We start from the raw sequence: 123,356 nt of genomic DNA on the forward strand, positions 1-123,356 counted from the left end.
GCAGCAGGTAGATGACGGCGTCCTCCACTCCGATGCCAGGCCGGTACGTGAACTGCAGTGGGTCCATCGCTGAGCTCACGGTGGAGCGGAGGTGGCCAAGGACCAATCTCTCCAGTGTCTTCTTCAGATGAGATGTTAGAGCCACTGGCCTGAAGCTGCTGAGCTCCTTGGCCTGTGGTGTCTTGGGCACCGGTACCACGCAGGAGGTCTTCCAGAGTTGTGGTACCACCCTCAGCTTTAGGCTCATGTTGACGATATGCTCCATAACTCCGCACAGTCCATCTGCACAGGACTTAGGGAGCCTGGAGCTGATGCCGTCTGGTCCTGCTGCCTTCCTGGGTCTGATCTTCTTGAGCTCCAGTCTCACCTGGGCTGTAGAAAATGACAGTGGCAGGCTGGGGGGGATGGGTGAGTCCATGTGTATTGGTGGGCTGAAGAGCAGAGGCAGAGGAGTCAAGAGGTGCAGGAGTTCCCCATTGTCCAGCCGGGGAGGGGAGAGCAGGCAGATGGGTGGGGGAAGGGGTGGGTGATTGATCAAAGCTCAGGAAGTGAGAATTGAGGTCGTTCACCCACAGCAGGTCCCCCTCCGTCTGGGCAGAAGATGCTTTGAAGCCGTAGATAGTCTTCAGACTTCTCCACACCCCCTGCATGTTCTTCTCCTGTAACTGTTGCTCCATCCTTCTCGTATGGCTGGCTTGGCTTGTCCTGATTTTCCTCCTCAGCTTCTTCTGTACAGCCTTCAGCTCCTCCTTGGTCCCTGACCTAAAAGCTCTCTTCTTCTCCTTCAGCAGAGCTTTTATGTCAGGGTTAATCCACAGCTTGTTGTTCGGAAAACACGGCACCGTCTGGGAGGGGACGATGTTTTCAAAACAGAAGTTTATGTAATCCGTGATGCAATCAGTTATTGCATTGATGTCCTCTCCATGTGGGTCATAGAGCTCTGTCCACACTGTGGTGTCCAAGCAGTCTCTTAGAGAATCCTCACTCTCAGCAGTCCACTTCTTCACCACACGGGACACCACAGGCTGTCTGTGCACAATGGGCTGGTACACAGGCTCAAGATGGAGAATGTTGTGGTCAGCTCTACCCAGGGGAGGCAGTGGGGATGAAGAATAAGCCTCCTTGGCGTTGGCAAAAAATAAGTCCAATGTTTTATTGTCTCTTGTGGGGCAGGTGACATACTGAGTGTATGTGGGCAGAACAGGTGCAGGAGATGCATGATTGAAGTCTCCAGAGATCAGGAAGAGAGCCCGTGGGTGCTTTGTTTGGAGTGCGCTGGTACAGGAGTGCAGCGTGTCACAGGCCGTCTCAGCATTAGCAGAGGGAGGAACATAAACAGCGATCACAATCACATGTGAGAACTCCCAGGGCAGATAATATGGCCTCATGCTAACAGCCAGCAGCTCAATGTCTTTGTTACACAGCTGCGTCTTCACTGTACAGTGTCCAGGTTTGCACCATTTCTCATTCACAAACAGAGCCAAACCTCCTCCTAAAGGCTAAAGAAGCTCAGCACTCTCCATGAGCACCTGGCAGCACAAATGAGCCAGCTGCTAATGGATGGGACTCACCCTGAATGGCTAAACAAAGGGCATATGATCCTGATCCAGAAGGATCCCTTAAAGGGTACAGTACCATCCATCTATCGGCCAATAACCTGTCTCTTGACAACATGGAAGCTAATGTCAGGCATCATCGCAGCTAAGATAAGTGAGCACATGGATCAATACATGAGCACAGCACAGAAGGGCATCGGCATAGATACCAGGGGAGCCAAACACCAGCTCCTGGTAGACCGGACAGTCACCCGAGATTGCAGAAGCCGTAAGACCAACCTGTGCACTGCCTGGAATGATTACAAGAAAGCCTACGACTCAATGCCACACACACACATTTCAGAGTGCATGACTGACAGGCGGATCAGAGCCAATCAGAGAAACACATGGTCTGTTTGTGTCAAAAACAAATATGGCTACTTAAAAAGAAAAAAACAACATGAAAGACTGAGGAGGAGGATTTTTACTCTCCGTTGTCCGGTTCCAGACTCTTCTGGATTCAGTCAGAATGTAGAAGGGACTGGCTGGTTAGAAAAGTGTAATGCATGTGCAATCTGACTGTTGTGCTTTAAATAAAAAATAATAATAATAATAGTAAAAGTCAAACTCAACAGTGCATGGAGATGGCTAGTAAGGCAGCAGGTCAGTGGAACTGAAGGCAGGGTGCTGCAGGCAGGGGAGGAGACCTGCACAGAGAGGAGGAGACATCCGGACATCTGATTTACTTTCCTCCTCGTTATGTAATTAAATAGTCCCTGGAGATGTTTGTGAAAAATATACTGAATTATAATGCATGGCACCTGCAACGTTTAAAATAGTGATAACATGATGCACTCTAAGTCTAACTATGTGTAGATGTTGTAAATATGCATCAGGCTAAATAACTCATATCAGTCCAATACTTATTCATTTTATTTTTATCAGGAAGTCCCATTGAGATTGCATCTCAAGGGAGTCCTGTGTACACAGCTATAACATAGAACATTTACAATAAAATGCATTGTAAAATGTAAATATTTACATTTAAATATTTAAATTTAAATATTTACTGAACCTGCGGTTCACAGGCTTCAATTAAAATAATTACAACAGTTTGAAAACATGACAGATATAGTCTGTTTATATTCACTTTAGGGAATTACACTGTTTAGTTTGAGTTGGTTTATGAGAGTGTTTCATAAATGAGGGGCATAGAATCTAAAACCAGTTTTTCATTGCTGTATAGATTTGTGGTACTGCTAAGGTCAGTCTCTCCAGAGACCTGGTATGTGAATGTTAAGAACTGAATTGAATCAGTTTTACCACTGTAATTCAGTGAAGAAAGGATTGTAGACCGAATACATTTTTTTCCCTTTTTTATGAAAATTAGGCATAGGAGAAAACTTATGTGAAGTTTAAGTTTTTTGTGAATGGTTGTTCATGTGCGTTTTAAAAGATGACCTGCTATCCAACCAAATACCAAGGTATTTATACTGAGGGACTTTTTGTTCAATGAGGTCACCATTTAAAGTACAGATGGGATTGTAGGAGCCTGTGACATGAGATCTGGTAAAGTGCAAAGTTTTTATTTTGGACAAATTCAATACTAGTTTTAGATTTATTAGTGACCACAGAAAAATATTAATAAAAAACTTTGACTTTAGTTTTATGATTTTTTTTTTTTTTTTTCCATAATAGACATTTCTAAGCAGTCAGTTGAAATGAACAGTGTTTTGTGAAAAGCATAGGGTAGTTTTCCCATCAAACTATTCTTTCTCCCAGGTCAATTAGACTAACGATAATTACCAAAACATACCAAGAAATTTACTTTCTTAATTTTCTTGGTCTGTCACCTGTATTTTTACTTAAGTAACACAATTGAGTACTTCTTCCACCGCTACAGCAATGGCACAAATTTTGCCTCTACCCACCTACCTTAGATGGAGATAAGAGCAGCAGTCTGAAGTTAATTTTCAGTAGGAGCATATATCAGAACATTCACAATATTATGTACTTTTTCCTGTTTGATGTCAAAGAAACGTTAATTATCATTCCAGAGGAGAGTAATAGTTACGCACAGCCGTCACATGACACACCTTGTAATTAGAAGTGTACTGACCCAGGACTATTGTTCTGTGTTTCTATGGTCATGATTACTTTGGGAGCCATTCAAATACTAAACCCAGCATTTTATTGTTATGACTAAGACGATTTTCAACAAGTCATGGGTGGTTCAATTTTAGTTTTATGTCAACTTATTTCTAGTAACATGCCTGTGTATGATAAAAATAAAAACACAATGATATAGTTTGCAAATCTATGTTTGTGAATCTTAATTTTCCCTTCCTTTAGTAACTGCTTTAGTAATTCACCCAATAAACAAAAAAAAACAAACAAACAAAAAAAACAATAAATTATCCATTCATTTAGTAATTGACTAATTGTTGTCTGGACAATATAGACAGACTCCAAACATGTTTTATGATAGACAGAGCAAGTAGTATGTAAATTCTGTGTCTTCATCTATACTCTGTTAAGATGTCCTCAAGCTGCACTGCTTTTCTTTCATCTGGATGTAATTCAATAATTTTGCAATCTTAAAATATATCAATGAATCAAAAAAGAATCACCAAATGATTGATTGTTGAAAGCTCAGCCAACTCAGCCAATCCATATTAGCATTGGGACAGGGTTTGTGCTGTAAGATACAGATCTCAGTAAAGGAAATTTGAGACTACAATTTGAACTACATGAACTATGTTTAATTGTGACATACCAATATTCATGGCAATATTTTAATGATTTGACATTGTATGTTTGGTTAAACTAAAAGAAAAATGTAAATGTTTAAAACAAGACTTCATTGGTACTTATCAATGAAAAGTCACAGTTTTTACAATAAAATGTAATGCTATGTCAGATGGAAGCCATTATCTTATTTGTGATTATTTTCATATTAATTATTGGAATATTAATTTCATTATCAGATATTGTGAAAACATATAATTTCAATACATATGTTGTTTTGAAGATATGCAAAATATAACAATATCAAGTATAGTATTTAGTATTCATTTCTACACTTTTGTGGGCCACACCATAGTCTTATAGTTAAACTATAAACTAAACTAAACTAAAGCCATGTTTTAACACATTCGGTTGGATTTTGCAGTTTATCGCCTCAATATCGTTATTAGGAAATCAATATTTCTTTCCACTGGCACTGATCATTAAAACTACTTGAGCCATACTTAGAATAATGATCGCACAAGCTTTAAAATGTGATGTCAATAGGAGCAGTTGATAACGTCACATCACACTGTGGGTGTGATGTGATGCCATGATAATACATGGACAGGTTGAGCAGGCCCCACCTCATCTCCTCCTTAAGTGTGCTTCATAAAAGTGGATATTGCCATCATTGTCTATTGTACTACATCTCATCTTCACGTTCAGGTAAGACCCTCTATGATCGGTGCTTTTGTTAAGCTGAAGTCTGAGACTATAAACTATTTCTTTTGGCCTTTAGCATTAGCACTTACTTACTAAAATGTATACATATATTTTTTTTCATTTTAATCTATTTTGTGTTTTTGTTCGAGGCTTCAACAAGTGTCAATATGGAATATGTCAAAAATGTATTGAATGATTTGTGAATTGTTATTTTATGACAAAATTTTCATAGTAATATTCAGGTTTTTGGAGTAATGAGAGACAAAGATAACAAAATAGACATATATTAGGCAGCGAATGCGCATTTTTTCACAATCTTTTGTCAATTCATCTATATTTAATTCATCTTGATAAAGAATATCATATCATCAGAAGTTCGGCTTGAACACTGAAGCGTTTAAGTGTAAATCAACAATGGCTTAGTTCTCAGTGGGACACTGCACCACTAGAGTCTAAGTTTAGTTCACATAACGATTATTCTGTTACTAAATTACTGAAACTATGAAACAGGAGCACAGTATTGTTCAGTGTGTTTATAATGGCTTATTCCAGCCATCTGTACATTTTGAATAGATTAAGATAAGAGAGATACGCAATTATATTTAGGTTGTTGTTTAGAATTCATTCGTCAGTGGAGACATTGAGTCAATTGACTATAATGAGCACAGGGTGTGTCCATTCTGTAAGGGCTGGTACATATCAAGCTTACCTCATAAAGCATATGAATCATTTGCATTTCAATGACACACTCTTTTTGTGTTTTTTGAGGATTTGGCCATGAATTTACAGGCGGGTACAGTGCATTCATTAAAATAAATAGGGTAATTATAATGATTGTCAGTTTAAACTAGGGCAGCATCTGACTAAACCAATGAACACCCCAAGCCAACAACAACAAACTAGCACTGATCATTTCATATTGTTTCAAAATTATTCAGATTAAATGTGTCCCAGCTAGTGTTGAAACAATACTCACATTTCAAACTCTTGCAGTCTATTTTGATACTAAGGAAAAGGCTCAATACTCTGTACTGATTTTTATACCGCAATTATAATGCAAGCATATTGTTTAGACAGACACAAAATAATAGAAGTTTCTTTAATATTAACATTTGGTCATTGACTAGTTCTTTCTAAAACTATTAAGGAAAGGAAAAATCTGTCCCAATAATGTGATTCTTTTCAGTTTCAATATTTGTTCAAATGAATATCTAGTTTCCATTCTAGTTTGTGTCCTTTTTTTCTTGACAGCCCGAGTCCCAACTGAATACTGCATATTCCAACCACATTCTCTTGTGTTATTTTAGGAGATATTATCCTGATCAAAGAACAACAAAGTCAAACCCGCTCAACAAAAAGGTCAGATGTTATTCATGGAAAGAAGCTAAATATTAAAATGCCAAATGTTCACCTGTAGTACTACGTGTATATGTGTATGTTTTGCAGAATGAGTGTGGGGCTCATAGTGCTGAGCGTCCTGCTGCTGCCCAGAGCAGTGCTCGGGTTTCGTGTGGACAGAGAGACGACATTCACTCACCAGGAGATCACAAAGAGAGCGCTGCTAAACGTCACAGTAGAAGTGTGCCGCACCATGGCCCAGTCTGAGGGCAGGAGCTTCAATGCCCCAGTAAATATTTTTATTGATTTTCTGTTTTGTTATGTTTGTCTTCATGTGACAACATAACAGTTTGTTGTTTTGTCATTGTAGGCCCAGCCTTTTACAGTGGAGAATGTGCTCCAGTCATGTGATGCTCAGGATGCAATCAAGTCATTCTACCAAAACATGAAGTTAATCCAAAACTCCAATGCACGAGTGGACAAAAGTGTTCTGTACAATTCCCTAAGCCATCACTTTCATAGCGAGGAGTTTAGTGGAGGACGAGATATTATTGTAGCAGGGTTGGGAGCTGCGAAGGCCAGCAACAAGAAAGGCAACTACGAGACAGCCCAGCAACAAATTGGAAAAATCAGCCACACTCTACAAGTATGCTGATCTTTACAATATTTAAAATAAATACTAAATATTACTTCCTACTCATTTTGAGCACAAATGCACTATTGCATATAATGTAACAAAACTTACATGTAGCCCAAACAAACAAAACTGACCTGACCTGAACATTTTTATCACATCTTTGTTACTTCAAAGGATTATTACAGCAACACCAACTGGATAGAACTTGGCAAAGACATGCCAAATGCTAATCTTTTGACTGGAAACGGCAATCTGGGCACTATTGCTGGTAAATGAACATATCCAAGATTCAATTCAAATGCTTGAAGAACTTTTGATCAAATAATGCATTCTTCTTTAGCTAGAACAAGGGCAACCTGCAGTAGCTGTACTGACAACTGTGACAACAACATATTAAGCGACATCATCAGTAATCAAATACTGACCTCTGGATATTTCGCCCTTACTCCATCCACCTCCAAACCCGCAGGTATTTAACTACCCAGACTATAAACATTTGCCTGACTGAAAGACTGAGACACAATCAAAAATAATGATTTATATTTGCAATACATTAAAGGAAAGTGCAGTTACGGTGGACCTCTGGATGGTTCAAGTACCGTTGATCCTACAGGGGGCATAAATAAAGACACACCCACCTCCAGGCACGGTAACCTCCATGAAAAAGCTGCAAACATGGCGATAGCTGCCACATCTCAGCTCCTAGAGGACGTCCGAGCTGCAGGTGGAGACAGTGCTTTCTTACAGTAAGCAACCTGAAAAAATATATGTAGTTTTAGAGTACATTTTTTGAGAATACATTTATTTAATCCTATGGTCTTTGTCAGGATGATTGGAGGAAAGCCTGGGAAGCCTCTGTGCTTTGTAGTTGACACCACCGGGAGCATGGCAGAGGATATTGTGTCAGTGCAAGCGCTTACCTCCACACTTCTAAGCAATGTTCAAGCTGGGCTGGTGCCAGAACCTTCAGTTTACATTCTGGTCACTTTTAAAGACCCAGGTAAGATAAATATTGAAATTAAATTGATATTATTATTATTTATTTATTTATTTTTTCATTAAGAAACAAATGCTTTCTTCTGTCAGATTTTGGCCCACTATTGAGAACTACTGATGCTGATGAGTTCAAAGCAGCCATTAATGCCCTGTCAGCATCAGGTGGAGGCGATGTGCCTGAAAGTTCTCTATCAGGACTACAGGTAATTTGTATAGAGTTTAAAATCAAATAAATCTATCTCAAAAACAATACTTGCATCAGGGCATGTATTCACTAAACTGTTGTGTTCTTCTTAGTTGGCTCTAAACGGTGCTCCACCTGGCTCAGACATATTTCTGTTCACCGATGCCCCCGCAAAGGATACAAATTTGAAAGACATTGTCATCGCTTCGATTGAGCAAAAGAAGTCCACAGTGAGTAACATGTGACAGTGATGTTTTCGTAATAGCTATTGTTAAAAAGTATTAAGTTGTGGCATTCTACAAATTTCAGGTTAACATTATAATGACGGGGAATCCTGATTCATTATCTGATCTCGAACTGTATGAAGATGTGGCTCAAGCTTCAGGTGGACAGTTGATAAGAGTCCCAAAGAATGAACTTCCATTTGCAACTGACATCGTGCTTGACTCAGCCAGCTCCTCTTCGGTATGAAATGTTAAAATTACAGTGTTTGATTTATTTTTTGAAGAAAGTCAAGAGGTTTAAAAATATTCCCAAACATAACACAGTACTAGGATAAATTAAATGTTTGCTAATTTTCTAGGTCACACTTTTGGAAGCAGCCAGGAACCCAGGAAAGTCTGAAAATTTTACTTTTATTGTGGATGATATGACCAATAATGTCATTGCTTACATCACTGGGGGCATTTCAAATGTCACCTTTGTGAATCCTTCAGGTAAATATTAGTTTAATATAATCTCTTTGCTTTATAAAACAGAAATATATCAACTCGTTCAACTCATTGTGTTTTGCTTTAGGAATGACAAGCACACCAACTACTTCTACAACAGTGGGAAACTTTAGAAGAATGAAGCTGATGAAACAGGTTGGAATTTGGGAAATGAGAGTTGAGTCAGACAATCCATACACAGCGAAGATTGTTGGTAAGTCTTTAAAACAGCTTCAAATACATATGATCATAAAATATTAGAATACTAATTTTTATTCTTTTAATTCTTTAGGTGACAGTCCCTTAAACTTCATCTATGACTTTTTGGGACCAGCACAAGGCCCTCTGGGGGGGATGATTGCTTCTGAGAGTCGTCCAAAAGCAGGTAAATACAATAAAGGATGTATGAATGTTTACATTAAAAACAAAATCTAAAAGTAATTGTTTTCCAATCTCTTATTTTAGATGCTAAGGGAAGTCTGGAGCTTACATTAATTGGGAGTGACACTGCCACTCTGACGGGGGCTTCCTTGCAAACCTCAAATGGAACGGTTGACGGCAATGTCACTAGTCTGGGCAACAAGGAATACTTAGTGGAGTTTGACCCTATGCCAACAGAGCCGAGTACTCTGATTGTGAGAGGCGCAAACTCTCGATCTCAATCCACTGCAGCATCCTTTCAAAGAATATCACCTGGCAACATCAAAACCTCTTCTATCTCTGTGACTGCTGTAAGTACCACAATTCCCCTTATAACTGCAGGCATAATCAATAAGTCATGCAAAAATGTTGTTTAAAAAAATTATATTTACTAACAATGAGTAAATATATTCTAATTTTAGGATGAGCTGAATGGCCTTATTGAACCTGGTGCATCAATCGCGATCCCCTTCACTGTTTCGAGTGACACAGCAGGAGTCTATACAGTTATGGCTACAAATGACAAAGGATTCACAGTTGCTCACCCGTCCAGCCTTGCGTTGACTGGAGGCAGTGCTAATGGGAATGTCATTCTTACTGCTCCAAATTCAGCAGAGTCGGGTAGTGAAGTCACCCTCACCATTCAGGCAATGAATTCTGGGAAAACAGACATGAACTATGTCGTCAGGCGCTTCACTGTGCTCAAAAAGGTAATGTTACTTAAACGTCCTATGTTATGGAAACTCTTGTGATCTTTGAGCCATGTTAGAATATTGTTGCCTCATCAAAAACATGCCAGGAGTTGTGTTTTGTTTCATTCACACATGTTTGAGTAACCCTTTATTATTATTAGTCGGTCTACATCTTCAAATCTCAATACATGATGTCATGTAGTGGTAGTTTTCAAGTTAATAGCTACGTTTTGCCTTTCCTTCAGTAGAGATTGGATTTCCAGGGTAGAAATCATCTAAATGATTCTAGTGTAGGTGCATAGATTTTAAAAACATAGTAGAGTACTTCCTGTATTGCCACATGACATCACAAGGTGGTACAGAGTTTTATGTTTTATTTATTAAATAAATCGGCCTAAATATGCAGGGTTTATAACATATATCAGAAAATAATATAGGTCCTTTATGTTTAGTTATCCAACATTATTCAAGTTCAAAATTTAACCCCAAATCAACTGAACTATGCTTATGAACTGTTAAAATAAGTGAAGAATGTTGCATTGTTATAAACCTAATGAAGAATTCGAATAATATTAGGACAGAGAATTACATTGCCCAACAGACACTAATAAGTCAGATGGCCTTCCTCATTTTAATGCTCCATTGTTCTTTTCAACAGGTGACAGACTTCAGCAGCCCAGTCTGTCTGCTTGAGAGTCAGACGAGCTGTCCTCAGAGTTGCACAGCATCCATGTGGCAGCTCTCTGTCAGGGTCAGCGATGGGACGGATGGTCCTGGAGTGGACAGCATCTACCTACGTCGGGGCAATGGGACTCTGACCTCCAGAATAGCTTCAGGAAATTCTAAAATAGCGATCTATGAGGCATCCTGCTGTTCAACTGAAGTAGAAATGGTAGTAGTGGATAGCGTGGGTAATGCAGCCACCTGTAATTTTAAAAGCCGAATAGCTACTACAACCACAACAACAACCACGACAACCACAGCAAACTCCAACAACAGTCAAACAACAGCATCTATGTCGCCCAAACTGGTGCAGTCATCTCTCCTTTGTCTCATTCTCTGCCTGCTTGGGTTTTATTTCACCAACTGAAAAACAAGTCATGCAAAAGTTAAAGAAAGAACAAAATTAAGACTATTTATTAAGTGGCCTCGCGGGCCAAATCAGATCCCCTGGAGGGCCAAACTTGGCCCGCAGGCCCTAATTTGGGCACCCCTGGTCTAGGGTATTTATGTATAATATTACACTATATTTATTATTGAGTTAACTTGTATGATAAATCTGTATTGAAGTTCATTCTCTGCCCAATGCCTGCTTTTGTTCTTATTTATGTTCTGTGTAAAACAACATACAAAAAAAATGAATAAAGCTATTTATATTAACAGGGCTCCAGACTAATCCATCTAAGATTTTCATTTGGGTGCACCAAAACCCGACACTTATTTAAGTAACAATGACTATGTTTTTACCCAGATATATAACTTGTATTCTATTTGTTTTCTTTAGTAAGAATAAGTGTGTAACATAAACTAAATATTTAAAGACTTAATTTATAATAATTTAAAGATTTAAAGGTGTTTATTTGATCAAACAACATTAAGAATTAAGTTAAAACAGAATGAGTTGAAGATTATAAGTTTAATTAATGAAAAGCTATTAAATAAATATTGATTTCAAAAACTAGACCGCTAGAGTGAGAGGTCTGTGTTTTTAAGGATCTTTACATTTCACTATAGTAAGTGTAGAGTGGGTCCTCTTACTTCCAATTTTAATAGCTGATCTGGACTTTTGGTGTCTAGTTTTATTTTCTTTTTCACCTCATGCTCAGCAGTCTCATTTGAGTAACTAAACACTGTAGAGGATCTGCTCTTTAAATATATAATTTCATTCACAAACAGATGAAAATTCTAAATGTATGAGCTTACATATGAGCTCTGCGGTGTGTTTAGCTCTACACACCAGACCGTGACCTGACTAGTGGTGTGAGGATCTCACACTGGCTTCAGCAGTCTGAGCAGAAGTGAGGGCAGACAGCCTCACGAGCCAGCGAGTGACTTAACACGTTTTCTTCAGTCATTGGGCATATGCGTGCCCAATTCACGGATAGCCCCTAAAGCACGGTACGTTTGTCCAGTGTGAGTGCAACCACAGTTGGGTATTGGGACTTAAGCCCAGTTGGAGGAGGTGGGCCAAAGCATGGCACAGTTGCTCATGTACATGCACACGTGTGACTTATGAGGCCTATCAGGTGTTTATGTTACTCATACAAGGAAAACAGTGAATAAACTCCACTCCAAATAAACATACAATTTTTAAGAGAGAAAAAACTAAAAGCTAATAAATATTGTATGATATAATTAATATAAATTCTTTCAAATATTTAGATTGAAGTAAAATTTATGTTACAATAATAATAATAATAATATTGTAGTAGTAGTAGTAGTAGTAGTAGTAGTTCTGTCAGTTCTGTCCACAGTAAAGTGATATTCAGTTACGCCTTTTTCCAACCCTCATTCTTAGTATTGTAAAAGGCTACATTACGAACACACAAGCAACACCTTTAATTATTCTCCACCCAGCCTGTAAACAGGTCCACACCCAACTTAGGCATGAATAATGAAAAAGATGGTCACTCCCTTACCAGGCATGCTTGCACAGACATCAACACATCAAAGAAGCAAAGCGTATAACAGGGTCAAAACATTGGTCAAAGTCTTTTGGGCACCTAATTAGGTGTATGAATATTACACAGACTGAGTTCTTCTCTCAAACAGAAAACAATCTGTTCCACCTTGTGATGCCATATGGCAATACAGGAAGTGCTCCACTCCATACACCTTCACTAGAATCATTTGGATGTTTAATGTCAAGATTACTCAAACATGTGTGAATGAACAAAACAGAACTCCAGGTGTGTTTTTGACGAGGTAACAGCATTAGAGCATGTCTTTATATATATGTCTTTAAACTTAAAATTCATCTCCATGGAGTTGCACTGTCCCAATAACACATTTTGAAGCATGATATATAGAAGTACGATATACTGCTACCGAGAAATATTGGGACTAATGATAATACTGACTCTACTTTATGCAACTTACACAAAGCAGGATGATCCCAGTAAATCAATTTTTTTATATACAGTGTCATTAAAAGGCCTGAGCTGTAACAAATATACAGCAGATGAACCAATAATTAGCAATTGAAGTTATTTATTCTACCCTCTGAAGCTGAAATCTTACATTATTAGATAAAAATGGCACAAATCTCACCACTATTGCAAAAAAAAAAAAAAAAAGAAATGCACATGATCAATAAAGAGTCCCAAAAATACATTGTTCCAGCTTTCATGTACTGAACAAAGTCGATAGTAATTATTGTGACAGGCCTACCATGGAGACAAGCAAAACAGTTCAAGTTACAAGTCACAAGTCCGATCTGTGGGGAGGCTAGCCTGCTCAATGTAAGAATAAGCTAAGTGTTTTTCAAGTTTTGTTTTTAGTAATACAATACCAAAAAGCAAGACAGATTAATTTAATGAGACACTAGTGAACATTACAGGCAAATCTATCTGTCTCTATGAATAGAGTGAACCAAGCAAGTGTGAAGCCCCACCAGAAAAGAGTTGCCTTGGTTAGTTGCCTCAAAGGTGTGTTATGGCGGGATCAAAACTTCTCGTCTCGTCTCTCCCATAATTCTTCTGACATAGGCCTACTGAAATATAAATAAAAGAATAAAACTTTACATTAAACAACGTCGTCAAACCAAGATGAGGTATAGGCATTACAGGCCGGTCTATTTTGGGTTAAGTTAACGTTAGCTAGTTAGGCTAGGCTAGCTGACTCACCGTTACACACTAACATGACAGAGATGGGATGAATAACTAAAATAAATAACTTAACATGAACAGTTGGAACCAGATAAAAAAAAATTAAAGAACCGAATCTTTTTCTTTGTAGTTTTTATGCATTTTTTATACTGATTAACGTTGAATCAACAAAGAAGCAGTGATTTGCGCACGTCATAATAACGGTTAGCTTCTTAATTAGCCTATTATTATAGTGAAACGTTTTAATTAGATTATGAATACCTTCAAAGGATAAAGTCACTCACACTCTCCGTTTGAACCATTTTAAAACAAATATTAGTGTAACCGGTTCATATATATGCACAATTACCCAAAATGGTGCTTTTTTTATTACAGTTTTGCTCATACCTGGCGTTTGATTTAATATACAGCCTTGGTCCTCCAGCCACTTCTTCTGTGTTTTTGTTTCTTCTTCGTGTGACTTTCGCCTTGCCCCTGGTTGCAAATCCATTATTGGGAAAAGGTCAGTCATCTATTGTAATCCGAATGTTAAAAGTGTCCGTTCGTAATTAGGCCCGAGCCCCTACAGGGCGTAGGGCCTATTGCTTCCGCAACGATGAGTGCGAAGCACTCATCGTTGCAGACTGTCTTCACGAAGTTGCGCGCGAAGCGCGCAACTTCGTGGCAGCACCGCGACCTTGCACAGACTCCTGTGTCCTAGCAACCCATGCCGTAGGCATGGGTTTTCATATTTGTTGTTGCTAGCATGTCAGCGTCAACATCGAGTCAATGGGCGAAGCCCATTGACTCGATGTTGACGCTGACATGCGTTAACAGGAGTCAATAGGAGGACTCGTCCCCCATCGCCCCCTGCACAGACTCCTGTGTCCTAGCAACCCATGCCGTAGGCATGGGACATGCATATTTGTTCTTGCTAGCATGTCAGCGTCAACATTGAGTCAATGGGCGAAGCCCATTGACTCAATGTTTACGCTGACGCAGCGCGAAGCGCTCATGTCCCCAAACACACTCCTGACATCGAGCCCTATCCAAGCCCCCATGCCACAGGCATGGGCCATACTTGTTACTGCTAAAATGAATGGAAGTCAATGGGAGGTCAATGGCGGACCCCGACGCCATGGCGAATGACGAGCGCGTTAGCTAGGACACAGGAGTCTGTGCACCGCGACCTTGCACAGACTCCTGTGTCCTAGCAACCCATGCCGTAGGCATGGGTTTTCATATTTGTTGTTGCTAGCATGTCAGCGTCAACATCGAGTCAATGGGCGAAGCCCATTGACTCGATGTTGACGCTGACATGCGTTAACAGGAGTCAATAGGAGGACTCGTCCCCCATCGCCCCCTGCACAGACTCCTGTGTCCTAGCAACCCATGCCGTAGGCATGGGACATGCATATTTGTTCTTGCTAGCATGTCAGCGTCAACATTGAGTCAATGGGCGAAGCCCATTGACTCAATGTTTACGCTGACGCAGCGCGAAGCGCTCATGTCCCCAAACACACTCCTGACATCGAGCCCTATCCAAGCCCCCATGCCACAGGCATGGGCCATACTTGTTACTGCTAAAATGAATGGAAGTCAATGGGAGGTCAATGGCGGACCCCGACGCCATGGCGAATGACGAGCGCGTTAGCGCTCGTCATTCGCCATTGACCCCACGGTGACGTGGGGAAAGTCGAGAGCTTTCAAAAAACGTATAATATGTGTTTCTAATGTTATCGGATATATTGTTTTTGCTAAAAATATTATTATTATTTTTTTTTTTTTTTTTTTTTTCTTCTTTCTTCTGCTCTTTGAGCAGGAATTTGACCCCCTGAACATATTCAAAAACTCACCAAATTTTGCCCATAATTCAGGTCTGGTGAAAAATTTATTTTTTTATGTGGTGCATCATTGGACATAAAAAAATGGCGCGACAGCGCCCCCTGCAAAAGTCAAATTTTTGACGTCAATGGGAGACGTCGACGTCAACTTTTTCATACAGCCACCAAATTCGGGACATGCATTCTTCACGTGATGCCAAACAAAAAAGATTATTATGGCCACGCCCTCTGACACACCGGAAGTCGGCCATCTTGGATTGAAAATTCCAAAATGCCGACTCAGCGTTTTCGCTGACCTCGCATTTTCGTCAACTCCTCTGAAGGCGCTTCACCTGCAGGGCTGAAATTCACTGTACATCATCTAGACAAGTGGGGCATCAAAAGTTATCCAATTTATGATGATCCCTATTACGGTTTCCGTGCGGCAAAGCCGCAAATTTCCATCGGAATTTTTGCAATTTTCAAACGTCAAAATTTGCTCCCGTTTGCGCATGCAAAGTCCGATTTGGCTCAAATTCGAATCAGTTGTAAAACTTTCGGGCCTAAAGCTACTCATTATCACAGAAACTAAATTGGCGCGATAGCGCCCCCTACAGAACATCTAATACATTTGTATGGAGGACCGAAAATTTAGTTTTCCCAAATGTTACCAAATTTGACACAAAATTCCATTGGGTCATCCCAATCAATAAAGTCAATCAGACCTATGTCGTCTTTTGCACCGTGTTGCCATGGCGATGCGCCAAACTGCCAATGTTATCCTAATGGGAATCCTCTCAATTTTTCCCATTCATGGGAAAAATATTAGTTTCATGGAATAATGTGAAATTTGGCACCATGACTCTTCATGTCATCCTGATCAAAAAAGTCAATCAGACCCATGTCATATTTTTCACTGGGTTGCCATGGCGATGCGCGAAAGCGCCCATGTTATCCTAATGGGAAAATTTCCAAATTTTCGTACATTTCAAAGTCTTATAACGACATTTTACCGTCAACGACGAACATAAAATTTGGCACAGTGATTCTTCAGGTCGTCCCCGACCAAAAAGTCCAGGGGGCCAAGTTTGTATTTTGCACGGTGTTGCCATGGCGATGCCTGGAAAACCCATGTTGTTGCATTTTGTGCATCAGCACAAATTGACTTGTTTGGTGACAAGTGCAGCCCAAAGCCGCAATACAAAAGGGACAAGTGGCGCGTCAGCGCCACCCACAGGGAGTGCGGGGCCGGCCTAGTGCGAAGCACGGCCCGCGAGGGCCGTTCGATGCCGCTTGCGGCTTTAATTATTTTTGCTTTTGTTTACATCTGTGGACTGGTTATATTTACTTGTATTTAGGTTAATATTGAGCTCATATGTTGTTCCGTTGTTTTCGTTTGTTCATGTAGGCAAGTGCGGGGAGATGCTAACTTTGTCCATTGTCTTCTCCTGTAGTGTGGGCTGGACCGACAGTTAGCGGCACATGTTGATCCAGTTTTTTGCTTTTGTGAAACAGGTATGTTGTTTTGGGCTCTTTGCAAACCCAGTATTGGGAAGAGTGTGTGATAAAATGAGTGCTCACATTGGCTTCTGTCATATAAATAAACAATAAAAGAGCCAGATCTTTGAAATTAACAGGTCCTAAAAATTGGGATCCAGTGTAAAAAAAAAAAAAAGTCCCATAACTTTTGTGCACACACGACTGGATCCTTTTCCGGAGTGAATGTTCGGCTCTGGCGCCCTCCAGTGGTGTACAGTGGGCCTGCTGAATTTTGAGAGCAATCTCTTTCATGGTGTAAACTGAATTCACATCATTCTGCAGCCGTCTTAACCTGTTCACGTGTGATGTGCTCAGTCTGTCCTGATTCAGTTTCAGTCCCATGATTCATTCCTGAGGACTTTTGACCATTTGAGCTGCTAAGCTGTGACAAGGTAAGGTTACAGTGACCTTACAAAATAAAAGCACCCTTTCAAAAAGAAATGACACATCTCAAAGGGCTGCCTAAAATAAATAAAACAGCCAGCAAGACAATTTTGTACTTCAAACTCATAATAAAAAATAACCCTAAAATTCACACTAAAAAAAAAAATATAAATAAATAAATAAATAAATAATAGGACTTTCCCCTGGACTTTTTTCTCCTAAATCTTATTTTTAAATATTGTCAGCCCAACCAAGAAACAATCTCCTGTCAGCCCATCTGTCCAGACACACTATACCTACTGTCAGTGGTAGAATGTAACTGAGTACAAGTAGTAAAGTACTGTACTTAAGTAAAAATGTTAGGTATCTGTACTTTTTAAAGTGGATGTTGTTTTTTGTTGTTGTTTTTTTTACTTCACCATGAGTGGTATCCATACTTTCTATTTCACTACATTTTTGTGCAGGACTGAAAAGTAAAAGTATTTTTTTATTATTGTCTGGGACCTGCTGAAAAGGCTGAGGGTTTATTTTTAACACATTCAGAATTTGATCAAACAAAAATATACAATAATAAAAACAATTAGAAAAAAACCCAACTGATTCAGTTGTTTATGTTGAACAGAATTCAGCACAAATCTTTATCAAAATCACTACATTTGAAGCTTTATTAGATCTCAAAATATGTGAGAAATACTTTTACTTTTTACATTTTTTTCATATGATACTTTAATTTCAGTATTTTTTGCTTCGTTACCTGTACTTTTATTTAAGTAACAAAATAGCTTGTTACCAGAGTCTTAGCTTTCAGTTCAGTTTGAATTGGGAGCCATTTTAGTGAAACATTTAATGAAAAATAGACCCGCCTGGTAAGGGGTTAAATCAAATGTGGTGATTTTATTTGAGCCCAGCAAAAAAGACGTGATTAATTTGAGCTTTCAGACAAAAACATGTCAAGAATAATGTTTTAAGCACTAATATGCTTTTTCACTATGTTGACAGATTAGATTATTGTACATGTTGGATGTTCCTGGAGACTATGGCACCACCTGAGGCACCAGGGTCATTCTAACCCAGAGGAGGTAAGTCGTTTGTGGGATGCATTCTTGTACATTTTGGGGGTTCCTGAAGGTTATGGGAGGCTTTAAGTACCAGGGGCATTTGGCTCAGTCCAATTAAGAGAGAATAATCTATTTATGGGATAGATTATTGTACATTTTGGATGTTCCTGGAGACTATGGTACCACTTGAGGCACTAGGGTCATTCTAACCTAGAGCAGATCACCTATTTGTTGGATGGATTATTAGCGACTGTTGGTCAGTACTGTTGTTTTGAAGCTTCACTGTGTTTTTAAAGTCCATATCGGCAATCACGACTTTTATACGACTGAAGACTTCCAGTTAAATGAAATAGTGCAATTATCAAATTTAACATGATCATATTGCAAATTGTATAAGCTATTTAACATGTGTTTGTACATTAATGTTTGCAATTAAAACAGGTTTATCTAGGACTGCGTGGCTCACATTAAAATAATAAAATATACAGGCGTTAGTGTTACATGAAGTCATATCATATAATTTCTACTTTAAAGTTGTAATTTCATAAGAACATTATAGTTAAATGAGCTCTATGTAAGATTTTAGTTTTAAATTTCATAAACTTGACCTGTCTGTGGCCCCAGAGATGTTACTCAAAAAAGAATTTCTTTTTTTGAATACAGCACTAATGTTTTGCTTTAGTTTTGCATGCGTACGTGTCACATTGTCACGTTCAGAGCGGCTCATGAGTGAGATTTGAGCAGGTTCAGTGTTTTCGTAACCGGGGAAGAACAGCAGATGATGGTGTAAGTTTGTGTTGTTTGAGAAATTGTACGTGAGGGACTTTCCTAAAAGCAGAAATATTAGGTTTGGGTTGAGATTACACAGGTCAAAAAGTTAATAAAAGCACAGATAAATGTCAAACATGAACAATAACATAGGACAATAATAGAAGGTGACTCACTGTCAAGTTATTAACCATACAGGGCGATAGGACATATTTCACAATCATGAGTCTATTTTTATCACAACATCTCGAATTCCTTTGTTTAAACAGACCAGGACAACAGGTCAGAATACTCAGGTGGAACTGTCAGACTGCAGATTTGTTGAGCTGGTTTATGTTAATATCTTTGTAATTACTGAGCCCATGAACAAAAGCTGACATAAAGCATCTTCATCAATATAAATAAAGGGGAAATCACTCTTTCACAATAGGTTCAGACAGTGGTGCAATTATTTAACCCCAAACACATGATTATTATCACACAAAAGGACTTTAGGTCATGAGATTTAAATGACAAGTTTGTGAAGCCAATCCTAAACAAATAATAAGTTTCAACATCAATGGATCATACGTTTGGATAATTATTTCAAAAACGGCCAATCTCCTGTAATGTTTTATAGACCCCTAAACTCTGTCTGAAATCAGCTTAAACTTAATAAACTTTAATGCAAACATATAGTCCAGTTTCTTCTTCTAAAAACCAAACCACATGTTTTTATTGTCTGTAGATCTCTCCAGTAAAAACACACAAGCTGATCACTGACTGCTGCACTGACACTACACAATAGTTCTACTAAAAGTATTATGTTTATAAATTACTAACTGAAACAACTTTTAAATGTGGTTTTAAGGCTTAGACATTTAAGGCAAAACTGTTTATTTTGTATTTTTGTGTAGTAGTAGTAGTAGTAGTAGTAGTAGTAGTGGTAGTGCAAGCAGTAGTGGTGGTAATAGTAGTAGTAGTTGTTGTAATAGTAATAGTAGTAGTAGCTGTTGTTGGTGTTGGTGTAGTAGTAGTTGTTGTTGTTGTACTAGTAGTTGCAGTAGCAGTAGTAGTTGTTGGTGGTGGTGTAGTAGTAGTAGTTTTTGTAGTAGTAGTTGTACAAGTAGTTGTACTAGTAGTAGTTCTTGTTGTGCTTTCACTACAACCAAAAGTAATGAGTTGCAGCAATAAATTCTCCATAAGTTCCTTTTCTGTTAATATTTGATTGATAATTCAGAAGTGACAGTGATTTCATGAAGGGAAAGTAGAATGAACACAACATTACCGTGTACTGTACAAGTGATCAAATACTGTTTGTGTGCTGTGAGTTTGAAAATCATGAGGAACACAACTAGTTCAGTTTAAACATTTTTTTTACCATGGTCCAGAGTTATTCCTCACTTACCTTCGGCATTTAGAGCATCATGGTAAAGCTAACAACAACTAGCATGCTAACGTGCATTTCCAGTTTCTCAGACAAATACAATGCATTATATAGCAGACATATTTTAACCTCAAGAGCTGTTTATGCAATATATCAGAACACATTTTGCTCAAATACATGGGGAAAATTGGGTACAGGGTCATTAAAGGTCCTATATTACACAAAATTGACTCCTGTGAGCTGTTAGCGATGTTATAACATTTTTACCTCATCAAAAACACACCTGGAGTTGTGTTTTGTTTCATTCACACTTGTTTGAGTAACACTTTATTATTAGTCCGTCTACATCTCCCCTGCTCAAAATTGTCTGTTCCACCTCGTGATGTCATTACCTGGCAGTCTAACCATTATTTTTGACCTGCTTTACTCTACAAAACACTGAAATAACCTTTAAAATACTTTAGTTTTTAGTTTTGTTCAGTTGGGGTGCCCACAGAAAATGTGTAATATGTGGTGCACTGAGGAATGAAACTGTTTCATTGAGGCTTCAGAGGTGAACAATTCATTCAAATGATTCTAGTGAAGGTGCATGGAGCTTAAAAATACAGGGGAAGCAGTCTTATTGTACCACATGACGTCATAAGGTGGAAGTGTTTTCTGTTTCAGGGAAGAACTCAGCCTAAATATGCAGAGTTTGTGTGTTAAACATGTGTGGATGATACAAAACACAACTTCAGGTCTGTTTGTGATGAAGAAACAAAGAAACAGTGCCACAGAGGCCCATTCAGACTTATAGAATAGCAGGGTTGTATTTCATATCTGCTGCCTACTTGTATATTTCCCTTAAAAAGTGCATTTTGTTTCCTGTTTCTTTTTGTTGCTGAAGTAAAAACCACAGAAGAGGAAGGATCCAAGACATGACGACACTGTACTCTCTCAGACACGACTATAAAAGCCCTGTGGTTCACTCTTGAATCTTTACAGAGTCTGAACTGATTTCAATATTTGTCTGATTTGCAGCTGCTAAAATGGAAGAGGTGTACGTGAAACATGTGGAGATGCTCGGATTTGAGAGACGGGTTTCTCCAAGTCGACACTACGTAAGAAACTATTCATTTGGCTCTTTAAACGTGCACTGTGTAACTTTTCTGATGCTTGTCTCCATGGTTATGTGATCAGAAACATAATTGTCTATCCCAACAGAGATAGAAATGTGCAGAGTCGGGTAGTACTCAGTTACATTTACTTTCTATCTACTCCTACTTTAGTAATATTTAGTTTGAAGTAACAGTACACTTATTGTCCCAGGGCAGCTGTGGCTACAATAGTAGCTTACCATCACCAAGTGTGGAAATGAATGAATAATGACTATAATGTAGCGCTTTGAGAGGCTTTGAAAAAGCGCATTACAAGTGTAAGCCAGATATTTGAGTAAAAGTTTTGGTTACTCTTGTGACAGAAGCTTTATGTCGACAATATGAAATGATTTGAATATTTGTGTTTCTTGCCCCGCTCGTTCAGATATGATTTAGTTTGTCTCATTTTGCTGTCTGTCTTTTAAAAATACCAGATTTTGTGCATTAATTAATGTTTTGTCCTTCACATTACATTATATATAACATATTATATCCGAACAGTTACTCTTTAAGTTACTCTTACTTGTGTTTTTACTCTTACAACTCTCTTGTTTCCTCATCAAAAACATACTTAAAGTTGTATTTTGTTTCATTCACACATGTTTAACTCAAACCCTGCATATTTAGGGAGTTCTTCTCTCAAACAGAAAACATTTTGTTCCACCTTGTGATGTCAAGTAGAGTAGAGGAAGAGCTCCACTGTGTTTTTAAACTCCATACGCCTTCATTATAATCATTTGGATAGTTTCAGCCCTGAAATTTCTAATCGTTACTGAACTAAAGGTAAAAGGAGCTATTACCTGGAAAACTACCACTGTATGACATCACTAGGTGGAGCACAGCATGTTGACCGTTGGAAATTCTAGACTTGTCTCCATAGAAATACATTATTCTAATATCATACTGTGCAACTCCACTAAGACGGGCAAGTGGCAGATAGTCCACCAGAAAAGTTCCACAGTGAAGCTTTAATGAGAGCTTTTAAAAGTGTTTGGTCTTTGCAGGTGTTCAGGCTGATGGTGAAGTGGAGCGACGACTCAGAGAAGCTCATTTATCGAACATATCCAGAGATACACACTTTTCATGTGAGTCCTTATTGTTTAACCATTTGTACTGTGTTTTTACTCTGCTTTCTCTAAAACATAATGGTACAACTTTTCATTAGTCTTTTCTTTTTCCTTTTTTTTTTGCAGCTGCTATGAGTTACCTAGCAAACATGTCAATAATTTATTTTGTTGAATCAGTGTTTGCACTTTCTGCATAATTGTATTTTGGAATTGACGACATACATAGAGGGAGTCTGCTTTAGAACTCAGTGCTGCTTCCTGTATTTTCCACGTTTTTTATTTTTTTATGTGTAGCACTCTGAACTGAATTCTACACATTATCAATCTGAAAAGGCTCTTGCTAAAAGTTACAAACAGCAGAACAAACTGCTGTTTGTAACTTGTTGTTGTTACATCTAGTGGAGAGAAAAGCACATCTTCCCTGTCCACAAATTGCTTACTTGTCTGCATGTTTTTCACAAACAAAATAGTCCATGCTAACGTACTTCAGCCTACGCTAAAATAGGCTGAATTATGTCTGGCGGCGTCGCCATGTTTGTTTTGGTTCTCTTGGGCAATTGACCTTTGACTTCGCACAAACCTCATTGCTGCTCTGTGATTGGTCCACCCACTTAACCTCACAGTGGGAGTCTCTCAAGATGGAGTCTCATGAGTTTGTGAACTCACAAATATCACGAGAATCCATCCTCCTGTGCAAGATGAGTTTGTAAAGATGAGATACCTTTACAGACAAAAATGCCAGAGAGCTAAACTGAGTAAATATAAGAGCCACAGCCTTAGATGGGGCAGAGTTGGACGGGGCAGAGTCGGATGTCTGTAAAACATAAACCATCCATTATCCATTGATTATAGCACAGAGTGAGGCTCAAAATGACACATCTCCAGTGGTAATAGGAGTGTGGAGTGTGTGTGTTGTGATTGTTTGTGTTTTGTGAAAGCAGCAGGTTATTTTTCAGTTAATTTCAGTTAATGATGGATGATTTCCCAAAGTTCATAATGCCATAATAAATATAATAGACTTTTTATTTTCATGACAGAAATCCCTGAAGGAGATGTTTCCCATTGAAGCGGGTCAGATCGAGAAGAGGGACAGAATCATCCCTTCATTACCAGGTACAGACCAAATACTAGATATGGAAGTTATTTATACAGTACAGTTTATATAGTACAGACTGAGCTGAATCATCACAGCATGGTATAGTGTGAGCTCACCTCTCCACAGATATGACTTGTAAGTCTCTAAAGAAACAGCATACACAGAAATATATTCTGGGTGTCAGATTGACCCAGTTTGTATGAGTATTCATTGTTCACACATACACTGGCACTGAATTTAGTCTTTAGTTATTGAAATATTCAAATTTTTATGAGCAGTGAGAGCTGCACCTGTGTCCACTTCTCTGTTTCTAAAATCTGAAATCAGTGGTTTGTGACAGGCATTGTGACCCGGGCATTTCCCAAAACAATCAAAATACGGTTTTAAAAAAAAAAGTAAGTCACAAACACCTCCTACTTTGCTATCCCACAACTCCCTGAGGATGACACTTATGTGCCTCATCTCTAAAACAACTTGGATCACTCCCATTACAATAAAATTGGCACTTTCACTTATCACCATGGCAACAGGGTTAAAAATACAACATGGCTTTCACTGACTTTTTTGATTGGGATCAGCAAAAGGAATTTTGTGTAAAAAAAACACATTTTGAAAACCTACATTTTTGACTTGGCATAATTTTTTTATGAAATAATTTAAAATACAGAACCAACTAACTATGGACATATGAGTGAATGCAAATGCCTGATATTAATACTTCCTCTTTGTTTTGTAAAAAACAGTACTGAATGCTGCTGAACTTGTGAAATCTTCTTTCAAAATTAAATTGTGGAGAAACAGACTTCTGCAACACTTTCGTTTTTTTTCGTTTGAATCAGCAACACATGGGTTACTGATGTGTCCTTAAGTAAGACACTCAAACTCTTTAGCCTGTGTCTTTATCCATCTAATCCCACAGTCCACCTCCTAAATATTAAAATATTTTCTCTTGTTTTTTTTCTTTGTCCTGGTTTAGACCTGGTTTGAGTTAAATCCTTGCCTAATTCTGCCTTAGACTCTCTCCCCTCCTGTTCCATCTCCTCCAGCAGAGCCACCAGCCTCCTCAGTCTCTCCATCCTGCTCCTCTTCTCCTTCACCAGTGTCTATGGCCCAGGGGCGAGGTTCTAACATATGTATGATTACTGTGTTTCTTGTTTTCAGCTCCTCGTTGGGTGGAGAATGAGCGTACAAGTGAATCAAAGCAGTCCACCCTGACTGAGTACTCCCAGGCTCTGCTACGGCTCCCTCCTCACATCTCCCGCTGCAGCGCCCTCTGCAGCTTCTTCAGGGTACGAGCAGAGGACGAGAACCCACAGGCCACAACCACGTAAGAACAGAGCAAGGATTATGGTTAATAATGTGCTTTATATGAGTATAGAAGAATACAATCTTTATTTACAATCTTTATTTTGAGGAATGTCATAGGATATTTATTTAATTAAGGCATGATACAAAACAATGCACTACACCTTGGCAAACCTGATGCAATGTGAAATAGTTTCATTAGAGGGATGGAGGAGGATCGAGTTCCGCTCGGACCAAGTTCTGTCGTTGTCCTTAGGCAAGACACTTCACCCACATTGCCTAGTATGAAAGTGGCGTCTGCTCGAATCATAGGTGGTGGTCGGAGAGGCCGATGGCGCAGATTGGCAGCCTCGCCCCAGGGCAGCTGTGGCTACAATAGTAGCTTACCATCACCAAGTGTGGAAATGAATGAATAATGACTATAATGTAGCACTTTGAGAGGCTTTGAAAAAGTGCATTACAAGTGTAAGCCATTATTATTATTAGCATGGAGAGCAAAGGGAGGGGGGACTCAACGTCAAAAATGAAAGTGAAATAATAAAACATGTTAATATATTGTTTTCAACGAATATATCATTATTATATCAACAATAAAAGGTAGCATGGTGATCTCAATATCTTATGTGTTAACAATTAACTCTCTAAAGGTTCTCTTGACGTCACTTAAAAGGTCAAAATATTGATATATTGTGATACTGAATGTGGTGATACATATTTTTTCCAGACTCAAGAGAAACGAGACACTTGAGTCCCGAGAGCAGTTCAGAGCAAATGCATCAGGTGAGAGACTGTGAACCCACTTCATTATGTCCTTTTTGTTCATTCATTTAGCCTCTATTAAGCCCAACATCTGCCCAACATGAACTTGATGTTTTGTCCTCTCACAGAAATTTCAGGTCCTATCATTCTGGACACATATCGAGTGATTGCCGACTTCACTAAAACATCCAAACACGAAATAAACCTTCATAGCGGAGACATGGTGGAGATCGTGGAGAAAAATCAAAATGGTTGGTCAAAGGAGAATTAAAACAAAATATAAACATTGGGGCAGCATTGATCATTGGTCAGATCGATCGATCACTGCATTTTGAACAGTCTGACCAGTGCTTATGTTGTGTCCATGGATGTAGTGTGTGGGTGATTAGCCTCTGGGTTCAAACATGGCTGCCATTCTTATTGGGGCCAAGCTCAGTTCTGTAAGTTTAGCGTTTAGGTATAGCTGGTGACTGTGCTGTCCAGCGACTATGTGCAGTAGTGCTTCCGTCAGTCTGTCCCAGGGCAGCTGCAGCTAGAATAGTAGCTTAGTGAATTAATAATGCAATGTAAAGCAATGTGGGATTTTTTAAAGGTACTGTATAAATCTAAGGCTTCATGATTATTTGCATATTGTCTTTTCGTAATAGGCTGGGTCCAGATTATGTCATAACATTCTCTCTGCTCTGGTTCAGGTTGGTGGTTCTGTCAGATGGAGTCCAAATATGGCTGGGTTCCTGCATCATACCTGGAACCTTTAGATGGACCAGAGGAGGAAGAGGAGCCAGACCCCGACTATGAAGGTACAGTGTGTTAAAAGATGTTAAAAAAAAAAAGGAGAAAACAATTAGCGTTAAAAAGCATGAACACGGACTTTGGTTGATTTTTGTGACACCAATGAGTTTTGGCCCAGTTTGCATATGGTTGCTAGTTAACGGTTGAGGAATTTCCTAGTGTTGTCATCATTTCCAGTCAGGAAGTACAATTTTAAACCTAGAAATCTGTTTTAAACACAGAAATAATAGATGCAGATTTCTAACTTGTACTGAATCTCAGACAGAAGCGGTGAGTTTTGAGTCGGGTCTTGTCTGTGCAGGAGAGCTGTACGTCACCACCCGATCTTACAGAGCTGAGCAGGAGGACGAAATCTCCCTAGAGACTGGAGAAACCATCGAGGTCATTCACAAACTGCTCGACGGGTGGTGGGTCGTCAGGTACGCCCCAACAATTACATTCTTTGATTCATTTTGGTTATACCAGTAATGAATGTCTACTGGTTTACTTACTTACTTAAAGTGCATATGACAGCCTTTTATGTTTTTCTAATTCTGACTTGGTTTAGTGGGATAGTACATGTGGTTAATATTTATCATTGTTTTGCATGAGTTAAGCCACAGTTTGTTGAAAAAAGTTGAGAAGATAAGTATAAAAATACAGGAAGTAGCACTGAGTTTTAAAACACAATCTCTCTACTTATGTCATCAACACAGAAAACTCCACCCAAAATGCAGAGACAAGGAACACATTTTCCCGACAGTTTAAACCTTTACTTAAAAATATATATATATTTTTTCTTTTGTCTAATCATGACTATTGTGACTAGGAAAGGTTTTTAGTAAAATGTTTTGTATAATTACATTAGGTATTTTAGTGAAATGAGTAACTACAATCTATTATCTGTCCATTATCTGTCATAAACTGAGGACACATATCATAGAGAGCACTTTAGGGCTTATTACAAACTGGTTTTAGTCTTAGAAACTGGCAACCCAAACTTTTTGATTGATGAATTAGTGTTAGAATACGATGTGAAATGCTTATCAAATTGTTGCTTATCACTTTTTTCAGCAAAATCATGCTTATCTCATATCTGGGATGGAGTTAGTAGTCAGTACCAAGGAAAATGCTTATAAAGGGAATACTTTACTCCTTTGCGGTATTAATTGCTGACAACTGCTAAAAAACATATTTAGATTACCATGTCACCTTTTATTGATAAAATGTAAAACTAAAACTCAACCAGAATACCAGAATAAGTAGTTTACCCTTTGGTCTTACACTTGCTCTAATTCATTCATAAATTACACAGGAAATTCCATCTTCCCCTGTCTAGTTTCTATGTTAGTTTTAGTATCGGTAACTGGGTATGTATTTTTTGACAGCCCTAATCTAAGAACACAAGGGAAGACCTATTATAATCCTTCCAGTAAATAATAAAACCAAACTGAATGTTGGTCTTGTTTTATTTTTTGTGCAGAAAAGGAGAGGAGACCGGACATTTCCCCTCCATGTTTTTACAGAAAGCTGGGAAAAAGGCTGCATTGGAGCGAACCAATCCATACGGAACCAAACTACCTCCACGAAGGTAAAATGTTCTATTATTTCACAATTACAATTACCTTAAAGGGCCCACATTACAGTGCATGTTATAATGTTGTTTCCTCATCACAAACATACCTGGAGTTGTGCTTTGTTTCATTCACACATGTTTAACACACAAACCCTGCATATTTAGGCTGAATTCTTCTCTTAGAAAACACTCTGTTCCACCTTATGATATCATACAGGAAGTGCTCCATTGTGTTTTTAAACTCCGTACATCTTCATTAGAATCATTTGCATAATTTCAGCTCTAGAATTTCCAGTCTCTGTTTAAGTAAAAGGTAAAAATGTATCTGTTAACTTGAAAAAGCTTTGGAGATGTAGACAGACTAATAATAAAATGTTACTCAAACATGTGTGAATGAAACAAAACACAACTCCGCCTATGATTTTTGAGAAACAACCTTCTTACGTGACTAAAAAGCAAACAGGAGTAAGTTTTTTTGTAATGTAGGGATTTTTTATTTTTTTTTTAAGTTCAACAATATGGCATTAAATGTATCTAAAAATAATGCACTGGATGTATACAGCTCCTTTCAAGACACCCACAGTGTTTTCCAGTGCATTATTCATCATGGTGAGTTACAGGTCAGATCTCTGGAGAGGTGACCGAGCTCACTGTAAGAATGTATATTGGTGAAGATATTTTTGAGAATTACAAACACCTGGAATTGAATAAATGCATCTTTAAAAAGTAGATATTAGAGCTTTCTGCCATATTGTAACATTGTTGTCACATTGAAAACATGTGGTTTAAGGTGTCATCTTTGAGTAATCTAGTGATCTCTTCAGGGCCATATTTGAACCCTCCTTACTCAATCTTAATACGTTGTTTTCGGCCAATACAGCATTTTCAAAACAATAAAAGGTAACATGGTGATCTAAATATGTTATGTGTTAGCAGTTAATACCTCACAGAAGTAAAATACCCCCTCTTTAATGCCATACTGTGGAGCTTCCCAAGTGTTTGCATGTTTATTGGCGTGTAACATCTCCATGGAGACAAGCAGGTGCGGACTTCCTACAAGAAAATGTATGCTTCTGCTCTTCTGTTTGGCTGCAGGTCGACGATTAGAAACGCAAAGAGTATCCACGGTCGCTCGAAGCCAAGCCTGTCCCAGGACGTCTACAGGAGGAACAGTCGAAAGTACCTTCAACAGAAGAGCAACCGAATGCCACCACGGAAACACTCACGCGACAATGTCAAATCACCTCTGCGCGAGATGACGCATGAAGGTAACCATGGAAATACACATGTGACGATAGTGAGACCATAGTGAGACTCAAATATATTTGAGTCGCTCTAATTGAATATAAATCTATTCATTTTAAATCATAGGAGTTACTGAGCACAGTCCCAGTCGTCCTAACGCATGACTTTACTAGAATCTATTTCAGCAGTTGCCATGGAGACACAATCCACATATTGGCAAACACTGTCAAAAAGTTTTAAGAAAAGCTACACAAAATTGATTTAAACAACATATTTTCAGGAGCCTGTGATCAATACGAGTGTTCATGGCCTTGCATAGTTGTTTGATTTTCAAATGTGTGTGTGACTTTTGAAAAAAGTGTTGGCTAATGCTAGCTAGTTTGTGACTGTAATGTTATTTGAGAGAGACTTGTTTAACAACACAAATCAGCTCACCTGTTACACTTCCAGTTGAGTTAGTTCTTTATGGTCAGATTGTGTTAAAACAAAGCTCAAATTAAAGTCTGACAGAGCTTCAGACAGAGCAGTGTCTACAGTTAGCCTCACACCCCCAGGGAATGTTGATGTCATCATTTGCAAAGTATCAATATAAGTGGACTCCAAACCGTTGCCCCTCTCTCTGTAACTACTGCTGGCAGACTTGTCATTTCCTGCCTTAAAATGTATGTATTAACCCGCTCTGCGTGATCCTGGGGGTTTATTTCACTATATGGTCCCTAATTGAAGATATGAACATTAACAGACTAATCAGGTGCTTTCTTTCCCTGAGGTTGCTCCCGCTAGCGTTAGCAACAGGTTTAATTGACAGCGTTGCGGAGCGAAGAATGAACAACTTTGCTCCAAATCATCCACTATAACTCCTAGGCTTGACTGCTCTTTCTGCATCTAATTATAACACATTTTATTGATCTCAAACACACAATAAAGAGTCTATTATGTTATGTTAATGCCATGTTATATTTTGTGATAAATACAAATATGTATTTTTCCATAATTTTTCAAGAAAATTTCTCAGAGGCCAGTTCTGATGCGGAGCAGAAGAAGGTCGCTCCAGTGGTTCCTCCAAGACCCAGTCCTGAGCTGATTCTGGAGCGATGCACTGACAAAACCCGCAAACGTATCAGCCTCCGCAGCGCCCCCACTGCCTCTGTCAGCTGAACTACATCCCAAAGAAAACCAAATAACATACAACAACATTCTGCATCTTTGTGTTCAAAATACAGTGTTATGAAGCTTAAACATCTGTGCATATTAGTTTAAAAGTACACAGGACGATACCAAACAACCACAAATGTATATATGGGAATAAATAGCTGTGTTTCATCACTGCATTCTATAGTCCAATAATATTTAATACAGCTAACATGCTGGTTTTTGTTGTAATACAGTGAGTTCTTGGGTCTAATCACTAATAGTAATGATCAGGTTCAACATTTGTGCATTTACTTTTTGGATATTTCAGGGCAAAGTACAGTGTAATCAATAGGACGAACTCATGCCCCCATCTAGTATGACATCATCATATTCTAGGGTCAGAAAATGTCTCATTGCCAGTCATCAGTGAAAGTGCAACAACCTTTCATGTTTTTCTAATTCTGACTTAGTTTAGTGGGATAGTACCTGTGCTTAATACAGTATTTATCATAGTTTTACATTAATTAAGTGGCAGTTTATGAGAAAAAGTTGAAAATAAAAGGACAGAAATACAGGAAATAGTTCTAAAAGAAAATCCCTCTACTGTCATCAACATCAACTATTCCATCCAAAATGCAGAGACAATTTATGTGCAGGGAAGGCTTTTGATGGTTTAAACCTTTCTTTAACCAAATAAATGTGTTGTAATTGATTTTTTTTTGTCTATTTACAACTATTGGTAATTTAGCCACGTTTTGGCCCTTGTTTACATTATAGTCGCTAGGTAACAGTTATATTACCTCTGTCTTTTACGTTACATCGACCAGGAAGTAAAATTATAAATTTCATAAAAATATGAAAACTAAAAAAAAAAAATAGGCAAGACTTTTAGTAAATGCTTAAATATAATTCTGTCTACTATATTTTAGTGAGATGAGTAGTTTAGTCTGTCAAATGCGCCTAAACAAATTTCACAAACTACTAACTTGTTTCGGCGCCATGGTGCAAAATAAAATAATGAATAATAAAATAAACGATAAGAATTAGCATGTATATTGTTCATATGCCTAAGTATTTTCTGTGCTGATGAAGTGATGGTAGCGAATACTTTACCTTTTAGTGCCATCTAGTGGAGACATGTTTCAGTATCCGTAAAGTACAAAAAACACATTCACGCATGCGTTTATTTCATAGGTATAGGTTAGGTTATAATATCGATTGCTCAAAATACTTCATAAAAATAAGAATGAAGGGTGAAACTGTATTACATTAGGCTATTGTTTGTTTCTGATCGTTGCTTTATATTTTAAACCTGGTTTTGTAGCTAGAGTTTTCAATGTAGTGGGGCGCTAGGACTATGGATTATAGATAATATGTTACCGATTAGATTAACAATAGAGTTAATAAATATGTAAAAAAATATATATTTATATAAACACAAAATGTTGTTTGACCCCGACGTGATTTGAACACGCAACCTTCTGATCTGGAGTCAGACGCGCTACCGTTGCGCCACGAGGTCTTCACAGTCAGTTCTCCTTACTTGGGTATAAAATGTGGCGCATGCACTGTCTTATACATTTTTATTGATTTTAGTGCATTTTCATAGCCTGTGGTGTAAATAAAACGAGTGTATTTCAGACATAAACAAAATCCGTGTTTGGATTAGATTATACTATACAAAAGCAAATTCGTTTTTAATGGCACAAAGGTTTTAATTTACAGAAAGTTTAGCTGCAGTCTGGAGGTACATGAGGAAGTAGGTTAGTTTATTTTTGGTTAGCTGTTAATACCAATTCATTAAGTTAGACCACGGGTTAAGATTTTGTCAAGTTTAGGAACAGGATTATTAGTTTATACTTAGGGAAATGTGTCGGGATAGTTAACATGTTAGCAAAAGTAACTTTAAAAATCAATTTGTTACTATGGCAACCAAGTTCTAGAACTAAATTTTGTTTTTTAATCTAACAAATTAAATAACTGTGACGAGAATGGCCTTAGTGACTTTAAGTATTCACACGCCACAGACGAATAGTATGCATCTGAAGTTGCACAGTGCTGGAAAACGGCTTAAGCTTCCCTGGTGGTCTAGTGGTTAGGATTCGGCGCTCTCACCGCCGCGGCCCGGGTTCGATTCCCGGTCAGGGAACATGCTTTTTGTTTTTATTTCTTTTGATGGGGTAGTTCAGATTTTTAAATTACGGAATCAGAACGTGTTTTACTCGTTTTTTGTTGATTATATAACATACAAATATTAGTGGTTTTAAGATTTTTGTAATGATGTCATATTGCCACATGGGGGCAAGAGACAGTTTTTATCACATCGAACTTTCCGTTGACATATCCAAAAGGTAAATTTACAAATTTTGATTTTAGACGCTAGAACACAATGTATTACAACAGAAATCTGCATTTCAATATTCAATATTTAGTTGCCTTCCATCTGTATTAAATATTACTTGCCTTTAGAATGAAAGTCATGTGAAACCCAGCAATATATTGTTTTTGTCTATAGATTTTTGTCATAATTTCTCCAATTAATGTGTTGCAAGACTTCATCCAACTTCTTTACATTCAATAAAATAATGTAATGTAACTTGTTAACTGTAAAAATATGAATGTGTTCTTTTCATTTCTAGAAACCATGTTGCTGCTCCTGGTTTGAGAGATTAGATTCAATGAGATTATGAGCACTTGAGCAGAAGAGTGTTGAGTGCAGATAGCGTGTGCCTCTCCATCCGGACGTCTCTGCAGAGGTTACGTGTTGGCAAAGATGCTGCAAGAAGAAACATCAAGTTTCCCTTATGCAGCAGACACATGACCGGAAGTACATCAAAATAAAATTTTATCCCCGACACGACTCTATAACCTTTTTTTTTTTTTTTTTTTTTTTTTTCACAGAAAAGAAATAATGACAAAAAGGTCGCATCGGCTACAATGAGCTTGAAAATAAAATTAATAATGAATAAAAAAATCATGTTTAAAGTCACATTTTTTTGAAGGTATAGTAAAAATTAATAAGGCAATTCAAGTGTATTAGGTTTAGCCTCATAAGTGATTTCTTTTTATTAGTGTAGGTTATGTGCTATTGTGATAAGATGCACTATTTGCTTGTGACTTATTGCTTGGTTACAGATGACATCACTTATTCTCTAAGTCATTAATATTTAATACAGATGGGGGAAGCTAAAATGAATAATGTTAAAATGCAGATTTCTGTTGTAACATCAATAGATTGATAATAGAAAAAAAACTGATAATAGAAATGTTCAGGTTCAACATTTGTGAATTTTCCTGTAGCTATTTCATGATAACGTAATCGTTAGGCATCTTGCTTCCCTTCCCCGGAAGTGCAGGAACATTTCTGTGACTTGACGCACTTGACTGGCGCTCGTGCAGAGAGAGAGAGAGCGCCAGGTCCGCTACTTCTTCAGTGCGCATCGTGTTTCTCCAAATGCCACCGGAGCCTCTCTGCGCAGCACCGGACCCGGAGCACCGACACCACGCGCTGAAAACATGACGCCGAAGAGCCGCTGTGCCCCGGGCCGACCGTGAAGCTCCATCCGCGGTAAGAGCATCACTCTGTCACCGGGAAAGAAGCCTCACGGAGGACTCAGGGCTCGACCAGGGCCGTGCACCGAAGCTATCACATACAGCAGCCTAGGTTTAGTAACTCATGGTATTATTTAGGTTTTAGGTTTGGTCCTCATGTTTAGACATCTCTCATGCAGTCCATGTTTAGTTCTATATTAGACCTGGATTATTTTAGTCCTGGTTTTATTTAGGTTTAGAACGGTTTAGTCCTGTTTAGACATCTCACATAGCTGATGCAGTACAGGTTTAGTCCTACTTTAGACGTGTTTTTTTTTTTAGTCCTGGTTTAGTTCTGGTTTAGAGTTAGCCCTGGTTTTAGTTTTTAGATTTATTTATAGTCCTGTTTAAACATCCCACTAGAGACTTATTTTATGCAGTCCAGGTTTAGTCCTACTTTACACCTGCTTGGCCTGAGCCAGTAGGCCTAACTGGCAAGGTGCATTGTTCCTGATCTGTTTCTGAAATTAAAACCTCATCCGGAGCACTGAAAATCGCAAAAATCAAGTTGTAAACAAGAATAGACATGCCAGTAACTGGTATCCAAAATTAGAACTTGATGAGCTCTAATGGGGAAAAAAAATCTCTTAGACAATTTTTTTCTTTGTAAAATTCCAAAAGAGCAATTAATAATAGTGAAATAGGGCAGATTTGTGAGCTGACCACAATGATATGCAAATCGGGGAGCTAGCAAAATGTCCGGAGCATAGAAAATCACAAAAATCAAGTAGTAAAAAAGATCAGATATACCAGTGACCAGTATTGAAAAATAGAACTTGATGTGCTCTAATTTTGAGCAAAGACCCAGAGAAAAAAATAATTTAAAACACTCTGTAGCACCACCTCAAATTTAGATTTTCATGGGGCCAATGGGAGGCCAAGACGGAAAAAAATATAATTAAAAATCTGAAAACTTGCTTGCCTGGAAAATCCAGAATGATATCTCTCTGTATTTTTTATACAGACTGATATCAGTCTGGTCCCGCAGCCTCTGTTGCCTCTCAAACCCAGTAAAAAGTGATCGTGCAATCAAATTTGTTGTTTTTTTGTTGTTGTTTTTTTCAGTGCCATGTGAAATGAAGGAGCTCATTGGTCACCTGTGATTTCCAAATCAAATCAAATTTATCTCACCTCAGAGTATCAGAGTTTAGTGTTTTGCTCACTGATTCTGCAGAAATCCACAATGTTTTTCAGCCCCTATCGAGATTTTTTTCCTTAATATTTTTTCAATGCGGATGGACCATGCAGGTCCTTGATTGGCTAATCCACCTGTCAATCACGCCCATTTGAACTCGGGGAGATTCATCAGTGACCAGACTCACATCTTTGTAAAGTGTGTATTCTGAATCTCAGGCGTGAAACTCAGGCCTAACAAAAATAAAATATGTCAGAACTTGCAAAAAATTATATTATGACGCTGCCCATACAAGAAGTCGGCCATATTGGATCAAACCCAGGAATGACAAAAACACGTATGCACCATGGGACTTACGACATCTCCTCACACAGTTTTCATCGCAAACAATTCAAATTTGGGCAAAATACAGTTAAGTCAACTATATTTTTTTTCTTTCTTTGTGGTCATGGTGAATTTTCAACAAAATTGGAATTTTTGGAAAATTTCCAAAAAATATTTATCTTGACACATTTTTGATTGGAAAAATCCATAAAGAGTGTGTGCACAATAATGACCCCAACCCAATGATATTCAATTTGCATAGTTGTGATATTAAATTGCTGCAGCTAAAATTTACTTCGTCAGCCAATGATGACATACCTCCATCTTCAACACTGTTACCATGGCAACGTCACAAACGTGTCATTGAAAACATGGAGTTCAGCCAGATGTACTTTGTTGTAGGCTAAATAGATGCTTTTAGACTAATCCAACTATGGGCTTTTAAACATAGAAAGATTAATCTCGGATTAAAAATAGCCCATGTCATGATAAGTAAAAAGAAAATATTATGAACCCACCCTAAAACCAACAGGAAGTCAGCCATATTGGGTGGAACCTGTTTTTGCAAAATCATACTTTGAATATCTCCAACTTGGATTTTCATTCAAAAGGCTTAAAAATTGGTCGAAATAACCTATACCCATGTTCAATTAAATATTGTTGTTTAGATTTTTGATGAATTCTAAAATGTGGGTGTGGCTAACCTGCAAACCCGTGGAAATTTTGTATTAAGTATAAAACATGTGTATTTCTCACAGGTGACTTGACATTGAGTCGGACCCAATGAACTGATGATGATTGTCAACATGAATTCAACAATGTACAAAATGTGTAGCTATGATGTAAAACTACTCTACAGAACCTCCTTGAAAATTTGCCCTGCTTGGTTTAGACAGCCCACATAACCTGGAGATCCCACACAGCTGACACAGTCCAGGTTTAGTCCTATTTTAGACTCAGTTTATTCTAGTTCTTTCAGAATGATGAGAAATTAAAACTGTTGCCATAGCTATTAACAATTTAAAACAAAATGTCATCTTTTGAGTGGGAAATAGTGCTTGAAATGTTACATATAACAAGAAGCTGGAACCATCAATAAATTATTCTTCATGTTTTTACTTAAATGAAGCTTTTTTTAATTTTGTCTAATAGAGCTGCATTTCTACTAAAAAAATACTTGGTCAGCTAAAAACATGTGCTGCTGATCGATTAGTCGACTAAAAAGGGGGCGTTTCAAAAGCTCTCAAAACTATAACAAATCTCTATGTATCTGACCCAAACTGCACTCACAAGAGTACACCTGCAGAGGGAGTTCATGCAAAAACAACTGTTTATGCAGAAAAAAGCACAAGAAAACAATGTATTTCTATAAAGACTATAAAGATTAAATTAAGTGAATCATAGTTTAATCTGCCTTTTTATTTATGAATACCAAACAATACCAGATCTTCAGATCACTGACTGCTGCCATTGTCCCATACAAATCCTTATAATCTAAATAAAATGATTAGATTTGATTCAAATACAGATTTGAGTCGACTAAGATTCCATCGACCGATTAATCGAGTAAACAACAGGCCTACAGCCCTACTCTCTCTTTCATAGTTCATTAATCCTTCTATGTAAATGTGAGTTTAAGCCTTTAGACCATAATCTGCGGGTCAGTGCTTCTCAATCTGCGGTGCGCTTCTATGAGTGTTACTCAAGAAGAGCCTTTTTCTTTCTGGTCTTGTTTTGGACCTGGTTTAGTCCGGGTGTAGTCCTTGTTTAGTTCTGAGTCCTGATATTGCCCTGGTGGTCTGGTTTGGTCATTGGTGGCAATAAATATTGAAGCCTAAATAAATGATCTGTCAGACAATTTCACAAAATAATTCAAAAATCAATATAATTTAGTGCAGAAGGAGAGGTCTGATCGGATTTTTCACTTATTCACAGCAGTATAGGACCAGTTAAAACACAGTTTAATGATGAGGATTTAACTATAGGCTATATAGACAATTTATGTTCTACTTTTACACATTTTGTTTCAGTTTGTAATTTGTAATATAACACAATGCACTGCTCATGATAACGTCTTAAATTAGTTTGGTCAAATTTATCAGTCCGTCTGGATTACTACACTTCAAATGCTCAAATATTTATCAAACCTTTAAGTGCAACATGTATAAATGGATCATTGCGCAAAATTGTAAGATATTATTTAATGAGCTACAAAAAAGTGTAAAAATGTTTTAATGCATCATTCTAATTATTTATTAAAGTATTATTAACATGTTGCTTCTTTACACTGTCTACAGTGTAAAGAAGTTTGTTTCTGGTCTAAGCATCAAAGAGAACCATGAATCTGAAATGTAAAGTCAGAAGGATTTATTAAGTCTCACACAGGCAAAACTACAGTGTAGCTGGACAAAAGTGAACTGCGTAAGTACAGGTCGTGCACAAAGGACAGATGGAGAGCCCTGAAGAGTGTGTGTTACAGTTTTTATAGTGTGTATCCGTGTGTATGTGTGAAGGAGGATCTTCTGGCCAGCAGAGTGTTATCGGCAGTGCCACAAGAGCTCACATTCATGTCCTTGAGTCCGAGCAACACTGTATTCTGTTGTATTCAATATATGTGTGTAACTTCTTTGTATTCACAGTTATTAACTTTAACAGATCAAGATAAAAGTGTAAATTAATTGTTAAAAATGGATATTTCAGGACAGGGACAGGAAGTCATATGACTTCTAAGATGAAGGGGGACTCCCTAAATACTCAGGAGGTGGACCTAGTGTTCCATGTTAATCAAAACTAACTAACTAACTAACTAACTAACTAACTAACTAACTAACTAACTAACTAACTAACTAACTAACTATATATATATATATATATATATATATATATATATATATATATATATATATATATATATATATATATATATATATATATATATATATATATATATATATAGATATATAGATATAGATATATATAGATAGATAGATAGATAGATAGATAGATAGATAGATATATATATATAGATATATAGATAGATAGAGAGAGAGAGAGAGAGAGAGAGAGAGCAGATATATTTAAAATATAGAACAAATATTAAGGTTCAGCAACACTGATATTATTTATTAAATATTATTTATTCACGTTGACAAGATGAAATGATTTGAACATTTCTGCTTATTGCTCCGCTTCTTCAGATATGATTTAGTTTGTCTCATTTTTGTGTCTGTCCTTTGAAAATACCAGATTTTGTGTATTACTTAATGTTTTGTCCTTCATATTACATTAACTTCAAATTATAAGTCAGATGTTAAGTCCCACAGTTACTCTTTAAGATACTCTTACTTGAGTTGTAATATTCCCAGATTATTATTATTTTTTTACATGCGCTATTACTTTGTATTTCTACTTAAATATTATTTTGAAGTAACATTATTCTTGCTTGAGTACAGTTTTAGGCTACTCTACCACCTCTGCTCATCCTTTTTATGCCAATTCTGCAATATTAACCCATGCAGATTTTTATTACATTTTGTTAAACCAAATGTAAAAGTCCTGGTTCATTGGGGCAGTTTTTTTTTCACATGTTGAAACAAGTTGTGGATTTTGCTGTGAGGCTCACACCTGCATGAACTCATAAAAACACCATTTTAACGTCTCCTGGATCTAATAAACTTAACGATCCTGACAGGGCCACAGGGCAGAGAGACCTGCGACTTCACAAAATGCTGGGAATTATAGGGTTTCACAGGGAATCACAGGGTCCAGCAATATGATACTTAATATGGGTCACGATACCATAATATGGCAATTTTGCGGTATATGCAGTAATCAATATACTGTACATGATAATCTGCAACATACGACGGAGTATAAGGGTCTCCCAAATTCTTTATGCGGAATCGACACCACATACTGTCCTCTGTTCCCCAGTACAGGGTCCAGAGCACTGTACACCCTGTATCTGTGGATGTTCCAGGTGCACCAGATGCAAAGATTCCTACACCCGTCAGTGTCCTGATACTAGAGGCGCATGGGGGTCATTTCTGGAGAAATGATTCAACAGTCGTTAATGTTTAAAAGGCCAGCAATATATAGTTCTACTATTGAATATAGGTTTTAATTTAATCTTTTAATTCAAATAAGGGCCATTCTCTTGCACTCTGCTTGTGGTGGCTAATTGCTCTTGCCCCTAAATCTGGATAAAATTACATCTTTACGTTGACTACGACTTTATTCTTGTAAAATTACAACTTTATTCTTACAAAAATGTGAATTATTTGTTAATTATACTCTATCGTAGCAACACTATTTTTTTAAAAGGCAGAGTTATGCAAAATTGACTTTTTGGAGCTTTCAACCACGTTATAACATTGTTCCTTCATCAAAAACATGCCTGAAGAGGTTTAATTTATGCTGGGCAATTTTGCCTGAAAAGGAAATTGTCGATTTTTTCTCCAAAAATTTTGTTTTCAATCATATTTTCCATTTTTTCCCCATCTCCACTAAAAATGTTCTGCAAACTACAGAAAATGGTCAAAACTGAAGAGATAGTCTGGTGATCATATTGAACCCTTTGGCCATTGGGGAAATGACTGAGATGAAACAAACTACTGCCCCCCCAAAATTTAATTCGACGCCACTCATTTCAGAGTAGTCAGTGCTGCATGGCCCTGCGCTGGTCCCTGTGACTGCAGTGAGCTGCCTTTCTTGCATTTTTAATGCAATTTCCAATGAAAGAAAGTGCATGTTTAAATAATCTTGCAATATCTCCCAAATTCTATTTGAACCCTCCTTACAGTTAGCATTACAATCCAGTACAAAACTCCGCCCACAAGCCACATGTGTACACAAATCTCAATAATTCACAAACCTGATGTGATGTGCAGTAGTTTCATTAATGAGATGCACACTTGTTGTGTTGTGATAGTGCTCTCAAGTGAGTGTTGTTTCCGTCAAATATAGCATTGTCAAAACAGTGTAATACCCCGACTTTACAAACCAGATTTTAAGCATTTGTTTGTTAAACCACTACATGCAGAAACACCCATTTTAAAAATCAAAATAGTGAACATGTCATATACAGAGAAAGATACCTCGAAAAGGAAAAAAAATTCAAGCTGACAAGGAAAAAGAGGTAGAAATGTGAGGAATGCAATTGCAGTTGTAGTATCAAAAAGCCCTTGTTATTTAAAACTGTAATGGGTAATACTCTTCTCAGCAACCAGGGCGGTGTCTCAACACCTACAGTTGACCACACTGGAAATAGGATGTGAAAACTGAAAAAAATCTTAGGTGAGAAAAATAACGACAACAATGTCAGAAAGAGCAGAGGATGCAGAGGAGCGAGATAAGAGAGCAGAGGAGCAGAGGATGCAGAGGAACAGAGGAGCAGAGCAGAGGAGAGGAGCAGAGGAGAGAGTCACGTGGAGCAGAGGAGAGAGTCACATGGAGCACATAATGTAAACGAGAGGGACAGATGGAGCAGAGGATGTCAGTTAAACGTGTGTCTTGTGGTTTGAGTACTTCTTGAGAAAGATGTTTTGTTGTACCATTTTTACTTCCTGATTTTTTTTCTTTCTTCAACATCGCACAAGTAGCGTTAGTAGAGTACAAGGGTTAGTAGTAGAAAGGCAGCAGTAGCAGCTGATTTGAATGAACAGGATTCGCAAATCACAAAGACTGCAATTTTTGAAGTACCATAATTTCACCAACAAAAACAGCAAAGAGCAAAAAAAAGTCTTACTCTGCATAAAACTATATCAGAACTTAGTAAATGGTGACATTTTTCTATAGTGCTTTTCTACCTTCAAGGCACTCAAAGTGCTTTACAACAAGGAACCACTCACCCATTCACACGCCAAATTACTAATATTTTATGTTGAAAATTAGGTTGAGTTTTTTTTTTTATTATTGTGGTATTGTAATCGGTATATTGAGTATGGAGTCTCTACCTTAGTAGTATAAATGTGTCTGTTTACACAATGATTAGACTGATAAAAATGGAAGACAACACCTTTATTTTGTTAAATGAAGGTTCATTAAGGCTGCATTTTGGATGGAGTTTTTGTTGATGACATGGGTAGAGAGATTCTGTATTCCTGTAGTTTGTACTTATTTAATTTCAATACAAAGGAATAGACTTGATACCCAATAACAATTCCGATACCACTGTGATAATAAAAAAAACAACACTGGTACTACCCAACCAAACCAAGTCACAATTACAAACACATGAAAGCCTATCGTTTTAAGTCCCTGTTTGACCTGATACACTGTCTTTTTGCCTTGTTGACCTCATACTTTATTTTTATCTGTCACAGAGGAGATGAGAGTTGTCCTGCAGCCAAACCGTCTCTAAGCAACAGCAGCATCAGCAGCTATCGCCGCAGCAACGCCATGGGCTACAAGGTGAGAGCAAAAATCAGACCAGCCGCAGGTGTAGCATCATCTGATCATCTCCAAACTACTTTAAAGTGCATCTGATAGGACTGGACTACTCATTTCACAAAACCCATTTATTATATTTAAGGTAATATTTTAGGTTTCAAATTTTACTTCCTGGTTGGAAATCATGACATCACACTAGGGAATTGCATAAGTGTTACCTAGCAACCATGATTTACAGAAGGCCAAAACTCCTCTAATGTACACAGAAATTATGATTTGATAAATAATCAAGAGGTCAAGCGCCGTCCTGGGCTGTCGTCTGGACTCAGTGCAGGAGGTGGGGGACAGGAGGGTCCTGGCTAAGGTCATTTCTATGCTGGGCCATGAGTCTCACCCCCTGCAGGATGCTCTGTCTGCCCTGGAGAGCAGCACCACACCTATATGCAATACTAAAGTCACTTTACGAAGATGTTATATTAGAGTCTATTTTTAGTTTATTTTTAAGTCTATTTTTTAAAAATTATTTTAAGCTATTTATCTATTATCTTGTTTTATTGCATGTACCATTTTCCTTCTGTTCTTTAACTGTGCAGTGCAATACTGGAATTTCCCCACTGTGGGACTAATAAAGGCATATCTTATCTTATCTTATGAAATGATAAGAACATTTTAATTGAAATCATGTTCAGAAATAATAATCAGAAAAACGTGTTCCTTGCGTAAATCATGTCTAAGGCTACATTCAAACTGAGGAGTATTTGGCCCAATTCAGATTTTCTGTTTGTATCCAATTTTGTATGTAGTCATTCACATTACAATAAAAATGCGACCACTATTTATCGCTAATGTCAATGGGATTCAGCCGTGAAGTGACCCGCATACGCGCAACAAAACACAATGCCACACAATGCCACTTGCAGTGCATTGCGTTTGCAGAAGTAAACATGGCCCCAGTTCATCTCAGTCCTGGCACATTTGTAGCTATTCCAAGTTATCTGAGCAACTGGAGCCAACATTTACTTGATCGAGTGATTTCATAAAGCATATCAAGAAGGAAAAGGACAAGGATTTTGATTATGGGAGAGGAGTCGAAGCCAAGAGTGGTGGGACACTGATGTGAGCCGCTTGACTCACACAGACTTTTTTAATAACTTTCGGATAAGCAGGAGAACATTTGCCTACATATGTCATTGCCTTTAACCAGCTCTTGCACGCCAAAACACTAATTTCGATGACGTGTAAGTTGCAAGAATGTTTTCACACTGGCATGAAAAAAATATCACATGCAGTATCCCACCAAATTAAGTAAAAATTTGAGAATCATCAAAACCTGTCATACACACTTTAAGCCATCACAACTGTCTGATTTTGTCCCATGTATTTGCGCAAAATGTGTCTTGCCCCAGTACAGATGTGTTGTATAAGCAGCTCTTGTCTGCTGTGTACCATCTGTATCTAATTATAACGCGCTTTATTGTCCAACAGTCAGGAAGTGTGTGTTAGCTTGCTAGTTGTTGTTGGCTTTTGAGTCACGGCAAACTTCGCTCTGGTCTTATAAACTCATCGCAGTGAATAATTAGGATGCTCAGAATGCATAAAGTAGGGGAGGAATAACTTTGGACCACTGCAAACCATTTACAATGAACTACTTCTGTTTTTCGTATTTAAGACTCTGTATCCTAAGCTCTTACAGTTTTTAAAAAGGTACTACAATCACAACTGAACTTGTGTCGCCAGAGCCCTAACTTGAAGGTATAGGACATGTACAAGTTTTTCTGATTCTCAATATGCAGACAGGTCATGCTTCACGTCAAAGAACCTCCAGGACATTTTCCCTATAAAATGTAGCAAAAGCAGCTACTGTTGTCACGATAAAGTACATTTTAAACTTGATTTAGAGAAGGCTAGGCTTAAAGGTCTCTGACTCCTGTGACCTTTAAACTGTTATAATGGTGTTACTTCCTCAAAAACAGGCCTGGACTTATGTTTTTGAGTAACCCTTTATTATTAGTCTGTTTACATGTTCAAAGCTCAAAATGCTCTATTCTCACTTGTGATGTCATGAAGCTGTAGTTTTCAAGTTAACATCTACCCTGTGTTAAGTAGAGACTGCCAGTTTCAGAGCTGAAATCTTCCAAATGAATAATTTAATTAGAGAGCACGCCTAAAAATCCTTGAAATGCAGCAGAAAACTTCTAACGCCTGTGGTCTTGGTTCTGCAAAACTGAAACACACTCAAAAGGTGGAGCAGGCAGTCAAGACCAGTTTGCAAGGCCTCAGTGTGCTTTCCCAATTAAGTCACTGAGAAGTGTGATCATTGAACAGTCATCAGCTTCTTCCTTGCCTATTGGCCTTCTCGTACAGGTATACAGCCCTGTAAACTGTCAGTCCTACTAAAAAATGAGGCAGACCATGACATAGTTGTCCCATCATGACAGTGCTCTACAAAGATCAAACGATGAAAATGTCAAGCTACAAGTAGACCCCTCGAGTTATTTTTATAGACTACCTGCCTACTGGACCAGTCCAAACCTCCTTCAGATGCTTGGTGCTTTGAGTAGGCAGGAAAAGATGCATTGGAAGGAACATGTAAAAATGTAAAAATCTTGTCCATGCATATAATAGTAAAATACTTCCCTAAGAGCACAGACCATGCAATAAGACATGTTTTGACAAATACACTGCCTGGCCCAAGAAAAAGTCTCCACCTGGATTTAACTAAGCAAATATGTTGTGGTTGCTGCAGTTGGTCAGGTCTAGGTTCAGCAACAGTCTGTGCTCAAATAATGAGGTCAGCTGACACCTGAATATACTGAATGACCAGGTTATTCCATCAATAGTTTTTTCTTCCTTGATGGCACGGGCATATTCCAAGATGACAATGCCAGGATTCATCGAGCTCAAATTGTGAAAGAGTGATTCAGGGAGGCATCATTTTCACACATGGATTGTCCACCACAGAGTCCAGACCTTAACCCCATTGAGAATCTTTGGGATGTGCTGGAGAAGCTTTGTGCAGCGCTCTATCATCATCAATGCAACTTCTTGGTGAAAAATTTATCCAACACTGGATGGAAATAAATCTTGTGACGTTGCAGAAGTGAAATCGACACAATGCCACAGCGAATGTGTGACGTAATCAAAGCTAAAGGTGGTCCAACAAAATATTAGAGAGTGTGACCTTTTTTGTTGGTGGTGACTTTTTTTTGGCCAGGCAGTGTCAGTGGTTGATTCAACTATGGAGCAGCAGAGTCCTGTGGGTAACGTTTAACTCAGAGGAAGGCACAAACTGGTGAACAGATGGAAGGATGACGACGCTCAACCCCCCCCCTCACATGAAAGATCAGAAAGATTATAGTATTCAAGATTGGGCAGTCCCTTACTATATGTTGTTAATGCTGTTGCCTGCATGAAGCTATACAAATTCAACTATGCAACAGCTTAACCATTGTGACGCACAGGGATGTGCATACCATCAAAGTGGGGAGGGTATGGGTGTATCTAATGACAGTAAAAACAAAATGTAAAATCTGTGAACTGGACAAAAAGTTGTAGGAGTGAAGTTGTTTTTCGCTGCTTATCCAAGCTGCTTCAGTTGTGGTCAGATCTGACCATATCTAACGATGGTTTGATGACTCTGTGTCTGACAGGTCAGATTTTGAGGTGTCTCTCTCTTACACATACATCTATAACTTTAGACATTGAACTTATCTGTAATTCATAAAGTCTTTTGTAAGCTATACAGCCTCATAAACAAGAAGTCGGACATGGGTCGGGGTTTAGTTTTATGATTTATATGTTTTATGAATGTAATGTTTAATCGAAATTGTGACCAAACTAGATTTACTTTTGAAGTCACCTTTAATATGATTTTAGAAGGGTTGTTGTTTGGTACCATTGTTGGAAAAAATGTCATTTTCATCAAAAATGTTATTTTTTTTTACCTTTGATGAGAGCTGAACTTAAGCCTTTGTCTGAGCCTCATTCATAATTCAACTCTATGTGGCATGTACAAAACAAAGTAGATGTGTTCATTTTTCATTCACATGAATTATAACAGAAATCTGTATTTAAACTATTCATTTTAGCTTCCCCCCATTCGTATTAAATCATCATCTGAAACCCAGCAATATGAGGATAAAAAAGTGTTTTCATTGTTTTGCCATATCACCCAGCGCTACTTGGCAGACAAGTTCAGGTATGCAACAGCTTAACCATTTGTATGCACAGGGACATGTATACATCAAAGTGGGGAGGCTGGAGCCCATATCTAATGAAGGCTTGATGACACTGTGTCTGACAGGTCAGGTTTTTTGTTGTTGGGTGAACCTGTCCTTGATGGCGAGCCACCCCCTGAAATATTGGACATTGAACTTATCTGTAACTCATAAAGTCTTTTGTGAATTGTACATCATCCAGAGAAAGGGAACTTGGAGTTGGGTTTAGTTTTATGATTGATTTGTTTTCTTGAATGTAACATTTGATTGAATTTGTGACTGAACCGGATTTACTTTTGACCATCACTGCTTCTGTAAGTAGTCAAACCTTCTGGTCCAAGTAATTTTATTCCTGTTTAGTCCAGATTTTTAGTCTTTAGATTTTTCAAATTTTTGAGTCGACAATCATTTAATATCATGTCTCGTTGTGAGTAAAAGCTGCTAACTCTGTAGTTTAGAGCGTTCTGAAATGTTCTTCCTCCCTACTTTTTCTCTTCTTCCCTCTCTCCCTCCCTCTCTCTCTCTTTCTTTCTTTCTTTCTCTCCTCTTTGTTGTGGTTAAACAGACAGTCAGACCCTCACTGGGACCAAAGCCATACTGATACATTCTGGGAAACCTCAAATGTCCTCTATAAGTTTCTCAATAGAATCACATCTGTCTCTCTCTCTCTCCTCCTTCTTTTTTCTCTCCTTTTTCTATCTCTCTCGTTTCTCCTATCTCTCCCTCTCTCTGTCTCCTCTCTTTGTTCTGTGTCGTTCTGCGTTCCTCTGTTCTTCAGTCCTTCTGCCTCACTTCATCTTTCGCTCCGGGCTCTGGCAGTGTCCACACTATTTCACGTCTTTATTTTTTGACCTACAGAATGAATGAGTTTTTTGTTTATTATTACTTTCATAAAGCCACAGTATGTAACTTTCTGGAGATGGCATGTCACCTGCCTTGGAGATAGATCAGTTTTGTTCCATACTGTGGAAGATTATATTGAAAGGATAACATTTCCATGGAAACAAGCAGGAGGAGGCTCTCGTCCAGTCCAAATAAGGGTTAGGTTTGTGGAGATGCAAGCTGTGTACAGAAGTATGTTTTTTTCAGGGCAAAAAAACATGACCAAAAACAAAAACAAACAAACAAAAAAAAAACATGAAAAAAAAAAAACATGAAAAACAGAACTAGTACATCTCCATAGGGTCTTATTAGGTGCAAAAGCTGCTAAACCGGTATCTTAGACCTCTAGAAACATGTTCTGAAATGTATGGGATTCTTGGACTAGTTTAAACTGAATCCAGATTTGAAGACAAAAATGTAAAATCACATTGTATTTTTTTCCCAGAAGGACTGTGTTCAAACAGAGCTGTTGTGTAACTTTTGAAATCACTGTTGCGTCATTCTGTCTGGATTAAACCTTGTCCTCTTTTAATCTGATGAGTTCAATAAAAACATTACACCTTTATAAAGAAACATGCCCCATTCATCTATTTAACACCTGACGCTATCCTTAAAGGCACTGTACCCATGTGTTTGAGTAAAAATGTACAGATATATTACATAAGCAGCTCTTGAGGTCAAAATAAGACCTCTGTATTCTGTCGGTATCTGATTATAAAGCATTTTACCGTTCAAGTTTCAGAAAATATGTATTAGCATGCTAGTTGTTACCTTTACCGTCACTACAAAATGTCACTCTATTCTCGGAAACCTATGAAAAGTGCTTATAAACTCATCCTGGTGAATAATTAGGATGCCCTGAAGGTATAAGATAAGTGAGGAATAACAGCACCACTGCAAACTGTTTAAAATGAACTACTGTAGTTCTGTTTTTCACGTTTTTGGGACAGTAAAATCAGGTACAGTGCCTTTAAAGCCCCACTGTGTAACATTTTAGCGAAAAAATAAACAGCTTTGTCTTTTAACGGGAGTTGTGTCACTGAGTATCACAAATCAATCATGGTGTGGTGTATGTAGTGAGTGTGATGCCTGTTCGGTGTCTGTATGCACTGGTCTATATGTACAGCATTGATTTTAACTTCACTGGACTCACACAGACACCAAAGCACAGGATCAATACAGCTCTGTTCGATATATATGAACCTCCTGCATAATTCAACTCTATGTGGGGTAAAACGAAGTAAATGTGTTTATTTTTTATTCACGTTATGCTGTAAAAGACAATGAAAGACTAGCATACTATTGTACTTTTATAAGAAATATCTAAAAAGTAAATTCACAAATGTTGACCCTGATCATTTCTATTGGTAACTAGACCCAAGAACTCGCTGTCTTACAACACAAATCTGCATTTAAACAATTCATTTTAGCTTCTCCTCATCTGTATTAAATATTATTGCCCTATAGAATGCTGTGATGTCATCTAAAACCCTGCAAAATCAGGATAAAAAAGTATTTTAATTGTTTTTCCATATCACCCAGCCCTACTTGGCATGCGTAGATAAGTATAAAGCCCAAAATAGAAGTTAAAACTCCTCTGAGACACAGGCAGAACATGCAAACTCCACTCACATAGGCCCAAACTGCAGAATGAATCAGATTGACGATCTTTAGTTGAAGCGTCGGATTGAATACGTAATCAGGATCTTTCTCTCCTCTTTGTCTTTGGTCAAACGCCAGCTCTCTCTCTCTCCCCAACCTCCCTACTCTTTCTTTGTTTCTCTCCCTCTCTCTCTCTCTCTCTCTCTCTCTTTCTCTCCTCTTTGTTTTGGTTAAACAGATATTCACACTCTCACTGGGACCAAAGCTGTACTGAGGCATTCTGGGAAACCTCAAATGTCCTCTATAAGTTTCTCAATGGCAGCACTACTCTCTCTCTTTCTCTCTCCCTCATTTCCCATCGTTTTCTCTCTCTGTCTCTCCTCTCTCTCTTTCCTCTCTTTGTTCTGTGTCGTTCTGCGCTCCTTCGTTCTTCAGTCTTTCTGCCTCACTTCATCCTTCGCTCCGGGCTCTGGCAGTGTCCACGCTATTTCACGTCTTTATTTTTTGACCTACAGAATAAAAGAGAGTTCAGTGCTATATTTAAAAAATGTTTATTACTACGTCACATAAAGCCACTGTATGTAACTTTTTAGAAATGGCATGTCACTTGTGTTATTCCATGGAAACCGGACATTGAAACCATACTTTGGACCATTTTCCGTGGAGATAGATCAGTTTTATGCCATACTATGGAAGCTTATATCCAAAGGAACAACATTTCTATGGAAACAAGTAGGAGGAGACTGTTCTCTAGGGTCAGGTTTGTGGAGATGCAAGCTCGCTCAGGGTACGGAAGCATGTTTTTCAGTGCAATAAACGCAACCAAAATGAAATGAAAAAATAAACAAAAACATTCTCTTATTTTATTTTTACTGAGGCAAGACACTTTTTGTTCAAATAAATGGGAAAATTGTGTACATGCGCTTAAAACGAGACATTTTTTGGTGTTTGACATATGTATATTTTTGTCATTTCTTCCCTGTGTATTCCTAGTGCATTTGACCCATTCCTGTGCTTAGATTTCAGGTGCTGCGATGGACCGCATGAGCCCCCTTTGGAGGATGAGGAGGAGGGCGCGGAGGGGGGCACTGTGCATGGCATTCTTCTGCGTTTCCATGGCGCTGCTGTACGCCTTGTGTGCCGAGAACAGTGTCCCCGTGACCGACGCCATCTTTGGGGTGAAGGCACGGACCAGGGCACAGCCACGCACCCACTCAGTCACCAAGGTCAGGCATAATTTATATTCACATGATTAAAGGAGACATATTCAAAAAGTAAATTCTGTTAATTGACTTTTCAGAGTTTTAACCATGTTATGTTCAGTAAGAGTAACGTTACTTCAAAATAATATTACTCAAGTAGAAGTGCAAAGTAGTGTCCCAAAAAATTACACAAGAGTACAAAAGCATATGGGGGAACTGCTACTTGACATACGCAGGATTCGGCAGCGTTACGTAGTCATTTTGGTTAAAAAAAAACAAACAAAAAAAGAATTAAGTCCAATATTTGTGTAAAATGGCCAAATTATAACATAATAGCATAATAATAACAGACACAATCGCAATATGTTGTCTTTAAATATGTTATCCACACTAGAAGGTCTGAATTCCCCTGAGAATAGTTTCGTATGACTCTTATCGTTTAAAGGTTCAGCGTGGTAAGCCCATGTACATCGACCCTCAGAAACTTCCTGGAGTCGTACCAGGTGACCCAAACCGACCAATCCCAGTGCTTTCAGCTCTTAACCACACCCACCAGGAAACAACCGCCTCCAAACACCTTCAGAAGGATCACGTGACGAACGGGTTCTTCAAACGTCTCTTCCCACGACCTTTGACACGGGCCCTGGAGACCCTGTTCGGAGGCAGGCGCAGAGGGGAACTGAGCGGGAAGAGCGGAAACGAGTTCTATGGGCCCAATGCTCTTCTGGGACAAGTGTGGGACGAAGATATGTCCAGCAGCATGTTGTCCTGGAGGCTTAAGAAAGTGGTGCAGAACTTTCAGGTGAAGTACTGTAAAAGCACAAAGACTTTAAAGTGCTCACGACAGGTTTTGACTTGGTTTGATGGGATAGTACCTGTGGTCAATATTTATCATAGTTTTGCATCAGTTAAGTGGCAGTTTGTGAAGAAAAATAGCAGTGAGGGCTAAAATGAAATCCCTTTACTTATGTCAACAACACACAAATAAAACAACCAAAATGCAGATGAAATGTATATGTAAGGAAGACATATTTTTTCTCAGATTTCAAAACTATTCTGTAATTTAGACAAGTTTTGGCCCTTGCTTTTACATTATGGTTGCGAGAATTACCTCTACATATGTCACATCTGCTGCTCGTGTCCAACCAGGAAGTGAACTTATACACTTCACCAAAAGTAAAAAATAAAATAAAATAAAATAAAATAAAAAACTCAGCTAAAAAAAACCCAAAACAAACAAAGTAGACAGGAGTTTTAGTCAAATTTTAAGTATAATTTTGTTTGCATATTTTTGTGGTATGAGTCATGATGAAGTGTTATGTTTCAGCTTCTTCTTTGTCTCCTCAGGCCATGAACAAGTACGGAGTGGACCCCCAGAATCATGAGGCCTCTGGTGTGAAGCTGACAGGACCCCAGCTGCTCTGTCAGGTATGAACGACAATGAATGAACCTTTATTTTGTGTTATGCTATAAACATACATACAATATTTAAGATAACACTTTTGAGCGCAACAAAATCTGCTATCCTTTATCTTTGGGATGGTGACTAGTCCTCAAACTGTCACCTATCTGGAAGCGGAAAACAGTGAATAAAACACGCTTTGTACTAACCAGTATTGCAGGTCACTAATTTGAATGGATGAAATCTGAATGTACACAGTAGGCAAAACACGAAGTATCGTAACAAAATGTCATGTCTTAATTTGCATAAAAACCTGCTAACCCTGTAGTTTAGATCTGTGCAAACATGCTCTGAAATGTCATTCTTGCATTAGTTTGTCAGTTCATATTCCAGTCTTGTTATCAATTCTTAAGGAAGTGTTTAAAATGTGAATCTTATTATTAAAACATAAATCATAAATCTAATTGCAATGCTTCTGAAGAATCACATTTCATTTTTTTTTTTTTTATCAAATCGCTCAGTTCTATGACATAGCATTAGAAAGTGTAATAGCGCTTGTCCTGTTCTCAGCTGAAGGAGCAGGTGGAGGTGTCGACTCTGACCCAGGACCTCCAGCCCTTCTCCTCTCTGCCCTGGGCGTCGCAGCTGCCGACCCAAAGCATCGCGGCCGAAGTTGGGCCGTACAAGACCTGCGCCGTGGTGTCCTCTGCGGGCTCCATGAAGAACTCCAGACTGGGCAAAGAGATCGGTGAGAACGAACACAAGCGCAAACACAATACAGTTCCAAGGAAGTACACAAGAGAGGCAGTAGCTCAGTTGATACAGTGTTTGTCCACTGATCACACTCTCGACACAAACATCTTTGGCAGAGCACTGACTCACAGGTTGGTGCTGCGATTCCAGTTGGTGTGTGAATGTGTGTGGTTCCTTGAAGTGCTTTGAGTGGATTGAAGGTGGAAAGCCCCTACATAAATGTAACCATGAAAAAAAAGTTAGTAAAGGAACAACAGAAGAAAAAAAGAAAGAAAAGCCATGCATATCTGTTCTTCCCACACCATTCATTCTTTATGAGTAATTAATCAGTATTTTAATTACACACAGTAATAGACAGCAGACTGTTTACTTACTAAGTGCCTTCTTTACCTTTATTTCTGTTCTGCTTAACTTCCTCTTTTTCTGTATTACTAACTAACAATGCGTTATTGGTTTTACTTCTCTGTTCTCTGTGAGAGCAGAGCCACTTTGGAAAATGGAAAATATAAGTGTGATTTTTTTTTTTCAACACATTTTAAAGAGGCATCAGCATTTAAGCGAAGACATGAAAACTGAACTGCTGAACTAATCCGAGAATCCCATGCATTTCAGAACATGTTTGTAGAGGTTTACACTACAGGGTTAGCCACTTTTAAAAAGTAGAAATGTAAAATAAAGGCACTGTTTGTGATATGATAATTGCAAACATTCAGATTAATTTTCGATTAAAGCTTCACTATGCAACTTTTCAGGTGGTGTAGCTTTTCCTGCTTGTCTTCATGGAAATTTCTTTGGCTTGAATCTTCCACAGTTTTGTATTAAACTTTATAATTTCCACAGAGACAAGCAGGCAGCACAACCAGATCATGTTACAGGTCAGATCTACACATTGCAGTAAAATAAGCAAAATACCATCTGTTGAACATTCCAGGAAAAGTGTTAACATCTCAATGGAGGATGCTACCCCAGCAGAAAAGTTAGGCAGTGTAGCTTTAATTTTGCAGCCCTATCCTGAGTGTGTTTTTTGTCGTTTGGTTCTAGACTCCCACGATGCTGTCCTACGGTTCAACGCCGCTCCAACCACAGGTTTCGAAAGTGATGTGGGTTCAAAAACAACTCTGCGCCTCATCAACTCACAGGTAGAAAACATGTCTACAAAGCTTTTTTTTTTTTTTGCTTTTTTTTTTTAACTTTCATTGGGTTTTAACAGTAGACAGAGATGCGGAGTTTGATGCTAATGCTGTCATCCATTTTGGAACACCGGAGTCAATCCAGTCCCCTGTATTTTCTCCTATAGCCGTTAGCATTAGCCTACAAAAAGCTACAAAAATATGAATAATCCAGAGGGTGACTGCTGGTATGAACCCATCGACCACATCAAAGCCTTGTTTAAAGTCTTTGTTGAGTCTGCATAATTAGCGTAAACGTGACATCTGAGCTAACAGCTAACGCACTTTCAATTAAGATTCCCAAACATGTATGGCTCTGGTAAACATCTAATGACTCTAAACCTCCCCATATGTGAAAAGTGCTTATAAACTCATCATGGTGAATAATTAGGATGCTCTGAACACATAAGGTGAAGGAATAACTTTGGACCACTGCAAACTGGTTAAAATGAACTAGTTCTGTTATTTCTATGTTTTTAAGATCAGATGCAGCACCTTTAATTACAAAAGTACAGAAATTTCACTTTATTTGGCTGATTTCTGTTTAAATTCAGGTCTTGTTGCAGCCATTTTATATAGTGTATCTTTATAGACGTTATGCTCATCTGGACATCGCCAAAACAAATGCGGTTATTGTGTCCTTGGGCGACACACCTGCCTCTATAAATCAGCTGTCCATTTACTCAGAGCAGCTGTGCTTCCCATGAGGGACAGTGAAACATGCAAATGACTCAGAAAGAACATATTTGCGTTACTGTCTCTAAGGCTGTGCAAAATGGTGCGGACTAGGGTTGTCAAAAGTACCGAAAGTCAGATAATAATCGCTACTAAAGCTGGTGTCGAAACTAGATTCTCATTTGAATAGATGGAAGGCCACATGGGAAAATAAAAGAATGTACTATGATTTAATGTTGAAAATCACAATCTATTGTCTAAAGAAAGAGCATTTTTTATCATAATCGTGGTATCGGAATCGGTATTGAATGTCAAGTCCATTCCTTAGAATTGACATACGACACTACTATGGACGTTGCAATGGAAGATTTAAATGTGCACTCTGTATTTTTTTTTACTGTTATTGCTTTGCCTGAAATGTTCCACAGCATTGCATTAAACTTGTTTCCTGTTAAGTATAGACTAATATCTGTCTGCAGAGGCTAAAACAACAACTGTAATTTCAAGAGCTGAAAGTATCCAAATGATTCTAATGACTGAGTTTAAAAACACAGTGGAGCACTTCCTGTATTACCACATGACATCACAAGGTGGAACAGGGTGTTTTTGAGAGAGGAACTCAGTCTAAATATGCAGCGTTTCTGTGTTAAGCATATGTGAATGTTACAAAACACAACTCCGGGGATGTTTTTGATGAGGAAACATAGTATTGTAACATAGATCAGGATGTAACGTATATGGGACATTTTAAAACTACTTCTGCTTTATTGTTTGAGCTTAGCCTGAGTCAATAAAGCCTGGCATTTGTCTAGTTTAAAGTGACGTGTTAAAACGCTACAGTCTAAATATATCATAAAGTGCATCTGTTTGCACTAACGTGGTTATTGTATAATTTAGATACAACAAGGACAAAATGTGGAAATCTCCTTTACATGTGATGTGTTTTAACAAGAGAGTCCTGTAATTTCTGATACTGAGACGATTCTAGTTTAAAGTCTAAAGATGGTGGGTGTGCGGTGATAAACTATAACGGAAATAGATATTATACATTTTGGTTTCCTGTAAACCACTGCAATATTTATCAAATGTTCTATGAAATGTTGTTTCTTTGGCTATAATATTCCACAGTGTGACTTAAAACATATCTATCTCCATGGGGAATGTTCTGAAGTATGATTTAACTTTCTGTTTTTATGGATTCATGCAGATGATCTGCCATCTCTAGAAAGTTACATACTGTAGCTTTAAGCAACAGAAGTTTAGAAAGTCAAAAGTGAAAGAGTCAGTGGTAAAAAACAAGTAAACCAACTTCCTGTTCTCAAGTGCAGAGCTGATTCTGCGGCTGCACTGTGGTACAGCACTTTTGTGTGTTTTTTATTAACACAGCATTTTTATTTTTAATCACAAGTGTTTCAATCACACCCATAGACTGTGGCCATGTCCCAATGCGATAAATGCACGTCAAGTGCACTGAAGGGCACTTACATAACTTCCAGCGCGATAAGGTCTGTCCCATTTCATGCACCCAACGAATGCGGCCGACAAATTTACCCTGCGTTTCCATGGAGATCGGCCGTGAATGAAGCGTGCATCTGAGCACACTTCACGCACTGCTATATCCCATCATGCACCGCACATGACTTCTTCTATGGGAGAAACAAGATATATTTTCTTAAAGTTATGTAATACTAGCTACAAAAAATCACCTTGAACGTTATATTTGTCTATTAATATTCAAAGAGAAAGATTAATTCCTTACTTCATTCACTCAAAACAGAAATAAACCACAGCAGCGACGACGCCTTGACTCTTCTTCTATTAAATAATAAAGAATTGAAAATAAAACTGTAATTATTTCAATGTCCATTTTACACCTTTAGGTCATGAGTCAACAGCTGTATAACTCATTAGTCACCAGACGTCATGGTTGCTAAGCGATGTAACATAAGCGACGTAACATAAGCGCACAGACAGCAGTTGAAGTACACTCCATGGCGTAGGTTTGTCCCATTTTGCACCAGCCATTGCGGCTAATGGAGGCTACATGGAGGAGTACCCTTCGTCGGCCAGGTACTTCGTACGATACTTCAAACTTTGTAACCGTTGATTGGGACATGGTCTGTTAATATAAATGGACATAACTAAAGTGTTAGCGAGTGATCAAGGGCACGCTTCCAGCTCCACTGACTCTGGCTCCAGTTCACTTTACATTGAGTCACCTCTCTCTCTGTAACTGCTGCTGTGAGCCTCGTCATTTTGGTCTTAAAATGTTTGTATTAACCTGGTCTACATTCTACGCCATTTGCGTTTTTGTCCGTAAATCATGATGTTAACATTAATAACAGACAAATAAAGTACCTTCTTTCCTAAAGGTCATTCCCTCTAGTGTTAGCAACAGGTTTGATTGGCAACATAGCTAAGCGCCTGCTCCTTGCTAAACCAGTGGTGCGGGCGGGAAGAGGCATTACCTTCATCAACCTCGTTCTGGATTGACTCTTTGGTTGCTATGATATTCACGATTAGAATTCCAAATATGGACCACGGCTCCAAATTGGCCCCCTTCATTTGACAGAAGCCGAACGCTATGGGTGACCCTCATTTAGTCCACTTTTTTATAGAGTCTATGTTCACACCCAGGACACCATAACCATTCCTCCCACTTCTTTTGTTGTGTGTTTTGTTTCTGTCACACATGTTTGAGTAATTTGGAGTTATGGAGTTTACAAACACAGTGGAGCACTTCCTGTATTACGGTGGAACAGAGTGTTTCCTGTTTGAGATAAGAATATGCAAGGTTTGTTTGTTAAACCCGTGTGAATGAAACTAATTCAACTCCAGGTATTTTTTTTTAAGAGGAAACAACATTATAACATAGATCAGAAATTTGCATAATATGAGGCTTTTAAACTCCTTTGTCTTTAATTTGTTATACTGAACTGATGGTTCTTGTAAAATTGACTCATGCTTTAACTAAGATAAAAATACATTGTACAAAAGAGTCTGAATAAACATGCATGAATCAATCCCAAATACAGCTCTTGATACTAAGGAACAGACTTGATGCTCAATACAGATTCCACTACCACGAGGATAATAAAAAGCACTGTTTCTGTAGACAACAGAATGTCATTTTCAACATTAAATTGTAGTACTTTCTTTTATATTACCATGTGGCTTTATATCTGTGTCCTCCCTCAGTCGTCCAGGCAGATTCCATAGTGTTCGATCAGTGTATTCTAGTCTGTGTGTCTTAAACTTGTTCTGATTCTTGACTTGTTTTTCTGTCCTGTGAATGTGACTTTTTTGTATTGATATCTGCATAAATGAGTATTTAGTTTTGACACTAGTTTCAGCATTGATTAGTTCTGATTTCCCATACTTTTGAAAACCCTGTCTCCCTGTATTTTAGTTTCTTTTAAAAAACATTAGATTTTAACTAAATGTCCCTTCCTTTATGTCGTATTGTTACTGTAGTATTTATTAGTATTTTGTGTTTCCAGTTGATGGCGTCGGAGGACCATCGTTTCCTCTCCTCGTCTCTGTACAGCTCTGGGATCCTCGTGGCCTGGGACCCGTCACCTTTCTCCGCAGATCTACACCAGGTACTACTACTACTACTACTGCTACTACTGCTACTATTACTGATACTACTACTTCTACTAATACTACTGCTACTACTTCGACTGTCACTACCACTGCTACTACTATTATTTCTTAAATATTTTTGGCTTAAAGTCCTTTTGCCTGACAATAATCACGTCTCTGGGATTGACTAATGGCCCTACTTTCTGAAGCTATACTGAAGCTAAAAAATAATTTCACTTTGTTTATTTATATAGCTTGTGGTTCATGTGGTCAGGCCATAGTCTGTATCTGTCTCTGGATGTAGCGAGCTTGTTAGCCGTGTTTCAAAAGGAAGTGAGCATGAGCGTGATACGGCTCTATCGACTCTATCCAGTTCACTTTCCATTGAAAAATTGTGGCCTTTCTGTCTGTTACTGCTGCTGTCAGGCGTTTCATTCTGTCCTTAAGGGTTTCATTTAAACCAGCTCTACATGATCCTATTTTTATTTCACAATTTTGTCCACAAATCAAGATATGAACATCAATAACAGTCAGGTCAGGTGCCTTCTTTCCCTGAAGTCGTCGCCCCCTCGCTCCTGTTTGGCTCCTTAGTTGCTATGATGGTGATATGGAATCAGGCTGAAGCCTCGATGAGCTTAATTTGGCTGGAGCCGAACGCTATGAGTAACATCGTACGCCCTTAGTCCACTTTTTTATAGAGTCTATTATGGTTAAGGCCCAGTATTTACAGAGATATTAACCAAACCAAACAAACCACGTCAAACATCTTTGTTTGGACAGTTAAGATATCAGTTCTACCATTCAAGTCTGACAGATCCTCCAGCTCAGTTTAAACTATAAACACTTCAGTAACTCTTTGACATTTTGTCTCCCTCTAGTGGCTGAACCAGACAGATTACCCAATCTTCACTCAGTTCCAGAGGTACCGAAGGCTGCACCCGCTGCAGCCCTTTTATATCCTGCACCCGCGCTTTGAGTGGCAGCTGTGGCAGAGGATCCAGGACAACATGAGGGAGCCCATCCAAAGGAACCCGCCCTCCTCTGGCATGCAGGGTGAGGGGACGGGGCACTCAAATCATGCTCCATTCAGGAACAATATATAATTAGGATTTTTCTGACAAGCCGTGAGATTGCAATTAGATTTGCAATTTATGTTTAAAAAATACATTTTATCAAAATTACAGCATTCTTATATTCAACTTAAGAAATTCTTGGTGGACTAAAGATTTACGGTTTAAGGTTTACATATAAATACCAAAAATACCACATTTGCTTACTCACGCACTCACTTCTCCTTTTGGCTGCATTTCTTCAGAACAACTGGGGTTAACCACACTGCTTTCTACACTTTCTACTGAATTAGCAAGAAATAAAAATACTTTGCATTCTACACTTTCTACTGAATTAGCGAGAAATAAAAATACTTTATTATTAGCTACAGCGACAGTCTCATTCTGTCACAAAGTGCTGCTTCAACAAAACTTTACTTTCAAAGTCACTTTTTGTGCCCATTCAAAAATCTCACATTTTTAAAAAACCAAAACATGAAATTTAGAACGCTTCCACCTTCTCATTCACCAAATATTTTTATTGAAGTACAGTCATGTAATTTCAGTGTTATAGGGCCTTATAATGTCAAAAAATGCACTTATTTTTACATAATCAAGGCCAGTTAAAAAAATTACTAAATGTATAAATGTAAGGTACATTTGGTATTAGTGCATTAGTCTGAAGTCAGGCTAAAAATTGAACTCAAAATGATAAAAATATGTTATTTTATGGCCCAAGCGCAGCCAATCAATTGCTGCTTTTGGCACTTGTTACGGAATTGGAAAGAAATAAAAATACTTTATTATTAACTACAGTAACAGTCTCATTCTGTCACAAAGTGCTGCTTTAAAACCCCAGCTTTAATCATGTAAAAGTGACATGGCTGTGGTAAAAACTAGAGATAGGTCGATATTGTTTGGCCGATGCTTACACTTTTTAGTGCATTGGCTGTTGGTGTAAAATCTCCAGCACAGGCCGAGATTTTATTTTGGCCGAGCTGCTGCCTAAAGAAGACACATAAGTCTTTTATTTGAACACTTTAGTGCAAAAAACAAGTGCACAAACAGTGAGTACGCAGCCATCTGAGGTCTGTAGTAAAACAGGGCTAAACGGTATCGGCATCAGCCATGGAAAACAAAAAAAAAGTATTGGTCGATCTTTAGTAAAAACTGTGGAAATGACTTGAATCTCACACAAAAACAAACAGCATCTTCATCAGTGAAAAGTCAGATTAACGTGTTTAATCACTCCTAAACCTCCACATAACTCCCTCTATTCCGTCTTCTCTCTCCTCTTGACTTTTCTCTCCCCTGTGAGTAATAGGCAGGGGAAGATACTGAAATTTAGTGTCAGGATTATCAGGGCCAAAATAATTACGATTAACGATTATATCACGATAATGATTAAAGTGGCTGACAGTTTAGAATATTATGGATATGAATAATTATAATTTTAATCTTATGAATAAGTTCCATGTTTTAAGAACTGTTATAGTATTGTACTTTGTTATCAGTGAAAAAAACTACGAATATTCTGGATGAGCAGGGCCGTTAACTGAAATTTGGGGGCCAGGGGCAAAAATTTCCATGTGGGCCCCCATCTAATACAAATGAATAGGAAGAGAGTCCAATTATGGGCCCCTAAACCCCGGGACAACAGACCTCTTTGTCCCCCCCCCCCCTCCCGTGAATAAGTAGGGTTTTTTTTGTTTTGGTTTTTTTGCACATTCTGGTGATACAATGGCAATTATCTTTGTTGCCAATTATCACGATTATATAAAATGTCCCACGAACGATTATTGTCGACCCTTTTTATCACGATAAATGATATTATTGTTTATTGTCCCATCCCTAGTGAGTAATCTGTCTTTTATTTCCGCTCCTCTCACAGGCACCGTGCTGATGATGTCTCTGTGCGAAGTGGTGCACTTGTACGAGTTTTTACCGTCCAAGCGGAAGACGGAACTGTGTCACTACTATCAGCATTTCCACGACGCAGCGTGCACTTTGGGCGCCTACCACCCACTGCTCTACGAGAAAAACCTGGTCAAACGGATGAACCAGGGACCGGACAAGGACATCTACCTGGATGGGCGGGTCACGCTGCCGGGGTTCAGCACGTTAAACTGCACTCGGGGCCAGTAGGGGGCGCCACAATGACCATATCTTGCCCACTTTTGCCTCTAAAAGCTTCTGAACTGCACTTTCTTTGTGGTGGCATTTGCAGTTAAGTGGGAATCCTATTCATTTCATTGGAGAATTTGAGAAAGGTTAATGCTAGATCAGGGGTGTCTAAACTTTTTTGACCGAGGGACGAATCTTGAAACACATTTGAAGTGGAGGGACACAGACCACAGGAGTTATAGTCACATTAGTGTATTTTATGTAGCTTCAACAGAGCCCCCCGTACCTTAAATAAGGCTTAGAACAGTCATTTTAGGTCTGTATCACTATGCAACGTGACGCTATTGACGTGATCGCGGTAGCATTACTTAAATTTGTTTTTAAAAGTTCTGCATATAATCTGTGGAGCCAATTAAGCAACAGGAATTGGTCTGGGGGCCGAACCAGACCCCCAGATCATAGTTTGAACGCCTCTGTGCTTTGTGATAACTTCCGTCAGGTTCAGAGGGACAGACGTTATCACATAGCTTTGGTTGCCATGGTAACGTGTTAGCTTCTAATGCTATGCACAGGTGTTATATTGACTATATGACTGTTTTATGTTTTAGTTTATCCTTTTTCCTAAACTTAACCATAACCCGTTTCCTACCTACATTTCATCACTTCGAAAAACAATCATCGCTTGACCAACCACAGCAGACTGTCCCTCCTGACCCATTATTCTAGCATTAACCTTTGAGAAAAGTTTTGCCCCTAAAATATGGATTCTCCGCATAGAATTTATTTGCTGTAGAGATCAGCCCCATGCAAAACAATACAACTACAACGACAATGGCGCCCATGGATACTAAGATTTTTGTATCTAAATTAATCATAGCATCCTTTAAAGGTGCACTGTGTAACTTGTCTGGTTTCCTCTATCAGTGTTTCTCCATGGTGATGAAAAAGGCAGTAATATTACCATAAAGGTGGTTGACCCTCTATCAGAAAATTTACACAATGCTCCTTTAAAGATCAAAGGTTGAGGTGCAGTTTTTTGTTAGTGCGTCCTCTGCATTTGACCCATCCTTCAGTGTATCAAAAGCAGCGGGACCCGTCTCCAGGGCTTGAGCTAGTCTTGGTCTAACCTTGCGCTCCTCGTGGGACCAATCACAGAGCAGCATTGTGGTTTGGGCGGAGCCAAAGGTCAAGCGCCTGATGAACCAAAACAAAAATAGCGACAAAGACGGACGTACTTCAGCCTATTTTCACACAAATACAGACTCTCTCCACTGGATTTAACTCAAGTTTGACCTTTTCTTGGCTTATTCTGCTGTTGTGGCACTTCGACCAATCAGCTTGGAGTATTTATTCCAACGTCCCGACGGTTCCCGATCAATTTCAGCGAGCGCCATCCCAGAGAGAGAGAGAGTACTACACTTATCGAGGTTAGGTCAGGACTACCTTAGCTGGAGGATTTGACCTTTTGTGCATGTTTTGGGGTTGATACCTGAAGGAAACTCACACACGACACAGGGAGAACATGCAAACTGTACTCAGCCCTGACAATGAATGTGAAAAGCGCATGATATAATATAGACACTGTTTATAGCATGAACATAGTCACTGCCGCACTGAGCTTCACACAGTTTATATGAAGTTATGCACCAATCAATACCACTGCTCACGTGAGACAGCTACTTAAAGTTAAATGGGATTATTCACAAATTTAAGCCATTTGAACGAATGTAGATTTTGTTGTTTGTTTTTTTTTTTGCAGTGCTGGAGGTGTTTTTCAGAGTAACCCGGTGTAAATATTAGTGTGCCTGCTGTATAGACTTGAAATGACATTCCTTTGACAATGGTTTGGGCCTGTTTAAACTGAATAGGTGGGTCACTACGTGCAACATAAAACGTATCATTAATTAGAAAAGTTAGTTAGTTTGTTTGTTTGTTTTTTAATTCCCCAAAAATGTGCTGTGTAGCATTTTCAACAGTGGCTCAGTCGGGTGAACGTTTGCCCATTAACTGGCAGGTTGAAGGTGCAGAGATTGAGATTGTGAGAAGATTAAAGCGTTTAAAGACACGTTTTCCCGGGTATTTGAGCAAAAATTTGTCAGATATATTGTGATTAGGATGCTCAGAATGCATAAGATAAGTGAGAAATAACTTTGGACCACTGCAAACCGTTTAAAGAGAATGACGTTCACCTTTTGGAGCCACTGTCACTCAGACGGGTTTATATGTACACGTTTCTGTTTCTCCTCTACTCTGATTAGGTTGTAGTCATTTTAAATCATATATTCTGGACCTAGTTTGGACCCACAGCAGTTGTGATTTCCCACTTCACTCTTCAACTTGATGTAAAACAAATGAATGCAGTTTTCTAACCAAAGGATCAAATGACTGGGTTTAACTGTAGCTTGTTATTACTGAGATGTTTGTACATAATGTAATGTTTAAGTCAAGACACTGATTTCTGCACACTTTTATTGTACTTGTTTTCGAACGCTTGGTCACACAGATTCCACAAGTTGCTGTATTTTATTTTATTTTTTACCTTGTGTGAGACCGTTGTGTCCTCTGCATTTGACCCATCCTCCTGTGTCTCTGAGTTATCGAGCTGGAGGAGACAAATACCACATAATAGTATATATGTACAGACTGCCAACATCATTTCAGTAACAGAGGAGCGCAGCAAAAGTGAAATCAGATTCTTATTTTATTTTTTTAAGGAAAAAAACAAAAAAAACTAATCAGCTCAATGCTCCAAACCAGCACACTGAAGTAAAAAAGCAATCATGGAAGTCACTTTTTCAACATATTTTTATTTATTTTTGCATAATATCGTCCATTTCCCCGTACGTGCTGATCGATTTGTCTTATAAATAGGGATTCACCGACCGATATTGATGCCGATACTGAAAACATTGCTGGATTGGAGATTGGCCTCCAAGTATCGGTTGAGTCGATGTCCTGGTTGAACATATAAGACTATTTACTGGTCGCAGTCGGCCCAGAAACTCTCATAATGTTTGAACTTTGATTTATACAAAGCTATTCTGTAGTTGCTTAAGGCGTAAATAACAGTTACATAACACATTTAGACCAGTTTTGTCTTATTTTATTTTTGTTTTAAGGAAGTAAATGCTGTTTTCAGTCTCTCCCCCTGGATCGGTTGATATTGTGTACTGATTAATACTATAAGCTATACTATTGAAATCAGTACTACTACTTTTAACATCTCTTTCAAATTTTCAAAAAGGAAAAAAAAAAAAAAAAAAACACCAATCAAAATTTTACTTCCAAAACCAGATCTTCAGTTTTGTTCATATTTTGACTTTTAACCATCATCATTGTACAGTGTGGACGACAAAACATGCAACAAGACGCAATAGTAAATAAATGATTTGTATTCCTAGTTTTACATTCCCAAACTATATGCAAGATGTACTTTTATTTAATGAGTATAATCTTTAAAGCTCCTATATTACGCAAAATGAGCTTTAAGCCATGTTTCAATGTTGTTACCGCTTCAAAAACATACGTGAAGTTGTGTTTTGTTTCATATTCACACATGTTTGAGTAAGTTTATCTACATCTCCAAAGCTCAAAATGCTCTGTTCCACCTTGTGATGTCATCAAGTGGTATTTTTCAAGTTAACAGCTACATTTTCTCTTTTGTTTAGCAGAGATTGGCAACTCCAGGGCTGAAATGATCCAAATGATGATCTGTTCTCAGCCTAAATCTGTAGGGTTTGTGTGTTAAATGTGTGAATGAAACAAAACACAACTCCAGGTCGGTTTGTGATGAGGAAACAACATTTTAAAATAAATCAAAAATAGTGTAATATGGGCCCTTTAAAATATGTAAAATGAAACTAGAGTAACTGATCATTAACTTTTGGTGAACCGCAGGGATGTTTTTGCTGTTTGCCAGATAGCTGTTTTGTTCTTGTAAATGCATGAAGTAGCAACGCAGCTCTGCAAAGTTTTGTGCCAAAATTCAAATGAAATATAGTTTTTTATTGGTAATTTTGTGTGAATTTAAACGAGATTTCTGCTGCAGTGTAAGTAGCATTCAAATTGGTTCTGCATCTCAGACAGTTGAGCATGTTTTGTGGATCTATTTGTTTTATAAATATTAAAGCGCCATTTTGGTTCATTCCATTGTGAAAGTTGAGAGTTTAAAAGGAGTAAGTGACATTTTGTTATACTCAGAGGTGGGTAGAGTGGATAAAAATGTACTCGAGTAAGAGTAACGTTACTTCAAAATATTATTACTGTTATTACTGTTACTACTATTATTATTATAAGAGTAAAAAAAGTTATTTGGGAAAAGTTACTACTCAAGTAAGAGTAACTTAAAGAGTTACTGTCTTCTGAATGGTCCCACATTTCACAGTTTAATTGTTATCAAAACCTATGCAAAATACCTTTTACTATTAAAGTACATTTTAAACATGTACTTCAATACTTGTACTTAAGTAGATTTTTATGTGTAATACTTTTACTCGAGTATTTTTCCTTCTGTATCTGTACTTTTTCTAGGTGGACAGAGTAGCCAAATATTACTCAGTTACTAGTAATATTAATCAGTTCCTTCAAAATAATATTGCTCTAGTAGAACTACAAAGTATTGATCCAAGACTTAAAGAGTAACTGTCGGGACGTAACATCTGACTTATAATTTGAAGTTAATGTAATATGAAGGACAAAACATTAATTAATGCACAAAATATGGTGTTTTACAAAGGACAGACACAAAAATGAGACAAACTTAATCATATTTGAAGGAGCAGTGCAAGAAACACAAATGTTCAAATCATTTCATAAAGTTTTTGTCACTTGTAGACTTGTGAGAAGAGTAATCAAAACTTGTTCTCAAGAGTACTGTTAGTCAAGGTACTATTACTCAACTACAAGTAAAAGTACACTGCTAGAAAAGTACCCAGACAAATACAATTTCTTTAAAACGTCGCTGAAGTAAATGTAACTGAGTACTCTGTTTATATTTCTATTACTAGAGAGGTAAAAATATCTTAACCCATCTGAAGGAAATTTGTCTTCAAGTAAAAGCTGCATTTAGGGATTTAAACGTGTACTGCATAACTTCTGGAGGAGAGTATGGAACCTGCTGGTCTCCATAGAGATGTTATTTACCTGAAATGTTCCACTGTACAGCATCAAACTGATCTATCTTGCGTTTATTCAATTACAGAAGTTTGTATTGCTTAAAAACTGTCGGTCCTGTGGCAACACTTGTGGGTAATCATTGTGACAGATTAGTTAAATGCAATACTGTGGAAATACTGTGGAACATTCCAGGTAACGCAACATCTCCATGGAGACGACCAGCCGACAGAGCCTTCTCCAGAACAGAGCTATTGTAATTTGAAATGTGTTTGATACCGAAAAATGTATTGGGAACTCTGAAGTTATTGTGAATATATTTGAAATACTTGAACCTCATCTAGGACTTGTACAGACACAGTTTAAAGTGCAGGTGACGGGCTTTTATATTTGTCTAATTATGACTTGATTTGATGGGATATAGACTCATGACTTCTTGATTCAAGGCAACTTCTTTGTTGATTTTATATTTTTAAGGTTTTTACTAACAGAAAAAATAGACTACATCTTTTTTTCCCCCATTTTTTGGTCAGTTTGGTAACATACAAGCTTCAGCAAAATGATCCACTCTGCAACGAAAGATGATTTAATGTTTAAGGAGTTATATGGGACATTGTAACTTCAAAGGTCGCTTTTTTCAAAATGAATATCCCCCCATAGAGACATGAAGGTCACCCCTGGAATTTAACAAGATTTTTGATGAAACGTACAGAAGGATTTTTTAATATCTAATTCTAAGTCTGATTTATTTAAGTTTTAACTTAAAAAATGAAGTGAAATTTGAATTTTTGGGTAATTTTTCAGTGAGATTTAGTTTACTTTAATACTAAATAAAATCTACAAAATTCCCTCTGTAAATGTTTTAGTAATATGTCCACAAAATATGTAAAAAAAAAAAAAAAAAAAAAAAAGCAAGGAAAATAAACATGGCTCTTTTCATGTTTCTGTTTTGAATGTCCCAAAAACTTTTAGCCGTTTTTCATTTTATCATAACTATTGTGTAATTTAGACAAGTTCTGACCCTTGTTGACATTATGGTTGCTAGGAAACAGTTATGGATGTTTTATGTGTCCAAACAGGAAATCAAAATATAAACTTCACCAATATATATATAAAAAAAAAAGGGAACAAGTTAGTAAAGTTTGAAATATAATGATTAAATGCGTAGTCTAAGCTGTCATATGCACTTTAAAGGTCCGAGACTAAGCAAAAATGACTCTTTTGAGCTTTACGCTGTGTTATAATGTTGTTACCTCCTGAAAAACAGACCTGGGGTTGTGTTTTGTTCCATTCACACATGTTTGAATAACCATTTTTTATTAGTCGATCTACATCTCCAAAGCTCAAAATGCTCTGTTCCACCTTGTGATGTCATCAAGTTAACAGCTTCCTTGACGTCACAAGGTGGAGTGTTTTCTGTTTGAGAGAAGAAATCAGCCTAAATCTGCAGGGTTTGTGTGTTAAACATGTGTGAATGAAACAAAACACAACTCCAGGTTTGTTTGTGGTGAGGAAACAACATTATAACAAAAATCAGATAGCGTAATATGGGCCCTTTAATGTACCAAAATGTACTTTACTCCATTTGACCAGTGCTTTACTTAACTCTACTGTGGAACTGCGAGTTACTGGTGTCATTTTGAGCGAGAGTCTATGCAGTTTCCAGCTCAAACTTCTGCTTTTGTTTATGTTTGGGGCTGATTTAAGCACTTTTCCGCTGTAGCTTTTGCCTTCTTCTTGTTCATTTCTATCGGGGGGTTGAGCTTGTTAAGTGTGTTCTCAAATGTAAATGTTGTCAAAGATTTTCCTTGTTTTTTAACATAAAGTTCTGGACAAATCAGTTTTAACAATGTGTATTTTTTTTTTCTCACCTATTTTCCCCAAAATAAAATTCACTGGCATTTTTCAGACAGCTTAAACATTCATGTAACAAAATAAAAGTGGTTAGCAGATTTTTAATTATCATAAATTCAATATAGGTCAGAATTCTCAGGTGGAAGTTGCTGTTTAAGTGTCAGATTGTTGACCTGGTTTATGGTTACCGTAATATCTCTGCAATTACTGGACCTATCCACATGAAACAAAAACTGGCACAAAGTTCACTGTCATCTCTGTCAGTATAAATAAATGAAAATGCAATTATTCAACTCCAAAGACATGATTGTTGTCCATTGAAACCTTTGGATAATTCTTTCAAAAACAGTAAATCTCCCATAGAGTTTAACAGCCCCTTATTTAGGCCATCTTGTATGATTTATTATTTTATACTAGAAAGAAGAAATACATTTATCTTAGGTCATGCCATTGGCCTTGAGCTAAATATCATTAATTACTGAAAACATCTCTGACCATGGTATTTCTATGGAGTTTCATTGGTGAAGAAAAAAACAGTCTGAACGTTGGCGCCCTCTAGTGTGTATAGCGAGCAGAGCTTTTGGTGCAAATAGATTTTTATGACCTCGACGTGGAAGATCACTAAGTTCATATTATACAGTCTTCACGTGGTTTATCTCGACGTCTAAATACGTTACGACACTGTACAACAACTTACATTGCATTTAAAAGTAGTTGGGAAAATATAATGTCACTATAGCTTAAACATGCAGGTCAACTGTTGGAGAAGGCTACATTCCCAAACACATGCTCGGCCATATCTACTAACAGATATAATCTTTATGTGCGTCACAGTAACGGGTCAAAAGTCTCGTATGCGAGGACAAAAAGTTTGGAAGCCACTGCTATAGGCACATAAAAACTCTACACAGAGGGGGGAAAAAAGAATTTGTTTCCGCCCGGTTTCGAACCGGGGACCTTTCGCGTGTGAGGCGAACGTGATAACCACTACACTACGGAAACCACATGTGTAAAAACGCCGATAGTTTCCTATTGACTGTCTTCAACTACCTCTGGAAATTGGTCAGGTCCGGTGATGATAGGATTCTTTTCAGAAATCTCAGAAAGGGTCTGATTATTTCAAACCAAAAATTAACCTCTTTGCCTTTTGGGTTGGCCGCGTGCTCTCGTAGTTTATTTACAGTACATATTGGGTAGAGCATTTGTAGTTTCCGTAGTGTAGTGGTTATCACGTTCGCCTAACACGCGAAAGGTCCCCGGTTCGAAACCGGGCGGAAACAATCCATTATTTTTTTTTCTACTTTTTAATAATGTATGAATTGCAGTGGTGGCACGTAACAAGTAGAAGTAAAGTACTGTACTTAAGTAGACTGAATTCAGGTAAAATTTCCAGCTTTACCTGAATTTAACACATTTGTAGTTTGAGCAAACAAAAATGTATAAAAGGAAAACCTCTGGAATAAAAAATATCGATTTGTTTCTATTGAACAAAATTCAGCATAAACCTTTATCATAATCAATACGTTATGGCTTTCTTTAGCATAAATCTTCATTTGTATTGTTATGGATCTTTTCGACCCAACCTTCATAATACCATCTGTTGTTATGTATAGGGTGTATCTCTTGTTCGTGCTTCTAGCGGCCTCCGACCACTTTGATTAGACTAAACTGGCAAGATTGTTTTGTTGGTATAAATACTCTGTTTAGATTTGTCAGCTGAGGGCGAGACGACACTGCTAGGGACAACAGCTCTTTGACAGTTGTGCACAGTTGATTCAATAAACCAGACTTTTTGATTCAAGACAACTTCTGTTGATTTTATATCTAAGGCTTTTCACTATTAGAAATTCCACAACAATTTGAGTTGTCGGCATACCCTTTCATCCTGTTCCTTTTCTGCGACAGTGATCCAGTGGCTGGCCACCCGGGAGGGCCCCTCTTCCTGCCTCATCTCTGCCTTTGAGTGAGAGAGCTGCATTACTCTCGCTGGAAAACGTACATTTGAAGTTTTATTATTTGTCAAAATACTTTCGATTTCACTTTTTACTCTTTGAGTACATTTAAAACAGGTAGTTTAATACTTGAGTTTTTTCACGTGATATTTTTATTTTTCCAGTACCCTTAACAAAATTGAGTACTTCTTCCACCACTGATGTATTGCCAAAAATAGCCCTGTATTACACATACAATCATTTGGTCAGAGTGCACAAAATAACTACAACAAACACTCAAAACACTTAAAAAAATATATAAATTTTTACATTTTATTTAATTTGTGATCGTCTTCAGAGATCTACTGTTGTTGGAAACGTGGCATACTTGTTCCCTTTGGGCATAATTATGAGTGCCTCTCCAGTCTTTTTCTCATCTGACACCAGTTCCATCATGCCTTCTGCCACTCTGGACACTCTGGACAAAAACATAATTAAAAATATTGTCAAAGTTTGATTAATAATTTCATTTAACAAACACCGATTAATTACCCGACTGACGGGTAAATAGGGACGTCTGGTGACCCTACTCTATAGTAATTCTAGATATTGTCATATCTTCACTCACTCCATGGTGCCAATGTTGTCCGCCAGCCTCATTATTGTCTCCTTCATGTGGACAAACTGGCCTAATCTCTCTGGGATGTGATTGAATAGACTTGTATCGACGAATCCAGGACACACTGCGTTAAATCGCACGCCATCGTCGGCTCCAAGAGACGTCAGCTACAGACACAAAAAATACTTTGTAGCTAATGTCATCAACATTCCCAAAAAGTAGGTTAAAAATTATGAACTAACAGCCATTGATCTGGTGAAGCCGATGACTCCATATTTGGTGGCTGTGTACACCGGGCAGCCAGGCAGGGGACCAAGACCTGTGTGAAACAAATATAATATTAAAAAGAGGGTATTACACTGCTATGGGGTATTAAGTGCTAATACATAACATGTTACCGTTTATTGTTTTGAAAATGCTATATTCGCCCGAAAATCATGTATTAACATTTGATAGGCCAATAATATTGAATTACAAATAAGGATATTTTAAATTAATTTCGCCAAAATGTTGATTTTGTTGTTGTATAGCAGGTTAAGAGCCATTTTGAGACCCTTTTGTGTGTTTGCACTGCCACCCACTGTGTGACACTGTGCTTCCTCTTTGGTCTTGTTGGGTGTGTCCAGGTGTGTCTATTTAAGGCCTAATTAATGGATGAGCAGTGCTACAGGGCAGAGGCATACAGTTTTTGAATGTGGTTGTGTAAGAGTAGAAAATGTCAAAAGGATTCTTCACTGAACACATGAGTATTGGGCTCTTTAAACACCTTTGGGCTCTGTTAGTCTAGTAGCTGGTGGCACAGGGCCGCTGGCCGCTACAGCAGGATCCACCATCTGGTAATTGTCAGATTGTAGAAGGTGATGACGTCATACTCCCAGAATCCTCTATTGATAACGTTGGACTTAAAAAAAAGGCATCACCTATTCCTATAGGGAATTCCTTAGTGTTTACAATTTTCCAGTAAAAGATTATGCCATTGTTTTTGACTCCATTCCTTCTGGTGTGAAAACACTGACGTCCACCTATGTACATGCGTCTAATGATGATCCTCTGAAGGAGAAGCTGTTTATTGGGAACTCGTTTCCAATTAATGTCCATAAATGCATTGTTCCAAACAAAAACAGAAGCTGGTTTACCGATAGCTTTTAAAACTCAAATGGCTCAATGTTTGGCTTTTACCTAGAAAATACCTTGTAACTAATAAGATTCGTGAGGTCCAAATATCATATTCATTGTTGTAAATTTTCTAACCAGAAACCCAAACTTGCTGTATTTAAATCCTTTTTGTCCTCTTACATAATTTCTTTAAGCTATTGTTCAAACCCAAAAGCCCTGAAAACAAAAACACTTTGCAAAGAATTTGGAATTTAAAATTAACTACTGTATTTTTTTTTTTACATTTGTTTAATATTCTTGCACATGACATATGAATGTAATGTAATGCTTAAACCTCTTGCCATTGTTTATATATTTCTAATAAATGTAATTATTTAAAAAAAAATAATAGAAAAAAAAAAAATAATAAATACATTTAACTTCACCATGAAATATGCAAAAGGTAAATTCACAAATGTTGAACCTGATCATTTTTATTAGTGACTAGAGCCAGGAACTCCCTATATCACAACAGAAATCTGCATTTTAACAATATAAATTTTAACTAACCCAATCGGTATTAAATATAGCAGTGCATTGTGGGACACTACCTGCCATAGACGCGGTGTTGATGATGACTCCTCCGTGTCCTTTGCGCAGTTTGCTCATGTGCTCTTGAGCAAGGTACGCCACCCGGATCATCGCCATCTGACACACAAGCACAAAGTCAGTCTGCTCTTTCTGTCTGATCACACAGGAGCAGGGGTGGGAACAAGACTCTGCACGTATTTAGTATTGTGTAACTAAATACATGTTCATTCAAATTCACGGTAATTACATGGACAAATCATTCAATACATGCAAATCTGAGATGAATAGCCCTGCAACATGATCCATACGGAATACAAATCCAAATTTCTGGTCCTCACCAGGTTGATGGACACCATGTTCTCCCACTCATTCTCATTTAAAACTCCAGCGTTGTTGCACACGATATCCAGACCTCCAAAAGTCTCCACAGTTTTCTGAAAAGCAGCTGAACAACAACAAATATTTAGTCCAAAGATATGGGCCCCCCAGACTCCGGGCCCCCCAGACTCCGGGCCCCCCAGACTCCGGGCCCCCCAGACTCCGGGCCCCCCAGACTCCGGGCCCCCCAGACTCCGGGCCCCCCAGACTCCGGGCCCCCCAGACTCCGGGCCCCCCAGACTCCGGGCCCCCCAGACTCCGGGCCCCCCAGACTCCGGGCCCCCCAGACTCCGGGCCCCCCAGACTCCGGGCCCCCCAGACTCCGGGCCCCCCAGACTCCGGGCCCCCCATTGTGATGACCATTATGATTTACCTTTGAGCTGTTCCTCAGACTGAACGTTACATTCGATAAATAAAGTTTTGTCTTTTCCAAATTTTGTTTCCAAAGTTTCCAGTAAACTCTTCCCGGCTCCTGCATTCATGTCCAACAGCGCCACCTGCAGGCACAAACAAAGCACTGTTAAGACATATCCTGAACTCAGAGCATATGGTGAACATATTTGGTTAATTTGACATATTTTAGTTGCTATGGTTTCTAACACAAATTCCATGGAAAATGCACATAAACATTTCTGTAGGTATACCAGTCAGTCAGAGGTGGGCAGTGCTCAGTGACATTTAAAAGAGCAGTAGTAGTATTAGTAATATTTGCATATGAATGCATTTCAGAATGATGAAAACCATCTCCATAGCTATCGTCACGTGACACGGTGCAGTCGCTCCCTCTGAAGCCTGTTCCATATGTGCTCCAGATGGTGTGAGCTGGACACTTGGCTCTTCTTCAGAGGAGCCCACTCCAGGGGAATGCTACAAAGTGGTCTATGGAGGAATTATCCTGGGAAGTGAGAACCACCCACTGTGACTATAAAAGTGATGCGCCATGAATAAAACAAGCCAGAACAAAGTCTGCTTCAGCATATAGTCAGGTTCCTCACCTGAACTCATCCAGAAAACATTCACGCTGTGTCAGATTGGCTCCATATGATCCAGACTGCTACTCCTTGCACTGTTTCCATGTGTTGATGCCATTTCAAATGAGTCCTACAACTGTGACCCAAGCAGCACTACTACATATGACCTACATCAGGACAGGGGAACGCTCAGTGTACCGAGTGTGCTGAGAGCAGGGGCAGAGCACAGGAAAGCAACATGTATTTATTCATCTAAAATCCACCACATTACAGGAAACTACATCTGTTTTGTGCAGAATTTCCTGGTCCTCCAGACCCCCCCCTGCTTGAAAGAGGTGCACTACATCAGAAAGAAAAATGTAGGTACAAATGAAAGGGGCCAGTGTCCCAGTGTAGCTGTGGATCTAGTAGACAACCAGCAGTAGAATAGACGTAATGGTAGTAGCCTTGTAGTAGTAGCAGCAAATAAAGGATCTCTGATCTTATGCTAAAGATGGAAGTAGGTCTGATACGATTAATCGACTAAAGTAACTTGATGGCTAAAAAGATTTAATTCTTATTTTATTGCCTCAATTTGTCATAATTAGTTAAAATCATGTGAAATCTGGCACAGCATGGACTGCACAACAGTGAATAGAGCGTAGTGTATTTTAGATCCACGAGTGAGTTTAGAGAGTGGAGTGGAGTTGTGTGTGAGAGCACAGTGGACTGCAAACAAACCAGTTCAATAAAACACCACAACAAGAGGGGAAAGCACAGAGGTTACAGGGAACGGCACACAGAGCTAGTGTTCAAAATGACTTCCTCACTGCAGCAAAGCTCAACACAGCAGAATAAACACATGTACATGTTTAACTCTTACCTGAAATGATGGGGCATAAAACATTTCTATGAAATGAATTCATAGAAATTGTAACAGTAGTTCACATTTGATGTGGCTTATTTATAATACAGTTAAAGTAAATTGATAATAAATATTTCAGGGACATTTTGATCTTCATATAAGTGAAATGTTTCTGTCTTGGTGACATATTGTTGCAATAAAAAATGTTATTTCAAGCAGATTAATTAGCCTACTTATGTTTTAACTATGAACCATAACTTAAAAAAAATAAAAAAAATAATCAGCAACATGTATGCTTTTAAGGATATTTTATGGAAGGTAAAAAAATGTATAGATTACCCGATTAATCAAAGGAAATAATCAATAGATTACTAAAATAATCAATAGCCGCAGCTGCAGCAGAGTATTTTATAACACTGCTGTCCAGTCTACATTGTGCTTGAGAACAAACTTGAGCTAATATATTTAGAAGTGTAAAATTATTCTATATTGTCCAAATCAAGAAGAAAGGAAACATGATCTGATGAAGACTTAGTTACTCACAGGTTGTCATTTGGGGTGTTTTCATCTTTTGAGTACATTTCCTTGAATAGAGCAAAAAGGATCATCCTCCCATACTGTCATATACAAACCTCCCCAGCACTGTCCAAGTTTTACTGATGATTTTACTGAGATGGTTTCAGTCATATGCACTGACTTTGATGGTTTAGTCATTGCAGGTGATTTTAATGTACATGTGGATAATGTGTTTGACAGAAACTCAAAAGGGCTCTGTTCTGTCCTTGAAACCTTTGGTCTGACTCAGCATGTCAGCGAGCTCACCCACAACAGAGGACACACTCTGGACCTGCTCATTACAAAAGGAGTTTATATATTTCCCAAACCAGTGGATGGTTCACAGGAGACAGATAAATGATAACACAGGTGCACTATTCATGGAAATGATACACTTTGAAAATACATTCCACATCTAAGTGCAATGAGTTTGCAGTATTCTTTAATGACAAGGTTCACAACATTAAAAATACCATCAATTCCATGATGCAAATTACCACCCTGGACCCACCTAGACACCTGGACTCACTTTGCACCTGTAACTGACAAAACTGTCCAAGAGATCGTCACCAGTCTGAGTTTATCTACATGCTGCCTCGATGTGTTACTCACTAGATTTCTAAAGTCTGTGCTCAATAGTTTGCCATCATCAGCTCTTGGAAATGTTCCTAATGAAGAGCAGTGTTTATGCCACAGTACTGAACCACTGTCGACCCATCTCAAATCTGCTGTTTTTAGGACAACTGCACAAAAATGTTTTATGTAATTTACAGATTATATTTTTTCTATTACCAACAACTTATTAACTTCCTCCAAATGAACAAGTCCTTTGATGTTTTCCAGGTTTTAGACCCACCACAGCACTGAGACTGCCCTTATCAAGGTCACAAACAACATCCGCCTGAACACTTATGCAGGCAAAGTCTCAGTCTTGATCCTGTTAGATCTGAGTGCTGCCTTTGACACTGTGGATCATGGATCCTCTTACAGAGACTAGAGGACTGGGTGGGGATCTCTGGTACTGCACTAAACTGGGTTAAGTCATATCTAGAAGACAGGGACTACTTTGTTGAAATTGGAAAATGTGTCTCAGATAAAATGTCCCTGGCCTGTGGGGTGCCCCAGGGGTCAATCCTGAAGCAATAATGTGTCCTACCACAACTCTGCAGATGATCTACGTCTCACTGGCAGCAGGTGAATATGGACCAGTAGATGCCACTGCATCCAGATCAGTGTGTGGATGTAAAAACTCTAAACTCTGTGGCCCATAGAAACAAAGAGAAAGTGTCAGCAGTCACCTCCAGCCTCTCTCCAAAACCTTCAAATCAGGCTAGAAATCTAGGGGTAATAATGGACTCAGACTTGAACTTTAACAGCCACATTAAATCAATAACATCTGCATCTAAAAAACATAGCAAAAATTGAAGGTACACTGTCAAAGCCAGACTTGGAAAGACTTATCCATGTATTTTTCTGCAGTAGGTCAGACTACTGCAACGGCCTGTCACTGGCCTCTACAAACGAGTGTTAAAACAGCTGCAGTACATCCAGAACGCTGCTGTTCAGGTCCTGACTAAACAGGAAGTATAAGCACAAGTCCTGTGCTCAGGTCTCTGCACTGGCCTCCTGTTAGTCAGGGAATGGACTTTAAAGGAGCTCTGCTTGTGAACAAGTCTCTCCATGGCCTAGTACCAAAGTACATCTCCCACATGTCAGGGCCATATGAACCATTTCACACTCTGAGGACTTCAGGGACCGACCTCCTGCTGCCGCCAAGAGTCAGGACTAAACATGGGGACTTTCAGTTTTATGCAGTTAAAACCTGGAACAGTCTTCCTGAAGATGTTCCAGGTTTTGGCTACTTTGACAATGTTTAAAACCAGGCTCAAAACAGTTATGTTTAGCTGTGCATATGACTGAAAGGTTTTTATTCTGCAGTCCTCTTTCATGGGAATTTTATGATGATTACTTGTGATTCTTTATGTTTTGATTTGTGTGATTTTAACGTCCTTCTTATTCTGTAAAGCACTTTGTGTACAAATTGTGCTATACAAATATCCTTGCCTTTTTTTCCAAAACATTATCTCAAAATAAAAAGGGACTGAACTAAGTTACTGATTGAATATGTGTAGCACTGGAGCTGACTGAAGAAATCGTTGGTTGCCTACAAAAGCTCTCAAAACCATATACCACCAGAACCCATTGTGGCCCATGTGTCAAAAAGTTTGCCCATCCCTGGTCTAAGTGTAATTTATGACATAATCTGTGACAATAAAATCTTGAAAAAAGTTTTGGACATTTGCCCTCTGCCATGCAGTGTTTTTACCAAAGCCAAAGCCACTCCTAGAGCCTTCTCCTACTACAAACTACAAGCAGGGCTGCCACAAAGTGTGTGTATATTATCTGAGCTGTGCCCAATCAGAGCAGACCATACACTGCTGTTCTGTGTTTAAGAAAAAAGTTAAATTGCAAGTATTTAAAATCTACTCAAAAAAGTGCAATAACCCAAAAAAAGTAGTCAATTACAGTAACGTGATTGGTAATGAGTGACTGTCCACCCCTGGCTGCATCCTCACCCTCGCACAGACGGACACACACACACATGTTTTACCTTGGCCCCGTGTTTAAGCAGCTCCTCCACCATTGCGCGCCCGATCCCCATCGCCCCTCCGGTCACCAGCGCCACTTTCCCGCTCAGCGCCATCTCTCACTCCAAATCAAACAGCCACAGAAAGTCTCCTTGCCTTTATATCGAAAAGATCCGGAGGAGGAGTGCCTGGTCTCGGAGAAGGAGGAGGTGACCGGAACAGCCGGATCCGCCCACGCAAACCTGCCTCAACTCAGAGCAAATGAAGTCATTGTTGGTCCTGCTGTGCCTTTCACGATAATTAGCCTGGACCAGTGTTTCAAACTGTGGTACGAGTACTTAAGTTTGTGGCTTTACCTAATTTAGAGTTCATTTTATCCACTTTTTTGTCCTCACTGCTTGTTTACAACTACAGTGGACATGATGTAGTCCACTGTTGGAGCTGGTTTAGTCCTGGATTAGACCTGGAATAGTTCTATTATAGACCTGCTTTAAATCTGGTGGTACTCAGAAAGCTAAATCTTATCTTTGGTGGTACTTTGTGTGAAACATTTAAGCAGAACTGGCCTTGACTATAACACGACTCACCGTTCTATCGGCCTGTGATGGAAAGAATGTTTTAAATTCAATAACTATCGCATGTAGGCTACCACTTCTGTGCATTAGCAGGGATTTTTTGTTGTTGTTGTAATGTATATTGTAAATAACATGAGAGCTGTGGTTGGTCATATAACAAGTGCATCTATATCTTTCCATAGGCCTTTATTTAACAAGATTTAAAGGTGCACTGTGTAACTTTTCTGGTGGAGGGTGATTCACAAGCAGGTTACACTCAGGAAATGCTGAAGCCTAGTTATAGCAGGAACTGTGGACTGGGTCAGTGCTAGGACTGCGAGCGAGAATAGCCCTCAGTGCATCCCGTGGAGAATAGCCCCCGTGGAGCCAGGACCAGACCTGGATTGATTTGTGACAGAAGCAAATCTCGAGCCTGGCAAATGGATGTTACAGTCATAGAGCTGCCAGCAGCAACAGTTAGATGGGTGGGGATGGGTGACATTAAAGGTAACCTTAGGCTTTTAAAGCAGAGTAGAAATAGGTACAGCCAAATCGTGATTCACAGAGGCTGTAATGATGTCCCACAGCAACAATCAGAGGTGCTCAAATTGCAAGTAGGTGTTCTGTGTGAACTGGCTGAATCAATGTCAGACACCATAATATTTTGGTCAAATGCAGAGGACACCTTTTGGCTTATCAGGTTTCCCCACACTAGTAGCTTAGGAGAATGTGAATTCACCTCAGCTGGTTCCTACCCACATGGAGGAGCAGTGACTGAACCAAGATCAAACCAGACACCATAGGTGAGAGTAGGAACGCAGATTGATTGAAATCAAGAGCTTTGCTCTCCGACCCAACTGGAGAGGGCTTCACCTTTTTCTGGCCTCAGATTTGGAGGAGCTGATATTCATCCCAGCTGCTTCACACTCAGCTTTGCTGTTTGCTGCACACTCTACAGACAGCTGATATGAGATCCTGTGGTCTTCAAACCAGACCCCCTCTGGCCCACTGACTGTGCATAGAAACTCTGTCAATAAATACAATGAACAGAACCAGTGGCAAAGGGCAGGCTTGGTCCAACATGCACTGGGAACAGGTCTGACTTACTGCAGAGAACACAGCTCCGGCTCTGGTCATACAGGGTCTGGACGGCCCTGAGCAAAGGACCTCAGACCCCTTACTCCAACAGTACTCCCCACAGGACACCATGAGGGACACGGTCGAATGCCTTTTCCAGATCCACAAGGCACATGTGGACTCTACAAACTCCCATGAGCCCTTGAGCACCTGATGGAGAGTTGTAGAACCACACTGTTCCTCCTGAATCCGAGGCTCCGCTGTTGCTTGGACTCTCTCTTATTGTTAATTGCCTTTATAAAAGTCACCATGTGTTTTGGTTTAGATGTGATAGAATTCAGTTTCTCTCAGATGTCAGGCTTCGGTTCACAAACGACTCATGTTTCACTAATCTTTGGGGAAACATTTAACTTCAGTTTAGGTCTAAACATTCAGCAATAAAAGGACATATCAGATATATCAGATATATATTATTTAATGACTTATACTCACACCTGCTCTCACACAAAACAGCAGCTCACTAATGTGCCTGAGGTTAATCAGTAATCATTATCACAGTCCAGTTTATTTGGGGACATTCAGTTCAGATAAGTTCAGATAAAGGTTGGTTATGGCCAACTATTGCATAATAATGTCTTAGATGTCAGTTTAAATATCTCCGTTGCTGGAGGCAAATCCATTGATACTTTATATGTCTCCGAGAGGCAATTCAAGGACACTGTGCAATACAACAAGAATAATACAAAACTCAAACAGTCTCAGTCAACAGGTCAGCAGATGTGTCAGGACAGTGTGAGGGGAGCAGCAAAATCTCCAAATATTAAGTTAAAAATGTAAGATAAAAATGTAAAATGCTTAAAAAGTGCTCAGTGTGCCAGCCAGCCAGCCACAAGAGCAGTAAACCACCCAGAGGAGGAGATGGAGAAACTGAGGAGGCTGGTGGTTCTACTACTGCGGTGGAGATGGAGCAGAGGAGTGGAGAGAGACTACATTCATATTAATATGTGGACTTTGGGAATGGCTGCTCCACAAACATAAAGCGTCTTTTAATTAACAGCAGCAGACTTGATTCTTTTATTAAGTCATTTGAGATCAATACTGCGATTTAAAATGTGCAAGTTATAACATAATGATTCACGGGTGTCATTATAACTATACAGCAGACACAAGCAGAATGTCTTCTTTAATAAAATATAAATAAGTTCAAAGGTCACATCCAGACTGTGTGATTGATTTCCCTGTTGCTTGGTCATGGGCTCGTTTGTGAATGATTGTAAAAATATGGTGAATGATTGTAAAAATATGGTGAATGATTGTAAAAATATGGTGAATGATTGTAAAAATGTGGTCTGTGATGACATCTCTTGAGTATAAGAACTAATGTTGTCACAATACTGATTCTGATACCATGATGATAATGAAAAGGCAACTTTATTTATATAGCACAATTTGTACACAGGTAATTCAAAATGTTTTAATAGAATAGAATAAGACATTCAAATCACAATAAAAACAAATCAACATAAATAATCATCACAAAATTAACATTAAAAGAGAAGAGTGCAGAATAAAAACCTTTCAGTCATTTCCACAGCTAAACAGAACTGTTTTTAGCCTTGATTTAAACATTGTCAAAGTAGAGGCCTGTCTCACATCTTCAGGAAGTAGTTCAGTCGTTCAAGAAGGTTCCACAGTGGTCCATGGTCTTATACTAGTTTATGTGTCTTATACTTGTTCTGATTCAGCTCAAGATCATTCTAAAGTTATTCAGGAAAGGTTCATTTCGGTCCTGTGAATGTGACTTTCTGCTTTGATATCTGCTTTGATACTAGTTGACAACCCTAGTGTTGTAATATTTTGACATGTATTGTATTAATATTCCAATTTGTTTCTTTGTGCTACATTAAGCAACCTGCTTGTGTTCATGTCCATGTTATTTCTTGTTATTTCTTTACCTGAAACACAGTCAGTAGAATCATTTGGATGATTTCAGACCCGGAATTTCTTATTTCTTATTTCTTAGCTGTAAACTCACAAGGTGGAACAGAGCATTTTGAGCTTGATGTAGACAAACTAATAATAAAGTGTTACTCAAACATGTGTGAATGAAACAAAACACAAATTCACTTTGTTTTTTGAGGAGGTAACAGGATTATAACATATCTTAAAATTCACATAAGTCATTTTTTCCATAATATAGTACCTTCAAACAGCACAATCCTTTCTCCTGGATTGAGTGTATGGAGATCTACAAAGAGAGACATGTACAGGTTTATATAGAGAGATGTGTCAATGAAAGAAAACCCAGTTTTCTGATGAGGAAATGATGGTACAGCATGAAAAACAGTAGGATTTATTTGCATAGTACTGTTAATAGTTTACATTATTAGCACTGATATGGAGAGAGACACCAAAAGTATAGATGGTGTGGATTTATAGTTTAATCTTAAAGTTTAAAGTGATTTTTTTTTGTTTTCATTTTAGTATTGGTAGTTTTCAGATTGTACAATGTGATGATGTCATACTCCCAGATGAAGGAATACTTTTTGTATTATACTGAAAGAATGTGCTGTTTGGCTTATATGAGAACAATTTGTATGATGCAAATTCAACTTATCTGATAAATAAATTCCACATTCACTTTTCTTGGTATCATCTATTCTAACCAATAACAAAAATCCAAGTTTAATTTTGCATGCAATTACCAAAATTTACCAGAAGAGGGCGCTCTAACCCCACACTTCCCATAATCCTGTTCCTCTTGAATCCAGTAATGGGGACGTCAGAGAAATGCAGGATTGATTGTTTGGATTGTTTTTACTATTTTACTATTTATCCTTATCCTTAAAAAAAAAAAATAAATAAATAAATATTTTTCCAGTACCCTTTACTTAAGTAACAAAATTGAGTACTTCTTCCACCACTGGTGTATTGCCAAAAATAGCCTTATATTACACAATCATACAATCATTTGGTCAGAGTGCACAAAATAACCACAACAAACACTTAATTTAAAAAAACAAACAAACTACGTTTTTATATTTTATTTAATTTGTGATTGTCTTCAGAGATCTACTGCTGTTGGAAACTTGGCATACTTGTTCCCATTGGGCATAATCATGAGTGCCTCTCCGGTCTTTTTCTCATCTGACACCAGTTCCATCATGCCTTCTGCCACTTTGGACACTCTGGACAAAAACATAAATGAAATTATTAATCAAACTTTGACAATATTTTTAATTAACAAACACTGTGGTTAATTACCCGACTGACGGGTAAATAGGGACGTCTGGTGACCCTACTCTATAGTAATTCTAGATATTGTCATATCTTCACTCACTCCATGGTGCCAAGGTTGCCCATCACCTTCATTAATGTGTCCTTCATGTGGACAAACGGGCCTAATCTCTCTTGGATGTTGGCGAGCATCTGTGTATTGACGGCTCCAGGACACACAGCATTAAATCGCACGCCATCGTCAGCTCCAAGAGAAACCATCTACAGACACACAAAAATACTTTGCAGCAAACGTCATCAACATTCTCTGGGGAAGTGGAAGCGAACCTAAATGGGACCATGACCACTAGTGTTGATCACAGGCTCCTGAGAATGTGTTGCTGGGGTTGTTTTGTCATTGTCAAAAAGTAGGTTAAATAATACGAACTAACAGCCATTGATCTGGTGAATCCGATGACTCCATATTTGGTGGCTGTGTACACCGGGCAGCCAGGCAGGGGACTAAGACCTGTGTGAAACAAATATAATATTAAAAAGAGGGTATTACACTGCTATGGGGTATTAACTGCTAATACATAACATAACATGTTACAGTTTATCGTTTAGAAAATGCTATATATTTTGAGACCCTTTTGTGTGTTTGCACTGCCACCCACTGTGTGACACTGTGCTTCCTCTTTGGTCTTGTTGGGTGTGTCCAGGTGTGTCTATTTAAGGCCTAATTAATGGATGAGCAGTGCTACAGGGCAGAGGCATACAGTTTTTGAATGTGGTTGTGTAAGAGTAGAAAATGTCAAAAGGATTCTTCACTGAACACATGAGTATTGGGCTCTTTAAACACCTTTGGGCTCTGTTAGTCTAGTAGCTGGTGGCACAGGGCCGCTGGCCGCTACAGCAGGATCCACCATCTGGTAATTGTCAGATTGTAGAAGGTGATGACCTCATACTCCCAGAATCCTCTATTGATAATGTTGGACTTCACCATGAAATATCCAAAAGGTAAATTCACAAATGTTGAACCTGATTATTTTTATTAGTGACTAGAGCCAGGAACTCCCTATATCACAACAGAAATCTGCATTTTAACAATATAAATTTTAACTGCCTGAATCTGTATTAAATGTTACTAGTCTACAAAATGTTGTGATGTCATCTGAAACCCAGCAATAATTGAACAAAACATAAACCCACAGCTGTGATGAGTGTTGACATATTTTAGTTGCTATAGTTTCTAACACAAATTAGAGAGACAATGCACATTAATAATCATTTCTGTAGGTATACCAGTCAGAGGTGTTGAGTATTGAAGCAGTGCATTGTGGGACACTACCTGCTACAGACGCGGTGTTGATGATGACTCCTCCATGTCCTTTTCGCAGTTTGCTCATGTGCTCTTGAGCAAGGTACGCCACCCGGATCATCGCCATCTGACACACAGGCACAAAGTCAGTCTGCTCTTTCTGTTTGATCACACAGGAGCAGGGGTGGGAACAAGACTCTGAACATGTATTTAGTTACACAATACTAAATACATGCATTAAAATTCACAGTAATTACATCGACAAATCATTCAATATATGCAGGGGTGGGTAATGCATTTATTTGAGTAACTTTTCAAAGAAATTACTAGAGAGTACTTTTCTAGGAGAATACTTTTACTTGAAGTAACAGTACTCTTACTTAAAAGATTTATGTTTATACAACCCCAATTCCAATGAAGTTGGGAAGCTGTGTAAAAAAAAAAAAAAAAAGTAAAATACAGAATACAATGATTTGCAAATCCTTTTCAACCTATATTGAACTGAATAAACTACAAAGACATGATATTTAATGTTCAAACTGATAAACTTCCAATACGTTCCAATAAAGCTGGGAAGGGGCATGTTTACCACTGTGTTACATCACCTTTCCTTTTAACAACAATCAAAATAGTTTGGGAACTGAGGACACTAACTGTTGAAGCTTTGCAGGAGGAATCCTTTCCCATTCGTGCTGAATGTACAACTTCAGTTGCTCAGTAGTCCGGGGTCCCCATTGTCGTATGTTGCTCTTCATAATGCGCCACACATTTTCAATGAGAGACAGGTCTGGACTACAGGCAGGCCAGTCTGGTACCCGCACTCTTTTACTATGAAGCCACGCTGTTATAACAGGTGCAGAATGTGGCTTGGCATTATCTTGCTGAAATAAGCAGGGACGTCCCTGAAAAAGACGTTGCTTGGATGGCAGCATATGTTGCTCCAAACCCTGTATGTACCTTTCAGCTTTAATGGAGCCTTCACAGATTTGCAAGTTACCACACACCGAGTTACTAACACACCCCCAGACCATCACAGACGCTGGCTTTTGAACTGCACTGATAACAATCCAGATGGTCCTTTTCCTCTTTGGCCCACAGGACACGATGTCCATGATTTTCAAAAACTATTTCAAATGTGGACTCGTCAGACCACAGCACAATTTTCCATTTTGCATCAGTCCTTCTCAGGTGAGCTCAGGCCCAGAAAAGCCAACGGCGTTTCTGGGTATTGTTGATATTTGGCTTTATCTTTGCATGGTACAGTTTTAATTTGTACTTGGAGATGTAGCGACGAACTGTGTTAACTGACAATGGTTTCTTGAAGTGTTCCTGAGCCCATGTGGGAATTTCCTTTACACATTCATGTCTGTTTTTAATACAGTACCACCTCAGGGGTCGAAGGTCACGGGCATTCAATGTTGGTTTTCGGCCTTGCCGCTTACGTGCAGATTTCTCCAGATTATCTGAATCTTTTGATGATATTATGGATTGTAGATGATGAAATCTTTAAATTCTTACACTCTCACTCGAATACAATTTTTGGCTATTCTACCTACCACAGCTGATCCGACCCGCAGTCCATCTTTTTAGTCTTAGTTTTAATCCTTAGATCCTGGATTAATTCTGCTTCAGACCTGGATTGGTTATAGTTTAGACCTTGTTTAACTATGATTTAGTCCTGGTTTAGTCTTAGTTTAATTCTAGGCTTCTAGCCTAGTCTTAGTTTAACGCTGGTTCAGTACTGGATTTGCAATTTTGCAGAGCATTTGTATTTTATTTTCTTTATTATCATTATTGAAAAAGACCTACTGTTGGGAATATTTTATGCAAACCCTAATTGTGTCAAAAACACCTCAGGCCCAGAGGACACATTCCACTGGAAAATATGGCCCCCAGGAAATCTGAGATGAATAGTCCTGCAACATGATCCATACGGAATACAAATCCAAATTTCTGGTCCTCACCAGGTTGATGGACACCATGTTCTCCCACTCATTCTCATTAAAAACTCCAGCGTTGTTGCACACGATATTCAGACCTCCAAAAGTCTCTACAGTTTTCTGAAAAGCAGCTGGAAAAACAACAAATATTTAGTCCAAAGATATTGGCCCCTCTGACTCTCCTCCTCTGACTCTGCTCCTCTGACTCTGCTCCTCTGACTCTGCTCCTCTGACTCTCCTCCTCTGACTCTCCTCCTCTGACTCTCCTCCTCTGACTCTCCTCCTCTGACTCTGCTCCTCTGACTCTCCTCCTCTGACTCTGCTCCTCTGACTCTCCTCCTCTGACTCTGCTCCTCTGACTCTGCTCCTCTGACTCTGCTCCTCTGACTCTCCTCCTCTGACTCAGCTTTGACATTATGATGAATATTATTATGATTTACCTTTGAGCTGTTCCTCAGACTGAATGTTACATTCGAAAAATAAAGTTTTGGCATTTCCAAATTTTGTTTCCAAAGTTTCCAGTAAACTCTTCCCGGTTTCTGCATTCATGTCCAACAGCGCCACCTGCAGGCACAAACAAAGCACTGTTATTATTAAGACACGTTCAACATATGAGTTCAGGATATATTTGATCAATTTAACACATTTTAGTTGCTATGGTTTCAAACACAAATTGGAGATGCACATTAATAAACATTTCTGTAGGTATACCAGTCACAGCGGTGCACAGTGCTCAGTGACATTTATAAAGAGCAGTAGTAGTATTAGTAATAGTCGTAATATTTGCATACGCATGGATTTCAGAATGATGAAAAGTTAGGACCGTTACCATAGCTATTACCAATTTAAACAAGTCCTGCCTTAGTCCTGGTTTAGTCCTGGTTTACAGTATGTTACTGATGGTTAAAGCTGCAGTGTGTAACTTTCTATTGGACAAATCAATGATCTGTTGTTGTGACTTTGGGCCTTACAAAAATAACTTGAATTGAAATAGTAGGAGGGGAAGAAGTCTTCTACAGCTGCAGGACTACTACTATTGCTACAACTACTAATACTATTACTTCTATACTACTACTACAACTAGGTAAGTGGACAACCAGCAGTAGAATAGACGTAATGGTAGTAGCCTTGTAGTAGTAGCAGCAAATAAAGGTTCTCTTATGTTAAAGATGGAAGTAGGGATGAAATGATTAATCGACTAAATAAAGTAACTTGATGGCTAAAAAGATTTAATTCTTATTTTATTGCCTCAATTTGTTTAATTGTCATAATTGGTTAAAATCATGTGAAATCTGGCACAGCATGGACTGCACAACAGTGAATAGAGCGTAGTGTATTTTAGATCCACGAGTGAGTTTAGAGAGTGGAGTGGAGTTGTGTGTGAGAGCACAGTGGACTGCAAACAAACCAGTTCAATAAAGCACCACAACAAGAGGGGAAAGCACGGAGGTTATAGGGAACGGCACACAGAGCTAGTGTTCAAAATGACTTCCTCACTGCAGCAAAGCTAAACACAGCAGAATAAACACATGTACATGTTTAACTCTTACCTGAAATGATGGGGCATAAAACATTTCTATGAAATGAATTCATAGAAATTGTAACAGTAGTTCACATTTGATGTGGCCTATTTATAATACAGTTAAAGTAAATTGATAATAAATATTTCAGGGACATTTTGATTTTCATATAAGTGAAATGTTTCTGTCTTGGTGACATATTGTTGCAATAAAAATAAATGTGTTATTTCAAGCAGAAAATTTTGCCTAATTATGTTTTAACTATGAACCATAACTTAAAAAAAACAAAACAAAAAAAACAAAACAACAACATATATGCTTTTAAGGATATTTTATGGAAGGTAAAAAATGTATAGATTACCCGATTACATCAAAGGAAATAATCAATAGATTAGAAAAATAATCAATAGCCGCAGCAGCAGCAGAGTATTTTAAAACACTACTGTCCAGCCTACATTGTGCTTGAGAACAAACTTGAGCTAATATATTTAGAAGTGTAAAATAATTCTATATTGTCCAAATCAAGAAGAAAGGAAACATGATCTGATGAAGACTTAGTTACTCACAGGTTGTCATTTGGAGTGTTTTCATCTTTTGAGTACGTTTCCTTGAATAGAGCAAAAAGGATCATCCTTCCATACTGTCATATACAAACCTCCCCAGCACTGTCCAAGTTTTACTGATGATTTTACTGAGATGGTTTCAGTTGTATGCCCTGACTTTGATGGTTTAGTCATTGCAGGTGATTTTAATGTACATGTGGATAATGTGTTTGACAGAAACTCAAAAGGGCTCTGTTCTGTCCTTGAAACCTTTGGTCTGACTCAACATGTCAGCGAGCTCACCCACAACAGAGGACACACTCTGGACCTGCTCATTACAAAAGGAGTTTATATTTAATTTAATATTTCCCAAACCAGTGGATGGTTCACAGGAGACAGATAAATGATAACACAGGTGCACTATTCATGGAAATGATACACTTTGAAAATGCATTCCACATCTAAGTGTAATGAGTTTGCAGTATTCTTTAATGACAAGGTTCACAACATTAAAAATGCCATCAATTCCATGATGCAAATTACCACCCTGGACCCACCTAGACACCTGGACTCACTTTGTACCTGTAACTGACAAAACTGTCCAAGAGATCGTCACCAGTCTGAGTTTATCTACATGCTGCCTCGATGTGTTACTCACTAGATTTCTAAAGTCTGTGCTCAATAGTTTGCCATCATCAGCTCTTGGAAATGTTCCTAATGAAGAGCAGTGTTTATGCCACAGTACTGAACCACTGTCGACCCATCTCAAATCTGCTGTTTTTAGGACAACTGCACAAAAATGTTTTATGTAGATTACAGATTATAATTTTTCTATTCCCAACAACTTATTAACTTCCTCCAAATGAACAACTCCTTTGATGTTTTCCAGGTTTTAGACCCACCACAGCACTGAGACTGCCCTTATCAAGGTCACAAACAACATCCGCCTGAACACTTATGCGGGCAAAGTCTCAGTCTTGATCCTGTTAGATCTTTGTGCTGCCTTTGACACTGTGGATCATGGATCCTCTTACAGAGACTAGAGGACTGGGTGGGCATCTCTGGTACTGCACTAAAATGGTTCAAGTCATATCTACAACAGGGAGTACTTGAAATTGAAATGTGTCTCAGATAAAAATGTCCCGGACCTGTGGGGTGCCCCAGGGGTCAATCCTGCCGCAATAATGAGTCCTACCATAACTATGCAGATGACACTCAGATCTATGTCTCACTAGCAGCAGGTGGATATGGACCAGTGGATTCACTCTGCCACTGCATCCAACAGATCAGTGTGTCGATGCAAAACAATTTCCTCCAGCTAAACTCTTTGGCCCATAGAAACAAAGAGAAAGTGTCAGCAGTCACCTCCAGCCTCTCTCTCTTTAAAACGTTCAAATTAGGGTAGAAATCTAGGGGTGTATTTATACCATCAAAATAATCATACCAGTCTTAATCTAGTCCAAGTGACTTCAGGCTTAGGTGAAAGGGATAGATAACATTGCATATCAAGTATCTCCAGTAGGTTAAACTATTTTAACGGCCTGCTCTCTGGCCTCTACAAACGAGTGTGTTTTGATTTGTGTGATTTTAATGTCTTTCTTATTCTGTAAATCACTTTGAATTACTTTATGTATGAATTGTACTGTACAAATATTTACCTTGCCTTACCTTTTTTTTTCCAAAGCGTTATCTCAAAATAAAAAGGACTGAACTAATTTACTATTTAAACATCTCTAGCACTGGAGCTGATTAAAAAAAATGTTGGTCGCCTACAAAAACTTTCAAAACCGTATATTACAGCTTTAAGTATCTGCCATTACCTGATATCGGCTGATATCAGGGCAGACAGCAAAAACGGCATCTAATTTTAGAGCTAAATGTGTTATGTAACTGTTATTTATCCCAAAAGTAAGTACAGAACAGATTTTAGAGAAAAGTTCAAACATTATGAGACTTTCTGGGCCGACGGCATTTTATATTATGTTATATGTCCAAACAGGATATCGACTAGACCGATATTTGAAAGCCGATATCAGATGCAGCAAATGTTTCAAACCCATGCATCCCTACCACTAACTCCTCTTTGCTGTTGTCCCATATAAATCCATCTTCTCAAAATAAGTCTTTGACTAATACAAATCTTGTTTGACTAAGACTCCATCGACCGACCATCGATTATTGACTAAACGACTAAAGGACTACAGCCCTACACATGTGCTGCACTGATGTCATTATTGTGCTACTGTTTACCCCGGGGTTATTTATGGGGCTATTGGATAGGGTCTTGTACCTATTGTATTGCACTTTACATTAAAACTATGCAGTGTCTGATGCTCTAAGTGCAATTTAGTTTTTTTCTATGACAATAAAATCTTGAAAAAGGTTTTGGATATTTGCCCTCTGCCATGCAGTGTTTGTACCAAAGCCAAAGCCACTCCTAGAGCCTTCTCCTACAAACTACAAGCACGGCTGCCAAAAAGTACTTAACTGAAAAAGCAAAGTACAACTGATTTGTGGCAGCATATTAGATCAGTACTGTATATATACTATATTATATTTAAACCATAATGTAGGCTTCTCAAACCTCAGTCTGCATATTATAGGAGCTGTGCCCAATCAGAGCAGACCATACACTGCTGTTCTGTGTTTGTTAAGAAAAGAGCAAAGACAGAAAGAAGACAGCTGTGGACTGGGATGGTCGGGACTGCACTCAATACTCATGATTTAAAATGTAACTAACTGCAAATACTTGGCTATAATTTTACTCAGTTAAATTACAAGTACAAGTATTTAAAATCTACTCAAAAAAGTGCAATAACCCAAAAAAAGTAGTCAATTACAGTAACGTGATTGGTAATGAGTGACTGTCCACCCCTGGTTGCATCCTCACCCTCGCACAGACGGACACACACACATGTTTTACCTTGGCCCCGTGTTTAAGCAGCTGCTCCACCATTGCGCGCCCGATCCCCATCGCCCCTCCGGTCACCAGCGCCACTTTCCCGCTCAGCGCCATCTCTCACTCCAAATCAAACAGCTACAGAAAGTCTCCTCGCCTTTATATCGAAACAATCCTGAGGAGGAGTGCCTGGTTCAGAAAAGGAGGAGATGGCTAGAACAGTCGGATCTGCCCACGCAAACCTGCCTCAACTCGCAGCAAATACATTCCGGTATTCCGGTGTTTCTCTTTTCAGAACTTTTACACCAAGAACTAAAGTCATTGTTGGTCCTGCTGTGCCTTTCACGATAATAAGCCTAGACCAGTGTTTCAAACTGTGGTACGAGTACTTAAGTTTGTGGCTTTACCTAATTTAGAGTTCATTTTATCCACTTTTTTTGTCCTCACTGCTTGTTTACAACTACAGTGGACATGATGTAGTCCGCTGTTGGAGCTGGTTTAGTCCTGGATTAGACCTGGAATAGTTCTATTATAGACCTGCTTTAGATCTGGTGGTACTCAGAAAGCTAAATCTTATCTTTGGTGGTACTTTGTGTGAAACATTTAAGCAGAACTGGCCTTGACTGTAACACGACTCACCGTTCAACCGGCCTCTGATGGAAAGAATGTTTTAAATTCAATAACTATCACATGTAGGCTACCACTTCTGTGCATTAGCAGGGATTTTTTGTGTGTGTAATATTTCATCCATTCATTTTCTTCCGCTTATCTGGGGCCGGGTCATGGGGGCAGCAGTCTAAGCAAGGATTCCCAGACTTCATTCACCCCAGACACGTCCTCCAGCTCCTCTTCCAGGCCAGCCGAGAGACAGTCCCTTAATTGTGTCCTGGGTCTTCCCGGGGCCATGCCCGGAACACCTCCCTAGGAAGGCATCCAGGAGGCATCCTGAGCAGATGCCCGAGCCACCTCAATTGGTTCCGCTCAACATATAGGAGCAGCGGCTCTACTCCGAGCTCCTCCCGAGCTAACCCTATCCCTAAGGGTGCGCCCGGCCACCCTACGAAGGAAACCCATTTCTGCCACTTGTATCTACGATCTTGTCCTTTTGGTCATTACCCAGAGCTCATGACCATAAGTGTGGGTAGGAGCGTAGATTGACCAGTAAATTGAGAGCCTTGCCTTTTGGCTCAGCTCCTTCTTTATCACAACAGATTTATACAACGGGAGGTTGTACAGGTTGATTATGTCTTATATGTCGGTTTAAATATCTCCGTTGCTGGAGGCAAATCCATTGATACTTTATGTGTCTCTGAGAGGCAATTCAAGGACACTGTGCAATACAACAAGAATAATACAAAACTCAAAGAGTCTCAGTCAACAGGTCAGCAGATGTGTCAGGACAGTGTGAGGGGAGCAGCAAAATCTCCAAATATTAAGTTAAAAATGTAAGATAAAAATGTAAAATGCTTAAAAAGTGCTCAGTGTGCCAGCCAGCCACAAGAGCAGTAAACCACCCAGAGGAGGAGATGGAGAAACTGAGGAGGCTGGTGGTTCTACTACTGCGGTGGAGATGGAGCAGAGGAGTGGAGAGAGACTACATTCATATTAATATGTGGACTTTGGGAATGGCTGCTCCACAAACATAAAGCGAAAAGGTGTAATATCCAAGTCTGATATGAGAGATTAACAATTTTCAGTGTACACACCTTAAAACATATACACACAGCCCCCTCATAACAAACCCCTGACAGATGGATAAGAAAAAAAAAAAAAAAAAAAAAAAAAAAAATACATAAAATAAATAAATAAAATAAAATAAAACAAAAACACAACAAGAATAAAAAACAAGAATTAAAAAACAAAAAACAGACTATGCGCTACTCAAACATTTAGCATAGTTAGATCAATCACTTGGTATCCATGTATATGTGAAACAAAAGGCAGTTCATGGGGTTATCTCCAGTGTCAAAGACATGACATGATCTAGAAAAGGTAGCCAGACTTCCATGAATTTAGAATCAGAGCCTTTGAGAGAGTGCCTTATTTTCTCTAGTTTCATAAAAGAGAGGGCATCTTTTATCCATTGAGAGTGAGTAGGTGGGTGAGGGTCTTTCCAGCGCATCAGGATGGACCGCCTGGCCAACAATGTAAGAAAGGCAACAAGATCAACAAAACAGGGTGACAGGGAGTGATTGGCTGGGAGAATCCCAAAAAGAGCAGTCAGTGGGGACCGCCGAACTCTAGCATTGCAAATAACAGAAAGAGAGTCAAATATAGTGTCCCAATATGTGGATAAGGCAGGGCAGGTCAAAAACATGTGAGTGAGATTGGCTGGGCCTAGATTGCATTTTACACAGTTAGGATTGGTGCCAGGGAAGATTCGAGCAAGCCTACTCTTAGACCAGTGTACTCTATGGACCACCTTACACTGAATGATACAATGCCGTGCACAGATTGAAGAGGAATGAATACGCTTGAGAATGGACCTCCACTGTTCATCATCGATCTCCACCTCGAGCTCCTCAGACCAGGCAATACGAAGATGATCAGATGTGACATCGAGAGAGGAAAATAACAAGCTATATATTTTGGAAATTGCACCTTTCAGAGAGGGTTTGATTTCCATGATAGTATCGAAGATGGTAGCATCAGGAATACTAGGAGAGCAAGGAAAGTGTCTGCCAATAAAGTTTCGGGCTTGTAGGAACCTAAAGTGGGTATTGGGCAGATTAAAGTTTGAAGATAGTTGGGTAAATGAAGCCAAAACCCCCTCCACATAAAAATCCTTTACAGAAGCCAATCCACAGCTCCTCCATATATCAAAAGTGCTATCAGTAAGTGATGGAGGAAACAGAGGATTAGAAGAGAAAGGGGACAGACGAGGAATTCCCTGAAATCCAAAATGTTCTTTAACCTGAGTCCAAATTTTAAGACAGTTCTTGACTATAATATTATTAGAATAGGTTGTAGGTGATGATTTAAGAGGAAGACACAAGAGGGAGAACAACGTAGCAGAATTACACGAAGTCTCCTCCATTGGCAACCAGACTGGCATGTCATCATTATTACGGCACCAAAATAACATTGACCGGATATTAACAGCCCAGTAATAGAATAAAAAGTTGGGTAAGGCAAGGCCTCCATCCTCCCTGCCTTTTTGCAATGCAATCTTCCGTATTCTGGGAGGTTTTTTGTTCCATAGAAATTGTGCAATAGAGCTATCAAGTGATTGGAAAAAACGTTTAGGAATAAACACTGGTATGCATTGAAAAAGATAAAGAAATTTAGGTAGTATATTCATTTTGATGCAACTAATTCTACCTGCAAGAGATAGAGGCAGCATGGACCAACGATGCAAGTCCTGAGCTAATTGGTCAAGCAGTGGATTAAAGTTGGTCTTAAAGAGATCCGAAAATTCCCTGGTTATGTAAATCCCCAAATACCCAATACTCTGTAGAGACACTTTAAAAGGCAAGCTAGCAAGAGGGTATGTAATGGCAGCTGGATTGACAGGGAGGAGTTCGCTTTTATTAAGGTTTAATTTATAACCTGAAATCTCCCCAAATTCCTTTAGTAGAGTCAGAACTGTGGGCATAGAGATATCTGGGTTTGAAACAAAAAGCAACAGGTCGTCAGCATATAAAGCTACTTTATGAACCAAACCACCCCTCATGATGCCATGCATAGAACTGGATCTGATGGCAGCTGCAAGCGGCTCTATAGCTATTGCGAACAAGAGAGGAGACAGGGGGCAACCCTGACGGGTTCTGCGGCCTAAAGAGAAATATTCAGAAAAAATATTGTTGGTGCGAACACTTGCCATGGGAGAGGCATATAATAATTTGATCCAGGATATGAACTTGTCACCGAAACCAAAGCGTTTCAAGGTATAAAATAAATAAGGCCATTCTACCCTGTCAAAAGCCTTTTCGGCGTCCATGGAGATAACTATTTTAGGGGTGTCGGATGTCGACGGGGAGTATAAGATGTCCATTAAGCGCCTAACATTGTGATATGAATGTCTGGTCTTAATAAACCCTGTCTGGTCAGGACTGATTATTGTAGGCATTATTGACTCCACACGTTTAGCCAACATTTTTGCTAGAACTTTAACGTCTGCACATAACAATGAGATAGGACGGTAGTTACTGCAAAAACGAGAGTCTTTATCTTTCTTTAAAATAAAGGAGATAGTGGCTTGCCGTAGAGTAACTGGGAGGACACCAGAATCTGCAGATTCCTGTAACATGTTGAGCATAAGGGGGGACAGCTTATCAATGAAAACCTTGTAAAATTCCGATGGAAAACCATCAGGACCAGGAGTTTTCCCACTCTGCATAGACATTACCGCATTCTTGAGTTCACGAGCGGTGAAGGGTGCATCCAATTCAGCTGCTGTATCTGGCGCAACTGTAGGTATAGAAAGGTGTGCAAAAAATGTTTCATAAGAGTTGTCAGACGGTGGACATTCCATTGTGTATAGAGAGGAATAAAAGTCCTTAAATTGATCATTAATGGCCTGAGGGTTAATTGTAAGTACATCAGAGACATAGATTTCAGTAATATGCTGAGCTGCTGAAGACTGCCGGATCTGATGGGAAAGTATTTTGTTAGGCTTATCACCAAACTCATAGTAGTCATGTCGAGTCTTGGTTAATGTCTGCACAGCCTCATCAGTGGCCATAGAATCAAATTCAGCCTTTTTAATGAGTAACTCTTTGGTGAGTTCAGCATTTGGAGATTCTGCACACTTAGTTTGCAATTCAGATATAGCTGTGCAGAGAGCCTGTGTCTTTTGAGAGGCAACCTTACTTCGGTGGGCTGTAAAAGATATTATCTCACCTCGCAAAAAAGCCTTACATGCTTCCCAAATTGTGGCTGCAGAAACCTCTGGTGTGACATTTGTTGACGCAAAGAGGTCTATACGCTCATTAATCATTTTAACAAATTCCTTGTCATTGAGCAATAGTGGGTTCAGCCGCCAAGGAGAGCGAAACAGGGAGTTGCCGGGTAAAGAGATGTCCAGAGTAACAGGTGCGTGGTCCGATATCACTATTGGGGTGTACTCACAGGATTTCACTGTAGAAAGCAGGCTATTGTCCACCAGGAAAAAGTCTATTCGTGAGAATGTGCCATGCACCGGGGGAAAAAAGGAGAACCGTTGGGAACTTGGGTTGAGGTATCGCCAAACATCCGAAATTCCGTACTGCTGCATAAATAATTGTATTACTTTGGAAGATTTAGACACGGGATATGGTTTACTTGAGGAACGGTCCAGCTCTGGATTGAGACAACAGTTAAAATCGCCTCCAATGATAAGTTGGCTGTTTTTCAAGTCAGGAAGTGAAAAAAACATTTTCTTAAAAAAGTCCTCACAGTCATAATTTGGTCCATATACATTTACTAGAGCAAGGTTGTTTTCACAAATTTTGCCTAAAATTATAATGTAGCGTCCATTGGGATCAGATATCACCTCAGTCACTGAGAGTGGAACAGCTTTATGAACAAGGATAGCGACACCCCGTGCTTTACTGTTGAAAGAGGAGTGGTATAATTGCCCCACCCACCCAAACCGGAGCTTAAGGTGATCTGCCATTTTCAAATGTGTTTCTTGCAAAAAAGCAATTTTTGTGTTTAACTGTTTTAAGTGGTTAATTACTTTCTTTCTTTTTACTGGAGAGTTCAACCCCTTCGCATTCCAACTAACCAGTCTTAGTGCACCGCTTGGTGCCAAAGAGATGTTAGCACTCAACATACCCCATTATTAAGTGGCACAGGCTTATATTAGGATCCAGTGATTGAAATTGATACATATCCTGTAGCACATATCTGGCAAAGTGAGTAGCACAAAGACAACAAAGATAAGACAAAAATACAAATAAAAAACGAGGTAAACAAAAAGAAGTTGCTACAAAAGGTAACAACCAAGCCCCTGATAAATCAATCAGCATATTGTAAAACTTCCTCACTCCTAACTCTCTGCAACCGCATTAGTAAACAGCAGAACCATTGCATATAATAATGCCAATAAAAGTATAAACACTATAATTTTCAACCCCCTCCAACCTCAGGTATCCCGCAACTCAGAACAGCTCGTGTCTACAGCGTATTTAATGTTCAGTACACAAGGACCAGACAGCGAGCTCAAGTCTCCTCCCTGTCCGTGAAAACGGGCAGGTGAACGTACAGCCCACGTTAAGAACATAAATTGAGACAATGTCACTGAGTCATAAAAAAAAAAAAAACAACAACTATATGTTAACACCAGAACAGAGTGATTACCACATTTGTTTAGGAGTCGCTGTCTAAGTCCTGAACAAACTTGTCCGCCGCTGCTGCAGATAAGAGCCACTTGTTCTCCCCGCTCGGCAACACGATGCGCAGTCTGGCCGGGAACAGCAGCGCCGGACGGTATCCTCGCTTGTACAGTTCAGCCATAGCAGTGCGGTACTCGTTACGCAGCTTCAGAACCTCCGGGCTGTAGTCTTCGTAAAAGCGGATTGAATGTTCCTTATAAAATAGGGTTTTTCTCCCGCGGGACTCACGGATGATCAGGTCTTTCACTTGGAATCGGTGGAGACGGAGGATCACAGGACGCGGTTTGGCTCCCGCTGCAGGTTTAGCACCAAATGTCCGATGAGCACGGTCAATCTCCGGTGGAGTAGGGAGCACGCTGTCACCAAATACCTCTGTCAGAAGTTGAGAGAAGAAAGCGGTTGGGCGGGGACCCTCTAAGTTCTCAGGTAAGCCAACAATGCGAATATTTTGACGTCTACTGCGTCCCTCCAGATCCGCCACCTTCTCCCTAAGCGAGTGGTTGTCTTGTTGCAAAGTACGGCACTTGTCCTCCACATAAGTTAGGCGTTGTTCGAACGAATTTGCATTCTCCTCCAGTGATCTGATACGGTCCCCATGGTCCTTAATGGAAGCCTCAACACCATCCAGTTTTGAGGCAAGAGACTGAAACGAGGCCTTGAACTCTGAAGAGAGAGCCTCTCTATGTCCTTCCAAGAGCGTTGTAATTTCCTGTAGCGTTAAGCTAGCGCTAGCTGCGCTAGCCGCGCCACCCGCGTCTTTTTCGGCTTGTTTTCCCTTGGACTTTGACATGATGACCGCGGGAGACAATTTAGAGTGGCAACGAAAAAAGTTAGGAATCAACAGGCGCAGGAATAGGAGGGAATTGCGATGTTCAAATGATGCAAATAATAAAACTAACGCGGCAGCATGCGAGCGTGCGTCTATTACTCTCGCTCCATAACCCGGAAGTCCCCATAAAGCGTCTTTTAATTAACAGCAGCAGACTTGATTCTTTTATTAAGTCATTTGAGATCAATACTGCGATTTAAAATGTGCAAGTTATAACATAATGATTCACGGGTGTCATTATAACTATACAGCAGACACAAGCAGAATGTCTTCTTTAATAAAATATAAATAAGTTCAAAGGTCACATCCAGACTGTGTGATTGATTTCCCTGTTGCTTGGTCATGGGCTCGTTTGTGAATGATTGTAAAAATATGGTGAATGATTGTAAAAATATGGTGAATGATTGTAAAAATGTGGTCTGTGATGACATCTCTTGAGTATAAGAACTAATGTTGTCACAATACTGATTCTGATACCATGATGATAATGAAAAGGCAACTTTATTTATATAGCACAATTTGTACACAGGTAATTCAAAATGTTTTAATAGAATAGAATAAGACATTCAAATCACAATAAAAACAAATCAACATAAATAATCATCACAAAATTAACATTAAAAGAGAAGAGTGCAGAATAAAAACTTTTCAGTCATTTCCACAGCTAAACAGAACTGTTTTTAGCCTTGATTTAAACATTGTCAAAGTAGAGGCCTGTCTCACATCTTCAGGAAGTAGTTCAGTCGTTCAGGAAGGTTCCACAGTGGTCCATGGTCTTATACTAGTTTATGTGTCTTATACTTGTTCTGATTCAGCTCAAGATCATTCTAAAGTTATTCAGGAAAGGTTCATTTCGGTCCTGTGAATGTGACTTTCTGCTTTGATATCTGCTTTGATACTAGTTGACAACCCTAGTGTTGTAATATTTTGACATGTATTGTATTAATATTCCAATTTGTTTCTTTGTGCTACATTAAGCAACCTGCTTGTGTTCATGTCCATGTTATTTCTTGTTATTTCTTTGCCTGCAACACAGTCAGTAGAATCATTTGGATGATTTCAGACCTGGAATTTCTTATTTCTTATTTCTTAGCTGTAAACTCACAAGGTGGAACAGAGCATTTTGAGCTTGATGTAGACAAACTAATAATAAAGTGTTACTCAAACATGTGTGAATGAAACAAAACACAAATTCACTTTGTTTTTGAGGAGGTAACAGGATTATAACATATCTAAAAATTCACAGTGTTTGGAGATCTACAAAGAGAGACATGTACAGGTTTATATAGAGAGATGTGTCAATGAAAGAAAACCCAGTTTTCTGATGAGGAAATGATGGTACAGCATGAAAAACAGTAGCCTTTATTTGCATATTACTGTTAATAGTTTACATTATTAGCACTGATATGGAGAGAGACACCAAAAGTATAGAAAGTGTGGATTTACAGTTTAACCTTAAAGTTTAAAGTGATTTTATTTTTTTAATTTTTTTTTCATTTTAATATTGGTAGTTTTCAGATTGTACAGTGGGATGATGTCATACTCCCAGATGAGGGAATGCTTTTTGTATTATACTGAAAGAATGTACTTTTTGGCTTATATGAGAACAATTTGTATGATGCAAATTCAACTTATCTGATAAATAAATTCCACATTCACTTTTCTTGATATCATCTATTCTAACCAATAACAAAAATCCAAGTTTAATTTTACATGCAATGACCAAAATTTACCAGAAGAGGGCGCTCTAACCCCACACTTCCCATAATCCTGTTCCTCTTGAATCCAGTAGTGGGGACGTCAGAGAAATGCAATATAAAAATCTTCTCACCCTTCCGCGCTCGGGACCTCTACCAGAGGCCTGGGAGCTTGAGGGTTCTGCGCAGTATCTTTGCTGTTCCTAGTACTGCACTTTTCTGGACTGGAGGAGTGGCTACTAAAATACTTTCACTTTAATACTTGAGGAGATTTTTTCATGTGATATTTTTTATTTTTCCAGTACCCTTTACTTAAGTAACAAAATTGAGTACTTCTTCCACCACTGGTGTATTGCCAAAAATAGCCTTATATTACACAATCATACAATGATTTGGTCAGAGTGCACAAAATAACCACAACAAACACTTCATTTAAAAAAACAAACAAACTACGTTTTTATATTTTATTTAATTTGTGATTGTCTTCAGAGATCTACCACTGTTGGAAACTTGGCATACTTGTTCCCATTGGGCATAATTATGAGTGCCTCTCCAGTCTTTTTCTCATCTGACACCAGTTCCATCATGCCTTCTGCCACTTTGGACACTCTGGACAAAAACATAAATTATTAATCAAACTTTGACAATATTTTTAATTAACAAACACTGTGATTAATTACCCGACTGACGGGTAAATAGGGACGTCTGGTGACCCTACTCTATAGTAATTCTAGATATTGTCATATCTTCACTCACTCCATGGTGCCAAAGTTGTCCATCACCTTCATTAATGTGTCCTTCATGTGGACAAACGGGCCTAATCTCTCTTGGATGTTGGCGAGCATCTGTGTATTGACGGCTCCAGGACACACAGCATTAAATCGTACGCCATCGTCAGCTCCAAGAGAAACCATCTACAGACACACAAAAATACTTTGCAGCTAACGTCATCAACATTCTCTGGGGAAGTGGAAGCTAACTGGAGGCACTGCTCAGTCTGAAGCTCTGTTAAATTAGTTCTGTCAAGATTTTAATCTGAGCTTTATTTTAACACAATCTGACCATTAAGAACTGCCTGAACTGGAACTATAACAGGTGAGCTGATTTGTGCTGTTAAACAAGTCCGTCTCAAATAACATTATAGTCACAAGGTTGTAAGCACTTGCCAATAGTTTTTCTGTTTTTTGCTGAAAATCAAACACCTAAATGGGACCATGACCACTAGTGTTGATCACAGGCTCCTGAGAATGTGTTGCTGGGGTTGTTTTGTCATTGTCAAAAAGTAGGTTAAATAATATGAACTAACAGCCATTGATCTGGTGAATCCGATGACTCCATATTTGGTGGCTGTGTACACCGGGCAGCCAGGAAGGAGACTAAGACCTGTGTGAAACAAATATAATATTAAAAAGAGGGTGCTAAGTGCTAATACATAACATAAAATGTTACAGTTTATCGTTTAGAAAATGCTATATATTTTGAGACCCTTTTGTGTGTTTGCACTGCCACCCACTGTGTGACACTGTGCTTCCTCTTTGGTCTTGTTGGGTGTGTCCAGGTGTGTCTATTTAAGGCCTAATTAATGGATGAGCAGTGCTACAGGGCAGAGGCATACAGTTTTTGAATGTGGTTGTGTAAGAGTAGAAAATGTCAAAAGGATTCTTCACTGAACACATGAGTATTGGGCTCTTTAAACACCTTTGGGCTCTGTTAGTCTAGTAGCTGGTGGCACAGGGCCGCTGGCCGCTACAGCAGGATCCACCATCTGGTAATTGTCAGATTGTAGAAGGTGATGACCTCATACTCCCAGAATCCTCTATTGATAATGTTGGACTTCACCATGAAATATCCAAAAGGTAAATTCACAAATGTTGAACCTGATTATTTTTATTAGTGACTAGAGCCAGGAACTCCCTATATCACAACAGAAATCTGCATTTTAACAATATAAATTTTAACTGCCTGAATCTGTATTAAATGTTACTAGTCTACAAAATGTTGTGATGTCATCTGAAACCCAGCAATAAATGAACAAAACATAAACCCACAGCTGTGATGAGTGTTGACATATTTTAGTTGCTATAGTTTCTAACACAAATTAGAGAGACAATGCACATTAATAATCATTTCTGTAGGTATACCAGTCAGAGGTGTTGAGTATTGAAGCAGTGCATTGTGGGACACTACCTGCTACAGACGCGGTGTTGATGATGACTCCTCCATGTCCTTTTCGCAGTTTGCTCATGTGCTCTTGAGCAAGGTACGCCACCCGGATCATCGCCATCTGACACACAGGCACAAAGTCAGTCTGCTCTTTCTGTTTGATCACACAGGAGCAGGGGTGGGAACAAGACTCTGAACATGTATTTAGTTACACAATACTAAATACATGCATTAAAATTCACAGTAATTACATCGACAAATCATTCAATATATGCAGGGGTGGGTAATGCATTTATTTGAGTAACTTTTCAAAAATTGTACTTTTTTCAGAGAATTTTTCTAGGAGAATACTCTTACTTGAAGTAACAGTACTCTTACTTGAGTAAAAGTTTTGGTTACTCTTCCCACTGTGACTAAGTCTACAAGTGACAAAAGATTTATGTTTATACAACCCCAATTCCAATGAAGTTGGGACGCTGTGTAAAAAAAAAAAAAAAAAAATACAGAATACAATGATTTGCAAATCCTTTTCAACCTATATTGAACTGAATAAACTACAAAGACATGATATTTAATGTTCAAACTGATAAACGTCCAATACGTTCCAATAAAGCTGGGAAAGGGGCATGTTTACCACTGTGTTACATCACCTTTCCTTTTAACAACAATCAAAATTGTTTGGGAACTGAGGACACTAACTGTTGAAGCTTTGCAGGAGGAATCCTTTCCCATTCGTGCTGAATGTACAGCTTCAGTTGCTCAGTAGTCCGGGGTCCCCATTGTCGTATGTTGCTCTTCATAATGCGCCACACATTTTCAATGAGAGACAGGTCTGGACTACAGGCAGGCCAGTCTGGTACCCGCACTCTTTTACTATGAAGCCACGCTGTTATAACAGGTGCAGAATGTGGCTTGGGATTGTGTTGCTGAAATAAGCAGCGACGTCCCTGAAAAAGACGTTGCTTGGATGGCAGCATATGTTGCTCCAAACCCTGTATGTACCTTTCAGCTTTAATGGAGCCTTCACAGATTTGCAAGTTACCACACACCGAGTTACTAACACACCCCCAGACCATCACAGACGCTGGCTTTTGAACTGCACTGATAACAATCCAGATGGTCCTTTTCCTCTTTGGCCCACAGGACACGATGTCCATGATTTTCAAAAACTATTTCAAATGTGGACTCGTCAGACCACAGCACAATTTTCCATTTTGCATCAGTCCTTCTCAGGTGAGCTCAGGCCCAGAAAAGCCAACGGCGTTTCTGGGTATTGTTGATATTTGGCTTTATCTTTGCATGGTACAGTTTTAATTTGTACTTGGAGATGTAGCGACGAACTGTGTTAACTGACAATGGTTTCTTGAAGTGTTCCTGAGCCCATGTGGGAATTTCCTTTACACATTCATGTCTGTTTTTAATACAGTACCACCTCAGGGGTCGAAGGTCACGGGCATTCAATGTTGGTTTTCGGCCTTGCCGCTTACGTGCAGATTTCTCCAGATTATCTGAATCTTTTGATGATATTATGGATTGTAGATGATGAAATCCTTAAATTCCTTGCAATTGTACATTGAGAAACGTTCTTAGACTGATGGACTAGTTGCTCATGCAGTTGTTCACAAAGTGGTGAACCTCGTCCCATCCTTGCCTGTGAATAACTGAGCCCTTCGGTGATGCTCCTTTTATACCCAAACATGACACTCACCTGTTTCAAATTAACCTGTTCATCTGTGGAATGTTACAAACAGGTGGATTTTAAGCATTCCTCAATTTCCCCATTCTTTTGTTGCCTCTGTCCCAGCTTTATTGGAACGTGTTGCAGACATCAAATTGAAAATGAGTGAATATTTGCATAAAAACAAGAAAGTTTATCAGTTTGAACATTAAATATCATGTCTTTGTAGTTTATTCAGTTCAATATAGATTGAAAAGGATTTGCAAATCATTGTATTTTGTATTTTTTTTAAAGTTTTACACACCATCCCAACTTCATTGGAATAGGGGTTGTAATATGAAACGATATGAACATTTGCGTTTCTTGCATTGCTCCTTCAGATATGATTACGATTAATAATATTTTGAGGTAAAATTATTCTTACACTTTCACTTGAGTACAATTTTTGGCTATTCTACCTACCACAGCTGATCCGACCCGCAGTCCATCTTTTTAGTCTTAGTTTTAATCCTTAGATCCTGGATTAATTCTGCTTCAGACCTGGATTGGTTATAGTTTAGACCTTGTTTAACTATGATTTAGTCCTGGTTTAGTCTTAGTTTAATTCTAGGCTTCTAGCCTAGTCTTAGTTTAACGCTGGTTCAGTATTGGATTTGCAATTTTGCAGAGCATTTGTATTTTATTTTCTTTATTATCATTATTGAAAAAGACCTACTGTTGGGAATATTTTATGCAAACCCTAATTGTGTCAAAAACACCTCAGGCCCAGAGGACACATTCCACTGGAAAATATGGCCCCCAGCAAATCTGAGATGAATAGTCCTGCAACATGATCCATACGGAATACAAATCCAAATTTCTGGTCCTCACCAGGTTGATGGACACCATGTTCTCCCACTCACTCTCATTAAAAACTCCAGCATTGTTGCACACGATATCCAGACCTCCAAAAGTCTCTACAGTTTTCTGAAAAGCAGCTGGAAAAACAACAAATATTTAGTCCAAAGATATTGGCCCCTCTGACTCTCCTCCTCTGACTCTGCTCCTCTGACTCTATCCCTCTGACTCTGCTTCTATCTCCTCCTCTGACTCTGCCCCTCTGACTCTGCTCCTTTGACTCTCCTCCTCTGACTCTGCCCCTCTGACTCTGCCCCTCTGACTCTGCTCCTCTGACTCTGCCCCTGACTCTCCCCCTCTGACTCTGCTCCTCTGACTCTGCTCCTCTGACTCTCCTCCTCTGACTCTGCTCCTCTGACTCTCCTCCTCTGACTCTGCTTCTATCTGCTCCTCTGACTCTGCTCCTCTGACTCTGCCCCTGACTCTCCCCCTCTTACTCTGCTCCTCTGACTCTGCTCCTCTGATTCTCCTCCTCTGACTCTGCTCCTCTGACTCTGCTCCTCTGACTCTCCTCCTCTGATTCTCCTCCTCTGACTCTGCTTTTATCTGCTCCTCTGACTCTGCTCCTCTGACTCTCCTCCTCTGACTCTATCCCTCTGATTCTCCTCCTCTGACTCTCCTCCTCTGACTCTGCTTCTATCTGCTCCTCTGACTCTGTCCCTCTGACTCTGCTCCTCTGACTCTGCTCCTCTGATTCTCCTCCTCTGACTCTGCTCCTCTGACTCTGCTCCTCTGACTCTGCTTCTATCTGCTCCTCTGACTCTGCTCCTCTGATTCTCCTCCTCTGACTCTGCTCCTCTGACTCTGCTTCTATCTGCTCCTCTGACTCTGCTTCTCTGATTCTCCTCCTCTGACTCTGCTCCTCTGACTCTGCTCCTCTGACTCTGCTCCTCTGACTCTCCTCCTCTGATTCTCCTCCTCTGACTCTGCTTTTATCTGCTCCTCTGACTCTGCTCCTCTGACTCTCCTCCTCTGACTCTATCCCTCTGATTCTCCTCCTCTGACTCTCCTCCTCTGACTCTGCTTCTATCTGCTCCTCTGACTCTGTCCCTCTGACTCTGCTCCTCTGACTCTGCTCCTCTGATTCTCCTCCTCTGACTCTGCTCCTCTGACTCTGCTCCTCTGACTCTGCTTCTATCTGCTCCTCTGACTCTGCTTCTCTGATTCTCCTCCTCTGACTCTGCTCCTCTGACTCTGCTCCTCTGACTCTGCTCCTCTGACTCTCCTCCTCTGATTCTCCTCCTCTGACTCTGCTTTTATCTGCTCCTCTGACTCTGCTCCTCTGACTCTCCTCCTCTGACTCTCCTCCTCTGACTCTCCTCCTCTGACTCTGCTCCTCTGACTCTGCTCCTCTGACTCTCCTCCTCTGATTCTCCTCCTCTGACTCTGCTTTTATCTGCTCCTCTGACTCTGCTCCTCTGACTCTCCTCCTCTGACTCTGCTCCTCTGACTCTGCTCCTCTGACTCTCCTCCTCTGACTCAGCTTTGACATTATGATGAATATTATTATGATTTACCTTTGAGCTGTTCCTCAGACTGAATGTTACATTCGAAAAATAAAGTTTTGTCTTTTCCAAATTTTGTTTCCAAAGTTTCCAGTAAACTCTTCCCGGTTTCTGCATTCATGTCCAACAGCGCCACCTGCAGGCACAAACAAAGCACTGTTATTATTAAGACACGTTCAACATATGAGTTCAGGATATATTTGATTAATTTAACACATTTTAGTTGCTATGGTTTCAAACACAAATTGGAGATGCACATTAATAAACATTTCTGTAGGTATACCAGTCACAGCGGTGCACAGTGCTCAGTGACATTTATAAAGAGCAGTAGTAGTATTAGTAATAGTCGTAATATTTGCATATGCATGGATTTCAGAATGATGAAAAGTTAGGACCGTTACCATAGCTATTACCAATTTAAATAAGTCCTGCCTTAGTCCTGGTTTAGTCCTGTTTTTAGTTTTAGGTTTAGGTCATGGGAGTGGATCTCTAAGGACAGGATGTTCCAGGACACTTCTGCTTATTTCCTGTGAATGGTGTTTATCTGTCTGTTAGTGACTAACTGTTTAACTGTTTGATTTGTAGCTTTCTGTTGGTTAAAGTTACATACTGTAATTTTCTATTGGTTAATGCTACAGTATGTAACAGAAAGGATCAGTAGCTTGTGGAAAACACATTAGGTTTAATAAGAGTATCCTATAGTTGTACTAATAATAAAATAGGTAAAAGTCTATCTTGGGAGATAATTCTCAGTTTTGCTGCTACATGTATTTATTCATTTAAAATCCACCACATTACAGGAAACTACGTCTGTTTTGTGCAGATTTTCCAGACCCCCCCTGCTTGAAAGAGGTGCATCAGAAAGAAAAATGTAGGTACAAATGAAAGGGGACAGTGTCTCAGTGTAGCTGTGGATCTAGTGACCTCCCTGGCTACAGTATGTTACTGATGGTTAAAGCTGCAGTGTGTAACTTTCTATTGGACAAATCAATGATCTGTTGTTGTGACTTTGGGCCTTACAAAAATAACTTGAATTGAAATAGTAGGAGGGGAAGAAGTCTTCTACAGCTGCAGGACTACTACTATTGCTACAACTACTAATACTATTACTTCTATACTACAACTACAACTAGGTAAGTGGACAACCAGCAGTAGAATAGACGTAATGGTAGTAGCCTTGTAGTAGTAGCAACAAATAAAGGTTCTCTTATGTTAAAGATGGAAGTAGGGCTGAAATGATTAATCGACTAAATAAAGAAACTTGATGGCTAAAAAGATTTAATTCTTATTTTATTGCCTCATCAATTTGTTTAATTGTCATAATTAGTTAAAACCATGGACTGCACAACAGTGAATAGAGCGTAGTGTATTTTAGATCCACAAGTGAGTTTAGAGAGTGGAGTGGAGTTGTGTGTGAGAGCACAGTGGACTGCAAACAAACCAGTTCAATAAAACACCACAACAAGAGGGGAAAGCACGGAGGTTATAGGGAAGGGCACACAGAGCTAGTGTTCAAAATGACTTCCTCACTGCAGCAAACACAGCAGAATAAACACATGTACATGTTTAACTCTTACCTGAAATGATGGGGCATAAAACATTTCTATGAAATGAATTCAGAGAAATTGTAACAGTAGTTCACATTTCATGTGGCTTATTTATAATACAGTTAAAGTAAATTGATAATAAATATTTCAGGGACATTTTGATCTTCATATAAGTGAAATGTTTCTGTCTTGGTGACATATTGTTGCAATAAAAATAAATGTGTTATTTCAAGCAGAAAAATTTGCCTAATTATGTTTTAACTATGAACCATAACTTAAAAAAAACAACACAAAAACAAAACAACATATATGCTTTTAAGGATATTTTATGGAAGGTAAAAAATGTATAGATTACCCGATTAAATCAAAGGAAATAATCAATACATTACCAAAATAATCAGCAGCTGCAGCCGCAGCCGAGTATTTTAAAACACTACTGTCCAGCCTACATTGTGCTTGAGAACAAACTTGAGCTAATATATTTAGAAGTGTAAAATTATTCTATATTGTCCAAATCAAGAAGAAAGGAAACATGATCTGATGAAGACTTAGTTACTCACAGGTTGTCATTTGGGGTGTTTTCATCTTTTGATTACGTTTCCTTGAATAGAGCAAAAAGGATCATCCTCCCATACTGTCATATACAAACCTCCCCAGCACTGTCCAAGTTTTACTGATGATTTTACTGAGATGGTTTCAGTTGTATGCCCTGACTTTGATGGTTTAGTCATTGCAGGTGATTTTAATGTACATGTGGATAATGTGTTTGACAGAAACTCAAAAGGGCTCTGTTCTGTCCTTGAAACCTTTGGTCTGACTCAACATGTCAGCGAGCTCACCCACAACAGAGGACACACTCTGGACCTGCTCATTACAAAAGGAGTTTATATTTAATTTAATATTTCCCAAACCAGTGGATGGTTCACAGGAGACAGATAAATGATAACACAGGTGCACTATTCATGGAAATGATACACTTTGAAAATGCCTTCCACATCCAAGTGTAATGAGTTTGCAGTATTCTTTAATGACAAGGTTCACAACATTAAAAATGCCATCAATTCCATGATGCAAATTACCACCCTGGACCCACCTAGACACCTGGACTCACTTTGCACCTGTAACTGACAAAACTGTCCAAGAGATCGTCACCAGTCTGAGTTTATCTACATGCTGCCTCGATGTGTTACTCACTAGATTTCTAAAGTCTGTGCTCAATAGTTTGCCATCATCAGCTCTTGGAAATGTTCCTAATGAAGAGCAGTGTTTATGCCACAGTACTGAACCACTGTCGACCCATCTAAAATCTGCCGTTTTTAGGACAACTGCACAAAAATGTTTTATGCAACTTACAGATTATAATTTTTCTATTACCAACAACTTATTCACTTCCTCCAAATGAACAACTCCTTTGATGTTTTCCAGGATTTAAACCCACCACAGCACTGAGACTGCCCTTATCAAGGTCACAAACAACATCCGCCTGAACACTGATACAGGCAAAGTCTCTGTCTTGATCCTGTTAGATCTTTGTGCTGCCTTTGACACTGTGGATCATGGATCCTCTTACAGAGACTAGAGGACTGGGTGGGCATCTCTGGTACTGCACTCAACTGGTTCAAGTCATATCTACAACAGGGAGTACTTGAAATTGAAATGTGTCTCAGATAAAAATGTCCCGGACCTGTGGGGTGCCCCAGGGGTCAATCCTGCCGCAATAATGAGTCCTACCATAACTATGCAGATGACACTCAGATCTATGTCTCACTGGCAGCAGGTGGATATGGACCAGTGGATTCACTCTGCCACTGCATCCAACAGATCAGTGTGTCGATGCAAAACAACTTCCTCCAGCTAAACTCTTTGGCCCATAGAAACAAAGAGAAAGTGTCAGCAGTCACCTCCAGCCTCTCTCTCTAAAACGTTCAAATCAGGGTAGAAATCTAGGGGTGTATTTATACCATCAAAATAATCATACCAGTCTTAATCTAGTCCAAGTGACTTCAGGCTGCTGGACACATCGTCTTGTACGCTAACAAACAATAGAAGTGCCTGTGCGTAACAACAAAACATAACACGAAAATTAGGTGAAAGGGATAGATAACATTGCATATCAATACAAGTGAAGATTTAGGGCAAAGAATACCGTAACAAGACTTATCCATGCATTTGTCTCCAGTAGGTTAAACTATTTTAACGGCCTGCTCTCTGGCCTCTACAAACGAGTGTGTTTTGATTTGTGTGATTTTAATGTCTTTCTTATTCTGTAAATCACTTTGAATTACTTTATGTATGAATTGTACTGTACAAATATTTACCTTGCCTTACCTTTTTTTTTCCAAAGCGTTATCTCAAAATAAAAAGGACTGAACTAATTTACTATTTAAACATCTCTAGCACTGGAGCTGATTAAAAAAAATGTTGGTCGCCTACAAAAACTTTCAAAACCGTACATTACAGCTTTAAGTATCTGCCATTACCTGATATCGGCTGATATCAGGGCAGACAGCAAAAACGGCATCTAATTTTAGAGCTAAATGTGTTATGTAACTGTTATTTATCCCAAAAGTAAGTACAGAACAGATTTTAGAGAAAAGTTCAAACATTATGAGACTTTCTGGGCCGACGGCGTTTTATATTAAGTTATATGTCCAAACAGGATATCGACTAGACCGATATTTGAAAGCCGATATCAGATGCAGCAAATGTTTCAAACCCATGCATCCCTACCACTAACTCCTCTTTGCTGTTGTCCCATATAAATCCATCTTCTCAAAATAAAATGAGTCTTTGACTAATACAAATCTTGTTTGACTAAGACTCCATCGACCGACCATCGATTATTGACTAAACGACTAAAGGACTACAGCCCTACACATGTGCTGCACTGATGTCATTATTGTGCTACTGTTTACCCCGGGGTTATTTATGGGGCTATTGGATAGGGTCTTGTACCTATTGTATTGCACTTTACATTAAAACTATGCAGTGTCTGATGCTCTAAGTGCAATTTAGTTGTTTTCTATGACAATAAAATCTTGAAAAAAAGTTTTTGATATTTGCCCTCTGCCATGCAGTATTTGTACCAAAGCCAAAGCCACTCCTAGAGCCTTCTCCTACAAACTACAAGCACGGCTGCCAAAAAGTACTTAACTGAAAAAGCAAAGTACAACTGATTTGTGGCAGCATATTAGATCAGTACTGTATATATACTATATTATATTTAAACCATAATGTAGGCTTCTCAAACCTCAGTCTGCATATTATAGGAGCTGTGCCCAATCAGAGCAGACCATACACTGCTGTTCTGTGTTTGTTAAGAAAAGAGCAAAGACAGAAAGAAGACAGCTGTGGACTGGGATGGTCGGGACTGCACTCAATACTCATGATTTAAAATGTAACTAACTGCAAATACTTGGCTATAATTTTACTCAGTTAAATTACAAGTACAAGTATTTAAAATCTACTCAAAAAGTGCAATAACCCAAAAAAGTAGTCAATTACAGTAACGTGATTGGTAATGAGTGACTGTCCACCCCTGGTTGCATCCTCGCACAGACGGACACACACACATGTTTTACCTTGGCCCCGTGTTTAAGCAGCTCCTCCACCATTGCGCGCCCGATCCCCATCGCCCCTCCGGTCACCAGCGCCACTTTCCCGCTCAGCGCCATCTCTCACTACAAATCAAACAGCCACAGAAAGTCTCCTCGCCTTTATATCGAAACAATCCTGAGGAGGAGTGCCTGGTTCAGAAAAGGAGGAGATGGCTAGAACAGTCGGATCTGCCCACGCAAACCTGCCTCAACTCGCAGCAAATACATTCCGCGCCGATGTTTCTCTTTTCAGAACTTTTACACCAAGAACTAAAGTCATTGTTGGTCCTGCTGTGCCTTTCACGATAATTAGCCTGGACCAGTGTTTCAAACTGTGGTACGAGTACTTAAGTTTGTGGCTTTACCTAATTTAGAGTTCATTTTATTCACTTTTTTGTCCTCACTGCTTGTTTACAACTATAGTGGACATGATGTAGTCCACTGTTGGAGCTGGTTTAGTCCTGGATTAGACCTGGAATAGTTCTATTATAGACCTGCTTTAGATCTGGTGGTACTCAGAAAGCTAAATCTTATCTTTGGTGGTACTTTGTGTGAAACATTTAAGCAGAACTGGCCTTGACTGTAACACGACTCACCGTTCAACCGGCCTCTGATGGAAAGAATGTTTTAAATTCAATAACTATCACATGTAGGCTACCACTTCTGTGCATTAGCAGGGATTTTTTGTGTGTGTAATATTTCATCCATTCATTTTCTTCCGCTTATCTGGGGCCGGGTCATGGGGGCAGCAGTCTAAGCAAGGATTCCCAGACTTCATTCACCCCAGACACGTCCTCCAGCTCCTCTTCCAGGCCAGCCGAGAGACAGTCCCTTAATTGTGTCCCGGGGCCATGCCCAGAACACCTCCCTAGGAAGGCATCCAGGAGGCATCCTGAGCAGATGCCCGAGCCACCTCAATTGGTTCCGCTCAACATGTAGGAGCAGCGGCTCTACTCCGAGCTCCTCCCGAGCTAACCCTATCCCTAAGGGTGCACCCGGCCACCCTACGAAGGAAACCCATTTCTGCCACTTGTATCTACGATCTTGTCCTTTTGGTCATTACCCAGAGCTCATGACCATAGGTGTGGGTAGGAGCGTAGATTGACCAGTAAATTGAGAGCCTTGCCTTTTGGCTCAGCTCCTTCTTTATCGCAACAGATTTATACAACGGGAGGTTGTACAGGTTGATTATGTCTTAGATGTCGGTTTAAATATCTCCGTTGCTGGAGGCAAATCCATTGATACTTTATGTGTCTCTGAGAGGCAATTCAAGGACACTGTGCAATACAACAAGAATAATACAAAACTCAAAGAGTCTCAGTCAACAGGTCAGCAGATGTGTCAGGACAGTGTGAGGGGAGCAGCAAAATCTCCAAATATTAAGTTAAAAATGTAAGATAAAAATGTAAAATGCTTAAAAAGTGCTCAGTGTGCCAGCCAGCCAGCCACAAGAGCAGTAAACCACCCAGAGGAGGAGATGGAGAAACTGAGGAGGCTGGTGGTTCTACTACTGCGGTGGAGATGGAGCAGAGGAGTGGAGAGAGACTACATTCATATTAATATGTGGACTTTGGGAATGGCTGCTCCACAAACATAAAGCGTCTTTTAATTAACAGCAGCAGACTTGATTCTTTTATTAAGTCATTTGAGATCAATACTGTGATTTAAAATGTGCAAGTTATAACATAATGATTCACGGGTGTCATTATAACTATACAGCAGACACAAGCAGAATGTCTTCTTTAATAAAATATAAATAAGTTCAAAGGTCACATCCAGACTGTGTGATTGATTTCCCTGTTGCTTGGTCATGGGCTCGTTTGTGAATGATTGTAAAAATATGGTGAATGATTGTAAAAATATGGTGAATGATTGTAAAAATGTGGTCTGTGATGACATCTCTTGAGTATAAGAACTAATGTTGTCACAATACTGATTCTGATACCATGATGATAATGAAAAGGCAACTTTATTTATATAGCACAATTTGTACACAGGTAATTCAAAATGTTTTAATAGAATAGAATAAGACATTCAAATCACAATAAAAACAAATCAACATAAATAATCATCACAAAATTAACATTAAAAGAGAAGTGTGCAGAATAAAAACTTTTCAGTCATTTCCACAGCTAAACAGAACTGTTTTTAGCCTTGATTTAAACATTGTCAGAGTAGAGGCCTGTCTCACATCTTCAGGAAGTAGTTCAGTCGTTCAGGAAGGTTCCACAGTGGTCCATGGTCTTATACTAGTTTATGTGTCTTATACTTGTTCTGATTCAGCTCAAGATCATTCTAAAGTTATTCAGGAAAGGTTCATTTCGGTCCTGTGAATGTGACTTTCTGCTTTGATATCTGCTTTGATACTAGTTGACAACCCTAGTGTTGTAATATTTTGACATGTATTGTATTAATATTCCAATTTGTTTCTTTGTGCTACATTAAGCAACCTGCTTGTGTTCATGTCCATGTTATTTCTTGTTATTTCTTTGCCTGAAACACAGTCAGTAGAATCATTTGGATGATTTCAGACCCGGAATTTCTTATTTCTTATTTCTTAGCTGTAAACTCACAAGGTGGAACAGAGCATTTTGAGCTTGATGTAGACAAACTAATAATAAAGTGTTACTCAAACATGTGTGAATGAAACAAAATACAAATTCACTTTGTTTTTTGAGGAGGTAACAGGATTTTAACATATCTTAAAATTCACATGACTCATTTTTTCCATAATATAGTACCTTCAAACAGCACAATCCTTTCTCCTGGATTGAGTGTTTGGAGATCTACAAATTGAGACATGTACAGGTTCATATAGAGAGATGTGTCAATGAAAGAAAACCCAGTTTTCTGTTGAGGAAATGATGGTACAGCATGAAAAACAGTAGGATTTATTTGCATATTACTGTTAATAGTTTACATTATTAGCACTGATATGGAGAGAGACACCAAAAGTATAGAAAGTGTGGATTTACAGTTTAACCTTAAAGTTTAAAGTGATTTTATTTTTATTGGTAGTATTGGTAGTTTTGAGATTGTACAGTGTGATGATGTCATACTCCCAGATGAGGGCAAGAGTCAGATTTCCTGTTGTTTCTATTAAAATAATCCATACATTTATCCTGTTGCGTGTTATATTAAAATAGAGCTTGACTGTAGTTTTTGTACAAATTCTCCTGAAACAATAGTCCATTTATTCTGGCTATGTCCATCTGTAAAAAAAAATGTTTTGGCAAAATGTTTTGTGATTTCATTCAAAACAACACTAAAAAACTTTTTTGTATTATACTGAAAGAATGTACTGTTTGGCTTATATAACAATTTGTATAATGCAAATTCAACTTATCTGATAAATAAATTCCACATTCACTTTTCAGGGAAGAAGCCATGCTTCACTGCTAGGTTAAAACAGTACATTCTTTCAACTGAAGTGCCCAAAAATAAAAGGAACAAAAAACTATAGAGAGCTTCAATGTATTCAGTGTAATCGCTTGAGCTGTATAACCCACTGATATAATCTACATAACCTCCATACAAAAGAATACAGTATAACCTTTCCTATCCTGTTTTTCCCTCTTTCTTTTCTCTCTCTTTTCTATGTGACAATGACTCCCTCCGACCCTAACTTGAAATCATCTATTCTAACCAATAACAAAAATCCAAGTTAAATTTTGCATGCAATGACCAGAATCTACCAGAAGAGGGCGCTCTGAGCCCAAATTTTTCATAAAAGTGTTTCTCTTGAACCCAGTAGTGGGGGACGTGTTCTGGTATTTTTACTCAGAGAAATGCAGGATTGATTGTTTAGATTGTTTATTATACTTATATTATACTTAAGTAATATCATTTTACAAAACCATTATTTTCCATACAGGCTACTGTTCTCATTATGAGGCGACTATAGTGCAGCATTCACTCCAGGTTTAGTCCTGATGTACACTTGGTTTGGTCTTATTTTAGTCCTGGTCTCTAGGAATAAACCAGACTATAGACCAGGACTAAACCTGAGCTAGTCTGTAGTCCTGGTTTAGTCCTGGTCTAGAGACTTACTTTTCTCTTGTTTAATTCCTGGGATTAGTTCTGTTTATAGTCCTAGTTTAGTCCTAGTCTATAATCCTGGTTTAGTCCTGGTCTAGACTCTGGTTAACTCCTGGTTTAATCCTAGTCTATAGTTCTGGTTCAGTCCTGGTTCAGTCCTAGTCTATAGTCCTCGTATAATCCTGGTTTAGTCCTGGTCTAGACTCTGGTTCAGTCCTGGTTTAATCCTAGTCTATAGTTCTGGTTCAGTCCTGGTTCAGTCCTAGTCTATAGTTCTCGTATAGTCCTGGTTTAGTCCCAGTCTATAGTTCTGGTTTAGTCCCAGTCTATAGTCCTGGTTTAGTCCTGGTTTAGTCCTAGTCTACAGTCCTGATTTAGTCAAGATTATAGCTGTATATGCTGCCTCCAGTGACCACTTCTGTTTCAAGTTCTACGTGACATCACACAGTACTGCCTTGTTGACAGCCAGGTATTTCTGATTACAAACACCTGGCTGCAGGGGCGGAGTTGGATGTGCGGATATTTGTTCGACCAATCACACAGTTCCTTATACCTCCAGACCCCGCCCCTTCTCCCCCCTCACTCTCTCCTGTAGTCCTCCAGGTACTGTCCAGTTTAGCAGCTCTATTTGAAATATGGCTGTGGGCGGAGTCTAGGTGTTTAGACCCACTTTGTGTTGTTAATCACTGTGGAAATTATTTTATTATTCTTATATTCACTGGGCCTTACATTACTACTAATATGATGTTGAATGTTTGTGGCCTCTCTTTCCCTGCCCCTGTATTCAGAGCGAGCCCCCACAATGCCGCGCTCTCTGCTGACTCGGCACTTCCTGAAGCGTGCCTGATTTGCTGACCTGCTGCTGACGGCGTGTTTCTGAGCGCCGGACACTGTGTTTGGGGCGGTCAGTGAGAGGCTAAAGCAACGAGCCCGCACTGGGATAATGGACCAGGTTTAAAGGGGCTGAGAACACACAGGGCCTCCAGAGATACTGATAATATCACTTTAACATGCGCCGCCTTATTGGTAGGTTTCAGATGACATCACATCGCTCTATGAGTCAGTCATATTTAAAGGGCCCGTATTACACTGTTGTCTGATTTATGTCATAATGTTGTTTCCTTGTCAAAAACATACCTCGAGTTGTGTTTGCTTTCATTCACACATGTTTAACGCACAAACCCTGCATATTTAGAGCTCTTCTGTCAAACTGAAAACACTCTGCTCCACCTTGTGATGTCATCTGGTACTACAGCAAGTGCTTCAATGTGTTTTTAAGCTCCATACACCTAATCATTTCAGCCCTGGAATTTTCAATCTCTTCTAAATTGAAGTGTTAACTGAGGTGTTAACTTGAAGACTACTGCTTCATGACATCCCAAGGTGAAACACAGCATTTTGAGCTTTGGAGATGTAGACAGACTAATAATAGGATTACTGTACTCAGACATGTGTAACTATTGTGCAATATATAGAAGTACGTAGGCTATCTCTCCATAGATCTGACCTATAACTTGACCTCTTTCTTACCTCTGTGAAGATGGATAAGTCTAATGCCATTCTGTACAACATTTCAGCCAAAGGAATTAACATCATGGAGACAAACAGGAAAGTTGCAGTAAGCGACATTGACCTTAAAAGTGCATATGACATGTTAGATTACATACTACTTTCACTAGAACATAGTTAACATCATTATATGTAAGATTTTACCATAAACCTTGTCTAGTTTTGTCTAGTTTAGTTTTATCCTGGTGTATAATTGTACTTCCTGGTTGGACATGGGCGGCAGATATGACTTTATATTGTGTTGACGTAATTCCATAACTGTTACCTAGCAACCGTAACGTTAACAAGGGCCCAAACTTGTCTAAATTCTACAATAGTTATGATTTGAAAAATAAACAAAGGCAAATGAAGGTTTAAACAGTCAGAAAAATGCCTTCCTTGTGCATTAATTGTCTCTGAACATCTGTGCTGACGAGGTAGAGGTATTCCAGTTTTAGAACTCAGCACTACTTCCTGTATTTATGTACTATATGTACTTTCCTTGTCAACCCTTTTCCCATAAACATCCACTTATCTTATGTAAAACTATGATGAATATTTACCACAGGTACTTAACCACCAAACCAATTAGAAAAGCATGAAAACCAGTCACATGCACTTTAAATTTCCTTTCAAATTACTAAACAATACAAGAATGCACTGATAGCTTTTTACTACTTGGAGTAACTTTTATATTTTCCCTGAAGCAGACACAGAGGAGGACAAGTCTAAACCCGAGTGTGTGAAGTAACATTAGGCAACTTAGCCCTTCACAGAAACATACTGTACAGCCAGTGTACTCATGCTCACTGCAGTAAAGAAAGTCAAATATGTTAGTTATGCTAGAGTAGTACATTTGAATTCATTAGCCTTACGATGAACATTATGAATTTATGAAAATTTTTATTACCACTGTGGCCGAAAGAGAAATCTGTCCTGAATCATATTGCTTTGCTCATTGATTCTGATGAAACGTGTAATGTTTCCATGGCCTCAAAGTACATCTCCCACATGTTAGTGACATATGAACCATCGCACACTCAGGTATCAGCCTCTTCACTTCTCCATAGACCTGACCAGTAACTTGTCCTGGCAGCACCGCCCTCTTATCTCCAGGTAAGTTTAATGCTTCACTGTGGCAAACCCTTCAGTAAGTGACATTGACTTTTGGGAGTTTCCTACCATGTTATAATATTGTTCCCTCATCAAAACTATGCCTGAAGAGGTTTTATATGTCATCCATGCATGTTTGAGTAATCTAGCAATCTCTCCATGAATATACAAACGCAGGATACAAAACACTAGACTACAACTTCACAAACCTTTATGGGGCAATATCGAATTTTCAAAACATTAAAACATGAGGTAACATGAGGATCTAAATATATTATGTGTTAACAGTTAATACCCCATAGCTGTGTAATCCCCCGTCTTTAAGAAAATCTCACCTCTGGCTTGCATTAGTTTGGTTGTACAGACACATGACAGCTATTTAAAGTTAAAACTGTTCATTTTGGATCAGTCCCAGAGCCACTGAATTCTCTCCCTGTTAGTCACTCACTCAGAGACACACCCACCACAGAAAGAGAGTGAACACAGTGTACGCTCAGAGAGGGGAGTCTGTGCTTTACACTCGAAATACAGTGGCAAGCTTTGACTTATTGTTTTGTATTGTGTCTGACTTTAAAGGGCCACTATGTAACTTTTCTAGTGTCAGCTGCTTGTCTCCTTTATTTACCTGACGTAGATGATTATGGCATTAACCTAATATACCGTGATTTGTGTTTAAACAATTCTGGGAGTTTCTTTTTTATTGCAAAGAAAACCCTAAAACATGTATTCTTACTGTGAGTAGACTCGCCTCTCCACAGATCCGACCTGTAAATTGGCTTGCCTGCTTGTGCCCATGGAGAGAGAAGGAAGAAAAGGGGAGAGAGAGGGGAGAGAAAGATTGGGAAAAGATGAAAAGGGTGGAGAGTGGGAGATAGAGAGAGGGAAAGAGAGAAGCAGAGGGGGTAAGGAGAGAGAGATGAGATGAGAAAAGAGGAGGGAAAGAGAGAGACATAATAGAGAGCATAGAGAAGAGGAAGAGGAAGGGGTCAGACGATAGAAAGTGAGATGAGAGAGACAAACAGCGGCAGACAGAGAGAGAAAAAAGAGGGGAGACAAAGAGAGAATGAGAAAGAGTGACAGAGGAAAAGAGAGAAAGCAACAGAGAGAGATGAAGAAAAAGAGACATATAGAAGGGAGAGAAGAGAGGTAAAGATCCTGCAGTGGGACTAGTGCAGCTGAGCCTAGTCTGATAAACCAAACGCAGCTCAGCACTTTTTTACTCACATCTGCTCCACTTCCCATTCATAAATAAACACACGACAAACGACCAATCAGACGCAAGCATCAGCCTCCACCTATCACAGAGCAAGAGCGACCAAAACAAGAGAATTACCTCCAAGAAAAACATATTACAAGTACAAGCATGATACATCAGATTTATTTATTGATTTAAGTAATTGATTTAACTGGTTTCAATGTATGAATGTGTAGTTTGGAAATTAAACTTTACATAACAAGCAACTCAAAATAGACCAAAAATATAATGATAGTTGCTCAAAAATGCTGAGATTCTAAAGATAGATGTTCAAATCAATTTAAACATTTGTGAGTAATACACTGCAAAAAATCCAGACTTATTTTAACATCTCTTGTCTTGTGAGAAGTAATTTCATTTTATAGCTCATTTGTACTGACAGAGAAGACGTTGAACTTTGTACCAGTTTCTGTATCATGTCGATAGTAATTACAGAGATATTAACCATAAATCAGGTCAACAAATCTGCAATCTGACCATATTAGACCCTAGAATTCTGACCTGTCCTCCAGATGAGTTTATTACACTATTATCTGATTTATGTTGTAATGTTATTTCCTCATCACAAACATACCTGGAGTTTTGTTTTGCTTCATTCATGCATGTTCAACACACAAACTCTGCTTATTTAGACTTACTTATAGTTCTTCTCTTAAACTTCCTGTATCATGTGGTGATACAGGAAGTGCTCCAGTGTGTTTTTAAACTCCATACACCGTTACTAGACTCATTTGGATAATTTCAGCCCTGAAATTTTCTATCTCTATGGAACTATAAGATACATGGTAGCTGTTGACTTGAAAACTCGTGCTTCATGACATCACGAGATGGAATCATAGACTGTATAAAGAAGTGGACTAAGGGACTCACCCGCAGCATCACCCACAGCGTTCGGCTTGAGTCAAATGAAGCTCATCGAGGCTAGCAGTTATACGGGCGAATTTGGTTCCATATTGGGAGTTCTGACCACGAGGAAAGAAGACAGCTGATTTGCCTGCTATTAATGTTAATATTTTGACTTACGGACACAATGGTGAGATAAAAACACCAGGTTCATGTAGAGTGGGTTAATACAAACATTTTAAGACCAAAATAGGGGTGACTATTTTTCAATGTAAAGTGAATTGGACCCAGAGTCGATAGAGACAGAAGCGTGCCCATGATCACTTCTTATTTGGTCTGCGGCAGCAAGCAGATTAGCTATGTCCATTTATATATACTGTCTATGGGTGGAATTGAGCATTTTGAGCATTAGAGATGTAGACAGACTAACAACTAACTAACTAAAGTGTTACTCAAACATGTGTGAATGAAACAAAACACAACTCCAGGTCTGTTTTTGAGGAGGAAACAACAAGAGTCAAGTTTGCGTAATATACCTTTAAACTACAGACTGTTTGAAGCAAATGTCATGTCAACACAACTTAACGGACCAACCTTTTCTCGATTACATATTGACCAATGAGCAAACATTTAGGGATGTTTAAAGCTGTATTACGTAACATTTAGAGAGAGAAATGCATACATTAGAATTGGGGCTTTCACTGAGACCGAGTTTGTCCTGTTTTAACACAGGAGCAGACGGTGGGGAGGAAATGTTCTATTTTAGCATAAAGAGTAAAGGTCACTGCAGAGGCCTATTTGATACAACAGAGACTGAACTATTTTTCTGATTGTGATTAAATTTGCAGTTTATATTTTAATAGTAAGGTTTGCTCAAATTTCACATTTTAAACCAGTCCAGGAGCATTCGCATTTGAGACAGACTGAAATCTGAACTGCTAAACTAATCCAAGAATCCCATACATTTCATGTTTGTAGAGATGTAAATGATAGGGTTTGCAGTTTTTCCACAGAATAAGACCCCATGGAGACACAGGGACGGCATCTGATACACAGGGAGGGCATCTGATACACAGGGAGGGCATCTGATAGACAGGGAGGGCATCTGATAGACAGGGAGGGCATCTGATACACAGGGAGGGCATCTGATACACAGGGAGGGCATCTGATACACAGGAACATTTTCATCTTTGCAGAAGTCTAAACTACAGGATTAGTCACTTTTAGACAAGACAAGATGTTGTTATTTGCAGAGAAACTCAAATTATTGTAGTCTTTGCGGATTGTGAGTTCACTTGGCATTGCACAGTTCTCCAGCTATACCCCTGACAAAATCCTGGTCCAGATCTGAAGACGAATTCTGTAGAAACAGAGACAATAAAAGATGCTTCTACTGCAAGCTAAATGTGCTATTACTATAATTAGCCATTTTAGTTCATTAAAGCTACAGTATGTGACGTTTTAAGCAAAAAAATGTATTAAAAGTCAGTTTTTTTCTTTCTTGTTTGTGTTTATCTCCACAAACCTCTGTCTCATTTGGTTTGTTTACATAAAAATGTTGTTCCGATTTAAATTTGTTTCTTCTACCGTGTAAATTAGGCCAAACTTTTGGATAGAATTCTCCTTAGAGTGATGTCAATGTGTTTAAATATTCTCTACTTCCTTTTCCTTAATTTTCAACATAATTTTCCACTTTTCCTCACAGACCACTTCTGCATTATTATAAAAATGAACATGTACATTAAAATAAATATTATGCACAGGTTTTATCCCACCAAATTAAGTCAAACTTAGAATTATCAAAACCTGTCATACCCACTTAAAGGACTTGCACTTTGAGTCTATTACATAATCCCCCTCCTCCACACACGGGCTTAAAAAAGACTGTCCAGGGCAGAGGTGTAGCCGGGTATCAAGGCTCAACCCGCGGCCATGTGAACTCAGAGCCCCGGCAGTGAGTTGGGAAAGGGTACACAGGGGGAGGGGGGTTTCATAACATCGTAAAAATGAACAGAAACGGGCAAACGGAGCGTGAGGGTCCACGTGCAGCTCCGGTGATGACACGTGCTGTGCGTAAAGGGGCCAGTGAAGGGGGAGACGGGACAAGAGGGGCAAAGGGGAAGGCTGAGGGTTAAATCCAAAATATCACGGTGAGTGTAGGATAACTAAATGAGAGAATTAACAAAACACGGCGCAGTCTTGGATGAGGCGGTGTGATTTTGTTTAATGCAGTTGCGCTGATTTGTGGATGAGAGAGAGAGACGTCAGCGGATATGTGAGGCGTTCAGGGTCACGTGGGAAACGACACAGATTAAAATACAAGCAACATAGTATCCTACAAAGACGTTCGTTGAATTCAACGCAGGCCTAAAAGTATCAAAATAAAAATAAATAAATAAAAACTTGAAGAATAATTATTGATTTATTGTTTATTAATCGATTAACTTAAAATTGTAATCATTTTTGTGCAATCTAACAATTTGATTTATTTTGGAGAACAAAGTATAATGTTGAAGTCATAAGAATAGATTTAAGCCTTTCTAATAAGCAGCCCTACTTGTTCATATATGCAGAAAAATCACAACAAAGAAAATATGCTATTCATTAGTCAGCTAATAAACTTTGTAATACAGTTGGATATGTTCGTGAAGAAACAACTGAGTTTGTACCCAGTCAAGATTACATAGTGGGGCCCTTGTGGGTACTATATGGGCTTCCTAAATGGGCCCAAGTGGGTTTGTCCATGGGTTCCATGCATTCACTTCCCTCAGGAGTTCCACAAGCCAACATGGCTTGATAGAACTTCTTTTTCAGCTGGACGGCATCCCTTACTTCCGGTGTCCACCACTAGACGTGCGAGTTGAAGACCCTGTGACAGAGGGCTCCATGCTTAGGTCTATCAGGGCTGTCTTCCTCCTCTGCCAGCAGGTCCAACTCACCACCAGGTGGTGATTGGTTTACAGCTCTGCCCTTCTCTTCACCCAAGTGTCCAAGACATGCTGCTGAAGGTCAGATGACACAACAACAAAGTGAATCATTGATCTCTGACCTATAGTGCTCTGATTCCACAGGCACTGATGCACACCTTTGTGCTTGAACATGGTGTTTGTTTTGGACAAACTGTGTCCAGCACAGAAGTCCAATAACAAAATAACGCGCGGGTTCAGATCAGGAAGGCCATTCTTCCCAATAACCTCTCCAGGTTTCACTGTCTTTGCCCACATGGGTGTTGAAGTCCCTCAGTAGAACAACAAAGTCTGTGGTACCCCTCCCAGGGACTCCAGAAGGCCGGGTACACTGCACTGCTGCTTGGCCTGTAGGCTGACACAACAGTGAGAGACCTGTCCCCAGTCTGAAGGTGCTGGTACATAACCCTCTAGTTCACTGGGATGAACTCCAACATGTTGCGGCTGAGCTGTGGGGTAATAAGCAAGCCCACACCAGCTCACCTGAAGCTCACCTGAAGCTACAGTGGGAAGTTAAGTGTGCAACTCTTGGTTTAGAGTATAAATAAGTGTAAAGAAGTGGACTAAGGGAGCGCGAGGGGGGAATTTGGAGCTGAGGTCCATATTTGGAATTTGCTACTATCATAGCAAAAAGCTAATCTGGACCAAGACTGTTGAATATAACGCCCCTCACACCTGGTTTAGCAACCCTGTCAATCAAACCTGTTGCTACCTGTTGTTTTGTGCTTATTTTGTGCTTGTTTGGCGTAGACTGTGGCTTACAGTAGCTCTTGTGTTTAGAAAATAAACAACAAGAACTTTGACATGTTTTCCCCTCCTCCCCTGATATGTTTCTACTTTAATAAATTCATGTTTTTAA

General features: G+C 38.9%; 6 protein-coding genes and 4 non-coding genes across 11 annotated transcripts; 5 read left to right on the forward strand and 5 right to left on the reverse strand.

Moving 5' to 3' along the window:
• The first annotated feature begins 6,244 nt into the window (after window positions 1-6,244).
• Window positions 6,245-11,349, forward strand: LOC117381657 (von Willebrand factor A domain-containing protein 7-like). Its single transcript, XM_033978649.2, has 16 exons — window positions 6,245-6,347; window positions 6,435-6,615; window positions 6,697-6,972; window positions 7,138-7,231; window positions 7,304-7,432; window positions 7,523-7,709; window positions 7,791-7,963; window positions 8,050-8,162; window positions 8,257-8,373; window positions 8,453-8,608; window positions 8,727-8,859; window positions 8,942-9,067; window positions 9,146-9,238; window positions 9,319-9,584; window positions 9,696-9,983; window positions 10,624-11,349. The coding sequence occupies exons 2-16, from the start codon at window positions 6,436-6,438 to the stop codon at window positions 11,053-11,055; spliced, it is 2,763 nt and encodes a 920-aa protein (XP_033834540.2). The 5' UTR covers window positions 6,245-6,347; window position 6,435; the 3' UTR covers window positions 11,056-11,349.
• Window positions 11,350-21,689: 10,340 nt separating this feature from the next.
• ncf1 (neutrophil cytosolic factor 1) lies at window positions 21,690-31,509 on the forward strand. Its single transcript, XM_033978346.2, has 11 exons — window positions 21,690-21,809; window positions 22,850-22,930; window positions 23,950-24,025; window positions 25,170-25,335; window positions 26,038-26,093; window positions 26,201-26,323; window positions 26,765-26,872; window positions 27,166-27,283; window positions 28,327-28,434; window positions 29,515-29,687; window positions 30,668-31,509. The coding sequence occupies exons 1-11, from the start codon at window positions 21,738-21,740 to the stop codon at window positions 30,820-30,822; spliced, it is 1,236 nt and encodes a 411-aa protein (XP_033834237.1). The 5' UTR covers window positions 21,690-21,737; the 3' UTR covers window positions 30,823-31,509.
• A 739-nt stretch (window positions 31,510-32,248) lies between these two features.
• Window positions 32,249-32,320, reverse strand: trnaw-cca (transfer RNA tryptophan (anticodon CCA)). Its single transcript has one exon. It is a non-coding gene; the product is annotated as a tRNA-Trp (tRNA).
• Window positions 32,321-32,875: 555 nt separating this feature from the next.
• trnae-cuc (transfer RNA glutamic acid (anticodon CUC)) lies at window positions 32,876-32,947 on the forward strand. The gene has a single exon. It is a non-coding gene; the product is annotated as a tRNA-Glu (tRNA).
• Window positions 32,948-34,193: 1,246 nt separating this feature from the next.
• Window positions 34,194-65,293, forward strand: st6gal1 (ST6 beta-galactosamide alpha-2,6-sialyltranferase 1). Its single transcript, XM_033978964.2, has 10 exons — window positions 34,194-34,366; window positions 42,172-42,259; window positions 49,959-50,165; window positions 50,587-50,943; window positions 51,489-51,569; window positions 52,114-52,291; window positions 53,338-53,435; window positions 57,641-57,742; window positions 58,604-58,778; window positions 60,666-65,293. Exons 2-10 carry the CDS (start codon window positions 42,248-42,250, stop codon window positions 60,917-60,919), a joined length of 1,464 nt encoding a protein of 487 aa, XP_033834855.1. The 5' UTR covers window positions 34,194-34,366; window positions 42,172-42,247; the 3' UTR covers window positions 60,920-65,293.
• Window positions 65,294-68,793: 3,500 nt separating this feature from the next.
• trnav-cac (transfer RNA valine (anticodon CAC)) lies at window positions 68,794-68,866 on the reverse strand. Its single transcript has one exon. It is a non-coding gene; the product is annotated as a tRNA-Val (tRNA).
• Window positions 68,867-69,071: 205 nt separating this feature from the next.
• Window positions 69,072-69,144, forward strand: trnav-aac (transfer RNA valine (anticodon AAC)). Its single transcript has one exon. It is a non-coding gene; the product is annotated as a tRNA-Val (tRNA).
• An 814-nt stretch (window positions 69,145-69,958) lies between these two features.
• On the reverse strand, window positions 69,959-77,577 carry LOC117381947 (15-hydroxyprostaglandin dehydrogenase [NAD(+)]-like). The gene is made up of 7 exons (XM_033979000.2): window positions 77,460-77,577; window positions 72,852-72,975; window positions 72,439-72,545; window positions 72,121-72,217; window positions 70,657-70,733; window positions 70,424-70,581; window positions 69,959-70,273 (listed from the first exon to the last, which is right to left on the reverse strand). The coding sequence occupies exons 1-7, from the start codon at window positions 77,550-77,552 to the stop codon at window positions 70,150-70,152; spliced, it is 780 nt and encodes a 259-aa protein (XP_033834891.1). The 5' UTR covers window positions 77,553-77,577; the 3' UTR covers window positions 69,959-70,149.
• Window positions 77,578-82,116: 4,539 nt separating this feature from the next.
• LOC117381658 (15-hydroxyprostaglandin dehydrogenase [NAD(+)]-like) lies at window positions 82,117-90,675 on the reverse strand. 2 transcript variants are annotated; one of them, XM_033978651.2, is made up of 7 exons: window positions 90,530-90,675; window positions 85,985-86,108; window positions 85,569-85,675; window positions 83,635-83,731; window positions 82,736-82,812; window positions 82,408-82,565; window positions 82,117-82,255 (listed from the first exon to the last, which is right to left on the reverse strand). In XM_033978651.2, the coding sequence occupies exons 1-7, from the start codon at window positions 90,620-90,622 to the stop codon at window positions 82,132-82,134; spliced, it is 780 nt and encodes a 259-aa protein (XP_033834542.1). In that variant the 5' UTR covers window positions 90,623-90,675; the 3' UTR covers window positions 82,117-82,131. The 2 variants fall into 2 exon arrangements, with proteins under 2 accessions (XP_033834542.1, XP_055082527.1); XM_055226552.1 differs by having other exon boundaries at window positions 82,132-82,255; window positions 82,434-82,565.
• Window positions 90,676-99,854: 9,179 nt separating this feature from the next.
• LOC117381661 (15-hydroxyprostaglandin dehydrogenase [NAD(+)]-like) lies at window positions 99,855-110,843 on the reverse strand. The gene is made up of 7 exons (XM_055226551.1): window positions 110,720-110,843; window positions 105,604-105,727; window positions 104,060-104,166; window positions 101,536-101,632; window positions 100,655-100,731; window positions 100,131-100,262; window positions 99,855-99,957 (listed from the first exon to the last, which is right to left on the reverse strand). Exons 1-7 carry the CDS (start codon window positions 110,810-110,812, stop codon window positions 99,913-99,915), a joined length of 675 nt encoding a protein of 224 aa, XP_055082526.1. The 5' UTR covers window positions 110,813-110,843; the 3' UTR covers window positions 99,855-99,912.
• Between the last annotated feature and the right edge of the window lie 12,513 nt (window positions 110,844-123,356).

Source organism: Periophthalmus magnuspinnatus, chromosome 14 (genome assembly GCF_009829125.3).
Source record: "Periophthalmus magnuspinnatus isolate fPerMag1 chromosome 14, fPerMag1.2.pri, whole genome shotgun sequence".
NCBI classification, from domain to species: Eukaryota; Metazoa; Chordata; class Actinopteri; order Gobiiformes; family Gobiidae; genus Periophthalmus; species Periophthalmus magnuspinnatus.

Excerpts from the sequence above, each read along its gene's own strand:
- LOC117381657 (XM_033978649.2), top strand. The coding sequence starts at position 6,436 with ATGAGTGTGGGGCTCATAGTGCTGAGCGTCCTGCTGCTGCCCAGAGCA. Across the intron at positions 7,433-7,522 it reads ATCCACCTCCAAACCCGCAG|GAAAGTGCAGTTACGGTGGA; the intron begins GTATTTAACTAC and ends AATACATTAAAG. Across the intron at positions 8,374-8,452 it reads TTGAGCAAAAGAAGTCCACA|GTTAACATTATAATGACGGG; the intron begins GTGAGTAACATG and ends TACAAATTTCAG.
- ncf1 (XM_033978346.2), top strand. The coding sequence starts at position 21,738 with ATGGAAGAGGTGTACGTGAAACATGTGGAGATGCTCGGATTTGAGAGA. Across the intron at positions 26,094-26,200 it reads GTTCAGAGCAAATGCATCAG|AAATTTCAGGTCCTATCATT; the intron begins GTGAGAGACTGT and ends GTCCTCTCACAG. Across the intron at positions 26,324-26,764 it reads CGTGGAGAAAAATCAAAATG|GTTGGTGGTTCTGTCAGATG; the intron begins GTTGGTCAAAGG and ends GCTCTGGTTCAG.
- st6gal1 (XM_033978964.2), top strand. Across the intron at positions 53,436-57,640 it reads TGCGCCTCATCAACTCACAG|TTGATGGCGTCGGAGGACCA; the intron begins GTAGAAAACATG and ends TTGTGTTTCCAG. Across the intron at positions 57,743-58,603 it reads TCTCCGCAGATCTACACCAG|TGGCTGAACCAGACAGATTA; the intron begins GTACTACTACTA and ends GTCTCCCTCTAG.
- LOC117381947 (XM_033979000.2), bottom strand. The coding sequence starts at position 77,552 with ATGGCGCTGAGCGGGAAAGTGGCGCTGGTGACCGGAGGGGCGATGGGG. Across the intron at positions 72,976-77,459 it reads TGCTTAAACACGGGGCCAAG|GTGGCGCTGTTGGACATGAA; the intron begins GTAAAACATGTG and ends TTGTGCCTGCAG. Across the intron at positions 70,582-70,656 it reads GCTTCACCAGATCAATGGCT|CTGACGTCTCTTGGAGCCGA; the intron begins GTTAGTTCATAA and ends TTGTGTCTGTAG.
- LOC117381658 (XM_033978651.2), bottom strand. The coding sequence starts at position 90,622 with ATGGCGCTGAGCGGGAAAGTGGCGCTGGTGACCGGAGGGGCGATGGGG. Across the intron at positions 83,732-85,568 it reads ACATGGTGTCCATCAACCTG|ATGGCGATGATCCGGGTGGC; the intron begins GTGAGGACCAGA and ends CCTGTGTGTCAG. Across the intron at positions 82,566-82,735 it reads GATTCACCAGATCAATGGCT|ATGGTTTCTCTTGGAGCTGA; the intron begins GTTAGTTCGTAT and ends GTGTGTCTGTAG.
- LOC117381661 (XM_055226551.1), bottom strand. The coding sequence starts at position 110,812 with ATGGCGCTGAGCGGGAAAGTGGCGCTGGTGACCGGAGGGGCGATGGGG. Across the intron at positions 105,728-110,719 it reads TGCTTAAACACGGGGCCAAG|GTGGCGCTGTTGGACATGAA; the intron begins GTAAAACATGTG and ends TTGTGCCTGCAG. Across the intron at positions 99,958-100,130 it reads TGAAGGACACATTAATGAAG|AGTGTCCAAAGTGGCAGAAG; the intron begins GTGATGGACAAC and ends GTTTTTGTCCAG.